We start from the raw sequence: 142,278 nt of genomic DNA, 5'->3' as shown, positions 1-142,278 counted from the left end.
GAGTCTCCTGCCTCAGCCTCCCAAGTAGCTGGGATTACAGGCACGTGCCATCACCCTTGGCTAATTTTTGTATTTTTAGTAGAGACAGGGTTTCACCATGTTGGCTAGGCTGGTCCCGAACTCTCAACCTCGGGCTATCCACCCACCTTGGCGTCCCAAAGTGCTGGGATTCCAGGCGAGAGCCACTGAAAAAAAATCAGAAATTTAAAACGAAAGCTCACTAAGGAAAGAAAACGTACCTTATAATATAAATATACTTACCACATCTAAAATCATCCTTATGCCTCTAGAAAATCAAATTCCAACTGACCTAAACAGTTAGGGGAATTTATTGGTTCATGCAGTTCAAAAGTCTCGAGGTAGGACTGGCTTCTAGTGAGACAAGCCGAGTGTCTGAAATTGTCACCAGACACCGTTTTTCTCCAGGGCTTGTCTGTTCCCTCAGTGTGGGCTTCATTCTCTCAGGATACTGTCTCCTCGTGGTTATAAGGTGGCTGCCAGCAGCTCTTGGGGCTATATATTTTTAAGTGCAAACCTAGCAGAAAAAGTTTGTCTTCTCCATTATCACAAACAAAATCTTGAAATAGAAATAGAATTTCTTTGGACCAGATGGGCCTAACTTGAGACAGGTGACCATCCTGAAGCCCTCGAAGTTGCCAGGGAATGGGATGTGAAGGTTGGCCTAAGCCAGTCGTGGGCTTGGTGAACCTCATCAGACCCAATGGCTGGAAATTGCAGGGTACGGGCTGGGAAAGGGGAAGGCGGCGTGGATGCCGGGAGTCAGTTCTAGTGCAACATTTGTGTTGGAGCTCTTTGTTTTGTGACCTGTTAATCTGTGAGACCGCAAGCCATTTTAATTTTTTTTTTTTCTTGAGACGGAGTTTCGCTCTTGTTACCCAGGCTGGAGTGCAATGGCGCAATCTCGGCTCACCGCAACCTCCGCCTCCTGGGTTCAGGAAATTCTGTCTCAGCCTCCTGAGTAGTTGGGATTACAGGCACGCGCCACCATGCCCAGCTTGTATTTTTAATAGAGACGGTGTTTCACCATGTTGACCAGGATGGTCTCGATCTCGTGATCCACCCGCCTCGGCCTCCCAAAGTGCTGGGATTACAGGCTTGAGCCACCGCGCCCGGCTCTAATTTAAGTGCAGTATCGTTGGAAGAGTGCAGAATCCGGCCCTCGCCCCTTGCTGTGCTAAGTGGTTCCTGAACTGGCCGTTTGGGCATCACCTAGGACCGGAGTTCGGCAACTTGGTTTATAAAAGTCAGATAGAAAACGTGACCGCACGTGGTCTTCGTGGCATATCCTGTGTCTTTCCTTTTAACCGGCTCTTTAAACATGTAAAATCCATTCTTAGTTGGAGGCTCAAATCCACTCTACAGGCCATAGTTTGTCAACCCCTAATTTAGGCGCCTGTTTAGAAATGCAAATTCTCAGACTCGCCTTGCCCCAGACCTACTAAATTAGAATCTGCTTTTAATGAGATTGCCAGGTGATTTGTATGTAGACTGAAGTTTCCCCAAACCTGTGATCTCAAGGCTGGCGGCACATGAGAATCGCCTGGGGAGGTCTTACACCTACTGAGGCCTTGGGCCCACTCCTAGAGACTCTGATGTGAGCTAGACAGGGTGGAGCCTCGGTGAAGATCTCTAAGAGCTCCCGGGCGATTCTAATGTAGAGCCAGAACTGAGGAAGACTCCTCTGGACTAGGAAGCCTTAGCTGCCTCCCCCGCATCTAGTGTGGCAGATGAGCAACCGTGACCACAGTGTTCCGTAGTTCTTCTCATCCAGCGTTGGAGTCGACCTTTCCCTAGTCCTTGGAGCTGGATGGGACCCGTGGCTTGGTCTGACCGGGAGCACGTGGTGGAAGTAATACTGAGCAGGGTCCAGAGTCGGCCTGAGAAGACCCCGTAGCTTTTGCCTTTGCCCACTTGGAACACTCCCTCTGTGGTGCCAGAAGCGCCTGCTAGACTTCTGAATACCAAGGACCAGGTGGAGGACGAGCCAGCAGACAGCCAGCACTGAGGCTCCAGGTAGGAGCGAGGCCGTCTTAGACGCTCTGGCTCTGTTAAGCGGTCAACAGTACTGGCTGCATTGAGGGATCCAGGGGAGAACAGTGGAATTGGTTACTTGTGAGTTGAGGACAGCTAACCTAGAGAATCAGGAGAAATAAGAAATGACAGTCTTAGGCGGGGCATGATGGCTCATGCCTGTAATCCTAGCACTTTGGAAGGCCGAGATGGGAGGATCACTCGAAGCTAGGAGTTCGAGACTACCTTGGTTATCGTAGCAGGACCCCCATCTTTTTTTTTTTTTTTTTTTTTTTTTTTTTTGAGACGGAGTTTCACTCTTGTTACCCAGGCTGGGGTGCAATGGCACAATCTCGGCTCACCGCAACCTCTGCCTCCTGGGTTCAGGCAATTCTCCTGCCTCAGCCTCTGGAGTAGCTGGGATTACAGGCACGCGCCACCATGCCCAGCTAAGTTTTTGTATTTTAAGTAGAGACGGGGTTTCACCATGTTGACCAGGATGGTCTCGATCTCTTGACTTCATAATCCACCTGCCTCGGCCTCCCAAAGTGCTGGAATTACAGGCTTGAGCCTCTGTGCCCGGCGACCCCATCTTTAAAAAAAAAAAAAAAAAAAAGGCTGTGCACGGTGGCTGACACCTGTAATCTTTGGGAGATTGGGGCAGATGGATCACTTGAGCTCAGGAGTTCGAGACCAGCCTAACCAATATGGTGAAACCTTCTCTCTACTGAAAATACAAACATTAGCTAGGTATGGTCGTGTGTGCCTGTAGTCCCAACTATTCAGAAGGCTGAGACAGAATTGCTTGTACCCAGAAGGCAGAGGTTGCAGTGAGCCGAGATTGTGTCACTGCACTCCAGCCTGGGCGACAGAGTCAGACTGTCTCAAAAAAAAAAAAAAAAAAAAAAAAAAAAAAAAAAAAACTGGTAATAACAGTTTTAGTTTTAGGCCAGTGCATTTTAGAGTGGCTTGTTATGCAGTAATAAATGAGACACCTGGGAGAGCTGCCATTGGATCAGGATCTGCCAATCAAAGAAAGATCTGTACTGCCTCCGTGATTCCCGCTAGCAAAATTGGTGCCTCACCTCTTCAGACTCCATTCTGAATTCGAGTGTGAAACCAGTATACACAATTAGCACCCCCTGATCACGTCTGGAGCCCTAACTACAAGGAGGCCTGGGAAATAGTTTTGACTTTCTAATCCCTGCAGCATATAAATGCACCTGAGCTCATAAGTTCAGTCAGCCAAGGCAGAGTATCTCATTCTATCCCACAAGCTGTGTATGTCCGCACGAAACTCCCGTCCAGGCGTACCTCACAGATAGTGTGTGTGTGGTTCCACGCCACCGCAGGGAAGCAGGTCACACAAGTTCTTTGAATTCTCTGTGTATATAAAAGTTATGTTTATACTCTAGTCTGTTCAGTAGGTAATAGCACTATGCCTAAAGGCAATGGAGATACCTTAGTTTAAAAATGCTTTATTATAAAATTCTGATGATCATCTGAGCCTTCAGTGAGTTGTAATCTTTTTGCTGGTGGAGGGTCTTGCCTCTGTGGGTGGTGCTGACTGATCGGAGAGGTGGTTACTGAAGCCTGGGGTGGGCGGGGGCCGGGGGGAATTTCTTCAAACAACGTGAAGTTTGTCAGGTCGATTGACTCCTTTCTCAAAAGGTTTCTCGGTGGCACGTGATGCTGTTGGATAACATTTTATGCACAGCAGAACTTCTTTCAAAGTAGGAGTGAATCGTCTCCAGCTGTGCTGCTGCGTTATCAACTGAGTTGATGTAATCTAAATGGTTTGTCATTTCACCAGTGTTCACAGCGTCTTCACCAGCAATAGATTCCATCTCAAGAAACTTTCTTTGCTCATCCATACAAAGTAACTTCTCACCTGTTCAAGGTTTATAATGAGGTTAAGCAATTCAGTGACATCTTCAGGCTCCACTTCTAATTCTAGTTATCTTGCTATTCTTTCTTTTTCTTTGTTTCTCTTTTTTCCTTCCTTCCTTTCTTTTCTTTCTTTTTTTTTTCTTTCTTCCTTTCTTTCTTTCCAGTTTCACCTGTTGCCCAGGCTGGAGTGCAGTGGCTCAACCTCGGCTCACTGCAACCTCTTTCTCCCTGGTTCAAGTGATTCTCTTGCCTCAACCTCCTAAGCAGGTGGGATTATAGGCACCCACCACCAGATCCACTTAATATTTTTATATTTTTAGTAGAGATGGGGTTTCACTGTATTGGCCAGGCTGGTCTCGAACTCCTGACCTGAAGTGATCCCTCCCCCACCACCTCAGCCTCCCGAGGTATAGGGATTGCAGGTGTGAGCCACCTCGCCCAGCCTTTTGTTCCCTATTTCTACCACGTTTGCAGTTAGTTACTCTGCTGAAGTCTGGCGCCCCCCAAAGTCACACTTGAGTGTTGTAATCAGCTTCTGCTAAACTCCTGTTAATGCTGATATTTTGACCTCCTCTCATGAATCATGAATGGTCCTGGTTACATCTAGAATGGTAAATCTTTTCCAGAAGCTTTTCAATTTGCCTGGCCCAGATCCATTAGAAGAATCACTCTCTGTGGCTGTTGCTTTACAAAATATATTAGGAAATAAAACGCATTTCTTAAATAATGAGACTTGAAAGTGAAATTACCCCTTGATCCATGTGGATGCAGAATGGATGGTGTGTTAGGCATGAAAACAGCTCTCGGCTTGTACCTGTGCATCTGAGCTCTTGGATGACCAGACACACTTCAACGAACAGTAATATTTTTAACAGAATCTTTTTTTTTCCTCAGCATTTAATCTCGACATTGGGCTTAAAATACGTGGGCATGGTATCTCACACCTGTAATCCCAGCACTTTGGGAGGCTGAGGTGGGCAGATCACCTGAGGTCAGGAGTTTAAACCAACCTGACCAACATGGGGAAACCCTGTCTCTACTACAAATACACAAATTAGCCGGGCGTGGTGGGGGGTGCCTGTAATTCCAGCTACATTTTCCAGGGAAGGAGAATGGCTTCACCCGGGAGGTGGGGGTTGCAGTGAGCCGACATTGTGCCACTATACTCCAGCATGGGGGACAGAGCGAGACTCCATCTGAAAAATAAATATTCAGTAAACCATGCTGTAAACAGATGTGCTGCACTGTCTTCTAGGCTTTGCTGTTGGATTTCTAGAGAACGGGCAGAGTAGTTGAGCGTCATCTGTAAGGGCTCTAGGATTCTCAGAATGGTAAATAGCATTGGCTTCAACTTAGTCCCCGACGGCACTGGTGCCTCATAAAGTCAGCCTGTCCTTTGAAGCCAGGCGTTGCCTACACTCCAGCAACGAAAGTAAGTTCTAGATGGCCTCTTCTTCCGATAGCAGGCTGTGTCATCTCTGCTGCAAATCTGTTTAGCGGAGCCACCTTCATCTTAGGGTCTTCTCGATAAGTGGCTGTGGTTTCTACATCAGCACGTGCCGCTTCAGGTTGCACTTACGGTACAGAGACAGCTGCTTTCCTTCAACCTCATGAATCGACCTCTGCTAGCTTCAAACGTTTTTCCTGCAGCTTCCTCACTTCTCTCAGCTTTTACAGAATGGAAGAGAGTTAGAGTCTTGCTCTGGACTGGCTGTGGCTTAAGGGAATGTTGTGGCTGGTTTGATCTTCTGTTCAGACTACTGCAATTTTCTCCACGTTGGCAGTACAGCTGTTTTGCTTTCTTACTATTTATTTTATATTTTTTTCCGAGGGTGGAGCGGGGTTGGGGGAAAGAGATGGAGTCTTGCTCTGCCGCCCAGGCTGGAGTGCAGTGGCAAAATCTCGGCTCACTGCAGCCTCTGCCTCCAGGTTCAAGCGATTCTCCTGCCTCAGCCTCCCCAGTAGCTGGGATTACAGACACCCACCACCACACCCAGCTAATTTTTGTATTTTTAGTAGAGACGGAGCTTCACTTTGTGGGCCAGACTGATCTCCAACTCCTGACCTCAGGTGATCTGCCTGTCTGGGCCTCCCGAAGTGCTAGGATGACAGGCGTGAGCCACCGCACCTGGCTTACTGTCCGTTCTCAGGAGTAACACTTTAAATTTCCTTCAACAGTTTTGCTGTTGCTGAGACGGGGTGTAGTTCTGTCACCCAGGTTGGAGTGCAGTTTGGAGTGTAGCTCACTGCAAGCTTTACCTCCTGGGCCCAAGCCATCTTTCCACCTCAGCCTCCCAAGTAGCTAGTTTTATAGGTGCGAGCCACCACTCTTGGCTAATTTTTAAATTTTTTGTAGAGACAGGATCTCACTATGGTGCCCAGGTTGGTTTCAAACTCCTGAACTCAAGAGATCTTCCTGCCTCAGCCTCCCAAAGTGCTGGGGTTGCAGGCGTGAGCCACCATGTCCAGCAGGAATTGTTTCTTTGCATTTGCAACTCGACTGTTTGTGACAGAGGCTTAGCTTTTGGCCCATCTCAGCTTTTGACGTGCCTTCTTCATTATGCTTAATTATTGCTAGCTGGCCCAGAGCGGTGGCCCTCTCCTGTAATCCCAGCACTTTGGGAGGCCGACGTGGGTGGATCATCTGAGGTCAGGAGTTCAAGACCAGCCTGGCCAACATGGTGAAATCCCGTCTCTACTAAAAAAGAAAAAATACAAAAATTAGCCGGGTGTGGTGGCGGGTGCCTGTGGTCCCAGCTACTTGGGAGGCTGAGGCAGGAGAATCGCTTAAACCCGGGAGGCGTAGGTTGCAGAGAGCCGAGATTGCAGCACTGCACTCCAGTCAAACTGGGTGATAGAGCAAGGCTCTATCTCAAAAAAATCTAGTGATCTCAAGTGAAAGACATGACTGTTCCTTTTACTTGAACGCTTTTTTTTTTAAGGTGGGGTTTCACCACGTTGGTCAGGCTGGTCTTGAACTCCCGACCTCAGGGGATCCGCCTGCCTTGGCCTCCAAAGTGCTTGGATTACAAGCGTGAGCCACCACACCTGGCCTACTTGAAAACTTAGAATTGATTGAGGGTTATTAATTGACCCAGTTTCAAATTGTCATGTTCCAAGGAACAGGGAGGCCCGAGGAGAGGGAAAGCTGGGCGCTGGCGGCTTGGGGGAGCAGCCGGAACCTACACAGCGTTGAGTTCAGTGTCTCGTATGGTCATGATTCATGGCACCCCAGAACAATTTCAGGAGTGGCATCAAAGGTCACTGATCACAAATCACCATAGGTGATAGGAAAAACTTGGAAGTGTTGTAAGAAATACGGAAAGGTGACACCGAGCCACCAAGTGAGCACATGGTCTTGGAGACATGGTGCCGGAAGACGCGCTAGATGTGTGATTGCCATGAACCTTCAGTCTGTGTAACAACCTGGGGCTGTCTGTGAAGTACAGTAAGTCGAGCTGTGTCTGTGTGTGGAATGTATTCAGTACGTGTGTGCTGCATCTGCTAAGCTCTGAACTTAACCCTGGGGCCAGCTCGTGTCATGTACCCTTGGTGTCCTCAGCCTGACACACGTTTCTGGTCAGATCCTCATGGTAAATATTTTAGGCAAAAAGGGCTGGCTTTGCTTCAAGTCCAGATTGCCAACCTCATGTGTTTATATTCCTTTTAAAACGTGCGCATCAAAATTCTAAGTGAATCGGAGACAGGTGGAAGTAACCTTTCGTTTGAATCGACTGAGTACTGTTAAGCTTTTGGAAATGTAAAAGATTCTCATCCTTTGTATTTCTGGGTCTAGTACGTGACAAATGCTAGGAATCAACAATACTGGGTTACGACTTGCCGGCATTGATTGATTGATTGATTGAGATGGAGTCTTGCCCTGTTGCCCAGGCTGGAGTACAGTGGTGCAATCTTGGCTCACTGTAACCTCCATCTCCTGGGTTCAAATGCTTCTCCTGCCTCAGCTTCCCGAGTAGCTGGGATTACAGGTGGCATCACGCTCAGCTAATTTTTGTATTTTTAGTGTAGACGGGTTTCACCACAGTGACCAGGCTGGTCTCAAACCCCTGATCTCTCGTGATCCTCCTGCCTGAGCCCCGAAGTGCTGAGATTACCCTGCCTGACTGGTAACTTGCCATCTTGATGGTAAATATATTCCTATTGCTTTGTGATACACCTTTGTTTTGACCCAAGTGGCATTACTTGTTTTGATTAATTGCCGCTTTACTAACTAGACCTATCTCCAAGTTACTTTGGTGTCTTTAATAAAAAATCAAATCTGGCCGGGCACGGTGTTGCATGCCTGTGATGTCAGCACTTTGGGAGGTCGAAACGAGTGAATCTCTCCCGCTGAAGCAGGAGAATTGCTTGAACCTGGGAGGTGGAGGTGGCAGTGAGCCGAGATTGTACCATTGCACTCCAGCCTGAGTGACACCAGTGAGACTCCGTCTCGATAAAGAAAAAAAAAAATTAAGGCCGGGCGCGGTGGCTCAAGCCTGTAATCCCAGCATTTTGGGAGGCCGAGGCGGGTGGATCACGAGGTCAAGAGATCGAGACCATCCTGGTCAACATGGTGAAACCCCGTCTCTACTAAAAATACAAAAAATTAGCTGAGTATGGTGGCACATGCCTGTAATCCCAGCTACTCAGGAGGCTGAGGCAGGAGAATTGCCTGAACCCAGGAGGCGGAGGTTGTGGTGAGCCGAGATCGCGCCATGGCACCCAAGCCTGGGTAACAAGAGCGAAACTGCATCTCAAAAAAAAAAAAAAAAGTTAAATCTAATTGCAAAGTTAACATCTGCCACTTTAAAAATTATTCCAGGAATATACTTGGCTGTAAGTAAACTGGTGGTTTTAGTAAGAGGGAGAGTGATTTATCAAGTACAGAATGATGGGGGGAAGTGGCTACTGTCTTTGCTCCGTGGCTCAAAGATGCCAAGGTTAGTGTCTGAATCTGCTGGCCTTTCTCTTGGCATTTGAGAGGACTGCCCCATCTCTAGGCATTACATCCTTATTTAAGGTGGAAAGAAGGGCGTGTGCTTGACATGAGTGACGTGACCATTTTTATCAGGTAAGCAAAACCTTTCCAAGAGGACTTTGAAAAATTAAGTCTCATTTGGCCACAATTCTGTGTGATATGGTTACTACTAGCTATCAGGGAGGCTGGAAAAGTGAAGATAGTTCCTATTACAGAAAAAGCAGGCAAGGAAAGGCTTGGAAATAGATTTGGAATTAGCTATTTAACGGGGCTTGCTAAGGGCTGTTACATAGCTAATTGAAAGCTAATTTATGAGACTGGTCACAGGCTCTGAAAGGAGTTAAGAGCCATTTAGAGCAACAGGACCATGGGTTGAGTGAGTTCTTCACTTTCCTAAATAGATGAACTTATTCAAACCTTTTCTGCTTTTTCTGTAATACATTTCTTTGAAAGGAATATCACTTATTTGGAAGTAAAAATTCTGAATTTAAAATCTCATATCAAATTACTGTATCATCAGTTTCGTCACCATGTGATTTCTGAGTTGAACTGAGGAGTGGTCTCCGTGTTGAAGAGAAAGGGCATCTAGACAAGTAATAGTGGTAGGAGCTATGCCATTGGTCTGAGTTTCATTTGTCTCCAAAATGCCTAGTAAGACATCTCCACCTGGACATCATATGAGCATCTTGATGATACTTTATTGAGATATAATTTGCATAGAGTAAAATGTGTTAAGTATTGAATAGACAGCCAGTGTATTCTGATAAATGTATACACCTGTGTGACTATCACGTAAATCACGATCAAGATTGCCATCATCCCAGAAATGTCCTCTTGCCGGTTTCCAGTGAAGCCCCACCCATTCCAGGCAATCACTTTTCTGACATGTATCACAACAGATGTGTCTGTCAATTTCTTAGCAATGGAAGCCACAGAATCACATATTATGTACTCTTTTGTGTTTGACTTCTTTTGCGCAACAGTGTTTTTGAGAGTTATCCATGATGGATGATTAGTTCTTAGTTTCTTTCCTTTTGTTGGGCAAGTGTAATATTCCATCATATGAACATACCACAGAATTTCTCCGGTTAATGGAAATGTCAGTTTCAGTTTGTAGCTAGAGGAATAAAGCTGCCATGACTGCAAGCATTTTGAGCAGTACCCCAGATGGAATTGGTCATCTCTTATCTTCAGTTGCTTGTTCTGAGGCTCCCAATTTTCCTTATCTTATTGAAGAGTCCCAGCTTACTTTGAGAATAGTACCACCTTATTTGAGTATCGTACCACCGTACTTTGAGTTATTCAAAATAAAACGAAATCATTTTTTGATCTTTTTATTCTAACAGATCATTATTGACCTTTTATTAGGGACTAGACTTCATGGTGGAGATATAATAAACTATAGTGGAGGCACGGGCAATCATGGAGATAAGTATTAAAAAATTGCTTTGGAACTCTAGAAGTGCAAAGGAGAGAAGTACCCAGCCTGGGGCAGCTTTGGCAGACTTCCTGGAGGAGAGGGTATTTGAACTGAAATCTGAAGGGCCCAGACAAGTTAAACAAAGGGAAGTATATGCCAAAATATGAGTAGCATTGTCATAGGTAAGAGAGGAAGGGAGATCCCAGGAACTGCGAGAAAGTCAGTATCACAGCTCTAGAGAGGGTTGGAGGTGGCGGAGGGAGAAAGTGGCAGGAGAGCAAGGGGTCAGGTTTAAGGATGTGTGCTGACTTTGATGGGGTGTTGAGAAGTGACTGTGGGGTTAAAGCCGGGAACGTGAAACTTGTGCTTAATACAATGTGAAGGGTGCGCTTGGAGTGGGGCAGTGCTGGAGGCAGGGAGGTCTGCTCGGAAACGGTGGCGTGTTCCAGGCCAGAAGGGAGGAGCTAAGGAGTTGTGTTGGAATTGGGAAGAGATTTTTGGCCCTTTAAGAGGACGTTTGAGAAACTAGTGAATGTTGAGGAAAAGGAGTGTCAGGCAAGAAGAATACGCAGCGGGTTAAAGTTTTAAAGTTAAGGAAACTGTTGACGTGATCCGGGCATGAGCTAAGGGACTAGACCGGGAATTTTAGAGGCATTTTGGATAGAGTTGGCTTTTAATTGGATAAGAATAAAGGAAAGAGAACTCCAAAATGACTTCTAGGTATGTGTTTTTAAGATGGGGTCTCTGTCGCCCAGGCTGGAGTACAGTGGTGCCATCTTGGCTCACTACAACCTCCGCCTCCCGGGCTCAAGAGTCTCCTGCCTCAGCCTTGAGAGTAGCTGGGATTACAGGTGCGCACCACCACACCCAGCTGATTTTGGTATTTTTAGTAGAGATGGGGTTTCCCAATGTCGGCCAGACTGGTCTCGAACTCCTCACCTTGAGCGATCTGCCTTCCTCGGCCTCCCAAAGTGCTGGGATTACAGGCGTGAGTCGCCATGCCCAGCCTAGATTTTTAACCTCAGTAACTGAGGAAACTGTGGTCCTACTGAAAGAGTACGTCAGAGATGGAGGTGTTCGTAGAGGAGAATGAATTAGCTCTATTTTGAATACATTGGTTTTAAAGTAATGGGGAGCCTAGCCAAATAGCAGGATTCAATACACAGTTGGAAATACCAGAGTAGAAAGTTGACGTTAGGACTAAAGAAATACATTGGAATCATTGACCTGCTTAGAAGTCATTCAGGCCACAAAAAATTCAGCCAAATGTGCGCTTGTTTTAGGGGCTAGGACACAAAGACAACAGTCATGTCCGGTCTCTGCTTTTGAGGAGCTTTGAGGCCGGTAGGGATAATATGTCACGATATTCCTCACTGAATGTTATGCATTATGTGTTATCCCTGAACACATTCCTTCTCGAAGGGATAGTATAATATCCCTTGTATAATAATATGTACATTATTATCCCTTATAATAAGGGATAGCCGGGCATGGTGGCTCATCCCTGTAATCCCAGCACTTTGGGAGGCCGAGGCGGGCGGATCACCTGAGGTCCGGAGTTTGAGACCAGCCTGACCAACATGGTGAAACCCCATCTCTACTTAAAATACAAAAATTAGCTGGGCATGGTGGTGGGAGCCAGTAATCCCAGGTACTAAGGAGGCTGAGGCAGGAGAATCGCTTGAACCTGGGAGGCAGAGGTTGCAGTGAGCTAAGATTGTGTCACTATACACTAGCCTGGGTGACAAAGTGAGACTATCTCAAAATAATGCTACTAAGAGATAATGTGTTTGGGGTACAAACAAGAAGGGATCTTTACTGTGTGACCTCGGAAAGTTACAGTTTTACAAAAGAAGAACGTTTCAAGAATGTATATAGGTTGAGTTTGAATTGGGTAGAGGAAAAGGGAAAGACCCTGGGAGTTACAGGTGAGTTTGAAGAGAGGGAAATGCTGTTGCAGAAGCTAGGACTGGGAGGCATGATGAGTAGTGTCAGATGTTTTGAGGAGGTCAAGCTGTAAGGACTCAAACAACAAATTTTTTCTTTTTTTTTTTACTGTTGGGGTAAGAACTAACAAATACATTTGGTGGATGTCTCCAAAACAGTGAAATAAAGAAGGGGAGAGGTGGGAGGAGTGTATTCATTTATAATGGTCAATCCTTTTTTTTTTTTTTTTTGAGACGGAGTTTCGCTCTTGTTACCCAGGCTGGAGTGCAATGGCGCGATCTTGGCTCACCACAACCTCCGCCTCCCGGGTTCAGGCAATTCTCCTGCCTCAGCCTCCTGAGTAGCTGGGATTACAGGCACGCACCACCATGCCCAGCTGCTATTTTAGATTTTTAGTAGAGACAGGGTTTCACCATGTTGACCAGGATGGTCTCGATCTCTTGACTTCATGATCCACCCGCCTCAGCCTCCCAAAGTGCTGGGATTACAGGCTTGATCCATGCGCCCGGCCTATAATGGTCAATTCTTATAAAAGGAAATAACTTTTTGCATTTGGAATGTCTTCAAGGACAATACATGTTCCAGAAATTGACCAAACTTCAAACAAAAACACCAGAAGTCAATCTGTGCTGACTGAAACTGACAGCTGGGCGCGGTGGCTCATGCCCGTAATCCCAGCACTTGGGGAGGCCAAGGTGGGCGGATCATGAGGTCAGGAGTTTGAGACCAGCCTGGCCAATATGGTGAAAGCCCATTTCTACTAAAAATACAAAAATTAGCTGGGCGTGGTGGCACGCACTTGTAGTCCCAGCTACTCAAGAGGCTGAGGCAGGAGAATTGCTTGAACCCTGGAGGTGGAGTTTGCAGTGAGCTGAGATTGCACCACTGCACTCCAGCCTGGGCTCTGTGTCCAAAAAAAAAAAAAAAAAAAAAAAAAAAAGTGACAACTGGTGTAATATCGTGGCTCCTGCTATAGTCCTGGCACTTTGGGAGGCCATGGCAGGAGGGTTGCTTGAGCCCAAGAGTTTGAGACCAACTTGGGCAACATGGCAGAACCCCATCTCTACAAACGGTACAAAAATTCTAACAGAGTGTGGTAGCTCACGCTTGTAGTCCCAGCTGCTTGGGAGGCTGAGGCAGGAGGATTGCTTGAGACTGAGACATGGAGGCTGCAATGAGCTGTGATCGTACTACTGGGAGATGGAGGGAGCGATCGTGCCCCAGCCTGGGTGACGCAGGGAGACCTTGTCTCAAAAAATAATAATTTAGGATTCTCTAGCTTTTTACCAGGTTTTCTCATTTCTTCTGTGTGGAGGATGGATACCAATTATGTTATTGACTGATACAAAGTAATAGCCCAAAGTAGCGTCCTCTGAAGTTGCTGTAGTGTGTATGTGTCACTTTTCCAGAAAGGTTGGATTTTGTGCCTTTGAATTCCGAGAGGAGGAGACCTGGCTGTTCTTGGACTGGAGAGTGAGGAGAGACCGAGATGGTGATGACGGCAGGCCAAGTGGAGGGTCACAGAAGGTGCTGTTTGCGAGACGCCACTGGGTTTCTAGTCTATTTTTGCCCCATGGGTTTAACTTCTTTATTCAGCAAAAATGCGGATTCAGAAAGGCACCCAGGAAGGTTGAACCTGGAAGATTAGACACACGGACGAGTGGTGAAGCATGTAAGAGAAGCGCTTCGATTCCCCCCGTGGAAGAAACAGCCTTTTATCTTCTCCCCATCCTATAAGGACTCTCATAAAACCATTCCTTTTTACTGTTGGGGTAAGAGCGCGTTTCGCTAGGAGTTACCTACCTTGCTACAAATGCAGTGTTAAAATGCTTTGTCCCATTTGGGCTCCCTAAAAGTAAGGACAGGTGGAGGGGGATCAAGAGGAGCTGCGCTCTTGAGTTCTGATTCTAGAGTCTGATTTTAACACTTGCTTTTACAATCCAGCTCACTATGGAAGCCTTAGAGCATAAACTTAGGGGCCTCATTTGGTACAGCATTTCAAGTGGTGCTAGGTTGGCGTTTTCAGTTTTATTTGAGGATTTATAGCTGGAAACAGGCCCCAGCGTACTGTGAAGTTAATAAAATGGGAAACAATAAAGTGTCCTTTTCGGCGGGGCATGATGGCTCATGCCTCTAACCCCAGCACTTTGGGAGGCCGAGGCAGGTGGATCACCTGAGGTCAGGAGTTTGAGACCAACCTGGCTAACATGGCAAAACCCCTTCTCTACTAAAAATACAAAATTAGCTAGGCGTGGTGGCAGGTGCCTGTAATCCCAACTACTTGGAGGCTGAGGCAGGAGAACTGCTTGAACCTGGGAGGCGGAGGTTGCGGTGCGCCGAGATTGCACTGTTGCCCTCCAGCCTGGAAGATGAGCAAAACTCCGTCTCAAAAACAAATCCTTTTCACATATTAGATTTCACTGTGCCAGGTCTTCCTTCTGTTGCTTTATCAAAAGCAATGAAAATAAAGTATTGTCCTTGGAAAGATGTATACATCTATTTCCGTTTAAAATTTTTTAGTATTTCTAATTTTACGTAGTTTACATTTGGATTAGCTGCTATTTGGCAATAGGAATCACTGAAATCCAGGGTCCAGAGTTATTTTGACGGTATCAAAGCTGATTGGCTGGATATCATAAGACCACAAGAAAGAGATTTCAGAAACGAGGTAAAGATAAACACTGCTTTCTTTGTTCTAGCTAATCACGATTTTTAAAAACTGATACATAATAGATGCACATTTTCAGTGTACAGGATGCGTACACATAATGTGTAGTAATTAAATCTGAGTAATTGGAATATCTATCACCTTAAACATTTATCTTCATGCTAGGTACATTTGAATTATTCTCCACTAGCTATTTTGAAATATACTATAGTTTACTGGAGTTACTCAACTGGCAATCCCAGGTTTTGAAGTCTGTTGTTTATGAAGTGCTTTTAGTTAATGGCAACATCAGATTAATAGATGTCGAGTCAGTGCACTTAATATTCCTCACAGTAAGTATGCATTACTGTTTTATATTTCTGGTGTTGTATTTGACAGTGTTCCAAGAATTCTGGCCCTCTAACCCACGTGCATCCCAAATCACCTCAGATAGTTGTTAAAAATGTTAATATCAGCCGGGAGCGTTTGCTCAGGTCTATAGTCCCAGCACTTTAGGAGGCCAAGGCGGTCAGGAGCTCGAGAACAGCCTGGCCAACATAGTGAAATCCCATCTTTACTAAAAAATACAAAAATTAGCTGGGTGTGGTGGTGTACACAGTAGCTGTAGCCCCAGCTACTCTGGAAGCTGAGGCAGGAGAATCGCCTGAAACCAGGAGGTGGAGGTTGCAGTAAGATGAGATTGTGCCACTGCACTCCAACCTGGGTTGACAGAGTGAGATTTCATCTCAAAAAAAAAAAAAAAAAAAAAAAAAAAAAAAAAAAATTGGCCGGGTGCCATGGCTCGTGCCTGTAATCCCAGCACTTTGGGAGGCTGAGGTGGGTAGATCACCTGAGGTCAGGAGTTTGAGACCAGTGTGGCCAATATGGTGAAACTAAAAATATGAAAATTAGCTGGGTGTGGTGGCACGTGCCTCCAATTCCAGCTACTCAGGAGGCCAAGGCAGGAGAATCGCTTGAACCCGGGAGGCAGAGGTTGCAGTGTGCCGAGATCACACCACTGCACTCCAACCTGGGTGACAGAGTGACACTGTCTCAAAAAAAAAAAAGTAATGTTAATAGTTGTTAATGTTTCTGTGTGGAGGCTGGCTCAGCTCTACTAAAGTTTAAAGACCACTGTGACACTGGGATCACCTTGCTGGATTACTCTAGAGCAGCAGTCCCCAACCTGTTTGACACCAGGAACTAGTTTCATGCAAGACAGTTTTTCCACAGAGCGGGGTTGCAGGCGGGCAGATGGTTTTGGGATGACTGTTCCACCTCAGATCATCAGGCACTAGAGTCTCGTAAGGAGCGTTCAGCCTAGATCCCTCACATACGCAGCTCACAGTAGGGTTTGCGTTCCTATGCCAATCGAATGGAGCTGCTGGTCTGACAGGAGCCAGAGTGCTAGTGGTAATTTTCTCCCCTCTGTGACCTGGTTCCTAACAGGCCATGGACCACTACGGGTCAGCAGCCGGAGCATGAGAACCCCAGCCCTTAGGGTGCCTATTTGAACTGCAGAGAAATTTTCAAAATACACATGCCCCAGCGGTAGAGTTACCAAGTGAATTTTTTTTTTTTTTTTTCCTGAGAGACAGGGTCTCACTCTCTCACCTAGGCTTCAGTGTGATAATGCAATCATAGCTCACTGAAGCCTCAAACTCCTGGGCTTGTGCAGTCCTCCTGCCTCGGTCTCCTGAGTAGCCGGGACTGCAGCCATGCGCCACCATACTGACTGGGCCAATGATTTTATTTGGCGGAGACAGGAGTCTCACTTTGTTGCCCAGGCCGGTCTCAGACTCCTGGCCTCAAGCGATCCTTTTACCTTGGCCTCCCAAAGTGCTGGAATTCTACAAGCGTGAGCCACTGTGCCTCTCCCTCCAAGAGGAGTTCTAAACGTTTGTCAGTGATATGATATTTACACACCAGTGGCAAATACCTGCTGTTGAGTGTTTCTGTGCTCAAGATGAAATACAAAAAAAAAAAAAAAAAAAATGGAGCTTTTAGAGCTTTTCATTTACTTTATATGTGAGTTGATAGCCCTCTTCTTTCTTAACTGATTTCTTAAAAATGTTTGCTTTTAGATAAAACATAGAGGTATTTCTTTTTCTTTTTCTTTGTTTTTATATAAATATTTCTTTAACTTACCAATACATATTTAACACTGAGACTGTAGTTAATATGTGGTTTCTGGCCCACTGAGTTTCAAGCACTTTTGATTTTTTTTTTTTTTTTTTTGAGACGGAGTTTCGCTCTTGTTACCCAGGCTGGAGTGCAATGGCGCGATCTCGGCTCACTGCAAGCTCCGCCTCCCGGGTTCAGGCAATTCTCCTGCCTCAGCCTCCTGAGTAGCTGGGATTACAGGCACGCGCCACCATGCCCAGCTAATTTTTTGTATTTTTAGTAGAGACGGGGTTTCACCATGTTGACCAGGATGGTCTCGATCTCTTGACCTCATGTTCCTCCCGCCTTGGCCTCCCGAAGTGCTGGAATTACAGGCTTGAGCCACCACGCCCGGCCTCAGAGAGAGGCTTTATGCCAGAAGAACGGTGGGTAATATTTGCAGATGAAAATGACAATAACTATGGAGTGGTATTCAGTACAATGTATTTGAGAAGATAGTAAAACTGACCTATTGCATTATCCTGGAACTCTTAGAACGGTAGAGGTTTCCAGCACATGTCTGCACATGACTTTTGATATCCAAATGTACCCAGATGGTTCTTGAGAGTGGTGGAAAAATGGCACAAACAGTATACATAATCTTCATTTAAAGATTAATTTGTTTATAATGGAATTAAACTAATGATAGGTTTAATGTATAAAACCTATGACGGTTAAAGAAGATTGAAACGATATTTAACATGGAAACGTGAAAGTCCTGGGAACCCCTCTTGTACCACTCTGTATGAAGTAAGACCTGGGAGCTCATACACAGTGCAACTGTAATTATAGAAATGGAATCTGTGGGGTGCGGTGGCTTACACCTGTAATCCCAGCACTTTGAGAGGCCAAGGTGGGAGGATTGCTTTGGCCTAGGAGTTCAAGACCAGCCTTGGCAACATAGGGGGAACCCTGTCTCTTTAAAAAAAAAAAAAGGTGGAATCATGCATACTAATCTGTGATTTCTTTTACCTTGGATTTTTATTTTTAATAAAGTCTGGTTTGATTTCATAGTTAGAATACATTTTTTATTTTAAAACTTTAATCGTGGAAAATTTCAAGCAGATACAAAAGTAAAGAGAATCGCATGATGAATCGTCATCCAGCTTCAGTGTTTACCAACATGGGGCCAATTTGGCTTTTCATTTATTCCCCTTTTTTCCCTTCCATTTCCACCCTTGTATTATGGTAAAGCAAATTCTAGACATATTTCATCCATAAAATTTTCAACATGTAACCCTGAACAATTAGGACACTCCTCTTTTTACTAAACTCCAGTACCGGTAGTAGATCTTTTAAAAAGCGCAATTTAGCAGGCAATATTCTCAGGATTTTAAAACTTAGGACCTTGGTATGAATAATCACTTCCTTGGAACCTGTCTGTATCTGTGAGTGTGCTAAGGGCTTGACATTATCGTCACTCCTCGTGACAACACTGGTAGGCGTCTATTACGGTCCCATTTCATGTGTCAGGAAACTGAAGATTTAGAAGTGATTGTGGTCAGAGCTATCCAGTGGTTCTGTGTGGAGAATGTGGGCTGCCTCACAATGAATTTCCACTCTATTTCCACGTATTTATTTATGTCTGTGGTCACCAGTGATTTTTACAGACGAGAAAGTCCTCCTTTATGTGCAAGGCATTTTATTTTCTTCTGGGTTTTCATTTGTGTAGCCTGAAATCTCTCACATATGGTGATACGAAATGTTCCACCTGTTTTAGATTAACAAGTGGTGGAATCACCTAAGTGATTTTGTGTTAGCTTGCACGTTTCACCCATTCAGGGGAAGAGGGATCAAACCAAAAGGTACAGTATGTCACAGGCGACGGCTTTTGTTCCACGCTCAGCAGTGGTTTAGAAGCGTCTCTGTACCTATAGGCGAATGTAATCGCATATAAAGTAGTGAGGTATAAAGGTTCACATGATGCTGTGGGTCAGTTCCTTTCTCATTTTGATCGAGTATGATACTGATTGGTTAGTTTGGTTGTAGAACACCAGCTTGTGGAATAGCTTATTAATAATGACTTCCCTTATTAAAGAAACTAACGGAAACATGAAGCACTTGAGGATGCTGGAAAACACATTCTGTCCCTACTCAGAGTTGCTTACAGAGTAGCGGCGTCCGTTTTTACAGACGAGGAAACTGACTTTCAGAGAAGGAACTTTTGAAGGTCAAACGGCTAGTCAGCAGTAGAGCTGAGTTTCAAAACCCAAGTCTGTCTCATTCTAAAGCCACTTTTCTCTCTTCTCCCCCATGCTATTTTTTGAGACGGAGTTTCGCTCGTTACCCAGGTTGGAGTGCAGTGGCGTGATCTCGGCTCGCCGCAACCTCCGCCTCCTGGGCTCAGGCAATTCTCCTGCCTCAGCCTCCTGAGTAGCTGGGATTACAGGCACGTGCCACCATGCCCAGCTAATTTTTTGTATTTTTAGTAGAGACGGGGTTTCACCATGTTGACCAGGATGGTCTCGATCTCTGGACCTCGTGATCCACCCGCCTCGGCCTCCCAAAGTGCTGGGATTACAGCCGTGAGCCACCGCGCCCGGCCTATAATGGTCAATTCTTATAAAAGGAAATAATTTTTTGAATTTGGAATGTCTTCAAGGACAATACATGTATTTGTTCCAGAAATTGACCAAACTTTAAACAAAAACACCAGAAGTCAATCTGTGCTGACTGAAACTGACAGCTGGGCGCGGTGGCTCATGCCTGTAATCCCAGCACTTGGGGAGGCCAAGGTGGGCGGATCATGAGGTCAGGAGTTTGAGACCAGCCTGGCCAATATGGTGAAAGCCCATTTCTACTAAAAATACAAAAATTAGCTGGGCGTGGTGGCACGCACTTGTAGTCCCAGCTACTCAAGAGGCTGAGGCAGGAGAATTGCTTGAACCCTGGAGGTGGAGTTTGCAGTGAGCTGAGATTGCACCACTGCACTCCAGCCTGGGCTCTGTGTCAAAAAAAAAAAAAAAAAAAAAAAAAAAAAGTGACAACTGGTGTAATATCGTGGCTCCTGCTATAGTCCTGGCACTTTGGGAGGCCATGGCAGGAGGGTTGCTTGAGCCCAAGAGTTTGAGACCAACTTGGGCAACATGGCAGAACCCCATCTCTACAGATGGTACAAAAATTCTAACAGTGTGGTAGCTCACGCTTGTAGTCCCAGCTGCTTGGGAGGCTGAGGCAGGAGGATTGCTTGAGACTGAGACATGGAGGCTGCAGTGAGCTGTGATCGTACTACTGGGAGATGGAGGGAGCGATCGTGCCCCAGCCTGGGTGACGCAGGGAGACCTTGTCTCAAAAAATAATAATTTAGGATTCTCTAGCTTTTTACCAGGTTTTCTCATTTCTTCTGTGTGGAGGATGGATACCAATTATGTTATTGACTGATACAAAGTAATAGCCCAAAGTGGCGTCCTCTGAAGTTGCTGTAGTGTGTATGTGTCACTTTTCCAGAAAGGTTGGATTTTGTGCCTTTGAATTCCGAGAGGAGGAGACCTGGCTGTTCTTGGACTGGAGAGTGAGGAGAGACCGAGATGGTGATGACGGCAGGCCAAGTGGAGGGTCACAGAAGGTGCTGTTTGCGAGACGCCACTGGGTTTCTAGTCTATTTTTGCCCCATGGGTTTAACTTCTTTATTCAGCAAAAATGCGGATTCAGAAAGGCACCCAGGAAGGTTGAACCTGGAAGATTAGACACACGGACGAGTGGTGAAGCATGTAAGAGAAGCGCTTCGATTCCCCCCGTGGAAGAAACAGCCTTTTATCTTCTCCCCATCCTATAAGGACTCTCATAAAACCATTCCTTTTTTTTTTTTTTTTTTGAGACGGAGTTTCGCTCTTGTTGCCCAGGCTGGAGTGCAATGGTGCGATCTGGGCTCGCCGCAACCTCCGCCTCCTGGGTTCAGGCAATTCTCCTGCCTCAGCCTCCTGAGTAGCTGGGATTACAGGCACGCGCCACCATGCCCAGCTAACTTTTTGTATTTTTAGTAGAGACGGGGTTTCACCATGTTGACCATGATGGTCTCGATCTCTTGACCTCGTGATCCACCCGCCTCTGCCTCCCAAAGTGCTGGGATTACAGGCTTGGGCCACCGCGCCCGGCCCTCCCCCATGCTATTTTTAAGACCCTGTTTAAATGGAAGCATGACATGCACGTCACCATAATAATTTTTTTTCTTTATAAATTGTTAGGGAAAGACAGTTCTGGCTCTTCAAGGTAACACCTCTGCAGGATTTTACGAACTTAGTTATTTGAGAAACTTGAAAATAGATTTTTGCTAGGAACAGTGGCTCACAGCTGTAATCCCAGCACTTTGGGAGGTCGAGGTGAGTGGATCCCTTGAGCTCAGGAGTTCGAGGCCCGCCCAGGCAACATGACAAAACCCCGCCCGTCTCTACCAAAAATACAAAAAATTAGCCGGGTGTGGTGTTGTACCATTGTGGTCCCAGCTACTTGGGAGGTTGAAGGGGGAGAATTGCTTGAGTCTGGGAGGTAGAGGTTGCAGTGAACTGTGGTCGCACCATTGCACTCCAACCTGGCTGACAGAGTGAGACCCCCCAAAAAAATTTTTTTAAGTTTTTTTTGCGATTGTGTAGATAAGAAAAAATTATTTCTAGAGGATTGCAAAATATTTCTTTTTCTCAAATTTGATTAGATTTACTTGGTACTCTTTCTGTACTTAACATTAAGTGGAGAAAGAATGTTTATCTTTCTGCATTGGAACTGTTTCTTCTCTCTGAAAGGCTTAATTTTTCTGACTTCATTGGAACCTGATCTAGCTTTCAGGCTTAGGGTTCAGACATTGCTTCCTTTAGGAAGTGCTTGCTCTCTTTCTGAACTCACAGCGGGTTTTATCATTGATAATGCAATGTGCTTTATGTAATTGTAGTGTAACATCCTCGAGGGCAATGTAAGCATCTGGAGGACACCAGTGACATTTTAAATTTTGTTGTAGCACCTAGCATACATCACGCACACAGTAAGGGCACTCATAACCGGCTGCATGAATGAATGGTGAATGGAATCTCAACCAAGGGATGGAGATTTTCAATGTTGCCATACCTGAGACCATAGAATTGATAGGTCGGTGACATCTTAAAATGATTACTTCAAAGATAGTTCTTTAGCAGCACATTTGTTTCCACTAGATTAATGTATTTTGTTTACTTATTTTATGAAAGTAATGAGGCTGAGTGCAGCGGCTCATGCCTGTAATTCCACCACTTTGGGAGGCCATGGTGGGCAGATCACCGAAGTCAAGAGGTCAAGACCAGCCTGGCCAACATGGTGAAACCCAGTTTCTACTAAAAATACAAAAAATTAGCTGGGCTGGTAGTCCCAGCTTCTAGGGAGGCTGAGGCAGGGGAATCACTTGAACCCAGAAGGCAGAGGTTGCCGTGAGCTGAGATTGTGCCTCTGTACTCCAGCCTGGATGACAGAGCAAAACTCTATCAAAAAAAGAAAGTAATGAAATTAAGATTTCTTTAGGGTGGCAAGATTTTGCTTTCACAATTAGTTGATACTCACATTCTTTGAAGACGTTTGTCATTTTATGCTATTTAACATATGAAGAATCCTAAGGTCAGAGTTTAAAACCTTTTCTCATGCTGAATGATTAGTTTATTCAAAGAAGCTGGAGGTAATTAAAACTCAGAATTCTTTCTTCCTAGTCTTTTTCATTTTTGAAATCGAATCAGTCTTTGGCCTGAAGAGCATAGCAGTAGAGAGAAATACTTGTGATCCATCTTGCAACTTGAATGTAAACTGCTTTGAACAACATAAATGGGAATGGTCATCTTTATTGTTAGGTTATCCAAGTGACTGTAACCTCAGGAAATGCTCTTTGAACTGTTTTGTGTCACCTCACACTTTGCTTGTAGGAAATAATTCTAGTAATAACGATTCTAGCTTTACAATGTCTGTAAGTGGTGCTTAGTCAATTAACTGCCTCTGATATTCTCAAGACCGAACTGTTGATTTCGTATGTCTTGTCTCTTTCTGAAGTGCCAATCGGTCCAGCTTTCCTTGCTGAACGCTCCTGATGGCTTCCTGTGGACTGCACAGTGAAGTTGGCTCAGCTCCTGATTTTACTCAATGATAAATTTGTGAGATGACAGGTCCACTCCATCCTACTTTCTTTCTTTGGATTAGAGATGTTTTCGCAGTGTGGTGGGTTTTTTTTCTCGTTTTCTATTTTGAAAGAACTTGACAAGTCTGACCTAGAGAGGTTTTAAAGCTCTGTGAGACCAGGGTGTTGCTCCGCTCTGTCGTAGTCGACAAAGGCAGCATGAAAGCTCTAGTAGGTTAAAGATTTCTCAGTACTACAGCACACACTTCATGTGAGCATTCCTTGCTGTTGAATCCATTGAGCTCCTGAATTTGGGTGGAAAGATTTTGGATATAGTAAGTTCAGACAGTAAAGTGTTAATCCAAATATACGTAGTTTCTGAGTTTCAGGTAATGAGGGGTATCTCAAATTTATCCATGTCTCTTTGGTTTCTAGGTATAGATAAGAATAGTCACCGGCCGGGCGCGGTGGCTCAAGCCTATAATCCCAGCACTTTGGGAGGCCGAGGCGGGTGGATCACAAGGTCAAGAGATCGAGACCAACCTTGGTCAACAAGGTGAAACCCCGTCTCTACTAAAAATACGAAAAATTAGCTGGGCATGGTGGTGCATGCCTGTAATCCCAGCTACTCAGGAGGCTGAGACAGGAGAATTGCCTGAACCCAGGAGGCGGAGGTTGCGGTGAGCCGAGATCGCGCCATTGTACTCCAGCCTGGGTTACAAGAGCGAAACTCCGTCTCAAAAAAAAAAAAAAAAAAAAAAAAGAATAGTCAGATTGGGAGACGTACCGGTAATTTATTTTATTGTTAAGGTGGCATCTGGTGGTGAGGTAAAACAAACAAAAAAACCTCCCTTTCTAGCCGGGTGCTGTGGTTCACGCCTGTAATCCCAGCACTTTGGGAGGACGAGGTGGGTGGATCACCTGAGGTCAGGAGTTTGAGATCAGCCTAACATGGTGAAACCCCATCTCAACTAAAAATACAAAAAAATCAGTCGGGTGTGGTGGCGTGTGCCTGTAATCCCAGCTACTCGGGAGGTTGAGACAGGTGAATCACTTGAACCTGGGAGGTGGAGGTTGCAGTGAGCTGAGATAGCGCCACTGCACTCCAGTCTGGGCGACAGAGTGAGTCTCTGTCTTGTGGGGGAAGAAAAAGATTCTAATAAAATGCTGTGAAGATCATCTGCAGATCTTGTTAAAGTGGAGTCTGAGTCAGGGTTTGGGGTGGGGTCTGAGATCCTTTCTAGGCAGTTCTCACGTGGAACCAACACTGCCGGTGCAAGGACCGCCATCCAGCAGCAAAGATCCAGTGTACTTAGCAGACAAGGAAGCTGGCCGGAGAGGGAGTGACGAATCCAGGGTGACAGGGCAGGGTGGTACAGATGAAGCTAAGGGCCAGGGAATGTGCATGCAGCTGTTGTGCCAAAAATCGGTCGCCTCCTTAAGCTGACCCCAGATAGTGTCCACTATTTATTTATTTATTTGAGATGGAGTCTCACTCTGTCCCCCAGGCTGGAATGCAGTGGCACAATCTCAGCTCGCTGCAACTTCTGCCTCCTGGGTTCAAGCGATTATCCTGCCTCAGCCACCCGAGTAGCTGGGATTACAGGCGTGTGCCACCACGCCTGGCTAATTTTTTTGTGTTTTTAGTAGAAACAGGGTTTAACCACTTTGGTCAGGCTGCTCGAACTCCTGACCTTGTGATCTGCCCGCCTCAGCCTCCCAAAGTGCTGGGATTACAGGCGTGGGCCACCGCACCCAGCCCACTTTTTATTTTTGCATTTCAATAGAACTAGCTTTATTCATTTATTAAAACCAAAGAAATGGTCTAAAAGCAAATACATATATGTACCAAGAGATAGTAGACATGACCTGATACTTACAAGGGAGTTGATGTGTCACAATGGTTTTTTTTTTTTTTTTTTTTTTTTTTTTTTTTTTTTTTGAGACGGAGTTTCGCTCTTGTTACCCAGGCTGGAGTGCAATGGCGCAATCTCGGCTCACCGCAACCTCCGCCTCCTGGGTTCAGGCAATTCTCCTGCCTCAGCCTCCTGAGTAGCTGGGATTACAGGCACACGCCACCATGCCCAGCTAATTTTTTGTATTTTTAGTAGAGACGGGGTTTCACCATGTTGACCAGGATGGTCTCGATCTCTCGACCTCGTGATCCACCCGCCTTGGCCTCCCAAAGTGCTGGGATTACAGGCTTGAGCCACCGCGCCTGGCTTTTTTTTTTTTTTTTTTTTTTTTTGAGACAAAGTTTTATTCTTGTTGCTCAAGCTGGAGTGCAATGGCATGATCTCGGCTCACCGCAACCTCTGCCTCTCAGGTTCAAGTGATTGTCCTGCCTCAGCCTCCTCAGCAGCTGGGATTATAGGCATGCACCACCATGCCCAGCTAATTTTGTATTTTTAGTAGAGATGGGGTTTTGCCATGTTGGTCAGGGTAGTCTCAACCTCCCGACCTAAGGTGATCCCCGGCTTGGCCTCCCAAAGTGCTGGGATTACAGGCGTGAGCCGCCACACCTCGCCAAAAAATAGCATCTCGTACTGTCTGCTTGAGTAATCTGGAGATGAAAGTTAACTGAAAGGTGCTCCCGCCAAGGCCATTCTCCCTCCAACAGGCTGTCTCACTCAGTGGAGACAATGAGCAGATAGCACCTAAATCCCACTGACAAATTAGGTGATAAATATTTGCTTAGAGCTTGTCACACTATGCTCTTCTAAACATGGTTCGAAAGGAAAGGCAGTGAGAAAGACTTGGAATTTTATCATTTACTGCAAGAAAGGGAGAAAATACCTTTTTCTTTCAAAAATATCTGTGTGGGTTCCAGTTATTTATTTATTTCAGTTTCGCTTGTCGCCCAGGCTGGAATGCAATGGTGCGATCTCGGTTCACTGCAACCTCCGCCTCCTGGGCTCAAGTAATTCTCCCACCTCAGCCTCCCGAGTAGCTGGAATTACAGGCATCTGCCATACCTGGCTAGTTTACATTTTTAGCAGAGAAGGGGTTTAACCATGTTGGCCACCAGGCTGGTCATAAACTCCTGACCTCAGATTATCCACCTGCCTTGGCTTCCCAAAGTGCTGGGATTACAGGCATGAGCCACTGCATCTGGTCAGATTTTTAAACTATTCTGAGTCAACAGTGCAGATTAACTAGTCTTGTGCCCAGGAGAAAGCAGAGGGCACTCAAACTTCAGGCCACCAAAGCCGACCCCTGAAACGTGAGCCATAGTGAGAATTAAGCACAGAGGCAAAGCCCCCTTGCTCAGTGTCACAGAAAGTGGTGGAGCTGGAACCTGACCTAGAAGTGTCTGATGTATAACAAGTGTGGACCGACTCTGTAGCCTGAAACTGCAATGTTACTGAAGGGAAAGAGAGCACATAAAGCCCTCCAGTGCCCGGTCTCAGCAGCTCTCCCGTCATTTCCTCCTCCCTGCCCAGGGGCTGAAAGGGCACCTGCTCAGAGGCTGCACGGGTTTCTATTGGAGGCCTAAATGGTGTCCTGTGTAGCAGCACAAGGTTTCCCTAGCAACCCTGCCAGCCAAACGCACGCATTCCAGAGAATGCCACAGCCTTCTCTCCAAGGAAAGCCTCTTCCCTGCAACCAGTCACAGGGGCATCTGCCTTCAGTGCCCTCCTATTCCCTGCACCTAGCAAGGGGCTGGTTTATGCTCAGGCTCCGTTGAAAGGATGAATGAACAAAAGCTTTGTCGGTCCTGTGAAGAGCTTCCAATCCCCACTGGGCGCCTGCAGCACTGGGCTGCACCTCCATAGAGCAGGTGTGTTGTTCACTGAGTAGGAAAGATCCTGTGTGTTAAGGCCTGGGCCCATTTTGTGCCTCTATTCCTAACGCAGCTCAGCGTGCTGCACTTAGTAGGTGCTCAGTAACTGAAATGAACCAGGATTTCTTTTTTTCCCAGATGGAGTTTTGGTCTTGTTGCTCGGGCTGGAGTTCAATGGCACAATCTTGGCTCACTGCAATTCTCCTGCCTCAGCCTCCCAGTAGCTGGGATGTCAGGTGCCTGCCACCACATCCAGCTTTTTTTTTTTTTTTAACGGAGTTTTTCGCTCTTGTTACCCAGGCTGGAGTGCAATGGCGCAATCTCGGCTCACCACAACCTCCGCCTCCCGGGTTCAGGCAATTCTCCTGCCTCAGCCTCCTGAGTAGCTGGGATTACAGGCACACGCCACCATGCCCAGCTACTTTTTTGTATTTTTAGTAGAGACGGGGTTTCACCATGTTGACCAGGATGGCCTCGATCTCTTGACCTTGTGATCCACCCGCCTCGGCCTCCCAAAGTGCTGGGATTACAGGCGTGAGCCACCGCGCCCGGCCTTTTTATTTATTTATTTTTTTAAGACGGAATCTCGCTCTGTTGCCAGGCTGGAGTACAGTGGCATGATCTTGGTTCACTGCAACCTCCAACTCCCTGGTTCAAGTGATTCTCCTGCCTCAGCCTCCTGAGTAGCTGGGATTACAGGCACACACCACCACACCTGGCTAATTTTTGTATTTTTAATAGAGACAGGGTTTCACCATGTTGGCCAGGATGGTCTCGAACTCCTGACCTTGTGATCTGCCTATCTCACCCTCCCAAAGCATGGGGATTACAGGCGTTAGCCACCACACCCAGCCCACCCAGCTAATTTTTGTATTTTTAGTAGAAATGGGGTTTCACTATGTTGGTTGGCCAGGCTCATCTGGGACTCCTGACCTCAGGTGATCCACCTAACTAGGTCTCCCAAGGTGCTGGGATTATAGGTGTAAGCCACCACGCCCAGCCTGAACCAAGGTTTCTAAGATGCTCTTAGCCTCCTCAGATCTGGCCTAGCCCACCTTTCCATCTTACCTTTTCTGCACAACCGCCCACAGCTAGCCCAGCCTACGCAACAGCCAGTCTGGCTCCCCGACAGTGCAGAGCCGGCAGTGGCCGAAGGAGCCAGGCCCAGTCCCATCCAGGCCCCCCTGCTGCAGATGAATGCTAGACACGGCTGGTAGCACATGGTATTCTTTATTGTGACGCTCGGTGGAAAACATCTGTAGACCAGCTTACTGTAGTGGTGACAGCTGCAACACATGCTAAGGCACTTTTATTATATAAAAAAGGGGGTGGGAGTTCCACTCACTCCTTTGTGACAGCAACTGGGACCTGAATTCAGAGCTTTGTAGGCAAATGCAGCTTTTATATCGCTTCATGATTTGAGAGTTTGTTTCCTTTAAAAAAAAAAATGCCTTCTTGCCATAAGTCTCAATGCAGCATATACAAAACAGTTAGGAATACAAGTAAATTCGGCAACCAGTGTAGACCAGTGAGGACAAGCTACTCTCTCCTAAACAAAGGCAGTGAGAAAGACTCAGAATTTTATTTATTACAAGAAAGGGGAAAAAAAGATTTTTTTTTTTTTTTTTTTTTTGCTTTCAAAAATATCTGTGCAGGTGGCAGATTTTTAAACTATACTGAGTCAACGGTGCAGGTAAACTACCCTTGGGCCCGTGCTGGAGCAGGCACAAGATGGCAAGGGAGGGCCGCTGGCCCCTCTAACGCTCTGGCTGTCAGACTTGGGACAAGTCCCTTAACCATTATATCTATTTGGTCCCCAAGAGTGCTGGGAGAAGTCACTGGAAGGCTGCTGGCCTTTCCAGCTTGACCCCGACAGCCTTGCTGTGGCAGGGGCAGGCTGTCCTCGGTAAAGGAGGGGAGGGGGCATTGCACTTGAGACGTTTTAGAATCGGGAGGGAGACAGTGGCCTGGGACTGGTGGCGAGGAATCCACTCCTTGCCTGCCCAGCAGTCTGTGCCCTGCACAGAGGGGGAGCCCCCAGGCCTGCTCCTTCCGGAACATCCAGAGCTACGGGAGGGGGGAGGCCCACAGGGCACAGGGTGTGAGGTCACCACGTGTGATTGCCAACAGCAAAGAAAGGGGAGGAGTGGGGGCGCTGGTAGCAGAGGTCGGGGAGGCTGATGCCTGCGGGGGTGTCCGACTACCAAATAGGCCTTCAGGCTGAAGAAAAATAGATTCATAGAAAACTCTGGCCCCTCCCCAGGGGCCTGTCCTCCTCGCCTCATCATCTTGTGCTTTTTGGCGAGAGGACTGAGGAGCCTGCTGGTCACTCTCTGCCTGGGCCCAGGCCCCTGTCTCTTTGGTATCAGATTCTGAGCGGGGGAGGGAGCTGGAAGGGGTTGCAGCAGAGGAAGCCAAATGCCCTCCACCACGCCTGGAGGGAGACGGGATGGGGGTGGGAGGCACGTTCACAGCAGTCCCAAGAAGGTGGGGGGAGGCGTGCTGCGGGGTCTGGGAAGGGGAGGCTGCGGTATCCGTCTGTCCATCCATCTCAGGCTGCAGGAGAGGAGGCTTATTCGGCAGGTTTGGCCTCAGCTCCATCTGCTTTGCCGTCCACCTCCTCGTCTGAGCAATCGCCGGCACCTTTCCGAGCCATTCGGCGGGGCACGACAAACGGCAGGTCCCCACGCCTGTGGGCAGAGGCAGAGAGTCAGTGGGGCCTGGCCGGGGGCGGCCGCAGCGCAGGGCACACATCCCAAAGCAAATGCCAGAAGGAAATCAGGCTGCTCCCACCAGGAAGCAGCAAGGCGGAGCCTTGGGAGCCACAGCTCAGCTGGACAGGACCGCTCTCAAAAAAGCTTCCCGCAAAATATTTAGTGGTCAGACATCTTCATCTACAACAGGAGAGGCAGAAAAGTGTAAAATGCCACCTCCTGTTCCAACTCCTATAAAACAGGTGACACCACAATGTGTACAACAGGGTACACAGGTGTGCCTGTTCACACCTTCTTCCCACCACATGAAGGCCAGGCATGGTGGTGCATGCCTGTAATCCCAGCACTTTGGGAGACCGAGGCAGGTGGATCACCTGAGGTCAGGAGTTTGAGACCAGCCTGACATGGTGAAACTCTGTCTCTACTAAAAATAGAAAAATTAGCCAGGTGTGGTGGCAGGCGCTTGTAATCCCAGCTACTAAGGAGACTGAGATAGGAGAATCGCTTCAACCCAGGAGGCGGAGGCTGTAGTAAGCCAAGATTGTGCCATTGGACCCCAGCCTGGGCAATAAGAGTGAAGTCTCCAAAAAAAAAAAAAAATTCCACAAAAAAGAGGTAAGAAATGAGAATCTCTGCCAGGCGCGGTGGCTCAAGCCTGTAATCCCAGCACTTTGGGAGGCCGAGGTGGGTGGATCACAAGGTCAAGAGATCGAGACCATCCTGGTCAACATGGTGAAACCCCACCCCGTCTCTACTAAAAATACAAAAAATTAGCTGGGCATGGTGGTGCATGCCTGTAATCCCAGCTACTCGGGAGGCTGAGGCAGGAGAATTGCCTGAACCCAGGAGGCAGAGGTTGCGGTGAGCCGAGATCACGCCATTGCACTCCAGCCTGGGTAACAAGAGCGAAACTCCGTCTCAAATAAAAAAAAAAAAAAGGAAAAAAAAAGAAATGAGAATCTCAGAAAATAAGATCCTCTGCTGCAAACGTTCACTACATTTGGAGCGTTAACGCTCCCTGAGAAATGCAAAGAAGTCTTTTTAACCTCTGTAGGCATTGTTTATTCTGTGAGTGTTTACCAGGCACCTAATATGTGCCAGGACAGGGCCAGGTTGCCTCAAGCAACTTCTAATTCAAAAGACAACAGACTTTTAGGACAGGCTGGGGATGAATTCCCTAGAGTTTACTGTTTGTTCAGAAGGCTAAGCTAAAGCCTCAAAGGCAAGAAGGCAGAGGGGGCAGAGACTGCTTTGTGCTGGCCTTTCTTGGTGACATTAGTGCCTTGCTTGTAGGCTCGGGGTGAGAAACCGCAACAGGTTTACCAGGAGCTTACTTTGCTGAGGCCAGCTTTTCAGAGCAGGCTCCCTTCTGACGGAAGGGCCGAGGCGGCTCACCTGAGCTTGTTCTTGAGGGAGCTGACCTCGCGGTTCATGGCGTCGGCCGTCTCGGTGGCGTCCTCCAGCTCGCGCTGCAGTTTCCGGCGGGAGGCGTTGGCCCGCTGGGCCTCCTCTTCGGCCTCCTCCAGCTGCCGCTTGAGCTGCTTCAGGCGCGTGGATGCCTTGTCGGCCTGCGGAGGCGGCCGTGTGATGCGGGACCCTGGTTAGGGGCTCTGGGCGTGCAGCCCGCCAGCCCCACTGCCCCGCCTGCTGCCCTATGCACTCCCAGCCCTGCTGCCCCTCTCGATGCCCCCAGCGCCCGCACCTGGTCCTTATACTGCTCGGCGTTCCTCCGCTCGTCATCCACCTGCAGCAGCATGTCCTTCAGCTTCTTCTCCGTCCGACGCACCTGCTTGCAGGCTGCCTGGCGCTCCCTGCGTGGTAGACAAGGTGGCTCAGAGGGAACAACACCCCCCTTCAGAGGGTCAGGCCAACACATCCTATCCTGGACCACCCATTCCCCAGGCCTCACTGGCATCTAGCGATCACCTAGGGAGGCCTTTGCTGGACACAGACCATGTACCTGGCTTCTTACGAGGGGCACTGCAAATAGCCCCATTTACAAATGAGGAAACAGGCCTCAAAGAGCAGCTGTGTAGCTGGAAAAGCGGTCTGGGGCCTGCTGTAACTCCCACTCTCCCGAAGGAAGTCTCAGTCCTGCTAAGCCCAGGGATCAGCTGCCCTGGGGGGAAGGACCGCCCTCTACCTCATCCTTAGACATAGCCACCAAAGTTCCTGGCTTTAGAGGTGGAACAGATCATCCTGTTCAAACCCCACAAGCTCCCCCCACCACCCACCCAGTGGAAGAGATGAGGGCCCCATCAGGAGGGAGGAAAACAGCCCCCAGGACTCAGGAGACACAGCTGGTTGCTGACCCAAATCTGGGCAGGGCTACAGTGGGGCTGGAGGTTTTCCCAGGACAGCTGGGGTGGGGCCAGGGCCAGGAGCACATACTTGGTCTCGTTGTCCAGCTGCTCCTCCAGCTGTGCAATCTTGGCCTCCAGGGCAGTGATGGAGGCCTTGTACTTGGACTTGACAGTGCCCTCCATCTCCTGCAGCTTGACCTTGAGCTCCTTGTTCTGGCGCTCCAGCTGCTGCCGAGCGTTTTCGTTCTTCTGGGCGTGGCTGCGCTCCAGGTTCAGGTCGGTGTTGATCTGGTCGATCTGCAGAAGGAGGGCTGGTGACCTCGGGGAGGGCTGGGCCCTGGCTGGAGGGCACGAGCAGGGCCGGAGGAAGGTGGCAGCAGGATCCCACCACACCCTGGGGGTCCAGAGGCTTGGGTCTCCCAGAAAAAGCAGGATTAGAAACTTCTGAACGCCCAACAGAGAAGCCAGAGGGTGATCTTTCACGTCCAGTTGCCTGGACATATTCCCTCAAGCGGCGGGGGAGCAGTGGCACGTGGCCTGTGCGTCTGCTTGCTGGGTCTGAGGCCAGCTCCGCCGGGCGGCTCCAGAGCCGAATGGGAGAAGGCTGGCCGGGCCGGCGCCCACCTGCAAGTTCGCCTTCTTCAGGCGGTCGTTGACCAGCTCCGTGTTGCCCTGCTCCTCCTCCAACTCCTCCTCCAGCTGCGCGATGCGGGCCTCCAGGCGCCGCTTCTCCTCCAACGCCAGGGCTCTGTGGGGTGGACGGGAGGAGTGAGGGGCCTAGCCAGGGACACACCTGGTCTCTCCCAACTCTGCCCCCTCACTCAGCTCACCCTTTGCCGCTGCTGTTGGCGATCTCGTCGGCCAGCTCGTCCCGCTCCTGCTGGGCCTGGCGCTTGGCACGCTCTGCGGCTGCCAGTTCCTGCCACAAAGATCCAGAATGTGACCCGAAGGCAGCCACAGCCCCGCAAGACCATCCTTCCCAGCCCCGGGCACCCTCCTCTCAAGCCCGTCCCCAGTCCCACCTCCCCAGAAAGCTCTTCCTCCAGGATTCTTCTAGCTCCCAGGGCTGGTGCCCCACTGAAGTCATAGCTTAAAAGCACTGTATGTTTATAAAACTCAACTACATTTAAGTGCTAGGAATCAAGCCAGGTGCCAGGGTGTGCTGGTGATTAACAAATGTCCTTGCCTAACCAGGGGAGACCACGTGGACAGAGCCACTCACTTCTGCCCTCTCCTTGTTCTGGGTGAGCCAGAGCCCAGAGTCAGCTCCGGAGCCTGCAGGCAGGAGACGGCTGCACCCTGGACGCTTTCACACCCGGCATGTCACACTGCAGGGCACCCTCTAGACCCAGGAAACACTTCAGGACTCGCTCAGGTGTGACATGCAGGGCAGCCATGGGGACGCTCAGACCCTCCCTCACCAGGCAACGTTCACAGCAGGAGGTGGTGGCAGCCACGGAGCCTCATCTTATGTGAGGCATGCCAATGTCACTCACACACGTTCCGATCATACCGGGGAGGCCCGCTATGTAACGGAACCCCAGAATCCTTTCATAAGCACGAGAGCCGTCCCCAGCCAATTCCTGGAGCTGAGTCGGACTCCAGCCCTGCCCTCTGCTGAAAGCCCTGTGCTGCCACCTGCTGGCTTCAGGGCAGCACTGCCACCGCACCCACCTCCTGCAACTGGATCATCTCGGCCTCCATGCTCTTCAGCTTCTTCTCGTTCTCTTTGGCCTGGGCCAGGATCTCCTCGCGGGAGGCGCGGGTGTCGTCCAGCTCTCGCATGCAGTCCTTCATCTGGGCCTGGGGCAGGGACAGAGGCTTGGCACCCCACCCAGGTCCTTCGTCCTCGGCCCTCACCCTCGCGCATCACCTTGCCCATAGGGCTGGTGCTCTACTCGATGCTGTATTTAACCAACCAACCATGGTGACGGGGAGAAAAACCAACTGAAGACAAAAATCCGTGTCCCATCTCATAACGCACACTTTGACAGTGCTGGTCACTGAGGACGCAAACCCAGGCTGAGCTTCGTTTTCCAGTTCTGTCCCCTCTGTGGGCCAGAGACCAGTGCCCACAGTGCCACCCCTCATGCGCACCTACTGCTTGAAACCAGTGCCCAGCCTGCCAGGTGTCCCCACCACAGGCAGGAAACACCTTTCCTTTTGTTACCTCTTATTTAACACTAAAGATTTGCGCCGGGCGCGGTGGCTCAAGCCTGTAATCCCAGCACTTTGGGAGGCCGAGGCGGGTGGATCACGAGGTCGAGAGATCGAGACCATCCTGGTCAACATGGTGAAACCCCGTCTCTACTAAAAATACAAAACATTAGCTGGGCATGGTGGCACGTGCCTGTAATCCCAGCTACTCAGGAGGCTGAGGCAGGAGAATTGCCTGAACCCAGGAGGCGGAGGTTGCGGTGAGCCGAGATCGCGCCATTGCACTCCAGCCTGGGTAACAAGAGCGAAACTCCGTCTCAAAAAAAAAAAAAAAAACACTAAAGATTTTTGTCAAATACTTTTTTTTCCATTTGCAGGTAACTCCAAAACAGATTCCCCAAGCCAGAGTGCATGACTGGGTGTGTGCAGCCAGACCACAGCAGCAGAAAATTCCACCAGCAGAGCATCTGTGCCTCACAACCTTGTCCGCAGCTAGCTTTTGCAGATTTTTTTTGGCCAGGCACAGCGGCTTGTGCCTGTAATCACAGCACTTTGGGAGACCAAGGCTGGCGGATCACGAGGTCAGGAGTTCGAGACCACCCTGGCCAACACAGTGAACCACTGTCTCTACTAAAAATACAAAAATTAGCCAGGCATGGGGGCGTGCACCTATAATCCCAGCTACGCGGGAAGCTGAGGCAGGAGAATCGCCTGAACCCAGGAGGCAGAGGTGGTGGTGACCCGAGATTGCACCACTGCACTCTAGCCTGGGCAACAGAGCAAGACTCTGACTCAAAAATAATTTATTTTAAACCTAGGGTTATTCTTGCTACATGATATTACCTATCAGAGCTGTTTTTATGTGTTCATTATTCTTTAATTATTGAGGAGGTGAAAATTTCCAAGTATGTATCCCACACTCTAGGCTGCTTCTCGGAACCATCACGCTGGAGCCCAGAAGGCTGGAGCGTCGGGACGCGGCTGACGCCGGGGTCTGCATTAGGTGAGGCCTTCCGTGCTCCACCGTGTCTGGGCCTGCACTTGTCTGTCTGCTTCTATGTTTTATGTACTCAGCCATGCACCGTTTTGCAAGTTTGCTGCTGGACTATTGTGTTTCTACTCACCGCTGAGCCTCTGTGTCTCTGTCAGTGAGATGGGGCTGGAAGCACCCAGGACCTCCCCAAGAGGCGCCACCCTGCCAGGTTCCCGCCCCAGCGCCCTCGCATGTAGCTGGCTCAGCTGGGCGCCGCCCGCCCTCACCTGCAGCTTCCGCAGCTGCTTGATGGCTTCATCCCGGTTCTTGTTGGCCGAGTCGATGTGCGCCTCCAGGTCCTTCAGGTCCATCTCCAGCTTCTTCCGGGCGGCCACTGCCATCGAGCGCTGCTTCCGCTCGTCCTCCAGCTCTGCCTCCATCTCCCGCACCTGGGGGAAGGAAAACCAACAGCTTGGGAAGCTGGACCCACCCAGAGACCCCGCTCGGGCTCTGAACCCAGGTGCCTCAGTCCAGTTCTGCAGGATCCGTGGGGCCTCCGGGGGCCAGTGGGGATTACTGACCCTAAGAACTCTAAGGTGAGTCACTGACCCCCGAGACAGGGGACTGCACAGGAGGGACGGGACGGGAGGGGAGGCGTGGTCAAGGGCCCTAACACAATCCAGGTGGAAGAAGGGAACGGAAGCCTGTGTGAAGCCAGGGCAGCCCTGGCCACCGTGGGGTGGCCGGAGCCCATGCACACCTGTCTGACCAGCTGCTTCTTCTTCTCCTCGCTCTGCTCGTCCCGGCCCTGCAGGTCCCGCTCGAACTGGGCCTTCATGGCCTGCAGGTTGACCTCCAGCCGCAGCTTGGCGTCTTCAGTGGCCTGCAGCTCGTCCTCCAGCTCCTCCAGCTGGGTCTTCATCTCCTCCACCTGCTGCTCCAGAGCCCGCTTGGACTTCTCCAGCTCATGGACCTGAGCCCCAGAGAGCCCAAGTCAGGAGCAAAAGGGACTGGCAGGGACCTGGGTCTGCTAGCCCCGGAACGTGTGCACACGCTGACCCTCTGTGGTGACCCCGCTCGGGCCCCTCCCAAGGCCTGGCTGCCAGGCCCGGCACTTACGCTCTTGCCCACGTCGTCCTTGGAGCTCATGAGGTCCTCCATCTCCGTGCGGAACTGCTTGTTGAGCCGCTCCAGCTCCGCCTTCTGCTCCATGGCTTCCTCCAGGGCGCGGGCTAGCGACAGCGTCTTGGTCTCCTTCTCCCGGGCCTCGGCCTCGGCCCGGTCACGCTCCTCTGCATACTTGGCAGAGATGGTCTTCTCCTCTGCCAGGAGCTGAGAAAGCGAGGGACACCGTGAGGCTCAGCACCACAGGCTCAGAGCTACGGCCCCCAGCAGGGCAGGGCAGCCGGGCCCAAGCTCCCTGGGCAATGAGGAACCCAGATGCCAGGGCGGAGAGCAGCCAAGGAGGAGCAGGCCCAGGGCTGGGCTCGGGTCCACACACACAGCCCAGCGCATCCTCAGGACTGGATGACCGGCCTGGGGCAGGCACTACCTCTAATGCCATGTGGTAAGGTCTGTTGAGTTTTTATCACTTATTAATAGTAGCCCCCTGTATGGGACGCTGGCCCTTCCATGAGAGCCCTCCAAACCTGGAAAAGCTTTGGTTCTCCTGAACCGATGTTGGCATTTGGTTGGCATTTTCCATGAAGCGAATACCAAGCTGGCTGCCCAGAAGCCTGAACCCCATTTGTGGTCCCCTCTAATGACAGCCTCAGTCCCCCGGCATCTGTTCTCCACCTGTACCCACCCGGCTCTATCCTACTTTCCCACCTTCCCTTCCCTTCCCTTTCCCCAAACCGTAATAATTCTGTGGGGTGTTGGTTGCTGACCATTTCCTAAAGGGCCAGAGAGTGCATTTTTTTCCCCCCTGAACGGAGTCTCGCTCTGTTGCCCAGTCTGGAGTGCAGTGGCGCGATCTCAGCTCACTGCAACCTCTGCCTCCCAAGTTCAAGTGACTCTCTCTGCCTCAGCCTCCCGAGTACCTGGGACTACAGGCATGTGCTACCACACCTGGCTGATTTTTGTATTCTTAGTGGAGATGGCCTTCACCATGTTGGCCAGGTTGGTCTCGAACTCTGGACCTGGTGATCCGCCCACCTTAGCTTCCAAAGTTCTGGGCTTATAGGCATGAGCCGCCATGCCCAGTTAAGAGTGCCTTCTTTAGAGTATGCAGGCCCCACAGTCTCTGCAGCAACAGCTCAACCCCGCAACCACCAGAGAGAACACAAGAACGACGGAGTGTGTGTGCGTTCGGTCCAGCTTTCTCCACAAAACGCAGCGGGCTGGACCCGGCCGCCACGGTTGCATGCCCGACGTCTATCCCGCCCCGGTGTTCACATCTCCCTCAGCTTCCCTCAGATCTTTTGGAATAAGGAAGCAATATGAATGCATAAATAAATGGTTTAAATGACGGTAAAACCAGTTCATTATAGAAAATCTGAAAAAAGGTGAAAACCCAGAAAGGACAAGTTCCTCCTCAACCCATTGCATGAAGACACCCTCTTCCGCTGGCCTTGTCCCCCAGCCCTTCAACAAGCCAGAGACTAGGGGACCTCTAAGTGCTGGCCCCGCACGGCCCCTCCCGGGGAAAGGTCTCGAGGGAGCCCAGGCTTTCTCTGATGAGGCCCTCGCCTTGGGCTCAGTGCCCGAAGGAGATGAAACGCAAAGGTTGGGGCGGACGGCCACACACCTGGTCAAACTTCTTCTGCTTCTTCTCCAGGTTGCACGCGGTCTGGCGCTGGTGGTCCAGGTCCACAAGCAGGTCGTCCAGCTCCTGCTGCAGCCGCGTCTTGGTCTTCTCCAGCTTGTCGTAGGCGGCCACCTTCTCCTCGTGCCGCTGGCTCAGGCCCTCCAGGTCCTTCTGGAGCTTCCTCTTCACCTCCTCCGCGGTTTCCAGGCACCCCACACTGTCCTCCATCTTCTTCTTCATGTCCGCCACCTGGCAGGAGCAAGGAGTAAGCAGATGCCCGAGATGCCACCTGCTCAGGTGACACACCTGTCCCTGGGGCAGCTGGGAGCCTGTCTGCCACACTGTGCAAGGGGCACCAGGGATCTGCCCAGTTACGAAACTGCCTCCCCCAGTCCCTTCCCTCTCCACGGGGGCAAGACAAATGGGAGTTTCTGCAGAAAGGCACCCATCTAGTGCATGAAGCTGGGGGGAGGCTGACCCCTAGGCCCGCTGTGGGGACTCCCAGCCCTCATCCACACCAAGCCTCTCGCTCTCTGGAGCCCACTCCCAGAGAGCAAGGCCAGTGCCCTGTGGGGGTGTACACGGGGTCCCCATCACTCAGCCCTTGCATCTGCAGATAAACCTGCAACCACATGCACTCGAAGGCAACTCCTACCCTGACTTTGGGATGAACTCCCAGCCCATCCCGAGGTGGTTCAGGCCTTCTGGCCTGCCACGTGGAGGCCTAAGACAGGATCTAGGACAGGGGCCCTGACATTAGTCTATGGACCCCTTGACAGCCTAGAGAGGCCTAGGGACTCCTCATGACAATGCTTTAACAACAGGCATGAAACAAACATAAGGGATCACCCGGGCAACCAGTACAGAAAAATGCCGTTGTCACACATTCTCAACACCGTGGCTCAGGAAGCCACGTGATGCCAGGTAGCACAGCAGATAGATAGGAAACTCAGTGCAGGCCTGGCAATCACGACCCTGACAGGGTAACTGGCCATTGCTTCAGGTGACGAGGGCACAGGGACTGCCAGTACCATGGCTTACAGCTACATTCATAATGGAAGCAGTGCTACATTTTAGCTAGACTGGCGAAAATGAAGCGTAAGACAGCAGTGAAGATAGTTGTGTCCCCCACCTAAGTCCACAGACCCCTGGATTCCTCTCCTAGGGACTCAGGCTGAGAGCGCTGATGTGGGACAGCAGGGAGGGCTTCCCTGGGAGAGGGGGCAGTGGGCTGGCCCGGCGGGCAGGCTGTCCTGCGAGGCCCAGGCCCGCAGCTCCCCAGCCTGCAGACTCCGGCCAGTTCCCTGGCCGTCCAAACCTGAGCGTGGAGGGCGGCGATCTGCTTCTCCAGGTTGTGCCTGGCCTCCTCCTCCTCCTCCAGCTGCTCCCGGAAGGAGCTCTTCTCATCCTCCACCTGCTTGAGCTTGGTGCTCAGGCTCAGCTTCTGCCGGTTCTCCTCCTGCAGCAGCTCCTACTCCCGGGAGGAGATGGGTGCAGGCGCTCAGGAGAGCCGTTTCTGAACCCCAGGGACCCCACCCCCTTGAGAAGAGGGAGGAGCCGGTCCTGCTGATTCACGGGATGGCCACATAAAGACCTAGTGGGAGCTGGGAGGACGCAGAGTCCGCCCCCCCCCAGGATGAAGGGGAGGAAGGGCGATCTGACGGGCTCTGGAGCTCACGTCGTGTAGGCACAGGGGCCTTCCTAGAGGAGTCCACCTTCCGGGAACCTGGCACCATCCTTACCTGAGTGTCCTGCAGCTGGGACTCCAGCGCGGAGAAGTCCTTGGTGAGCTTGCTGGACTTGCTGTCAGACTGGCTGAGGAGCCCGGTCACGTTGTCCAGCTCCACCTGCACCAGGCAGGCAGACATGAAGGACCATGCATGGACCTGGCCCCACTGCTCCAGCCCCACCTCGGCTCCTTTAGGGAAAGCTGGACCTGAGTCACGAGCTGAACCGTGAGGGCCTCCCTCAGGAGCCAGTCTGAGTAGTGAAAGACTGAGACAGAGCACGCGTGCACTCGGGGGTCTGGGCCATGACTGCTGCTGGGGCCCACCGCGTGCACCGGGGTCCCGGCGGAGGCCTCACCTGCAGCTTGGTGACCTTGTCGGCCAGCTCCGTGCGCACGCGCTCTCCCTCGTTGAACTTGACCTGCAGCTCCTGCAGCTGCGCCTCCACTTTCTTGCGCTTGTGCTCCGAGTCCCCTTTGCCCTGCAGCAGCACCTTCACCTCATTGGCCAGCTCCCCCCGCTCGTTCTCCAGGGTCTGCTTTGCCTTCTCGAGGTTGGCTTTCACCTGGTGGGGGAGAGAGCAAAGAGTGAGTGGGGTGTCTCCTGACACGGGGCTGGCTGGCCTCTCGTCACTGGACCCTAGATCCAGACATCGCAGCTCCTGCAGCCCTGACGGCGGTGTGCCAGCTGAACTCAGAGGGCTCAGGCCTCATCTGTCCTGCCTCTTCTCTCTCAGCTGGTGACTGACACTTGGCTCCTGTCTTCACTGCCGAGGACCTCAGCTTCCCCATCTCTAAAACAATCCCTGCCCAGCCTTCTGATCTTAGCAATATTTATCACGCAATGAGGGGAACTATAATTGTTTGTAGTTAGACTTCCAATAAAGCCTCTCCGAAGTTTGATGTTCAAAGTAACAATGCAATGTTTTTCACCCACACATAACCACATGGAACAGACCTATCACAATCCTCCCTTATGAACAGGGAAACTGAGGCACAAGTCACCCAGCCCCTAAGAAGGGGAGACTGGCTTCAGAACCGGACAGTCGGGTTGGACTCTTGTTAACTGCTCTGCAGGACCGGTTTGGAGACTGGGGACCCTGATTTCCCCTGGCAGTCTTGGGTGGGCTCTGCCCAGCACAGAGAACCCCACCTTTCCCTGGCAGTCTTGGGGGCACTCTGCACCAGCACAGGGACCCCACCTTCCTCTCGGAGTCTCTGCCCAGCACAGGGACCCTGCCTTCCTCTGGGATTCTTGGGGGGGGCTCTGCCCAGCACAGGGGACCCCGCCTTCCCCTGGCAGTCTCGGGGAGGCTCTGCCCAGCACAGGGGCCCCGCCTTCCTGCAGCGGTCTCGGGGGGCTCCATACCCGCTTCGTCTGCTCCAGCTGCTCCGCCAGCTCTTCCACGGCCTGCGAGTGCTTCTGCCTCATCTCCTGGATCTGGGCCTCGTGGGTCTTGGCCTCCTCCTCCAGGGTCTTCTTCAGGATGTTCACCTCCTGCTCACGTTTCGACCTGGGCAGAGAGATCCCCTTAGAGTGGAGGCCAGGGCGCCGGAGCGAGCTGTTCCTGACCAAACAGAGGCCTGGCCTGACCTGGGCTCTTCCCTGACCAAACAGAGGCCTGGCCAGAGCACAGGCACTCCAGGCAGCTTTGCTACCCATCAGCCCCTCCTGGCCATCCATCCCACGGCCCAGGCGCAAACACGCATTGTGAGACGCCTCTGTAGCCTTTCAGCTTTAAAGCCCACCCTTGCCTCACCCCCAATTTTGCGCGCGCTCTCTCTCTCTCTCTCCAAGCCGTGGCCTCCCTGACTGCCCTCCCCAACCCCAGGGACTTGGCCCCAGGGCACACCTGAGCTCCTGCTGGGCAGCCGTGGAATCCAGCGTATCCTCCAACTCTGTTTTCAGAGCCTCTAGCTCTTCTCCGAGGTCCCGTTTCTGCTTCTCGGCTTTATTCCTGGAAGCACGCTCAGACTCCAGGTCTTCCTGGAGTTCAGAGATCTGAGACTCCAGCTCCCGGATCTTCTTGAGGGCTATGTTCTTCTGGGCAGCTTCTTCTTCCACTCTGCCAAAGCAAACAACAGTATCAGCATGAAGCCGGTTTCACCTCCAAGGAATAGCGTTTGCAGGACAGGCCTGAGAGAGGTGCAGCAGCCAAAGCTGCCTCTGGCGGTCACAATCGCAGCACTTAGGACCACTCTCAGCAAAAACTACAACTGAGGCGACCAGATTTAAGGGCAATACCGCTCAGAACTAGAAAAGCTCACAGAGGAATCGTTTCCATTTCCAAAGTAAGATTCACTGCTTCAAATATTTTTAAAACTGAAATGATTTATTAAATGGGAAGAAAAGGAAATAAAATGCTACACCACTGAATGACTGCAACTAACTAAAAATACAAATGTGCTATGGAGTTTAGATGGTTATGATGGAGCAACATGATGTTCCAGTTAGAACAATTAGAAATTAAGGGACCGGGTACAGTGGCTCACACCTGTAATGTCAGCACTTTGGGAGGCCAACATAGGCAGATCACGAGGTCAGACTGAGACCATCCTGGCTAACACAGTGAAACCCATCTCTACTAAAAATACAAAAATTAGCTGGGAGTGGCGGTGCACAGCTGTAGTCCCAACTACTCAGGAGGGTGAGGCAAGAGAATCGCTTGAACCCGGGAGGTGGAGGTTGCATTGAGCCAAGAGAGTGCTACCGCACTCCAGCCTGGTGACAGAGCAAGACTCCGTCTCAAAAAAAAAGAAAAAAAAAAAAAAAGGAAAGAAGTTAAGAAAGCAAAGGACTATTGTAGGTGGGTGATAGAGCTGTGGATGATTTTTTTCAAATTAAATAAAAGACAAATGATGTCCCTCACTGTGTCCTGAATGCACAAGAACCATTTTGCCGTGAAATAAATGGCTCTTCTAAGACAATAGGGGAAAGAATGCTCACAGCTCACTGGTGCAGAGAACCAAGGCCGGCAGCAAGCAGAAAGGGCTGTCCCGGCCATCTGGGCTCGGTGGGCAGGTGGGGGCCTCACCTGGCCAGGGCTGGCAGCAAGCAGAAAGGGCTGTCCCGGCCATCTGGGCTCGGGCAGGCGGGGGTCTCACCTGGCCAGGGCCGGCAGCAAGCAGAAAGGGCTGTCCCGGCCATCTGGGCTCGGCGGGTAGGGGGCCTCACCTGGCCAGGGCCGGCAGCAAGCAGAAAGGGCTGTCCCGGCCATCTGGGCTCGGGCAAGCGGGGGTCTCACCTGGCCAGGGCAGCCTGGAGCTCCTCTTCTTTCTTGGCCAGCTGCATCTTGAGCTCCGCAATCTGTGCCTGGAGCTCGGCGATCTGGTCGCTGAGGTCCGTGGAGTCTCCCTCTAGCTTCCGGCGTGTCTTCTCTAGCTCCTGCCGCTGCTTTTCCTCCCTGCGGAGACGCTCTGCAAGGAGAGGGGAGCCCACACAGCCCTCAGTGCCTTGGGCTCTTCTGTCTCCATGTTAATTAGTTATATGAAATACTGAGTCCTCGTTATGCAAAGTGTGTAAGGCTCAAGGCATCACAAATACACACACTTGTATCCAACTCCTAGAGGCAGGAAGAGGACATCATTGCAAACTGCCAGCCCCTGGCGTCGCTCTCCACCTCACCCCTGGGTCCTTCCCTGCCAGGAGTGAGCACCTAAGTTCTCTCCTGAAGCTGGCGTTCATAATTCCCTGTTTTCCCTTGAAGGCTGTACCATGTCTGTATCTCTAAAAACTACATTCCATTTTGTGTGAATCTGAACTTACGTAATGGAACTGCCTTGTGTGAATTCCACAGTTGGAACTGCAGGGTCGGGGCTCAATGTCTAGCTTTATAACTCTGTGATGCCACTTAGGAAAGCTACTTTCAATACCTCTTCGAGGACCTACTTCATTATGCTGTTGTGAGATGCCAGTGAGTTACATCTTAAAAGGCAACGACAACGGTGCCTGGCCCATCTAAGGTCGGCAAAGCCGATTCCCTGCCGGGCCTCTGCCGCCCCATCTCATGATCTTGAGGTTTGGCCTGCGAAGTTTCGCCGGAATAGGCTTGTATGGACACTTGCCTGCCATTCCATGATATGCACACACCACAACTTATTTATGTACCCGTCCTGCAGCTGGCAGGCATGGGCTGTGTTCGTTGCACGCTCTGATAAAGGACGCTGCTGCGCGCGCCCTGCTCACTCTCAGTGTACACGGCTGAGAGTGACGGATGGAATGGCCAGGCCACCGGTATGCCCAGCTTCAACCTCGCTAGGACTGCCCAATCGCCCTCTGACGTTGTCTACCAGTTTGCAGTTCCATCAGCAGCGTGTGTGCCCTCTGACAGCTCCGTATCTGTGTTAGTGCTTATCAGTGTCAGCCTTTCGTGTCTGTCCATCTGGTGGGCGTCACCCCTAGACCTCCTGGATGCTGAGGGAGGGCATCTGTGGGGGAAGAGATCTCCCAGTGTCTGGACCTCTCTTCCGCTGGATGACCTGACTCACGTTATCTCCTGCAGATGTGATGGGGCTGGACAGGGTGGTAAAACCAAGCTGGGGAAACTCCTCCCAGCGGTCAGGTTTTGGCCTCCCTCCCCAGGGTGTGATCTCAGTCTGGGTTCTCCTGTTTCCCCAGCTGTCCATTCCTCTCAAGGGGCAGAGGTGGGGTTCCGGAGACAGCCACAGACCTGTGCTTCTACCCCAGTCCCCCGTTCCCGCCACAGATCCCAAGGGCACAGAGAGACGAGGCAGGATTTGTCACCCTGCGCCAAGTCAAGCAATGAGTTCTCGTAGCATCTGTCTAGCACTTTATGGTACACACGTGTTCACATGTATTTAATGAAGTCCTCACAGACACCTTAGCACTGTGTCCCCTTCTTAGGTAAAACCAAAGCTCATGGAGCTTAAGTAAAAGGTGTAAGCTGAGCCAGCTCATCAGTGACAGAGCTACTGAGTCCTGTAGGCCAAAACCAGAGCCTCCTTGGAAGTCTCAGAAGCTCCGGAAACCCATGGTGCACGACCACAGGGGAACACCAAGGCTCTCCTCCTAACACGTTTCACACTGGGGACCATCTAGCCACAGAGCAACAGGGGCCTGAAAGCCCAGGCTCCCGTAGGCACCAGACACAGCTCCCCTCGACCTGCTGACCTCGGGTCTGAAGGGCAGCAGCCGGTGCTGCAGTGTGGCCCAGGCTCACCCATAAGCTGAGGACGCCTCGGTGTTCTGTTCACAGGCCAGCCCCTGCCCACCAGCCCCCTGTCCGTCACCTCCCTCACCTTCCAAGTCAGTGATCATTGCCTCATGCTTGTTCTTGAGCTTGGCAAGGCTCTTAGATTTCTCTTCCTCTTCCATGAGGTTGGTGGTGAACTCAGCTATTCTGTCTTCCAGCAGTTTCTTTTCCTGGGGAGAGGGAGGTAGGTCTGCGTTTAGCGTCGGTAGAGCACAGAACACTTTGGGTCTCCTCGAAGCATGACTCGCCAGAAAATTCTGGGCTGAATGGAGAGGGCTTTAGACACCTGATCAAATTCATTAGGATTTCCTGGATCAAAGGGTGACTTTGAAAGGTTACCAGCTCTCCTGCAACAGCAAGATATGCTTCCTGAGAATCAGAAAATGTGGGTGCCCAGGCCCTTCCCCTGCCCCCGTGGGCTTGGGTGAGAAAGGCTTCCAGGTGACAGCTAGTATCAGCAGGGACAGATGGCTCCAGGCCTTCAAGAGGCTGCCACATGGCGCTCACCTGCGCCACCAGGCCATCTTCTCCGTGCCCCACTCTCACTGGCCAGGTGGGCCATGGCCTTCCCGTCCCTCAGCCCCGCAGTGCCCCAGGCTGCTCTCCTTGCTTTCTGCCCTGTGTGGCCCCCACAGCACCCCTGCCCAGGTGCCACAGCTCGGCACAAGCATCTCAGTCTCCTTGTCCCAGTCCCAAGTGGGCGTCCTGCCACCTCAGCCTCCCCACCCTTTGGTGAGGACACAGTAGCCCCAAAAGGCGGGGAGGCTGCCTTCTCCTGCTTTCTCCTCTAACTCATTCCCCGGCTGCCATCTACTCCCTGGGCAGACACTGCCAGGGACACAACTCGTTCTCAGGAGGAGCAGCTGCTGCCCAGGGACACAGAGGAGGAGTACCCCATATCTCAACACAGAGCCACCAAGGAGCCCCCAACCCCACAGTGACCAACACCTGCAATGCTGCACACACGGCCCCCTTTACAAAGGCTCGGGTCTCACAGCTGGCAAAGAAGAGCTCTCCAGAGGGGAACAAACAAACCCTTTCCCAGGGCCCCTTTAGTTTATGAGAAAAATCTCTCCACTAAGGCCCACGGGACCTCCAGGGAGCACCTGCAGCTGAGCAGAAGCCCCCATGCTGCAGGCAGAAGAGACAGGAAGCAACAGTGGGGGGCTAGAGCCCTGCAGGGCGACCACACTCTCCCGCCCACAGCCCTGTGGAGTGGCAGCAGGTGGCGGCCACAGGCCTCACCTTGGCCAGCTTGCAGTTCTGGTCCTCCATGATGATCTGCTCCTCCTCCAGCTTCTTCAGCTTCGCCTCGGTGGTCACCTTCTCCAGCTGCAGCTTCTGCCGGGCGCTCTCCTCCTCCTCCAGCTGCTCCTCGAGCTCCTGCCAGGACCAGAGACACGGTGAGGACAGCAGGCCCAAGGGCATGGCCAAGGCAAAAGCAGCAAGGTCCGAGGGTCAGGGCCACGCCAAGCTGAGGACGGCCAGATCTGTAGAGCCCAGGGCCACAGCTGAGGCGGGGAACGGCAAGATCCATGAGTCCAGGGCCACAGCTGAGGCGGGGCCCAAGCCCTATGTGCAGGATTCCAGATTTCAAACTGGGACAAGGGACCAGAACCCCGGTGCCATGTTCTGAAGGGTTTCCTGGAGCAAGCTCCCACCCATGGAACAGGCGGGAGGCGGAGCTGCTGGTCCTGCACACCTCTGGCTACCGAGGGCCGGGGCTGATGGCAGGGAGATCAAATTGGCCTGGATGCTGGCCCAGGCAGTGCTCGTGGAGACTTAGAGGCACATGTCACAAACCACCAGCCCAAAGAGAACACCCCGCACTGGGCGCCCCACGCAGGCAGCGTGAGGAGCTGGCCTCCGCGGACGACCCTGATTCCATGTTCTCCCAGGTCCTGGTCCCTGCTTCTCCGCCCCGCCCTGCCCCTCAGGCCCCGCCCCTCCCTGGGCGCAGCGGGTGGGCACCTGGATGTTCTGCTGCATCTTCTTCTTCTCCGCCTGCAGGTGCTGGCAGCGCTCTTCCTCCTCCTCTACCCTGGCCTCCAGGTCGTGGCAGATCTCTTCTAGCTCCTGCTTCTTGGCGGTCAGGCGGGCCCGAAGCTCCTCAGCCTCAGCACACAGCTCGGTTTCTGCCTGGAGCTGCTCCTGCAGCTGCAGTTTCTCCGCCATGAGCTGCAAACAAGTGGAAAACACAAGCTCCTCGCAACACCCTCAAGACACTCTCCATCCTCTAGGACAGATGCTGTGGCTCAGGATCCCAGCGGGAAAGGAACATGCAGACAAGAGTAGCTTGAAGCTTCCACACACTTTCCAGACATCCTGTCTTTTACTTTTCACTACCCCATGAGCGCCACACCAAGGTCCCGGGAAATGGGCTCAGGTCATGTGGTAGAGCTGAGGCTTGACCGCAACGCTGGTGAACTTTCCATCCTATTAGGTGGCCTACCTACATCACATAACCCCAAATGGGGTCTGCAGAGAGATTGATCTCTGTTCCTACAGTAACAGGAAATGCAGTTGTAATAAACTCCTATAGTAATCGTAGTGGCCAGCCTGCCACGCCTACCGATGGCCAGGAGGTGGCAGTACTAGGCAGGCGGCAGGGCAACCTGGACAGAGCCTGCGCAGACGCCCACCTGAGACTGCAGGGTCTCCATCTCCGTGAGCCTGTTCTCCGCAGCCAGCTGCTTCTCTCGGACCTTCACCAGCTCCTCCTCCTTGGCCATCATCTCCTCCTCCTGCCGGCTCACCTGCAGCAGTGGCTTGACCTGGGAAAGGAGATGGAGGTAGAGACATGCTTGGCTGGAAGATGCCCGCCTCTGCCAACAGGTGTGACGCTGCTCCCTCACCTCTGAAACATGACAGTGGGGGCAAGAAGACATGTGGTGGGGGCAGCTGCAAGCGGGCATAGCATTCCTGGAAATCGATTTGGCGCTCTGTACCGTGGGCCTCTGACCCGCTGCCAACTACACTCCAGGGAAACTATCCCTGTGTGTGTGTGAAGATACGCACCTCAGCAGTGTTTATAATAGCAAGAAAACTAGAAAGGACCCATCTCTAAAAAAGTACCCAGGTAATGATGTGTCCCCCAGGAAATAGTACACGACCTCTAAAAAAAAGATGCTTATGAAGGAATCGTAAATGGAACGTGCAGACTGCAGCACTGTTTATATGAGTCAAACTCAGCTATGGCAGAATGTATACGGTTTACATAGCTGAGGTTTTATAGGCAGTGAGAAAGAGCGAGAGAATAAACATAAAGTAACAGATGCTGTTGGTTTAGGGTGAAGGGCTTATGGATGAGTTTTTATTTCATTTGTATTTGTTAGCTGGCTTTTCGCAATTACCATAAATTATGTATTATACACAAAAGCAGCCTAGACAAGTTTAAAACAAAGGGAATTTTTTCTAAAGGCCAGGAAGGTCAGCCTGGGCAAGATAGTGAGACCTATCACTATCTTGTCTCTACTAAAAATCAGAAAGGCCCAGGCACAGTGGCTCATGCCACTAATTCCAGCACTTTCTGAGGCTGAGGTGGGAGGACTGCTGGAGCCCAGGAGTCTGTGACCAACCTGGGCAACATAGTGAGATTGCACCTCCACAAAAAAATACAAAAATTACCAGGCACCGTGGCTCAGGTCTGTAACCCCTGAACTTTGGGAGGCCAAGGCGGGCAGATCACAAGGTCAGGAGTTCGAGACCAGCTGGACCAACAAGGTGAAACCCTGTCTCTACTAAAATACAAAAATCAGCCGGGCGTGGTGGCACATGCCTGTAATTCCAGCCCCTCGAGGCTGAAGCAGGAGAATCATTTGAACCCAGGAGGCGGAGGCTGCAGTGAGCCGAGATCATGCCATTGCACTCTAGCCTGGGTGACAGAGAGAGACTTCGTCTCCAAAACAAACAACAATAAAAACTACAACAATTAGCCAGGTGTGTGGTGGTGGGCACCTGTAGTCCCAGCCACTCCAGAGGCCCTCCTAGCACTCACCTTGGTGAAGAGCCGCCACCACTGCCAGTTCCGCAGCTTGAGATAGGCAGCGCAGTTCCGCTGCAGAACCTTCATGGCTGTCAGCTGCTGCTGCCGCTTGGCAAACGCTCTGCGGGGTGAGGAACACGGTCAGCACCACGGGGCAGTGGACAGCAGACCCGACCTAACAGTCCGGGCCTTGTCCTCAAGGCTTTCTGGGGGGGGTCTCTACCCCTGCCTGGGGCACCTCAAGAAAGAAACTCAGGGAGGGGGCCTGGCCTTGGGGTTGAGATATGTTCCTCCCACTTACAGGCTGTGTGACCCAAGAGGCACTAATCTTAACAGTGGGCAGGGGACCTACGTCACCAGACTACCCCTCCACAGAGGAGCCCACGGAGATGAAGGCCCACGTAAGGTAACCACAGATCCTCCTCAGCGTGGGACTGAGCATGACTCCTGGTCTTGAAGCCGACTGGCCCCAGGCGACTCTGGACTTCAGCTTCCCACCCTTCGTGCTGTCTCCTATCTGAGCTTTTGTTTGGTAGGAGAACGTCAGGAGCTGACGTTCTGCAAAGGTGGGCTTTTGGATAAACAAGGCCCCATCTGTGCAAATGCCACACACGCAGGCTCCATCTCCCAGAGCCCGGCGCTCAGGCTGGGACCCTCATCCCGGAGCACGAGGGGACGAGGATGCAGGGCCCACACCTGCTGTCCTGCAGCAGGGGAGCCCTCACTCCCTAGGGAGTCGCTTTGGACTTAAGGATGACCTGCTCCTCTGGAACCACAGGGTCCTTTAGGGACAGGCAAGCTCTGGGTGCTGTCCCCACAAGGGTGACACGGTGAGCAGTCCTGACAAGCAGGACCTTTCAGGCAGGCAAATCCAAGTACAGCCACCCTCTTCCCATGCATCACTCTGAACCTCAATCAGAAATGCCTGATTTAGCCGGGCGCGGTGGCTCATGCCTGTAAGTCCAACACTTTGGGAGGCTGAGGCGGCCGCATCACCTGAGGGCAGGAGTTCGAACCCAGTCAACATGGTGAAACCCCGTCTCTACTAAAAATACAAAAATTAGCTAGCTGTGGTGGCGCACACCTGTAACCTCAGCGACTAAGGAGGCTGAGGCAGGGGAATCGCTTGAGGTTGCGGTGAACTAAGATTGCGCCAGTGCACTCTAGCCTGGGCAACAGAGTGAGGCTCCATCTCAAAAAAGAAAGAAAGAATTGCCCAATTCTATTCCTCAGAGGTAGAAATCCAGGAGCAGGGGCAGAAAGAGCCACGTGGGCCTCCCCAACAGGCAGGTGACTGGCTGCAGTGGGATATCCTAGACCATGGCTTGCTACATGCTCTTTGGCAACAGAAGGGCATGGCAAGGCCTGGCGTGTGGGGCAGGAGTACCTCCCGGGACTCACTTCCTGGCCAGGTAGCCCCTGCAGCAGGCCTGGAACCCTATGATGACGTCAGTGATCTTCAGGTCCCGCTCCTCCTCCAAGTGGGCCAGCACACCAGCGCGGAAGAAGACTTTGCTCTGGCCGATGCGGTACAGGTTGCTGTCAAGCTCCAAGGCTTTGATCTAGGTGGGAGGAGTAAGCTGTTTACCTGGCTCCATGAAGGCGCAGCCCAGACACAGCCGGAGGCGCGCCCTTCATCCTTCTTCCCACTGGCTGATGAGCATCTGGAGAGCAGAAAGCCATCTCCTCTCCCTCCTTCTTCCTGTCCCCCATTCCCCTGTCACTGAATGCAGGCTTTGCACATAGTAGGTGCTGAATTTTTCCTTCTCTTTTCCTCCCACCAACACCCCACACTGCAGCCAATGCTTTCTGATTCTTTAGAAACAATGTGAAGTAAAATAAGGTCAAAGGTAGCGGCTGCTAACCCTGGACACGCCAGAAAAAACAGGATGCTGGGAAGGGGAAAAACGGACCAGGGTTGGCTCTGAGTCACTGCAGGGCCTTCATTCAACTAGAACTTGGAGCACTGTGCTAGGGCTGGGAGGAGGGAGGGAGGGAGGGAGGGAGGCAGGGGGAAGACCAGATCACAGCGCAGCGGACCTGCTGCCCTGGCTGTGAGCTACCCTGCTCACCACGCTGGGTGTGGAGTCAGGACCGTGAGCAAGAAAGCAGGAGAATGTCCCCCAAACAGAAGAGGCCATGATCCCACATCAGAGCCTGGCCGTGCCCACCATTCCGGTCTCCTCCACACCACCCTGGTGCCAAACACCAACCCTGGCTATCTGAGGCCGAGGGGCTACTGCATAGGGCGCCTGGCAGAGTCAGACCTGAAGCATCGGAAAGGACACAGCCTGGGTATCCACCCACCACACGGTGCTGATACAGCGAGGTGGGCCCTGGCCATGTGGGCACTCCCCAGCCAAGGGGCCATCCATCCAGAGAGGCAGGATTGCAGCTCAACTCACCATGAGCACGCACGCCTGCTTCCCGTCCATGAAGCCCTTGGGAATGGAGTTTGGGGTCAGGATCTCGTATCTGAGGAAGGAAAGAGAAGCCTGGTCATTTTACCCATTGCCTCAATTCCATGTGCCTGGAATATAGGAGAGAGGTTAAGATCATTCTTACAGTGCAGCAGACATAGCATTCTTTACACAAACTCTCCTAAGGAAAGAAGACACAGGCAAACCCCTATCATGCTCTTTTCTTAGGCTGAATGACACAAGGAAAGCTTGGTGTTTTTCAGAAAGTGAATGGAAACTCATGTAGGACCGCTTTAATCACTCAAGGGTGTGCTTCAGGTTGGGCTCACTCACTGCTAATTGCCAGGGATCCTTATCTGTCACCCAGGGACAGCCACGCTCACACAGCTTCCCTGGGATGCTGCAGGGAGCTGCTAATAAACAGGGATGGCCCAAAAAATAAATAAAGGGCTGCATCCCAACAGCCACTGACACTCAGCACAGTCATTAGAGAAAGAGGGAGGTGTCGCACCACCTTTGACTTTCATTTCCACAAAGTTCCTGTAATATCCCAGTCTCTGGCTGATTCTTTTTTATATCATTATCAGACTTTAAGTTCTGGGGTACATGTGCAGAACGTGCAGGTCTGTTACATAGGCATACACGTGCCACGGTGGTTTGCTGCATCCATCATCCCGTCATCTACATTAGGTATCTGGCTGATTCTTTTGCATTTCTTTTCATGGCTCTTCTACCTATAGCAAATAGCACCAGGGCCTGCACTTACTAGGAGCAAAAGTCAACATGATGATGGTGGTGATGACCTGGATTTCAGTATGAAAATGGGCTGTCTCCTCTCATGCAAAGGGTGGAAGAGAGAAGGAAGTGGGGAAAAGCTGGCCAGACTCAGTTCTACATGGATGGAGGACGTAGCTCCCTCTTGACAGGTCTGTGCCAGGGACCAGCCCAGCTCTGAGACTCACTGCACGCACAGCCGGGGCCAGGAGAAGCGGCTCCAGGTGCTGGCTTACCTCTGCCGAAACTCCTGGAAGACCACCCTGTTGGGGAAGCCCTGGCGGCAGATACGGATGCCCTCGAGAACGCCGTTGCAGCGTAGCTGGTCCAGCACGAGATGCGGGTCCAGCTTGCCGGCCTAGGAAGAAAACGCACACGTGCGGTCTGGCTTCTGTGCTGAGGACAGTCGGAGAAAGGTCAGGCAACTCCTGTGACCTTGACAGGGCAAGAGTTCGAGAGAGGGAGCCGCTGCAGCCCAACAGTTTGACAATTAAGCCAAAGGATCCAGGTCTGGGGGAGGCTCCAGTGAGCCAATGTCACCAAGAGGAAGAGCAGGCTATGAATGCAGCCTATCTCCTAAGCGAGTTAAGGCCCACCCTGCAGAGACACTGCTGAGGGCTCTATGCATGGTGGGGGGCTGCTTTTGCTGGGGAGACAGACAAGGGCTGAGCGCCACACACTACCACAGTGCCCTGCCCGGGCCACCCCACCAGGCAGCCGCACCTTCTTCTCGTGGTTGGGGATGATGCAGCGGACGAAGTTGGGGTTGGTGTTCCTCAGCGTGGCCATCAGCTTGGCCAGCTGCTCCTTGTACAGCTGCCCCACGGTGCGGAACATGCCCTTCCGTGTCTTGAAGGCCCCGGGCAGCGCCGTCTCCGACATGCCAGCCACCTGGTCCAGGCCAATGATGCGGTCCACTGCGGAGGCCACAGAGAACATGTGAGTGCCCCACAGTTCCACCCGGGGGCGGAGGGAGGAGGAGAGACAGGCAGACATCAGACAGGAAAAGAGGAGACAGAATGAACGACGGGACCCTTTCCGCTTGGAGCCTACACAGGGTGCTAAGGTCATCCCCACGCACAGCGGGAAGCCAAGGGGGCTGTGACGGCACTGGGCTTGTCTCTCGGGGGCCATGGGTCTGCGGCGGCCACCTCTCCTTCCTATCACCTATCCTCAGCTGCTCTGGGAGCTCCTATTTCCAAAAAGACTCAGTGAAGCTTGTCATGGATTTTGGAATAGTGAGAATTCCACTAGCCTGGCTCTAAGGAGGTGTTAAAACCTGGCTTACGGAATCCTACAGTCCTACGGTCAGTAAGGAGAAAAAAAAAAAAGCAGTATCTTGAATTCCCACTGACCCTGTGGTAAAAGCACTGGGCTGGGAGTCAGGAGGTGGAGCTTGGAGCCACCCTGCCACTGTCTGCAGAGCTCGGCAGGGTCCCCTCTATATCTACGCAGGTATCTCAGGAAAAGAGAGCTCCAAAGAACCACTCTTGACCATAAATACTCCGAAGTGCAGAGATCTCTTCGTGCCCTCGTGTTTGGTTTTACCTCCTGGCGCACAGGTCTTCTCTTCTAAACCGACCCCCAAGGGAAGCAGCCCCCAGCACTGGAACTCATGCCCAGCAGCAATGAAACAAACTGCATCCTCCAAGGTTAAAAAAAAAAAAAAAAAACCCAAAAAAAAAACAAGCCGAACCCAAGTGGCTATCGATCTGAGATCAGTTTAATCAAGAGCTAATGTTAAATTTGAAGCCTTCCATTACTGGACGTAAAAGTTAAGAATATTGACAAAGCCTGTTTCATATGCTTTCATGGCCAGATTCCTGTTATTTATTTCAAGACAGCAAAAAGGATACTTGCTTTTAAGACAGAAGCCAGGAGTGTGGATGGAACTTACAAACCAATCAATTAAAATGGGAATCGGCTGGGTGCAGTGGCTCACGCCTGTAAATCCCAGCACTTTGGGAGGCCGAGGCAGGTGGATTACCTGAAGTCAGGAGTTCGAAACCAGCCAGGCCAACATGGTGAAACCCCGTCTCTACTAAAACTACAAAAATTAGCTGGGTGTGGTGGCACGCGCCTGTAATCCCAGCTACTTGGGTGGGAGGCTGAGGCAGGAGAATCGCTTGAACCCAGGAAGCAGAGGTTGCAGTAGGCTGAGATTGCGCCACTGCACTCCATCCTGGGTAACGAGAGCAAAACTCAGTGTCAAAAAAAAAAAAAAAAAAAAAAGAAAAGGGAGGCATCTTTGACCTTATGCACCCACCACCGGGCTGATATTCCTGGCTACCACCGGCTTTCCTGGGAGTGGTAACTTGCAAAAGCCACTCAGGTTGTCCAGAGAAAGTTTAATGTGCCCTCAGCATAACTGACCCTTTTAGCAGAGTGGGTCCTGCCCCACAGAGGGCCCCGCCCAGACGGGGCAGGCCTTGCTGAGTGACTGTGGAATGAACACACATATGCCGCTTCAGCTCTCAGGTGCACAGACACACACAGTGTGCATACCTGAAGTTCATGCCAAGACACCCGCAACCATTCAAGCAGTAAGACGCTGCCTTTAGGGACAGAGCTCTAAGGAGGATACAAACTTTTAAACCATTTTTGCTGTTTCAAGGTTGATTTTTTTGAGGCAGGGTCTCACTCTGTCACCCAGGCTGGAGTACAGTGGTGCGATCACAGCTCACTGCAGTCTGGACCCTGTGTGCTCAAGTGATCCTCCCGCCTCAGCCTCCTTAGCAGCTAGGACTGCAGGCAGGCACCATCACACCCAGCAGATTTTTTTTTTAAATTTTTTTGTAGAGATAGGACTTTCCCTATCTCAGAATGGTCTCAAACTCCTGGACTCAAGTGATCCTCCCACCTCAGCCTCCCAAAGTGCTGGGATTACAGTGTTTTAAGAGTTTAATGTGACGTGACCAAATTCCAGACATAGCCCCTCATTTGCCCAGCTTGCTACTAGAGGCCAGCAAAAGGCACCATGCGCAGAACCTGCCCAGGAACCCGGGGCAGGGAACAGGGGTGTAAGCAGGCAGGAAAAGCCAAGGAGGGCAAGGAAACCCAGGCAGAAGCGTTTCTCGCACAGCTCTGGACGAACCACACACAAGAGACAGCACTCGGGCGGCCAGTCACCTGGTTCTAGGTGGAGAATAGGAAAGCGGTGATAGAAATAGGCTCTCTGAGCGCTCTGCATCTCTGCAACAGAGAGGTTAAAGCAAAACCCAGGCAAAGGAAAAGGAGAAACCAACAGAAAGAATTAAAAAGAACCACTCAAAGCAACCAGCCTAACCAAGGTGTAGGAGGCGGGAATTCGACCTGGCGTGGGGGCTGGGAGACTAGGTTGGAGGCTCGGGGTGCCTTGGAATTTCCCACACGTGGAAAGCGCTCCGCCCGGGAGGACCCAGCCATGGCATGTGCTCGAGGGCAGCCTCCTGTTTCAGGCCGAGGAGCCCTCTCTCGTGGGAGCTACAGAGGGTGGAGACCACCTGGCCTGTGTCAGGGGGAGACCTGTACCCCTGGTTTGGTGGCTCAGCTCACTGTGGAGGTGGGAAGAGGACCAGCCGCGGCCAAGAGGAGGCAGGGGGCGAAGGGCAAAGGGCGTACCATCCTTCCACAGCTCCGAGACAAACTTGTCCGAGGACTGGTGGAGCAGCGTGGCAATGTTGTCGTTCAGCGGGTCCATGTTCTTCATCAGCCACTCGTCGGCTTTGTAATCCACCTGGCAGGGTCAGAGAGGCCCGAGTCATGAGCTGTGCTGGGGACACCAGGGCTCACAGGCTCTCCCAAGCACAGGCTGAGCCCATACGTGGAAAAGCCGGAAAGCGTGAACACCCTCTGACCCAGCATTTCCACCCTAAGAAGGAAGTGAGAGGATGAGGGACACGAGGCCTCACGACGTTCTCTGCGTGGCTCGCGCAGAGCAAGTGCCTCAAAGCAAGGCGTGACCTATAATGGGATCCTGGTTCTGGTAACGGCGTGGTGGCCACACGTGGTGGAACCGGGCTGGGTTCCAGCTTTTTAAATTTTTTAGGTAATATGAACGAAGAAAAAAAAAAATCCTGGAAGGACCACAAAATGTTACTATTTCTTTTAAGTCATAAGACAAGTAATTTTTGTTTTTTCTTTGTCTTAACAGAACGTTCACATTTTCTCAGAGTATGTGTCAATTTCATCTTTTTGGAAATATATATATATATTTTTAATATATTTTTTTAATTGGGTAGCCTCCTAAACCAGAGGGTTCAGAGAGACCTCTAGAAAGATACTACTTTTTTCTCATTTTAAATAGAGATAGGGTCTCACTGTGTGGCCCAGGCTGGTCTCAAACTCCTGGGCTCAAACTGTCTTCTCACTTTGGCCTTCCAAAGTGTTGGGATTCCAGGCATGAGCCCTTGTGGTCCCCTAAAATATATACTTAACAAAACAAGTAATACAGCATGACACTGGTATTGCAGAAGTTCCCAGAACAATACCCAGAGAGCAGCAGGCGGCCTGGGCCTCTGTCTCCCTAACTCTCAGTATGGAGGCGAGTGTGCGCTGCTGTCGATCATGAGGTGGGTGATGCCACTTTCTCCTTTCTCCAGGCTCAGAGTCGCAGCAACCCTCCCATCCAGGCCTACATCCTTGTCCCGTTAGCTGCCACAGCTCAGCCCAAGGAAAGATACAACACAGCTGATGCCATCGCGCAGGCCCTTTGGTAGGTTCTAGGATGTTCCTAATCACCAGCATTACAAAGAAGCCCACAGCAAAAGCCCTTCTGGAAGCTTCTGTGCTGGTGAGCATGTGCTTTCCCCAAAGGTGAGAGTGGAAAGGAGGCTCGGGAAACATTCCTTGGGTAATGGCGTCAACTGTTTTTTTTGGCTTTATTATTTTTTATATGGGTAACTGAAGACAGTTGCTTCCGCAGCCTCAGGAACCAGCTAAGCAGAAGAGGCTGGCGGTGGGGAGCTGCCTGCTAGAACTGGGCCTGGACTCCACATGGCTTGGGAACAGAGCTGTGAAACTCCCAGATCCCCTCGCCAGTCGCCGCCAACAAGGCCATGGCGCAGCCCCTGCCTAATCTCACATGTTCGGGTCACAGCAATTAATTGTTAGGGTCTTTGTGCAAGAAGCACACAACGTGCTGAGAAAAACCAGCTTCTCTCTAAGCATGCACCTCTAGGACCATGTGGGGTCTCAGCCCCAGTCACACACAGACTGGGAAGATGTCTGCCAGCTAAGTGTTGAGAGCGAGTCCGACGTTTACTGACTGTGGCAGACTTGGCAGAAGCAGCTGTCACCCACAGCAGTGGCAATTCCCCACCTCCCCAAACTAGGACATGTTTGGTGATGTCTAGAGATATTTTGGGTTGTCACGATGAAGGAGGGTGCTCCTAACTCTAAGTGGGTAGCAGCCAGGGATGCTACGAAACATCCTAGCAGGAGACTGGGGCAAGTGGATCACCTGAGGTCGGGAGTTCGAAACCAGCCTGACCAACATGGAGAAACCCCGTCTCTACTAAAAATACAAAAAATCAGCTGGGCGTGGTGGTGCATGCTTGTAATCCCAGCTACTCAAGAGGCTGAGGCAGGAGAATCGCTTGAACCCGGGAGGTGCAGGTTGCAGTGAGCCGAGATCGCGCCATCGACTCCAGCCTGGGCAACAAAAGCAAAACTCTGTCTCAAAAAAAAAAAAAAAAAAAAAAAAAATCCTAGTATGCACAAGAGAGCCCCGCAGTAAAGAACGACCCAGCCTGTACTACCAGTAATTCCGAGGCTGAGGAGTCCTACCCTGGGGCGCTGACCAGTGCCATGTGTTGGGCCTTAAGAGCTCATTTAATTCACATAATTGTATGGTAGGTGGTCATTCTCATTTTCCAGATGAGGAAACCAAGGATCAGAGAGGCTAAGTAACTGACCTGAAGTCAAACAGCTTATGAGTGGCAGAGCTGTATTTAAACTCTTCACAGAGGCCTTTAGCCAAATCTCTGCACCTGGCAGACAGGCCCAACAATAAAGAAGATGGCATGACGACAACCAGCCTGGGCACCGTGGTGGAGTGTTGCGGGCTTCCAACAGTACCTACCAGGTGAAGGGGCTCCGCAAGCTATGTAAATGCTGATGCTGTCAGTATTTACCAATCAGTAAATACTGATGTGGCCACATTACTGGGTGAGTCACTGTGCAAGAACTGCACTCAGGTCACAACCCCTCACCCCCAGGAGCTGCCCAGCACCTCCCCATGAGTGCTCCTCACCTTGCCGGCGTAGTGGATGATGCAGAAATCGGCTTTGTCCTTCAGCTGCTTGGGCTTCTGGAACTTGGGGTGGGTGCCCTGCTCCTGCACCACCTTCTCCACAAAGCTCTTGTCGGTGGCTTTGGGGAACCAGCACTCCTCGTCCAGCAGGGCCAGGATGCCAGGGGGTCCTGCCTGGAGGAAGCGCAGCATCAGCACCGGGAGCACGCCGTGGGAAGCGCACCACACCCTTCACGAAGCCGAAGCCTGGGCATCAGCATCCCCTGAATCCCACAGAGGGTGGGCAACGTGCTCCCCAGGAGGAGCGAAGCACTCAGTTGAGGAGTTCCAGTTTATAAAGAAACCTCAGGGGCCCAGGCTGCGGCTAAGAGATCTTTACCCTAGCATCCATCACAGTGGTTCCCCAGCTTTACTGAAACCCCTGGTGGGCTTGATGAAAAGTACAGATCCGGCCAGGCGCAGTGGCTCACGCCTGTAATCCTAGCACTTTGAGAGGCCGAGGTGGGTGGATCACCTGAGGTCAGGAGTTCAAGACCAGCCTGGCCATCATGGTGAAACCTCATCTTAAAAAAAGAAAGAAAGAAAGAAAAGTACAGATCCACTGACCCACGGAGCCAGCGTGTGACTTCACAGTGTACTGAGCTCTGCCCAGGAGGCTGCCCTCGGCAAGCACCCTGTGATCCTGCCACAGGAGATACCACCCCACAGGCTTTGGGTCTGCATGTCTCTGATGAGATGGGATACGCAGGAGGAGCCCCTTGAGGAAGAGAGTCCCAGAGTCCCAGCAGCCTTCTGCACACTGAGTTTACAAGACAGGAAAGCAGATTTGGACACTGCAGAGAGGGTGTCTGACAAAACTCGAAACCCAGTGGGTTCTTATTAGTTGGAAAATTCAGTTGATTAAAGAAAAAAGCTCATTACAAAAGTAAACTGCTGGCTGGGTGCAGTGGCTCACGCCTGTAATCCCAGCACTTGGGGAAGCCAAAGCAGGCGTATCACCTGAGGTCAGGAGCTCAAGACCAGCCTGGCCAACATGGTGAAATCCCATCTCTACTAATAATACAGAAATAATTCTGTAATCCCAGCTACTCAGAAGTCCGGGACAGGAGAATCGCTTGAACCCAGAAGGCAGAGGTTGTGGTGAGCCGAGATCGTGCCACTTCACTCTAGCCTGGGCAATAAGAGCAAAACTCTGTCTGGAAAAAAAAAAAAAAAAAGGAAATTGTTTCAAAGTGAACAAACTTTGTCCTAGGCCTTCTGATTAATTAACCATAATTGAAAGGAATGCCAGAGCCAGGTGCAGTGGCTCATGCCTATAATCCCAGCACTTTGGGAGACCGAGGCGGGTGGATCACCTGAGGTTGGGAGTTCGCAACCATCCTGACCAACATGGTGAAACCCTGTCTCTAGTAAAAATACAAAACTAGGCCGGACGCGGTCACTCAAGCCTGTAATCCCAGCACTTTGGGAGGCCGAGGCGGGTGGATCACGAGGTCAAGAGATCGAGACCAGCCTGGTCAACATGGTGAAACCCCGTCTCTACTAAAAATACAAAAAATTAGCTGGGCATGGTGGTGTGTGCCTGTAATCCCAGCTACTCAGGAGGCTGAGGCAGGAGAATTGCCTGAACCCAGGAGGCGGAGGTTGCAGTGAGCCGAGATCGTGCCATTGCACCCCAGCCTGGGTTAACAAGAGTGAAACTCTGTCTCAAAAAAAAAAAAAAAAAAAAAAAAAATACAAAACTAGCTGGGCGTGGTGGCATGTGCCTCTAATCCCAGCTACCTGGGAAGTTGAGGCAGAAGAATCGCTTGAACCCCAGGAGGCAGAAGTTGTGGTGAGCCGGTATCATACCATTGCACTCCAGCCTGGGCAACAAGAGCAAAATTCTGTCTCAAAAAAAAGAAGGAAACCCAGAAACAGAAACAGCTCAGGCTTCATTACAGATCACACCCGCCATCAAGCCTAAAACACAAACAGGTGACCCAAACTCCACCTGGCAAGAGGTTTAAATATGAACTCATCGGAAAAGGTTCCTCTTTCCATCTTCACACAGCTAATGCCAGCGATCAAAGCACTGGGGCCATGCTGGGTTTATGGGGGGATAAGCTGAGCTTTGCTGTGTGTGCACTGGGGAGAGTGCTCACCACCCAGGGTCTGCACAATTCCACGCTACAGCAAAAGGACCCTGCGATAGGACCTTACTACATGGGATGTGCATGGCTGTTTCTTTAAGACAAAGAAATACTTCTTGAGCCCAGTCTTCAGGTGGATGCTGGGTGGTCTTCTGGGACTGCAAACAGGATGCTAGGGCCCCCACCACATCCACACCTGGTCTGGCAGCTGGGGGAAGCCCAGCCCGCAGCTACAGCACAGAGCATCTCCTCTAATGGAGGCAGGCCTCCTAGGCGCCAGATCTCAGCCTTGGAGCTTCGTCCTCCAGGTGGCACGAAAAGGATGGGGAGGCAGACACCTTCACCACCAATACCGAGCTGAGGGCAGATACGAGTGCCCAGAAGGGAAAAGCCAAAGGCAGGTCTGAGGTCAAAGCAAGCCTGGCACTCACTGGCTTCTCGATGAGGTCAATGCAGGGCTGCAGGTCGAGGCCAAAGTCGATGAAGTTCCACTCGATGCCCTCTCGCTGGTACTCCTCCTGCTCCAGGATGAACATGGTGTGGTTGAAGAGCTGCTGCAGCTTCTCGTTGGTGTAATTGATGCACAGCTGCTCAAAGGAGTTCAGCTGCAAGGAGACAAAACAACATCAGAGAGACGCCAAACCTGCACGGAGAGGCCCAGACGCACACCCCTTGAGAAGAGGAGCAGGGTAGGGATACAGGGAGGGCCTCCTTGGGCACCTCCATGCTGCTGCCTTCAGAGCTTGGATGGTCCTGGCCCTTCCCTTTATCCCCCCAGCAGTGGGCGACATTTACTCTTTGGAGCCAGGGACCTCTGGCAATCTGGTAAAGCCTTTTCAGAATAACGCTTTAAATTGCATCCAATAGATTACAAAGTAGTTACGTTGAAATATAATCATCAAAATATCGTGATTGAGTAATATACTGTGCTTCCTTGGTTTTTGTTTTTATTTCTTGAGACAGAGTCTCATTCTGTCACCCAGGCTGGAGTGTGATGGCGCAGTCTCAGCTCACTGCAGCCTCTATCTCACGGACTCAAGTGGTCCTCCCACCTTAGCGTCCCTAGTAACAGACCACAGGCATGCACCACCACAAAGATTAGCATGCCTGGCTAATATTTGTATTTTTTGTAGATACAGGGTTTCGCGATGTTGCTCAGGCTGGTCTTGAACCCCTGAGCTCAAGCAATTCTTCTGCCTCAACCTCTCAAAGTGCTGGGATTACAGGCGTGAACCACCGCACCCGGCCTCTGTGCTTCCTTATTAACAAGAACTAGCCATGGGTTAATAACTTCCAAAATTTTGAGGTAGCGATCGATGCATAAATGACACTACCAGATCTCTGCAACAACCGGAATGTGATAGGAAAGCCCGTGCTTTCTACTGGTGCCAGATCACAAGCACTGCCAATACAACTGTGGTGTGCATAGTTGGTTCAATTCACAACTGGAAAAAATACATGATTTCAATGAGAGGGCAGTAAAAAATAAAGATACAATTTTCTCATCGTAGTTCATGGCTCCTCTCAAACCTCCCATGGACTCCAGGTTAAGAACCCCTAATCTACTCTAAGTGTCGGCTTCCCTACTAGACCTCAAAGTCTTCATGGGCAAGGGAGATGTCTTATCCCAATGCTCAGGAAATATCTGCTGGGAGAATAAACAGGAAGCACCTGTCCAGGAAGCCTCCAAAAATGTGACCTAAAACAGCCTGAACAACATGGCGAAACCCCTGCCCTACAGAAAAAAATACAATTAGCCAGGTGTGGTGGCACATGCCTGTAGTCCCAGCTACTCAGGAAGCTGAGGTGGGAGAATGGTTTATGCCCGGGAGGGCAAAGCTGCAGTGAGCCACGTTCACATCACTGCACTCTGGCCTGGGTGACAGAGCAAGACCCTGCCTCAAAAAAAATAAACAAAAGGTCTCATTCTCTCAAGCATTTCTGGTTGAAAATGAGCACTTTTGTTTAGTTTAAAACACATCTAACTGAGCCTGGGCCACACAGTGAGACCCCATCTCTACAAAAAGTTTAAAAATTAGCTGGGAGCCGGGCACGGTGGCTCAAGCCTGTAATCCCAGCACTTTGGGAGGCTGAGGCGGGTGGATCACAAGGTCAAGAGATCGAGACCATCCTGGTCAACATGGTGAAACCCCGTCTCTACTTAAAATACAAAAAACTAGCCGGGCGTGGTGGCGCGTGCCTGTAATCCCAGCTACTCAGGAGGCTGAGGCAGGAGAATTGCCTGAACCCAGGAGGCGGAGGTTGCGGTGAGCCGAGATCGTGCCATTGCACTCCAGCCTGGGTAACAAGAGCGAAACTCCGTCTCAAAAAAAAAAAAAAAAAAAAAAAAAAAAAAAAAAAAAAATTAGCTGGGAGTGCTCCTGTGTGCCTATAGTTTGAGCGGCTACTAGGAGGGGCTGAGGTGGCAGGATTGCTAGGGCCCAGGAAGTCAGGGCTGCAATGAGCTACCACTGCACCTCTGCGCTCCAGATGAATGACAGAGCAAGACCCTTCTCTTCCCTTAAAGACAAAAAACACCACACCCTGCCAAAGTCTCTACACAAAGGAGATAGCCAACTCAGATTGGCGCGGGACCACGGGACGCAGGGTTCTTAACCAAGGAGAAGGCGACCAAGAGGCCGAGGAGGCAGCGGAGTGGGTAAGGAGGGCGGGGCTCACGTCGAAGATCTCGAAGCCCGCGATGTCCAGGATCCCGATGAAGGAGGCGCCCTGCCTCTTGGTCTTGTCCAGAGCCTTGTTGATGCGCAGCACCAGCCAGCGGAACATCCGCTCGTAGGTGGCCTTGGCCAAGGCCTCAATGGCAAAGTCCGCCTGCAGGACACACCAGGGAACGTGCTGTCAGATACAAAGGATCTGAAAACCCTCATACCCTTCGCCCTAGTGGTTTCACTTTCAGAGTTCTCCCACTGGAAGAGCAGCTTCTAGTATGTGAAGGGTGGGGCGGGGGGAGGAACCTTGGTGCACAAATATGTTCCCTGCAGTATTATTTCAAATGATGAAAAGTAGAAACAACCGAATATCCAACAATGTGGGGAAAATAAACTTAGCTCTTTCTAAATAAAGTGGGGACACACTAAAGATTTACAGAAGAAGTGGTGCTTCAAAATGAGGCAGGGGTCTACGGCCATACCACCCTACACACGCCCGATCTCATCAAAATAGGGCAGTGGGCAGAGGGGGCGGGGGAGGTGAGGTGAACGATGAGCTGAGACTCGCCACGCGTTAGTAACTGTTGGAGCCGCCCATGTGATGGGCACGTGGGACTCTCTATACTCCCCCCTCTTCTTTGTTTTGCACATGTTTGAAAAGCTCTGTAATAAAAAGCCAGAAGGAGAACTAAGTCTAATTCTTTTATGTCTTGCAGGCAACAGCAGCCCGACGATATTCGTCACTGGGAGTTTTTTTCCTTCTCTCGGCTTTTCTGTATTAAGAGTCATGTAGTATTTTTGTAATTAAAAAATGGAGGTTTCTCCTTAACTGTTAGGGAAACGAAGAGGTGGCACTAACGATGCACAATGTCTTTTGAAAACAATGGCCTCATCTTTCACGCAATGGCTCTGCACAGAAGCGGCTGTGAGCTGTCACTGCACAGCGAACGGGAGAAGGACTCACAAGATGAGCTTCCAAGTATTTCTGAGAGAGGAGTCTGGCACCCTAAAAACCCCCATGGCCAGCACCCTAAAAGAAACTAGAAACCTCCGACAGAGATGGAGAGCGGCCCGCACTGGGAGGGACCCCCACTCCGGGGTGGGCAGGCACATCAGTCTGGCAGGAAGGAGCAAGCACCCAGCTCATCTCTCAGCACGCGTGGCAAGGCCAAGGCAGCAGGTGGTAGAGAAACAGCCGCTTGGCACCCGCTCGAGGATGGCAGGAGCCGCCACCCTGGCACCAGAAGGAGTTAAGCTACAGAGGCGTCGAGTTCCTGCTTTATACCAGACAGGACATGCCTGTATCCTTGATGCCCCATTAGCCAAAATATGGTCTCAATGAAAAGAGGCACAGTGCAGCCTCAAGATGGCACTTGCTAGGCGTGAAGCCTTGCAAGCACCAAGTAACTTCTCCAGTGCTCTAGATGGGGTGATGCCACCTCTCTCCGGGTTGCTGTGAGGACCACATCAGGGAGTCACGTGAAAGTGCCAGACACGGACACCCCAGGATGGCCCAGAACAGCCTCAACTGTGCTGCTGCAGGGACATCCAGCCCTTCAGACAGATGGCAGCTGGGTGCCCTGGCCCCAGAGGACATACCTGCTCTTTCGTCTGAGCCTTCTGGACGTAATCCCGTCCCACCTTGATGCGCGGAGTGAGGATTCCTCTGGTGAAATCGGTCACATTGATGCCCAAGAGATGGGACACCTTTTGGGCAGCTAAGATTTTTCAGAGAATAAGGGAGGGTGGGGGGAGTCCTAATTAGACACAAGCAAATGAGTCCCTCTGCTTGACCTGGGAGCAGAGAGGAAGCAAGCCACAATGAATGAGCAATTGCTACCAGGACAACGACATCTGGGTCCTTCTTTAGCAGGGCCACAGACACACAGCACCCCCCTGACTCAGCAGCCGAACGCAGGACAGTGGGCAGGGCAGCTGTACCTCCCCCAAGCCCCACGGGGCAGAGAGGAAGGCATCCTGGCTGGAAGCCCTAGTGGTGGCAGTGGTTCCTCTGCCCAATTTCAGCCGCACACCTTGGAGTGTAAAAGCAGGCCCCCACCCACCAATGGGACTGATAGAAGCAGGCTGGCCTGGTGCTGGGGCATGAATAGCACAGGATCCCACAGGAGTGTCTTTTTTTGTTTTGAAATGGAGTCTTGCTCTTGCTGCCCAGGCTAGAGTGCAGTGGTACGATCTCAGCTCACTGCAACCTTCGCCTCCTGACTTCAAGCAGTTCTCCTGCCTTAGCCTCCCAAGTAGCTGGGATTACAGGTGCAGGCCACTATGCCTGGCTAATTTTTGTATTTTTAATAGAGATGGGGTTTCACCATGTTGGTCAGGCTGGTCTCAAACTCCTGACCCCGTGATCCGCCCACCTCAGCCTCCCAAAGTGGTGGGATTACAGGTGTGAGCCAACACACCCAGCCAGGAGTGTTTTACAGTCCACACACCCCTGCGTTACATCTTTAGAGAGCCCCTAAGGAGGGCACGTTAAGACTGAATAACTTGTATGGGGTGATTTGAAGCAACTCTAACAAAGGGGCTGAGTCAGGTGCGGCAAGGGCGTAATTTCAAGATCTCAACCTAGTCGCAGGCAAGGCTCCCATTAAGGTGGAGCTACAGCAGAAATCATTCGCATCCTGACAAATGGTTTGGTCTCAGGAATGAATGGGGAAAGCCCTGGTCCACAGGATCACAAGTTTAAGTTATTCTGAAATGCTTACTTGGTGAGAAAAAAGCAGGGACGTGTTTGTGTGTGTTTTATATCTGTACGAGAAGTACCGACAGATACGTGGCCACAAACACACCTATCATCAGGAACAGTGTCCGAGATTTCTGCAAGACCTTCCCTCCTGAGCAAATCCATGTCCCAAGCACCCGCCCGCATTTCTGGTGAGAGGCCCTGGGTGTTACCTGTGTTGTCTGGCATGGACGCCTGGTCGGTGTTCCGTTCCTTCTTGAAGACAATGTTGCCGAGCTGAAGAACCCCTGAGATGACCCGCAGCAGGCCTTTGGGTACAATCAGAGGCAGCTCAGAAGCATGCATGGGTCAGGGTAATTCCCGGGAGTGTGGGGTGGAGTTCACTCACCCAGGGATCCTCAAGCCAGACAAGCCAAGCAGGGACACCCCCAACTCCCTGGGGCCACAGGGGCGCCAGGTCTGGGTCTAACGGTGTGTGGTGGGTCCAGCCACCCTGGAGGGCTCACCTGCACCCGGCCAGCATGACCTCTCTGTCTCCCAGGCCTCCTGCAGGACCTCAGCTGGGAAGCCCTATGCTTAGGCATGAGCTCTGTTAAGAATCCTAACATGCCTTTTTTAGATTGGTATTAATTTTTATTATTATTATTTTTTTAGCAGAGATGCTTCCCAAAGCGCTGGGATTACAGGCGTGAGCCACCACGCCCAGCTCCTAACACTTCTAAATCCAGACCAAGGACGTGTGTCTGGCCCAGGGGCCCACCGCCTGCTTTTATAGAGTCTTACAGGAACACAGCGATGCCTGTTCATTCATAGAGTGTCTATGGCTGAGCAAAGGTGGCTCTGACCCAAACCCTCACTCCACTCTCCTGTCACATGCATTCTGTCACAAAGAAGACACAGCTAGAGAGCGAGGTGAGCTCTCCCTAACCCTCCATCCTTTTTTTTTTTTTGAGATGGAGTCTCACTCTGTCACCAGGCTGGAGTGCAGTAGCGTAATCTCGGCTCACTGCAACCTCCACTTCCTGGGTTCAAGCGATTCCCCTGCCTCAGCCTCCCAAGCAGCTGGACTACAGGCAAGCACCACCATGCCTGGCTAATTTTTTCTATTTTAGTAGAGACAGGGTTTCACCATGTTGGCCAAAATGTTCTTGATCTCTTGACCTCATGATCTGCCCACCTCAGCCTCCCAAAGTGCTTGGATTATAGGCATGAGCCACTGTGCCCGGCACCCCCCATCTTTCTACAGACTAAAGGCTCGAGCAGGCTGAGCACACAAGCCCCTCTTCACCCTCCCTCTGGGCAAGAGGGAAGACACAGGCGTGCTCCACACTGCCAGTCATTCTGAGCTTCACCAGCACAAAGCACCCATCCCCAGCTTCTTCCACACTCCCTGAGACAGGACAGGAATATGCTACTTTCAGCGAATGGCAAAGGTCATGCAGTGGACCCAGGCCCTGGGCAGTTAAGGACATGTCCTTTGCACCCTTTCTGTGTAAATGCCTATGAGGCCACCAGAAACAAATAATCCTGAACCTCAATTCTGAGGAACCATTTTCCCACACGCTGAAGGTCTTCCTCTCCCACTGGCCTCTATCAGGCTCCCCAGGCCCATCAGCTGCCCTGATGTCCCTGATACCCAGCCTTCCCCTGCCCCGCCCTCCCCCACAGGAGGGCCAGCCCTGTACCCATTTGCTCCTCTTCTGGGATGCCCATAATCCTCATGGCCTCCATGGTCTCCTGGAACATGTCCTTGTCCTGCTGCCCGGGGATGGTGACGTGCCCGTTGGACAGGAAGCGGTATTTGTTGTACGGCTCCAACAGGAGATCGGCTGTAAGGAGTGGAGGACAAGGACGTCTCAGCGAGGCGCTGAAAGCAGAGGCTCCATCCACGCTGTGACCTCAAAGGCTGGAGAGACTGGGACAGATCCTGAGCCCTGAAATGCCCTGGAAACTGTGGAGTAGCCAGCGACGTTGGCTTTCCTGTGTCTGAGACGCTGACACTCATGTCTCCTGGCCCAGGAGAGCACCAGGGCCCCACGATTTGCAGCTGCACATGCAACCCACCCTAGCTCTTCTCTGGCATGGTCAGAAACAGAAGACCAAGTCCTTAGGATGGCACAGAGAACAGGAGTCGCTCTCACTTCTCTCCGCTAAACCCAAGGTCAAAGTTTTCATTTCCCGAATGACGTCTATGGCCCAATTCTGGCAGGAGACCCAGAGCCCGGCAGCCCCACCATCAGGCTGCACGCCAGCTACTCACTCTTCAGGTGCTCTCCAGCCCCAGACAGGAGATAATAGAAGATGTGGAAGGTCCGCTCTTCCTTGGCTTGGCGGATGGCACGGGATTTCTCCAGGAGATCTTTGCAAACATTAAGGAACACCACAAGATGGGGGAAAGGCAAGCCCTCCACTGTCCTTTTTTTTGGAGACAGTCTCACTCTGTCGCCCAGGCCGGAGTGCAATGGTGCGATCTCAGCTCACTGCAGCCTCCACCTCCTGGATTCAAGCAATTCTCCTGCCTCGGCCTCCCAAGTCGCTGGGATTTCAGGCGTGTCCCACCACACCCAGCTAATTTTTGTATTTTTAGTAAAGATGGGCTTTCACCATGTTGGCCAGGCTGGTCTCAAACTCCTGACCTCAGGTGACCCACCCACCTCAGCCTCCCAAAGTGCTGGGATTACCGGCGTGAGCCACCGTGCCCGGCCTGCCTTCCACTGCCCTCTTATTCTCATCCAAAGGAACTGAACTTCATCAGGAAGGAAGAATGGCACAAAATGGCAAAATACAGCAAAAGCAAACCACCTTGGTTCTCATCTTCAAGGGGCGCAGCATGTCCAAGAGTAGCTCACACCCCTTAGGAGGCTTGTCTCATTCCTTTATTTTTATTTATTTATTTATTTATTTTGAGACAGAGTCTCACTCTGTTACCCAGGCTGGGGTGCAATGGCGTGATCTTGGATCGCCACAACCTCCACCTCCCAGGTTCAAGTGATTCTCCTGCCTCAGCCTCCCGAGTAGCTGGGACTACAGGCATGTGCCATTATGCCCGGCTAATTTTTGTATTTTCAGTAGAGATGGGGTTTCACCATGTTGGCCAGGATGGTCTTGAACTCCTGACCTCAATGCTCCACCCACCTTGGCCTCCCAAAGTGCTGGGATGATGGGCGGAAGCCACCCCACCAGGCCTCCTTGTCTCATTCTTACAGATAATGGAAACAAGAACAGTCCCACAAGTGAAGGTTAAATGCTGGTATGTGGGAGAGAGAAAGCAGCTTCGTCTAAATGCCCACCTGTGGGAGCCACACTAGATACCTTTCAACAACTCCATGTCATTGAAACCAGAACGTTACCCTTCCCGTGAATAAAGTCCTAAGCTCTGTGCTGAGTTTGCACTGAGCTGACCCTTACAGTCCTGCCAACTCCACAGAGAAGGTATCATGACCAGCCCAGAATGGGGAAAGTGCTGGAATCAGGAGGCAGTTTTTTCTCTACAGAAGTCAAGTCGCCCCTCCGGATCCAGAACTCCCATCCCAACAAACCACAAGGATACAAGTCTCAATGTTGGCTCCAACGATGTAGCCATTGACATCAAAGTTGATTCGAATGAATTTGCCCTAAGTAAAGAAGGATAATGAGAGATCAGGGGTGCCCCTGCCTTGGGGAGCTAGTAAGGGAGAGACCAGAGCCCCCCGCCCCACCTCCAGTGGGCACAGCTTGGAGGGAGAAAACCCTGAGACTGGACCCATGCCCCTATGGCCACCTTGCGTGGGCCCTCAGAACTCTGGCACCACACACCACAACGCCTGAGGCCATGAGCCCAAGACAAGCGGAGCCCACACCCAGGTTCCTCTGCAGAGTGGGAGAGAGGCCAGTTATCTGGAAGTGTTCCTCTCTGCCTGACCTGGGAACTAACTGGCTCCTGGTGGCAGCAGGACACTTTTGGGCAGTGTAGGCAACACCCTCACTGGCCTTTCCTCCCGCCATGAGGGAGGCTGAAGCAGCTACTCGTGGTCTCCCTCCTTAAGAGGGGCAGGGCAGGTCCACACCAACTGGCATTGGGTCTGGCCTAGTCCACGCAACAGGCCAGACAGTACTGAGTCTGAATTGTCCTTTGTTTTCAGGGAAGGGCACCCAGGAGAAGGCAGCATGAGCCAAAGCTCTGGGCAGAGCCCTCTGTCCCGAGAGCCGAGGCACCGCCATGCTACTCACAAAGCGGGAGGAGTTGTCATTCTTCACGGTCTTGGCGTTCCCGAAGGCCTCCAAGATGGGGTTGGCCTGCAGCAGCTGCCGCTCCAACTCACCCTGCAAGGAACCCGGGGATGCAGTGAAGGCCGGGTAGCAACCTGGGCTGCCGAGCCTCCCCTGCCAAGAGGGGACGATGGCAGGGCCGTGTCAGCACATCCAATGTGCCAGGAACGGAGGCTTCTGGGGGGGGCTCCAGTGTGCCACTCCAGCCAAGGCCAGGCCCCAGTATCACCCAAGTGCGGCCTTCCCGCTGCACTTTGGAAACCTTGGTCAGTTTCAACTTACTTCCACGGCCCTAGAAATGGCAGGCAGGACGCTCCCTCAGCTCTAGGAACCTGGCTCTGGAGGACCCAGATGAAAACAGCACATGAACTAGGGGAGCCGATAGCACAGACAGCCTGGGACAGTGGCTCCACCCTGTGTCCACCGGCCTCCCTTTCCCTCCTTGCCTCTAATCCTCACATTTTTATTCATTTTCATAGGAAAAGGCAATGAGAGAATCAGATCTGGAAAATATACATGCTCATCTCATCTGTGTCCTAATAAACGCTTCCCTTTCCATGCCAGACCCTCCACTGCCACACCCTAAACCCACCATGGCAAGCAGTGAGCACGTGATCCATGAACTGCAAGCTATTTACCGAAAACGTCAATGAATCCTGCTGTGGACTCAACGGTGCTTTGTGGTTGAAAAAATGGCACCCTTGTGCCTTCTTACCCCTGGACGCCCACCATACTCAGGGGGCAGGACAGAGTGGCCCCATTTCACAGCAGATGAAGCTGAGGCAAGGTCATCCCGCTATCAATCAGCAGAGCCGGGTGGCGGGATTCAAGTCCCCGACCTAACCCATCAGCCACTGCCCCGTCTTCACACCTGCGCAGCAGCCCCATGCAGGCCAGGGAGTAGCTAACGCTGGCTGAGGACACTGGGGAGCTCATTCCCCTTAATGCCTGAGTGCCCTCTCTGGGAAAGAACATCACACAAGGCCCAGGCGAGCCTTTGTATTTATTCAAAACTGGAGTCAAGCCAGGGTTTTCCGGGAACGGCAGTCGCCTGTGAGTGATGACAAGGAAAACCGGGAGTAGCAGGAGCTGCCAGGAGAGTCCTGGACTCTGGCCTTACAAGCACACCTGCCACAGACAAGGCCTGTCTGCAGGGCACTGGGGACACTCTGGAATCTAGCCGAGCCAGGCTGGAAGCCCACCCGAGACCACAAGGGACAAAGCAGAGCCTCTTCCCCTGGCAGCCCTCCTAGGCCAGGACCCCCCAACCCAGAGCTAGGAAGCCTCCGTCTGAGAGCCATCCAGATAAGTGAAGGCACTGCTCTGCTGCCCACCGGAAGGAGGGTCAGCGGGGCCAGGTCAGGGGGCAGGGGTCAAACCCACAGAGTAGGCTCTACGTGTGTGCTGGGCACCAGTGGTAACTGGACACCATGCTTCCACCCACAGGCCTTGGGCGGGCCTGGGAAGTCGGCTAAGGCAGCCCACGGAGCCAGATTTGGATGAGAATGGCTTCCCCACCCGCTACGATGTTCTTCTCAGAGCATGGGCCAGGCTGCCAGGCTGGCTGAGCCGCTCCCATTCCCGCAGACAGACAGAAGGGGGCACGGCCCCCCTACAGGGCCTGCCCTCGCCCTGGCTAGGAGGTGAACTGGGGCCTCTGTGTGGGACCACACACTGTGGCCGTGGAAAGTGGGGCTGTGGGGCCAAGTTGGGAGCAGCCACTTCAGATTCCAGAACCAAGTTCCCTGCTGATGACGGTGATGACTAACCTACAGCTTTTTCTCTACTGACATCTAACTGGGCACAGAAGACTTTAATTTTTCAGTGGAATCTGCGTAACATGAAATGACACGCTACCGTATGTACTACAGGCTCATAAGGTTTGGGGTCACCTACCTGTTTCTGAAGGGCTTCACTGTTTCTGCCAGTGGGGCCCAACTAGTGCACAAATAACAGAGCAGGGCAAGTCAAAGGTCAGCGGGTCAGGCTCCGGGCACCTGCCTGGAAAGCCCCTTGGCCCAAGCTCTGCTTTGCCAACCCGCAGCCCAGGCCAAACCTGGCCTCCCCGCAGCAAGGTGAGGTCTGGAACAATCCCTCTGCTGATGTTGGGAGGATCAACTTGGCCACTGCAAGTGAGAGAGTGCTCACTCCCAAACCAAGTTCAAGGGTATTCTGTGCCCCAGCTGCCTGTGGAAAATCACAGCACAGCTTCAGGCAAGGAAATCAACCAAACTGGCCAGTGGCCTTTTGTGCCGACAGCCTGAGCTGTGACGGGAAGCCAGGGCAATCTATTCTCTCACTCCAGTGGGCTCAGGGCAGGGACAGGGTAGCTACCAAAGTCCACATTTTTACAACGTGGCTCTCACCGTCACCCCCAACCCCAGCATGCTGTCTTTGCCGAGTGCTGCCTTCCCCTCTACAGCAGGGACCCCAGATGGAAGGCACATGATCGATTTCACTGCCCTCTAACTGTGTCCTGTCTCCTGTCTTCCAGGGCAGGGACTAAATGTCACCCTCCCAAGAACGGGTCACATACTAGGCATTCAATCCATAGTTGGGAAATGGATTTTACTGCAAATTCAGAGATGGAAAACCACAGCTAGAGAACTCCTAACCTCACAGTCCTGTTTTTAAAATAGGCCTCCTAAAAAGAATGGGAAATAGGGGGGCGGGGGTAGGGAGGGGGATGGGGGGGAGAGAGAAAGAGAGAGAGAAAAGAAAAGAAACTTTATTAGTTTCTAAATATAACTCCTGACGCCCCATGGAAAAAGATTCTGAACGTCTTGAGAAGCTTGGCACATGGAAAGTCACTTTTGGTTCGGTTCCAGAAGACTGTACTCATTAGGCCATTCTGCAGGCCACACCCCAGACCTGCATGCAGACTCGCACCCTCCTTACTTACGACAGCACGCCAGTAAGGTGGAGCCGCCGGGAGCAGCCAAGCTCCCCTGACGGCTTCAAAGGACACCACTGGCACTTAGCTTTCACGGGGGAGTTTAAGAATGTGTGCCTGAGAGAGAGAGAGACAGCACCCCACGGTCATGCTGACATCTGATCACCCCAACCTCTGAAAACCTCCAACGTGAGACCTCCCCGGCACTGCTTCCGACTGGCACAGTGGTGGCAGGTGAGGGCAGCCGGCCATCTGCATCTGGTCTGGACCACGGAGCGGGGAGGTCTCCATCCACCGTGCAGAGGTCAGGTTCTGCATGGGGCATGACAGCTAAGGTGCACTGTGGGGAAGCCTGGGCACGACTGGGGTTTCTGAGATTAACTAGGTGTGAGGGCCACCCCCGTTCTGCAGGAGCTGTCATTTCAGAGTGCACAGGAGGTCACTGTGTGCCACACCCAGCCCCTCCTCCCAAGACAGTCTGTGAGCTGAGTCTAAAAGAAGAAGAGTTCTAGCTGCAGAAAGTGACCAGTGTGGGGTGAAAAGCTGCTAGAACAAAATACAGAATTTAAGGGCACACGATGGGCAGAACACGCATTCGCAGTGCAGAACGTGCAGTAAACGTGCAGCTCACCTAGCCAGGACACTGCTGGGTTCAACCATAAGCCATCAAAAGGGAGAGGAAAAAAACGGAGGTGAGATGACTTTCCAACTGCCCTTTCACTCTTCGCTGGGGTGCTGGGAGTGGGTGGCTGTCCACCCTGAGGCATTTCAACGACAGGGAAAAGAAATGGATTCAAACACATGTCCGCTCGAGACCCTGCAAGCGTCCAGCAACTTGAGGACCAAGTCTTGGAACCTGCCTTCCAGCCTCAGAAGGGGAGGACACGCGGCAATTAGCTACAGACGCCAAGAGGGCTGCTGCGCAAACTCCAGGACCTCGCCAATTTCCATAGCAACTCAGAAGGTTAGGAGGCCAAGGACGGAATGGGCTTGCTACTGCCGGACCACTCCCAAGACGGCCACGCTGTCGCCTCAACGGAAGGGGGCCCACCCTCTGCTTCATTCCCCAAAGCATCCTCATGTGAACCTGAAGCCATGACCACTAAGTGTTCTTCCTCCATCATCCCACCGAGGCCCAGCAAGCGGCCGTGGGGACCACAGCACTCACCTGGTCCTTCTTGCTCTTATGTGAGGACGCCACGTACGCCAGATACTGGATGACCTTCTTGGTGTTCTCTGTCTTGCCAGCTCCAGATTCACCCCTACCAAGAGAGGCAAGGATGTCCCAGGGTTAGGCCTGGCCAAGTCTTCGACCTCCGTCCCTTCCCACTGCACACTCGACTGCCTCGCCTTCTGTCGGGTGCCCGTGAAGGACCCAACATCTACTGGCAGCAAAAGGGACGGCCACATAAACACTCTGGAATCCTCATGCAGTCCATTTCCCATGGCTCTCCAGGGGCCAGACAGAAGTCAACTAAAACCCACTGCCTGCCCCGGTCACTTGGCAGCCTTCACATGCAAGTGTTTTAAAAATCAGTTTTAGGCAGCTGTGGACACAGGGGTCAAAGGCACTGGGACATGTTCCTCCGAAACTTCACTTGAAGGAATGTTCTGTGCCATTAACTCCCTCGGCAATGGAGTTTATGGATCTCCTTCTCCAGTTCAGAGGGTGAGAGGCCCCAGGGTCTATTTCAATCCAGGTAAAGAAAGTCACCACACAGGGCGCAAAGGAATGCCTTCTGCCCAGAAGTTACGGAGGGGCTGGTTCCCAGCTGGATTGCAGAGAGGATCTTGGTTTTCCTTTCTGCCATAAAATCCACCCGTCTTCCCACAGGCTTCTTGAAGAAGGATCATTGAAATTGAGCTCATGCATGCAGCGGGCCCCCTAGTAGCAAACCTACAAGCTGAAGTCCTGTCCCCTGGGGAAGCGGAAGAGGGAGCCTTGAATTGGGAATGGGGGACTTCACAATCCCCAGTCGTGGTTTCAGTAGGAGCCCTCAAGAATGAGAACAGATCGGTGGGTGAAACGAACCGCTACTCAGATGGAGAAATACTTACGTGCACAGGATGGATTGATCTTCCCGGTCTGCAACAAAGGAGACAACAGATTAACTCCCACCAGATACGAAGCCTCCCTCTCCCGAAGAGCTGTCTGTTTCCCAGAAAGGGAGCGCAGAGCCACAGACGCTGTCTTTGCGGGGATCTCGCAGCCCACCCTCATAGGCTGACAGTACACCTTGCCGGGAGGGGCATTTGTGGGGAACAGTGCCATTGGGCAGCTGGGAGCTCAGACTACCCACCCATGCTGCCCAGCCCCCACCAGAAAACTAGAAATAGTTCTCTGTCTCCCACCTTAGCGGAACCAATGTGTGGAAAGCTCTCCAGGAACTGACTTTCCTGGGAGCTGAGTGGGGCCTGCCTTGTGTGTTCAATAATGGGGGCTGAGGCTCTTAGAAATAAGCCCGCTGCAGGTGCTCTAAATACCACCCCCATTGAAGGAAGGAGCACCGTTTAAGAGGCCGGGGGAGGAGGGGTGCCGAGGCCTGACTTTGCAACGGGAAGGCCCTGGGGTAAGATGCTGCCTCACAGCGTGAGACCCGGGACAGGTGCACAGCCTTTCCTGAGCCCCAGCTCCCTCCTCCGCAGCGTGGGATAACAGTACATGTGTCCACAACACATGTGACCACACCAGCATGGTGTCTGGCAAGTGGAAGGCGTGCAGTAATGTCATTTTAGAGGCAGCTTGTAAAGAATGACAGCTTCTGATGGGTTTCTCTGACAACCTGTTCTAGAGGCGAGTGTCAGGAACTTTCAGCAACTATCAACAGCTCTATGAACCGCTCGGCAAGTAAGGCTATAAATACCCACTCTCCCCTGGTACAGGAGGGGCAGTAATGCCCACATTCTGAAAGCTGAGTTTGCCGGTAACAGTAAGGCATCCTGGCTGTTCAGTGCCAGGTATCCAGTCTTAAGCAACAGCTGAAACTACAAACTCATTTTTTTTCCGTTTTATCGCACCCCATCTAAAGTCCTCACCGTCCTTGAAGTCAAACTGGCCTGAATCCAGGATCAGGCTACTTACAAATATTTGAGCTGCCGTGAAGTATTTAAGTCTGAGTCTCAGTTTCTACATCCACAAAGGAGATATGCTACTAACTCCCCTGCAGGATTCGTTCGCAAAGTAGAAATAACACACAAAATGGACCTGCCGCCGTCCCTGTAAAGAGAGGAAGCTCCCCAAATGGTTGGTGCCTACTGTCTTCCCCACCACGACGTTGACGTGACGGGTGGCAGTGGCACTGTCGGGGCAGTGCGAGCACCCGTGGCTGCTGGTACAGTATTGGCACTGGATGGAAACACGGGTTCAGCGACGTATGAAGGACACACTCAGTGGCTTGCACCACCCGCCTGGTCAGGGCCCTGCATGACTAGGCACTGGGAGAATGACTCACGGCTTTCCACGCACATGGCCTCGGGAGACACATTTCACTGTTCAACACCAGTAGACGCCGACCAGCTAGGTAGCCTGCCTCTTCCGAGGTGAGCTTTCCAGAGTGCCTGACCTCAGCAGTGTGAGGGGCTGGGCACTGCCTCCTATCTCTTCTTTTGCCCACTGGTCATTCAGGAGGCAAAAGGAAGCCCCAACAGAGAGAAGTAAAAACAAACCTCACACCCAACACCAACATCAGCTGTGCCCTGGGCCACAGCTTCCTCCCAGCCCCCTAAGCATCAACAGGGAGGGGGCACAGAAGGGCTAGGTCACTCTACCACATCCCACACTCTGCTGTCTGCTGTGGGCACTGCTGGGGAGGCAAGCTCTAAGGGGGGCCTTACTCCCCGCCTTGCTGTTCTCAAAAAAAAAAAAACAAGTCCTTCAAGCTTGCACAGCAAGGACAGAGATTAGAGCCCAGCATCCTTGACAAGACAGACGGGAAGACAGAAGGGAGGGAGGCAGCAGGAACGACAGGCTGGGGAAGACAGTAATTTCGTCGCTGGCCCCCAACAACAGTGTGGCAACCGATAGGGGTTTGGAACAAACATTTTTGTGATCGCAGGCCCTTGCCCTCCCCCACGGAGGCTCCCTGTGGTCTGCCCCAGCTGTGGGCATGTTTAGTCACCGGCTCTACTCACAGGCCAGAAAGTACCTGCGAGTGCTGGCAAGTCGAGTGCGGCAACGGCTCAACGCTACCATAAAAGGAAACATTCCCCAACCCTTCCAGAGGAACCGTTTTCCCAGGGCTGTCCCTGGGATGGCTGGAATTCCTCTAATTGTGTGAGGAGGAGTCAGAGGCTCCATGGCTGAACAACAGGAAGCAGAGCCCAGAAACACACTCGAAGGCATGCACACGCAGGCACGTGCGTGCACAAGGGCATGGACACACACAGCGACACACAAGCCTCTGCGCACACGCAGTCACAGATGGAGGCGGGTGGACAGAGGTGCATGTACACAGAAACACACGCACACACATGTGCACAGAGGTGTGCAAAGCCACATATATAGATGAGCACATGCACCCACAAGGCACACAGCTGCACATGCATTCACAAACATGTCCACACACAAACGCAAGTGCAAACACAGGCACCCGAGGCACATGTATGCCCAGGCGTACGTGGACATACATGTATGTATGCAGCCATGCACACAGAGGGACATATGCCCAGGCACACACACACACTTCAGATTCCGAAACCCCAGAGCCAAACTCAGAGTGTCTTCTCTCCATTCACCCCACAATCCCCAGCTCTCTGACTCCTCCAGCCTTCCCCCTCCAATTCCTGAAGCCAGCTTGCCACTGTCAACACAGCCTAAATAGACCTTAAAAAATTCTGGGCCACGTGCTGTGGCTAATGCCTGCAATCCCAGCATTTTGGGAGGCCGAGGCGGGCAGATCTCAAGGTCAGGAGTTCAAGACCAGCCTGACCAACATGGTGAAACCCCATCTCTACTAAAAATAAAAAAAAATTAGCCGGTTGTGGTGGCAGGCACCTGTAATCCCAGCTACTCAGGTGGCTGAGGCAGGAGAATCGCTTGAACCCAGGAGGCAGAAGTTGCAGTGAGCCGAGATCTCGCTATTGCACTCTAGCCTGGGCAACAGAGAGAGACTCTGTCTCAAAAGAAAAAAAGAAATCTGGATTTGTTTTGCCAGGAACATTCATTCGGACAAATGCTTTCTGAAAAGCAAACTGCTGGGAGCCTCCTCATTGCTTCCCCTCTTGCCTCACTGCTTAGCATCCCAAATCCACCTGCCCCACGAATCGCACCATGAATCGCACCATGGCCCCATGCAACAGGAAAGGTCTTTCCAACGCTCGGGAAGGGGTTTGGTCTGTTATCTTGTATGGCCTCTAATAACCTTACAAAGTAGATAAAGCAGGTATTATCATCACTGTTTTGCGGGGTCTTTCTGCACAGTGGATTTCCCAAATTTGTTTCTGATCTCAGAGGCATCTCTTCTGGGCAGTGACGTAGTCAGAATTCTTAGCAACCAGTGGGCTCTTGGCCAGACTCAGTTTACTCTGCAGCCCACCTCCCCCCCCTGTGCATTCTGGTGGAGACTGCTATCAGCACCCACCCCATCACCCTTCCTCCACACTGCCATCTCACTGGATGAGCATATTCAGAGTCCAGCCCAATCCGCTTGTTTTGGCTCAAGTCCTTATTTGGCCCGTAAGGACTGAAGGCTTACTTGAAAACGCCCTTCCTTCCTCTACACAGGAGGAGGTCGCCGGGAACATGCCCCTTCTGGGACACGAGCCCCCTGCCAGATGAAAGCCTAGCTATGGTAGGCACTTGAATTCCCTGCCCCAGCCCCTTTCTTGGAGAGGGCGGGGTAGGGCCGGGGTTATGAGTCACTCTGCAGTAGCTTTCAGACTTTTCAAAAAGCAGCGGCAGTCCTTCCTCAAATGAAATCTTCCCAAATCCCTGAGCAAGGTACAGCAGGTGGTGGAGACAGAGTTCCTGAGCAGGGTTCCTCAGAGCACACACAGTTTGACAACCTCTGGTCCATGTGTCTGGAGCAGCTCTGCAGAGGAGGAAGCCACCACCAAGAGCACTGCAGCCCTGGATTCTGCTCTTCCCACACGGTGCCTGCCCCTTGACCCCTCTGGGAGTGAAAGGACTGCTCTGAGGATGGAAGGAAATGGTGTATCTGTTGTCCACAGTGTGAGGCAGACGCGCAGACATGTTGTCCTTATCCGCCTGCTGTCTCGGAGCTCCCAACTGAGCAACTCCCTGGCACCACCACGAGAAAGTCTTTTATAAAAGTTCAATATTCAGGAACCAGGCCATTCCCTCCTTGGATCTCATTTGAAACCTGAAATGTCCTGAAGCCAAGCCCATGCAGTGAGGGCCCCTGAGCTGATGCCGCCATCTACCTGTGCACAGGTGTTTCTAGCCAGCTCAGAAGGCTGGGTCCAGGAGGGAGGAAGGGGAATCTGACCGCAGGTATTTCATCTCAGGTGCCGACTTCTGCTGGGGGCTTAAGGCTCACTTCCTCTGTGAGAGGAGCTTCAGCTTGTTCTTGTCCATAAAAGGCCACAAGGCTCACACAGCGGTGACATCAGCCCGACAGGAAGTACAGAGGAAGGGGCCTGGTTCACCAGCAGCCACTGCTGGGACTGACTCATCACCCTGCTCCCAAGATCACACCTCCCCAGGTTCCGGCATGGAGCAGGCTCTCTCGGGCTCCACCTGGGAGAGGCCCCTGTAGGACCCCATCTTCAGCTTCACTGGGTTTCTTGAGAAATGGGTACGGGCCAAGAAAGAAAGAAAGGAAGGAAGGAAAGGGGAGTTTCAGGTTGGGCAGTGTCTCCACATTGGGTGAGACTGATGAGACAAATGGCACCAACACTTTCCACCACCAGGGAGCCTTCTGCTTTCAGGGAAACTTCAGAGTGGCCCCTGAAGGTGGCTTGCTGTGTTGGCACTGTGAGCCCTGCCCTGCATTGCCAGGATGCGTGTCTCATGCTGTCCTGGGCAGAGACCTAGACCCAGAGTCGCTTCTCTCCAAGAACCTCATGTGGATAGCATCTGGTCTCAGTCGGTCAAAGCACAAAGCACCTACAGGGCTGAAGCTTGGAACTTGGGATTGGGAAGGCCTTGAAGAGCACCTAATTCAATTCAACCCCAAGATCAGGCCAGAGTTCTAAGAAATCCGATGGCTTGATCAGAGTCGCACCAATGGGGCTGAGATCTCAGGCCTCTGGAGGCCTCACCCTTCCCCGGACTCTCCTCCATCAAATGCCCCGATGGGCACAGTATTCAGCACCTCCCGCAGACCTGCCTCAGTGCTGCAGAGAAAGGGCCTTGACAAGGCTTTCACGATGGGAGGCTCTGATTCCCCACAGCCAGCTCAATTCACGAGTTTGGGTTACAAGCCCTTGGGAGGCAAATGGGGTGGTGAGGAAAAGGATGCTTCATATTAGCAGGGGCTGCAGTTCTGTGTTGAGGGGGGTGGAGCTTCCTGGCAGCCTGCCTGCCTAGCAATCCGCCAGCAAAGGAGGAAGCCCCTGCCGTGGCTCCCAGGCACACGATGCGGTCATGGGTAAGTGTGCCCTCTAGGGCACCATGGTAGGCCCAGACCAAGGGACATGCCTGCTCAGCTGCATCTAAGCCAGAAGCCAGCTTGACTTGGCCCAGTGCCTCTGCCCACAGCCCGTGTTTCCCCAGGTGGAACCCTGGTTTGAACCTGCCAAGACCCAAGTCTCCAGTTAGAGGAGGCAGAGAATGGGTGGCCCCTTCCAGGCACCCTGGATAATTTTTTTAAAGCTTGAGGGATTGCTCTTAACTTTCATTATGCCAGAGACCAAGTGAGGCCCCAGACAAGGCTTCTCTTGGCCAAGATGCATTAGGAAAACACAGGTAAGTTCCCAGCATACAAGCAAACCTGCCAGAAACAGCACTGCTGGGTGTTTCTCTGCCCTTCCCGTGAGCAGGGTCAGGAGAAAGAACCTTCTCCTAGTGGACTTGTTGTCAAGGCAGCTCCAATAGGTTTGTCAGACTGGAGAGAAATTCAAAAGTCACACTTGAGGGCTGACCACCCACAGCACATGCCACCGGGACACTCCCAGCCCAGTTCTGCCTTGCTCCTACCTAACATTCCTCTTGGGAAAAGGAAAGGCAAGGGAGGTGGGGCCCCTGCTGAGTTCTGCAGAGGGCTGGAGCAACGGGGAACAAGAGGGAAGGACCCGGGACACACACAGGGAGCATGGCAGACACAGCCAGGCACTGCTCAGGACAAACCTGGCTCCCTGTTGGAACACCAACAGGCCTACAAAGACAGCAACCGGCTTTGTGAAACTTCCTTTGATGAGTCAATCGTGCTTGAGAATACCAGGGACATCAATGCTTGGAGGGGAACAGTAGCAGTGCATGGCCATGCGGCCTTGGAAAAGCAACAGGTAGAAGGAAAGGCTGTCAGGCCAGGATTCACTCCTGGAGCACAGCTCACACGTCCTCTCCTTGCAGCTTAGACCTGTGCCCTGTTGTATCTGTGGACCAGATCATGTGGAAGTGACAAGATCTTCAAGAAGGATCATGAAGCCACGTGGGAATGACATCCTGAGCCCCCAACAGCACCGTGTTTTCCCAAAGAACAGCTTGGGTCCTCAAGAGTTTTATTATCAAGGTCTACACGGGGGCTGATAGTCTTGGTCAAGACTAAACAAATTCTACAGAAGCCACTTCCAGAATCCCAAATTTTATACCTGCAGACTTTCAGCTCATTTATCTTTCTTTAGTTGTAGGAAATGACTTTTGCTGTCAACCGATACCTTAATTCCAGAAATCAGGTAGGTAAAGGAAAGCAACTCCTTTTTCTCAACACGCTATGGTTCAGCCCTGACAAACTGGGACACAGGCCAACTGAAGTCTCAGAGCCTGCGCTTGGGAGAACAGGAAAAACGGGCTGGCAGTGGCAGCCGACACTCGCCAGGCAGCAAGAGAACTCACAGGAGGCCAAAAGCACCAAATGGCTTAGGATCAGGAGGGATTTGATGTGAGTTTTTGGCATTGGTTTGTTTCAGGGGATGGGAAGCAGAAACAAAAACATTGGGAAAAGCTTCTAAACACCCTCACCCAAAGTCTCAGGTTCTAAGGGGACACTTCCTTTTCGTCTCCCTCTCAGTGGGTGCAGAGCAAAGTATGGTGGGTCTGCTGGGTTGAATTTCTAAAAAGAAGTAAGCCTAACGATGAATCCTTGAAAAGGGCCTGTTAACCAGATTCCTCTTTTTTTTTTTTTTTTTTTTTTTGAGACAGAGTCTTGCTCTGTCGCCCAGGTGGCGTGCAGTGGCACGATCTCGGCTCACTGCAATCTCTGCCTCCCGGGTTCAAATGATTCTCCTGCCTCAGCCTCCTGAGTAGCTGGGATTACAGGCACGCACCACCAACGCCCAGCTAATTTTTGTATTTTTAGTAGAGCTGGGGTTTCACCATGTTGGTCAGGCTGGATTAGAACTCCTGACCTCATGATCTGCCTGCCTCGGCCTCCCAAAGTGCTGGGATTACAGACCTGAGCCACTGCACCGGGCCCAGAGACTCCTCTTCTAGAGAAAAGATGTTCTAAAAATGAGGCTGTCAGGCAGGACCACGGGTAGTTCAGCAGCCTCGTGCTGGGGCCAGGCTTTCCTTCCTGGCAGGAAGGACAAAGCAGCCAGCTCGCATCACCTCGAGGACAGTGCCTCCCGGCTGCAGCCATGGAAGTGGGTGGTAGCCCAGGGCCTGCTTCCTTCAGCACCTCTCTGGTCCACCAGCAGCCCAGGGAACAGAAAAGCGTATCAGGTCTGCAGAAGAACCAACTCTGGATCAAGTACCACATCTCCTAAAGCTCCACTGAGGCCACATCCACCTCAGGCCTCAGCTCTGCACGGACCAGACCAGACAAGCCAAGGACCACGTCTGCTATCGCGTTCCAGTGTGTGGCGAGGTCGCTGCAGGGGAAGCGGCTGTGACAACTCATTTCCTGTGGCCAGACTCTCAGGGGAGTCTTTTTGAGGAGTTTCAAATGCCTGCCTGAAAGATGCATTTGGCCATCACCTTCGTTAAGCGAGCAGGAGTGTGGACGGAAGGAATGAGCGATTTGAAGGCTCCGTGAAAGGCGGGGCAGTTCAGTCAGGAAGCGTTTGGACTCCCAGTGCCAGCTCTAACAGGTGCTCACCGCAGCCATCACACACGTGGCGTCTTACTTCTTACCATGACCCTGCCAGGGAGTTTTATGAAGCCCAAGAGGCAGACAAGAGAACGAAGTCAGAGTGAGCTGACTTGCTCCAGCCAGGCTGCAGTCAGGCAGCGAAAGAGGCTGATTCCTGCTCTGTCTAGTCCAAAGCCCACGGGCTCTCCCTCACAACACACTTCCTCTTGCTCAAAGGCAAAACATGGCACTTTTCCCAAATCTCAGGCTGAGACAGGCCCAGCAGCCCCTTTTTGGTGCCCTGTGGAAGTGCTGTGTCATCTCTCAAAGCCCCGTCCCCACCCCAGCAGCTCTCGAGGCTCAGTGGGGCTCCCCTTCTCTGTGCTAGTTTCTAGCTCTCATCTTGAAGCTGATCTGCTTGCTTGTCTCTGGGCACGAGACAGTCACCTCCTCCAGGCAGGCTCTAACCTGCTGTCCATATACTCTCTGCAGAGTGCCCCGCAAACACACAGCAGGTGCTCAGCCAGCACAGGGAGACCAGTGGGTGCGGACACAGGACACACCCCGTCTCGGAGAGCCCAAGCTGCCTCCACGGCACATTTAGGCACACAGGGCCTGTTCCCGACCTCCCCAGCAGACAGCGGGGCCTTTGTGTGCTGACGGCTGGCAGGGCTGGCAGCCTCCCGGCTGGGCGCATTCCTGCTTCAGCAGAGTCATCCCATCTGTGGCTTCCGAAGCGCTCGCTCCTCAGCCGCCTGTCCCGGTGAGTCTATTCAAATGGAGCTTTTCTGCCCCCTTGACGCATTTTCCTGGGCCTCTGCCCAACATGGCACTTTTTCTCAGACCTTGGAAAGCAGACGGTTCCACAGGAGAGACAAGAATGCGGAGAGAAGGGAAAAGAGGGCCCCTCGTCCCCTAGTCCCCACCTAACCACTGAGCCCGAGAGAAGAATTCCTTCAGGACCAGCCAGAGAAAATGAGAGGCACCAGCACCCTGCGGGCCTGTGCTGGGGTAACAGGCACCAGGACGGGACTCAGGAGACGTGTTTTCTGGGGCTGACAAGTCAGTTAACGTCCCTGGGCCTGCCTCTTTCCGTATGAATTCAAAGAGCTGTGCTCAGACGTGAAGATACACGAAAATGCTACCACTCATCGTTTACAGAAAAAGGTCAGAAACCAAGGGGAACGTGGACACTCACTGGCACTCTGGGCGGCTGCTGGTGACCAACCACTTCTGGTTCAGCTTCCCCTGAGAACCGGAGATTGGGTGGGAGGGGAGGCTGGCACACAGCAAAGGGTTAAATTGCTCTCAGACCAGTTGAGGTCTAGAATAAAAGCAGACTCACTTCCCCCAAAATACTGGGAACTCATTAAAATATTAATACCACAAAGTCACTGAAAGTGAACCAAACCTGGCATTCTACCTAATTCACAGGGAAGGGGCTCTTTTTTTTTTTTTGAGACAGTCTCACTCCATTGCAAAGCTGGAGTGCAGTGGCGCAATCTTGGCTCACTCTAACCTCCGCCTCCTGGGTTCAAGGGATTCTCCTGCCTCAGCCTCCCAAGTAGCTGGGACTACAGGTGCGTGCCACCACACCCAGCTAATTTTTTTGTATTTTTAGTAGAGACGGGGTTTCATCATGTTGGCCAGGATGGTCTCAATCTCTTGACCTCACGATCTGCCCACCTCGGCCTTCCAGAAGGGGCTTTTTCTACTCACTGGGGAGATAACTGGGCTTGAGTCAAATTCTTCGACCAGCAAGTGCTCCTGTAGAGACACACACACCTCTCCCACAGGGGAGACCCCAGAAGGTCTGGCCTGGGAGCCAGAAGCACCATTTCCCAGGCGAGGCAGATGTTTTGCAGACCACAGCTGCTTCCGCCTGAACTCTATAGCAGACCATTGTGCCTGCTCTGGGACACAGTCCCACCCCCCTTAATGTTGGTATCCGCCTGGCAAGGGCCAGCAACACAACACAACGTTACACTCTCTCACTCTCGCGGCCTCGGCCAGTTCAAAGCCTTCAATGCCATCACAGAGTTCAGAGGAATGGTCCAATCCCCAAGGTGGGAAGACCCAGGAATGGCCATGACAATGAATTAACCATATGGGAAAGCCAGGGTCAGGAGGGTGAACAGGCCATGTCACCACAACTTTGATTAAACCCAATGCCATGCTGGGCATGTCTGGGATGCCCTGTAACTACTTGACGGACACATACCACCGCCTTTCTGCAAGATCCAACCACCCCAGGCCTCACAGCCACACTTTCCCCCAAACTCCCAGGACACCTGACACGGGCTCAGTCGTGCTGACGCAGATATAGGCAGCAAGTGATGTATTTTGTAGCTATGGCCACATATCTCTGTCTATAAACATGTCTCATCTCTCCACCTGGACTGCCAGGGCATCCAGTAACAGGATGTCAAAACCTCCTGGCATTCTGGCACCTTCTGTTACCTACACCTCCACAGCCTAATCCAAGGCACTACATGCTGTCATGCCCCACCCAGGCCCATGGCAGACAGCACTAATCCATCTCAGCATTCCTGCATCGAGTCTCAAATCTTTGCCAGCACAGAAGGATCAGCAGGGCTCCAGGCAGCCACTACTGATCGATCGAAGATGACGCTCAAAGTAAAACTAATCTGCAATGCTTAGTCCAGTAGTTCTTAACTGGGAGGAATCTTGCCCTCCACAAACGACTTGATGGCAATTGAGAACATTTTTGGTTGTCACAACTGGAGAGGGAAGGTGCGGCTGGCACAGAATGAATAGGAGCCAGGATGCTGCTAACCATCCTACAGCACTCAGGAAAACTCCCTACCCCCAACAGAGAACCATCCAGCCTCAAACATCACTAGTGCCAAGTGTGAGAAACCCCGGCTCAGTTTGACAATAGGTGAGTAACATATAATATCTCCTCCAAACTGAGATGCTTCTGAAAGTGAAAGAGAGTGCCATCAATAATAACTGTGGAAGAACAGGCACAAATCAGGACATTGAATAGATAAAGGCAGATGGAGGTCCCCAGGAAGGGTCAAACAGCTCCTCTCCTACAAGTCCCCAGACAAAGCCACCAACTGCCCTGTTTGGCAGAATAAATGCTAGTATGTCATAAGCCACAGCCAGCTCAGGAAGGAAATCTTTGTCTAGTTCTTGTTTAAAGATAAAGCAGAAAAGGAACCTTCTGGCTGTGCCTTTTAAGATGTCAGTGGCAGAGAACAAACCTGTTTCCCCCAAAGCCGGGTGGGCAGCATGCACTAAGACTTCACTCCAAAAGAGAAGGGCAGATTTTAACAGACTGCAGATGCCGAAGCTCCACGGGTGACACATGACCCAGGGCAAGAATCAAAGGTTCCTCTGGACACCTTTCTTGTACTAGTGAACCATCTTGTCATAATGTGAGCAGTTTCTGTTAATAACTTCCTCCCTGCTCCAAGAACAAGAAACCTATTACTAATTGCTTTGCAGGTCAGCTATATACAAGAAGAAGGAACTTTATTTTTATTTTTTAACTGAGACGGAGTCTCGTTCTGTTGTCCAGGCTGGAGCGCGGTGGTGCGATCTCGGTCGGCTCACTGCAACATCTGCCACCTGGGTTCAAGCTATTCTTGTATCTCAGCCTCCTGAGTAGGTGGGACTACAGGTGTGCACCACCATGCCTGACTAGCTTTTTTGTATTTTCAGTAGAGACGGAGTTTCACCACGTTGGCCAGGCTGGTCTCAAACTCCTCACCTCAGGTGATCCTCCTGCCTCAGCCTCCCAAAGTGCTGGGCTTACAGGCGTGAGCCACCGCGCCTGGCTGAAGAAGAAGGAACTTTCTAATAGCCTAGAAATGTCCTCTGTCAGTCAACGTGGGAACTCAAGAGCTGCAGCAAGTCCAACGCTAGGCCAAAGGCAAAGTGAAAACTTCTCAGACTGAGGGTTAGAAAAACACAGACCCAATACCTGCACAGACTACTTCGAAGGAGGCACCGACAATGCAGATCTCCTGTGCTCACACATGTATTTCCTATCCCTGGTCTCCAAACGATGAAATCGCCCACCTACCTGCCCTGATAATTTACAAATCGGATCACACCCGTTGATTCAGAATCTTGACAAATCATGAAGAGCTCCTCCATTGTACAAATGTAGAGGGCAGCCCCTGAGTTCTATCAAGGCCCTTCGGTTATGGTCGAGACCAGGCGTCCCCAAACTTTGTACACAGGGGGCCAGTTCACTGGCCCTCAGACCGTTGGCGGGCCGCCACATACCGTGCTCCTCTCACCGACCACCAATGAAAGAGGTGCCCCTTCCTGAAGTGCGGCGGGGGCTGGATAAATGGCCTCAGCGAGCCGCAAGGGGCCCGCGGGCCGTAGTTTGGGGACGCCTGGCCAACATAGTATGAAGCTCCATTTCTCTGCATCTTTTTGTTGTTGTTGTTCCCCAATCACTTTCAATGCATGGAGTTTTCAGGCTATCCCCACCAAATTTTTGTTGCTGTTGAACAAAGAACAATTGAGTGAATCTCTTGGAGAAGGAGTCCCGCAGGTTAACTGAAGGTTAACTGAAGACGTTCTGAAGTCCAGACCCGAGCACTCTGTCTCCTGCCTCATCAGTACATATTACTCAGTCACAATGTCTTGCCCGAAAGCAAAAATGCCCGGTTGCTAGTTAACTGTTCCCATCCGGGATCCCAGTGTGAGAAGACGCCCCCACTCTAGCTCAGATCTCAAGACTGGCTCCGGAGTACACCTTCTTGCACTAGGCCAACTAAGAGAGCTGGGAACAACCTGACTCATAACCTCTAGAGACAAAGACTCAGACTTTTCTGGAATCCCACAGAATGTTTTGCCACCAGGCTGTTCTAGTTAGCATTTTGAAACACTCATTCTACTTTAGAAATAAAGGGCTGACGTCCTCAAGGCATTTTGATAGACGCGTGCATAAGCCAAAGACTCGGCCAAACCTGTGCATCCTACATAATTCATCAAGCTCGACAGTGCGGGCAGTGGAGGACAGGCCCGTGGGCTGCCGCTCTAAACCTCTAAACCAGGGACAAGGTGGTTAACCCAACAAGATTCATTACCACCACTGTCTAGGTAGACTGCAAAGTTCAAAGAAAAAAGGATGCCTATGGAAGAGGACATAACAAACCACTATCCATACAAGATGGGAGAACACAGCCTGCATGAAAACTGGGTTTGAGTCAGGATTACACATGCCAGGTACTTGGCTAAGCTCTGAGAATGTAAAGGCAACATCTAGGAGAGAAAAAGAAATGTGTAAACACCATAGTCAAATAAAGCATGACCAGGGCTCTGATGCAAATCTAGCCCAGACAGTCTCCCTGGAGGCCCTAATGCTTCAGTCATGCTTTTAAAAACAAGAGGAGGGATTTGCCAGGCATTGCAGGCAGATGGAGCAGGTATGGTGTTTTGAAGCAGAAAGAGCTTTTAGGGAAATGTGAGGCGTTCCACATAGCTAGAAGGAGAGGTAGGCAGGGGGCCAATTCTGAAGGGCACTGTATGTTGCCACAGAGTCTGAGTGTTATTAGGGGTTAGTGTAAAAGTAAGCACAGTCTTTGTCGTTACTTTGAATGGCAAAGACCGTGATTACTTTTGCAGCAACCTAATAGTTCCAGCGCAATGAGGAGCTTTTTCATGATCTGTCAAAATTTCAAATCAAGTGATTTGATCACATTTACATCCCAGGAATATGACCAGTTGGTAGAAGCATGGGGTAGGGGACTCTATCAAGAATGAAGTTGGCTGGGCATGCTGGCTCACGCCTGTAAATCCAGCACTTTGGGAGGCAGATCCAGGTGGATCCCCTGAGGTCAGGAGTTCAAGACAAGCCTGGCCAACATGGCAAAACACCTTCTCTACTAAAAATACAAAAATTAGCTGGGCATGGTGGTACATGCCTGTAATCCTAGCTACTGGGGGGTGGGGTGAGGCAGGAGAATCGCTTGAACCATGGAGGCGGAGGCTGTAGTGAACCGAGATCATGCCACTGCACTCTAGTCTGGGCAAGAGAGAAAGGCTCCATCTCAAAAAAAAAAACCACACACACTAGCATGGTATTTCACATCTATAATTTCAGCACTTTGGGAGGCTGAGGAGGGCACATCACCTGAGGTTAGGAGTTTGAGACCAGCCACAGTCAACATGGTGAAACCCCGTCTCTACTAAAAATACAAAAAACTTGTCAGATGTGGCGGCGGGCACCTGTAATCCCAGCTACTTGGGAGGCTGAGGCAGGAGAATCGCTTGAGCCCAGGAGGCAGAGGCTGCAGTGAGCCGAGATGGCATCACTGCACTCCAGCCTGGGCAACCAGTGCGAAACTCCATCTAAAAAAAAAAAAGAGTGACGTTTAGAGGGCCATACAATAGTGCAGGCAAAAAACTGGAAAGGTTTATTTAATTAAGGCCAGGATTACAGGGGTAGAAAGAGGGAGAAAGGGATCAGATATATGGAAAGAGAAAAAACCTACAGAAAGTGCTGGCTGACTTGGAAAATGGGGCGAGGGAGGTAGAGGGGAGCGTGAGATGAGTAATCACAGCACTTTAGTAAGCTGAGGTGGGCAGATCACGAGGTTAGGAGTTCGAAACCAGCCTGGCCAACATGGAGAAACCCTGTCTCTACTAAAACACAAAAATTAGCTGGACATGGTGGCACGCGCCTGTAATCCCAGCTACTCAGGAGGCTGAGGCAGGAGAATCACACCACTCACTCCAGCCTGGGCAACAAAGCAGGACTCCATCTCAATAAATAAATGAATGAATGAATGAATGAATGAAGAGTCCCAGGTTCCTGGCTTGGGTGACTGGGTAGGTGGGTGGCTGGGTGGATAGATGACTGATAGACAGATGGATAGATAAATGGAGAATCCCAGGTTCCTGGTTTGGGTGACTGGGTGGATGGAGAGATGGCAGCAGAGGTGGTAGCTGGGAGTATGTGGCTAGCAGTGCTCCGGTGACAGTGACACTCCTCAGCTGGAAAGTGATGGTGGAAGCCACTTGAGTGAATGGGGCCACCATCCAGAGGAATCCTCAGAGCAAGAGGACCAGCAGTTGAGGTGACATCTCAAGGGGCACCAGTGAACAAGGGCAGAGAGAGCCAAACAGACCGGGAAACGGGGGAAGGCAGAGACGAGGGGAACCAGAGAGGGGTGGCAGGAGGGAATGGCTTTTGAAAGGGAGTGGTCAAGACTGGCCAGGCGTGGTGGCTCACGCCTGTAATCCAAGCACTTTGGAGGCCAAGGTGGGCAGGTCACCTTAGGTTGGGAGTTCAAGACCAGCCTGACCAACATGGTGAAACCCCATCTATAAAAAAAGACTGTACGATGCTGGGGAGACGTGAGGTAGGAACTCCTGAGAGCCATGGACTTAGCAACACACAGATCATGGGTGCCCTCTGTCAGCCAGTCTGGAGATGGGGTGGGGACAGACAAGCCAGGGTGAGGGGAGTGACCGGGAGGTGGGGGCGGAGGCAGTGAGCACAGACACTTCCTCCTCCACAACGCTTCACTGAGATGGAACAGAAGGGGCACAGAAGCCAGAATGACAAGGGGCAAAAGCCACCAGAGGCTCTACATCTGTTTTCGTAAAGATGGGAAGAACTGAAAGACTGTGAGGAAGGAGCAAGACAGGAAGAGGGAAAAACTCAAAGAGAAGGAAATAACAGGTGGAAGAGGTCGGGCATGGTGGCTTACGCCTGTAACCCTAGCACTTTAGGAGGCCAAGGTGGGTGGATCACCTGAGGTCAGGAGTTCAAGACCAGCCTGGCCATCATGGTGAAATTCCATCTTAAAAAAAAAAAAAAAAAAAAAAAAAAAGTAGAAGAAGGGACCTAAAAGAAAGCAGAGGGGACAGGCACAAGAGCTCTTGAAAAGAATAAGAAATTGGGGGAAAAATTAGGAAATATGTACTTTAAAGCTTCTAGAACATTCTATCAACATATAAACATGTCCTTTGGATAGCCATTGGCCCTGGCTCTCATACAGCAGTCTACAGACCAGACCTCCATGATGCACTGCCCATCACCAGCCACTAGATCCATGTGACACCAAATGTGAATCAGCACCTGCGGCCCCTGGTGAAGACTCGGCCCCAGGAGGGCTAACACTATGGCACCCACCTTGCATCATACTCCTGTAGGCAGTGTCTGTGATGGCATAGATGTGAGGGGGCATCTCATGCCGCTTCTTGCCCTTGTACATTTCCACAATCTCTTCCGAGTAGATGGGCAGGTTCTTGTAAGGATTGATGACCACACAGAACAGGCCGGAATAGGTCTAAAGGAAAGAAAGGCAGATAGGAACCGGTTAGGAAGTCTGATTCTCAGTAGTGTACAAACTGTGCGGCAAAATATCTGCAGCTTCAAAGGACGCCCCGAGTCAGCCCGATGTGAAAGCAGTCCCTGACAGCCCTTGCTCCCAGTGCCCCAGCTCCCACAGCCCTGCTGCAGCTGGGGGGCACCAGCATCCTCCCTCTGCCCTGTCAGTGAAGGTCCTCCCTCTCCGCTGCAGGAGTGCTCCAGCCTCGTAGGTCAGTGAGTGTGTGTATCCACCAGGGAAGGTCCACGGCCAAGCAGACGGCAGAAGTCCAGTTACAAAGCCCAGATCCGAGCACAATGAGAGATGTGTTCGTCATTGTGAGAAATGCACAAAGAGACAAGGGCTCAGCTGCAGCGCAGCAAACTGTAGAAACACAAGTTACTTCACACTGAAGGATGCTGAGAGAGAGTGAAGCTTAAATCTTTCTAGCACTGAAAAACTCACTGTGTCCTAAACCAATCATATCTTTTGTGGGCCAGTGGGTCCCTGACAAACACCTCTTTCTCTAGAATCTTCTGGAGATATTCACATTCAAATCCCTCAAAAACTTTAAGACTATTTCACATCCCCTGTGAGCCCTCTCCAAGACTTGGGTCTTCTCTGGAGGGGAACCCAATTAATCAACATCCTTAATGGAAGGCACTTAAAACATAGCCAATCCTCCAAGTGTGACTTGGTCAAGTTCAGAGTTGGCCAGGCGTGGTGGTTCATGCCGGTAATCCCAGCACTTTGGGAGGCCAAGGCGGGCGGATCACCTGAAGTCAGGAGTTCGAGACCAGCCTGGCCAACATAGTGAAACCCCTTCTCTACTAAAAATACACAGCTGGGTGTGGTGACAGGTGCCTGTAATCCCAGCTACTTGGGAGGCTGAAGCAGGAGAATTGCTTGAACCTGGGAGGCAAAGGTTGCAGTGAGCCAAGACCGTGCCACTGCACTCCAGCCTGAGGGACAGAGCAAGACTCCCCCTCAAAAAAAAAAAAAAAAAAAAAAGACCCCCAGAGTCAGATGTCCTAAGTTCAAATCTCAGAAAGGGTAAGGCTCTTAACCTCTCTCCCTCCATTTCTCAATATGAAAAATGGGGACAGGCAGAGCTCTAGACCTCACTGGGTGGTTATGAGGATTAAATGAAGTGCTTAGCGCAGCTGGCAGCACAGCCTTGGCGAGCAGCTCTGGGAAGGTCAGGACAACCATTTCCAACAGCAGCGGTTTACACACATCTGTCTGTCCTTCCTCCTTGTCTTCAGGTAAATACACCTTACCTTGTGACTACCTCCATGTCTGCAGGTAAATATACTTTATCTTGTGACTACTAGTTCTTTTTCTTTTTTCTTTTTTTTTCTTTTTGAGACGGAGTTTCGCTCTTGTTACCCAGGCTGGAGTACAATGGCGCGATCTCGGCTCACCGCAACCTCCTCCGCCTCCTGGGTTCAGGCAATTCTCCTGCCTCAGCCTCCTGAGTAGCTGGGATTACAGGCACGCGCCACCATGGCCAGCTAATTTTTTTTTTTTTTTTTGGTAATTTTAGTAGAGATGGGGTTTCACCAAGTTGACCAGAATGGTCTCGATCTCTTGACCTCATGATCCACCCGCCTCGGCCTCCCAAAGTGCTGGGATTACAGGCTTGAGCCACCGCGCCCGGCACTAGTTCTTTTTCTAATAAACTGTTATTTTTTTCTCCCAAGATACCTCTTCCCCATTTAAAAAAAAAAAAAAAAAAAAAAAAAGAGAGATTCCTAATAGCTGTGGAAGACCCCCGAGGCCACCCAGGTGGGAAGTGCTCAGTTAGGGGACACAACTCTCTTTAGGCAGCTGGAGTGACCCAAGCACCCTCTTCCTAAGAAAATGGGCCTGAGGGGGCCGGGCGCAGTGGCTCACCCCTGTAATCCCTGCACTTTGCGAAGCCAAGGTGGGCGGATCATGAGGTCAAGAGATCGAGACCATCCTGATCGACATGGTGAAACCCTGTCTCTACTAAAAATACAAACATTAGCTGGGCATGGTGATGGGTGCCTGTAGTCCCAGCCACTCAGGAGGCTGAGGCAGGAGAATTGCTTGAACCCGGGAGGAGGAGGTTAGAGTGAGTCAAGATCACGTCACTGCACTCCAGTGAGTGAGACTCCGTCTCAAAAACAAAAACAAAAAAAAGGGCCTGAGGGGCCCAGCAAAGTGAGGCCAGTGCTCCACGTACCACATCACCTACAGCCCTGCCTCTACAGTGACAAAGGAAGGTCACAAGGCATTGGGCAGAGCTGGGAGCAGACTGCAGTCTCTAATCCCAGCCACCGTGGACATGGAGGCCAGTTCTCCGAGTTCCTTCCAGCTTTTTGTTTTCTTCATCACAAGTGGCCTGCACCTTCATTGTTCCTGAAGCAGCCACCACTTTAGGGACTGCACTATGGGGTCAACCCAGCCCCCTCCACCTGGGCCCTCTGAAGTCACTCCAAAACTGAGGATGGATCTTCTGGCTGAACCCAAAGACACGGTCCACACAGGAGCCAGTCAGGAAGAGAAGGCTCTTCTCAAGCGCTGGCACAGGGAATTTCCAAGCAGCAATCAGACTAAAGGCAGAACCCACAGGCTCCCACCAACCACACAATGGTATGCATTCGAAACAGCTGAGGCCAGGCTCAGGGCCTCACACCTGGAACCCAGCACTTGGGGAGGCCAGGTGAGAGAGACCAGCCTGGGCAACAAAGCAAGTCTCCATCACTACAAAAAATTAAAAGATTAAAAAAAAAGTTAGCTGGGTGAGGTGGCATGCACCTGTAGTCCCAGCTACTCAAGAGGCTGAGACAGGAGGATGACTTGAGGCCAGGAGTTTGAGGTTGCAATAAGCCACGATGGCAACACTGTGCTCCAGCCTGGGTGACAGAGGGAGACCCTGTCTTTAAAAAAAAAAAAAAAGAAAAAAGAAAAAGAGAGGCAGCTGAGCTTAGAAATGGACAAGCATGTTTGGCTGCTTGGAAAAGAGGATGCGGGGCCCTTGATTTCCTTTCTTCCTGGAATAATTTGTCACTTGCTTTCCCTCCAACTACACTTTTCACAAGAGACCAGGAAAGCTCTGAAGCAAAGAAGTACAAACGTGGTACTGGCAACCTGCAGGCCCGGGCATTTTGGGAGGAAGAGAAGCGGGAGCCTGTTCTCGCTTTCACTCTGAGTGAATGTCGAGAGGGGACAAGATAGAAGGCCAGGGAGCAGCAAGGTCGTCCCAGGAGCTGAGAAACAATCAAGCTTTGTTCCTCGACGCTGAGAAAGCCCACACTCTAGGAAATCCAGCCCAGTAAAACCAAGGACACATGGCCACACACTAACGGAGTGCCACGGAGCCAGATGTGTAAAAACAGCTGGTGCTGACAGCAGAAGGGGTCTGCGGGTCATGAGGACAAGGCTTTCTGACAGCTGGGTGGGCAGATGGTCCTGTGGAGTAGTCTATGCGGGCTCAAAGTTCTCTGGGCTAATCCTGTCAAATCAGTGATGATGGAGCTAAGCCCTGCAGAATGAGCGCTGAGGCTCAGGTGGGAGGAAGGCGACTCACTGGAGGCTCGTGGAGGCTCAGACATCAAGCCAGCGGCTCTGCTCCCACGCGGCCACGCCACGGCGCTGCTCCATTCACAGGCCACAGAGGCTCTTTGTGCCCATCCGCCCCCATCCCAGGGCCTCACCCCCTGAAGAAAAAGACAGAGCAGCTGTGGCTCAGAATTAGCCACGCCACCCACAATGCTGGGCAAACAGGCTGCGAAGGCCTCCTGAGGTCATGATTTGGAAGTTTGCGAGGAAAGACAGGCCGTGAATGAGGCAGCACCTCCTGCCCAGGCAGCCCTGCCCAGGGGCACTGACAACCTAATAGTTTTGCACCTGCTGAGGTCTCCACTAGAATGACTGCAGAGGCCATCAGTGGGCCTCTGAGTGATGATGCTTAGAAGGCTGGTGAGCCGGGTGCGGTGGCTCACACCTGTAATCCCAGCACTGTGGGAGAGGCTGAGGTGGGAGGATCACGAGGTCAGGAGATCGAGACCATCCTAGCTAACAGAGTGAAACCCCATCTCTGCTAAAAATAAAAATAAAAAATTAGCCAGGTGTGGTGGCACGCGCCTGCAGTCCCAGCTACTTGGGAGGCTGAGGCAGGAGAATTGATTGAACCCAGGAGGCGGAGGTTGCAGTGAGCCTAGATCACACCACTGCACTCCAGCCTGGGCGACAGAGCAAGACTCTGTCTCAAAAAAAGAGAAGGCTGGTCAGAGGCAGGAGGAACTGCACACCATAGGTGACAGCAAGGAAGCAAAAATGAGAGTTAATGCCTCCAGCCAAAGAGTTCTGCAGAAAAGGCATGGGCACTACCCACCACACCCACCCACAGTAAAACCCCTGCGTATTGCTTGCAGAGGAAAGACACAGCCACTAACATTGAATGTATCTGAACAATGACTGCTCCTCTTCGTGAGAGGGAAAGGCCCTGTGCAGGCTCAGATGCTCCACTTGTTTCAATTCACATCCAGCGGATCCCAAAAGAGACTCTAGTTAAAAAGGCACCGATAAAGAGCCAAGCAGAAGAAGAGGAGTTGCTTTCACTTGTAACAAACATCAGCAGCCTGAGTCCAGGCCCCCAGGCCGTGTGCCGAGCCAGGTGCTGGCTGCGTGCTTAGGAAGGTTCCCATGGAATCCTTGCAGATGAGGAAGTGAGACTCCACATAGCCCTGTCTCATGGGAAGGGGCAGAGCTGGGATCAGAGCCAGGTCCTGGAGGCTCCAACTCTAGCACTTGAGGGCTCTGCTTTACTGAGCAGAAGCCATCTCAGCTTAGTGGCACAGCAGAGTGGGTGTGACATAAGCTATAAAGCCTGCCAAGAGGAGCGCCTCCCAATCCCAGACAGTGAGGCTACAGCCCCATGTCACCCCTGCAGACACACTGTGCTTCCTTAAAGCACAGTCTCCCATTCATTTATTTGCAGGTCACTAATTCTGAATTTCAGCAGTTACACTCCTTAGGGACAGGAGCTTTTAATATGGTCCACATGATAATCTCATCAAGAAACAGATGAGACGGCAGGGAGCGGTGGCTCACACCTGGAATCCCAGCACTTTGGGAGGCCAAGGCAGGTGGATCACGAGGTCAGGAGTTTGAGACCAGCCTGACCAATATGGTGAAACTCCATCTCTACTAAAAATACAAAAATTAGCCAGGCGTAGTGGTGCACATCTGTAATCCCAGCTACTCGGGAGGTTGAGACAGAACAGCTTGAACCCGGGAGGCAGAGGTTGCAGTGAGCTGAGGTTGCAGTGAGCCAAGATTGCACCACTGCACTCCATCTTGGGCAACAGAGTAAGACTCCATCTCAAAAAAAACAAAACAAAACAAAACAAAAAAACCACACACAGATGAGACATAACTGGGCTGAAAAATCAGGAACCCAAGTTCCAGCCTCAGCCCGGCCAACACCTGGCTGTTACCCTGCTTAGGCTTCTTGCTATCTCTGGAGCTCAGCCATTCTTCCCACCTGCCATATTAGAAGACTGGGCTATAAAGGAGACTGTTCCAACATGTCCACTTGTTGATAGGTCCTTGATGAACCAGGCTCATCCCCAAAGGGTGGGCATCGATGGCAGAAAACAAGGACCTCATTGTCATGGACTGATCTAGCAATCAACAAGGAAATGCAGCCTTTGCATAGAGTCTGGTGCAGTGAGGAATTCCTGGCAAACTAGAATGGCCCACGGCTCCACTGAAGGCTGTAGCACAGTGCAGGGCACTCAGAAGCATGAGTCTACCTCATGGAAATGTGCTTAAGTCACTCTGAAATCAGACAGAAAATTAAACAGCTGACCCTTTGAGACCTGCTGTCTCTGTAACAGATGAGCCTGTCACCACACCTCCTTTGATTACACATGTGATCATGAGCAAAACCCCTCAGTCTGAAAGTTGGTCTTCCCATCTGTAAGGTAGGAGGGCTGTAATAATCTTTTTTCTTTTTTAAATTTGAGACAGAGTCTCACTCTGTCACCCAGGCGGGAGTGCAGTGGGTGCAATCTTGGCTGACTGTACCCTTGACCTCCTGGGCTCGAGCGATCTTCCCACCTCAGCCTCCAGGCAAGTAGCTGGGACTATAGGCATGCACCACTACGCCCAGCTAATTTTTGTGTTTTTTGTAGAGATGGGGTTTCGCCATGTTGCCCAGGCTGGTCTCGAACTCCTGAGCTCAAGCAATCCTCTGGTCTTGGCCTCCCAAGGTCCTGGGATTACAGGCATGCATCACCATGCCCGCCCTATAATAATCTCGATGGGTTTTCTCCTCTAGGTCAAAAGCATTTTGAGACTCAGCCCCAAGTTCAAGGTGGCTAGAGCAGCAAAAAGAAATACAGAGCTATTTTAGAAATAATAACAACCAGATATTTCTTTCCCGCTGGGGACAAAACCAGAAGGAAATATCTTCAAGTTGAACAGAGGAATTTGGGGTTGATACTGGAAAGGACTTTGTGATCCCAGGGCCAGTTGCCTCGGGATGCATAAATGCTCATCTCCCCGTCTCCTAACTTGGTGATGCGCTGTTTTTCTGCAAATGTAGCCTTGCCAGAAGAAAGAGAATGACCACTCCCGATCAGTTGTATAGGCTGGGCCTTTCTTTGCACATGCTGTGCTCTGGACTCTTCCTACACTTCCCCTTTGTCAAGCCTGGCAAGGAACCAGCACTCAAGTGTTGGACGGAGTCCCAGTGCAAGTCTTATCTTGGTGGCTCACCTCTGCTCAAAGCACACTCCCTAGGGAAGCAAGCCACACCAACATGCATCTGTAAGGAACAAGAAGGGCCGGGCACAGTGGCTCACACCTGTAATCCTGGCACTTTGGGAGGCCTAGACAGGAGAAGCGCTTGAGCTCAGGAGTTCGAGACCAGCCCAGGGCAGCATAATGAGACCCTGTCTCTAATAAAAATATAAAAAATTAGGCAGGCCTAGTGGCACAGGCCTGTAGTCCCAGCTACCAGAAAGGCTAAGATGGGAGGATCGCCGGAGGCTGCAGTGAGCTGTGATCATGACACTGCACTCTAGCCTGGGCAACAGCAAGACCCCGTCTCAAAAAAAAAAAAAAAAAAAAAAAATGGCAGAGATACCAAAAATGGGATTGGGACAAAAAATGGTGAAGAGAGAGGGGATCAGGTGGTGCAAGAGGAACAAAGCAGGAAACGAGGAGATGGCACTCCCTACTTTACAAGGAATCTACTGCATTTTGAGTGCAAAAGACTTACTGGAAAGAAATCTGAAGAGATAAAGATATTTGTTAGGCTGGGCATGGTGGCTCACGCCTGTAATCCCAGCACCTCGGGAGACAGAGGTGGGTGGAACACCTGAGGTCGGCGGCTCGAGACCAGACAGACTGATACGGAGAAAATCCATCTCTACTAAAATCACAAAATTAGCCAGGCATGGTGGCACATGCCTATAATCTCAGCTACTTGGGAGGTTAAGGCAGGAGAATTGCTTGAACCCGGGAGGCAGGGGTTGCAGTGAGCTTAGATCATACCACTGCACTCTAGCCTGGGCAACAAGAGCAAGACTCCGTCTCAAAAAAAAAAAAAAAAAAGATACTTTTAAACATAATTAAAAATTTTTAAAAGATGCCAGGTGCAGTGGCTCATGCCTGTAATCCCAGGACTTTGGGAGGCCAAGGCGGTCAGATCACCTGAGGTCAGGTGTTTAAGACCAGCCTGGCCGGCATGGTGAAACCCCATCTCTACAAAAATACAAAAATTAGCCAGGTATTATGGCGGGAAAGTGTAATCCCAGCTATGTGGATGCCTGTAATCCCAGCTACTCAGGAGGCTGAGGGTTCACTTGAACCCGGGAGATGGGAGGTTGCAGTGAGCCGAGATCACGCCATTGCACTCCAACCTGGGCGACAGAGCAAGACTCCGTCTCAAAAAAGTAAAAAATAAAAAATAAACAAAAGGAAGGAATCTCCAACATTGACTGAACCTTCCTATCCCCACCAAAACTTGAGGACAAAGGCCAGTGAGTGGGCATCCCTCAGACAGGGCCATATTCTTCTCCCTCCACTTGTTCTAAAACAGGCTTCCTGTTTTGTATTTGGCTGCAAGGTTAAAGAGTAATGCTATGCGAACATCCCACTAGGATGTTCAGACGTCAAAATTCAAGGATGTCACCCCAGCACTCCTTTGAGCCCCCTTCTCAAACACAGAGCCAGGGCCCAGGCATGTGAGGGTGATGGGAAGACCTGGCCCGCCCCCACCTCGGAGCCCCTGGCCCTGTCCTACAGGGTGCCACGGCAGCCACTTACGTAGATAAGCCCTGAGTAGTAACGCTCCTTGAGGTTGTGCAGCACTGAGGCTTCATTGAGGCACGTGAGCTCTGCCATGTCCTCCACCTTGGAGAACTTGGGTGGGTTCATCTTCTGGATGTCATCCTTGTTCACCTTCACCTTCTTCCCATTCTCCACCAGCTCCACGATGGCCTCTTCGCCCACCTCCTCCTTGAGGCTGGCAGGCTCGAAGCCACTCTTGTCGGAAGGCACCCATACCAGCTTCTTGGCAGCCCAGTCGGCCTGGGCCAGAGGGTTATTAATGAAGTTTTTATCCACATAGAGATACTTATCGGCAGCTTGCTGTGCCATGGTGACTTATAGCCAGGACCTAAGATGGAGAATAAAAAGACAACACATTACATACAACTACATCAGCCACACAAGATCATTCACGCTCACACCTCTTCTCTTTGCAAACTGTATAGGATTAAGACGCAGTAAAATGCTATATAACTAGGCTGCACAATTTTCTTGCTCCACACTTTTGGGAGAAAAAAGATATGCATCATTGAAAAAAGTTGGGCCCAGCATGGTGGCTCGAGCCTATAATCCCAGCACTTTGGGAGGCCAAGGGAGGCAGATCACCTCAGATCAGGAGTTTGAGACCAGTCTGGCCAACATGACAAACCCCCGTCTCTACTAAAATTACAAAAATTAGCCGGACGTGGTGGCATGTCCCTGTCATCCCAGCTACTCAGGAGGCTGAGGCAGGAGAATCGCTTGAACCCTGGAGGTGGAAGCTGTAGTGAGCCGAGATCGTACCACTGCACTCCAGCCTGGGCAACAGAGAAAGAAGTTGATAGCAGGGATTTTGTTAGCGATTAATGGTAAGGTGTATCACCCTAGGGTCAACACACAATCAAACAAATCTATCAAGAAAACTATTGCCCCAATGAACATGACAAGAATCTCAAAGACAGATGCAATTCAAGTCGCTATGCTAGACATACAAAGGTAGCAAAGCAGCTACACTGTTTAGAAGGATTTCCAACAAAAACAGGTTCCTAATTAGCCAAAAAATGCAGCTGGCTACAACTCCACATGGCAGAAGTTTCCAGTTTAAAAAAATGTGTTCTTGTTTCATGAAGTCAACTAAGACGCGAGAAGAAAATAAAACACCAATATGTGCTGCCATTAGATTCTAATTCCATCTTGATAATACAGCCCAAAAAAAAAAGCAAACAGAAAAGAGGCCGGGCTCCAGGAAACAGGTAGAATGCTAACAGTGCTTCCCTTTGGGGACACTAGGGTCAAAACTGACCCTCACAAAACATGGGCCAGGAGAATTTAAGTTCATGTGTGTTTGCTTTTTGAAAACTCAATTGCAAAATGAAGATATAAAATAGGCCAGGCGCTGGGCGCGGTGGCTCAAGCCTGTAATCCCAGCACTTTGGGAGGCTGAGGCGGGTGGATCACGAGGTCGAGAGATCGAGACCATCCTGGTCAACATGGTGAAACCCCGTCTCTACTAAAAAATACAAAAAACTAGCTGGGCATGGTGGCGCGTGCCTGTAATCCCAGCTACTCAGGAGGCTGAGACAGGAGAATTGCCTGAGCCCAGGAGGCGGAGGTTGCGGTGAGCCGAGATCGCGCCATTGCACTCCAGCCTGGGTAACAAGAGCGAAACTCCATCTCAAAAAAAAAAAAAAAAAAAAAATAGGCCAGGCGAGGTGGCTCAGGCCTGTAATCCCAGCACTTTGGGAGGCCAAGGCAGGCGGATCACCTGAGGTCAGGAGTTTGAGACCAGCCCGACCAACATGGAGAAACCTGTCTCTACTAAAAATACAAAATTAGCCAGGCATGGTGGCGCATGCCTGTAATCCTAGCTATGCGGGAGGCTGAGGCAGGAGAATCACTTGAACCTGGGAGGTGGAGGTTGCAGTGATCTGAGATCGTGCCACTTCACTCTAGCCTGGGCAATAAGAGCGAAACTTTGTCTCAAAAAAAAAAAAAAAAAAAAAAAAAAAAAAAAAAAAAAGACATAAAATAATAATGCCTTATATCTGTGTGGATTTATAGTTTATGAAATGCTTTCACACATATTTCACTATCTTATCCACCACCTCATCTAACTGGCAACCACCCTGGAAAAGAGATCTTTCATCAAACCCAATCCATAAACCAGGAAACAGGCTCAGGAAGGGCAAGTCACTTGCCCGGAGCTGCCAGCCTAGTCATGGAGTGGGAAGGTCTTTCTCATAACAACTCTGTAAACCTGGAAAGATGTATATTACTATCGCCATTTTACAGATGAGGAAACATGCTCCCTGGATGTAAGGAGTTTCTCCACAGTCATCCAGTCCTGTGGCCTTTCCACTGCAAACACAGCAGTTACTCCTGCTCAGAGACGCAGGCTGGGATCACCTGAGGTGACTACTCAAACTCAGCCCGTGGCCACCAGAGGAAGCAGCTTTCCTTGTGAAACCAAGGAACATCAGGAAGGCTTTTCCCTCTGTGAGCTCCAGCCCCCTCCCCTCAGGCCCCTGCAATCCAGGAGGCCCCCAGATCAAAATAAGGAATATCATGGGCTTTTGCGCTTCCAGATTCCAAGAGGGACTTGGATGCCAAGGAGGCTGGGCGCATGGCAGGGAAAGAACAAAAGGCAAAGTCTGGGCTGCCCAGACCTTTTCATCTGGGCTCATTAAGTGGTTTTCAGACAAGGCTGAGGGGCTGCCCTGGACTCATTCCAGAAGGAGCTGTTTTCCAGGAAAAAACCTGTTTGCTGGCTCCCTCCCGCCAGGAGGGACACAAGTGCCAGGAGCAGAGCTTGACAGCCTCACCAGCTTCCTCTGTTGACATTCCCAGCACAGGCAAACCCCACAGACCCCTGTGAGGACCACAGGCACAGCCACCCTGCAAGGACCACCCTGAGAGAAGGCAAGGCCCAGAGTCAGTCGGAGTAAACAAGGCAGGAACAGTGGCTGGGACTGCCTGGCTGCCCCTTGTCTTTGCTGGGGGTCTAAGGTCTAGGGTCTATACCAGGAGCAGCCCCCAGGGTACCGCCAGCTTATTTTCAGCTGTCTGCACTTCCACCCTAGGCCAGTCCATTCAAGCAAATCCAAGAATTTTCCCTGCCAGGTAAATCCTAGTTGTTCTTTGCCTCCCTACCATGCGTCTGACCACTAACTAGTCAATAGGCACCCCCAGCGTCCCAGCCCCCAGGCTCCCCGGAGTCTCCCCATCGTGTCCCTGCCCTGCTCAAGACCGTGCGGCGATCACAGAACACAGGTCTTAGGGGCTGCTGGTTTTCAACCTTTTCATAGACCCCAAACTCACAGTGGATAACTCCATGAATAGCAGAGGGAGACTCGCTTGAACCCCATGCCCCCAAATCCTAAGTCTGCCACATGACCCCACCAATGAGGGTACCTGAGGACGTCGCTGCCCCTCACGAGACTCCTACCAAGAGCAAAAGGGGCAGGGGACAGTTATTAAGTACCTCCCAGCACCAAGTCATTCACCACCTCACCTAACTGGCAACCACCCTAGAAAAGAGCTCTCTCATCATCCACAAATCATCAACTAGAAAACAGGATCAGAAAGGGCAAGTCACTTGCCCAGAGTTGCCCAGCCCAGTCATGGAGTGGGACGCTATCCCAGGGACGCCGGGTCCCTGTGCCTGGCCTCTTCCTAGAACACTTGTGCCTGGGATCCCTTGGAAGTCAGGCCAGCACTGGAGCTGGGCCATAACTGTCCCCATGAGCTGCGTGTGACATGGGGAATGGGGAGGAATGCATCCCAGAGCATTCAACAAATATTTACAGGAGGTTGTTGGGCAGGCAGGAAGGCTGAGTGAGCCTTCCCAGTGTGGACCACGTGGCCCGTCAAAAAGCAGGCACGTCACAACTCACCATTCATCCCTCGGCCCGATACTGTTGGCAGCAAGCTTGTAGCCCATCAGCAAGGGCAGAATGAGGTCTGGCCTTCCTCAAACTCTGCTTCACCCCTGCAATGCCAACCCTAACAGCAAATAATCCATCTGGTAGCCTGGCTTCTCGGCAGCCCATGGGCTCCCTCAGGCTGCAGGCCCCAGGCACTCAGACTGTCCTGGAAATCCACTCTGGAGGATCACAAACATCACACCAGCTGGTGGGGAGTAACTCTACCCAACCAACCACCCTGAGAACCTCACCCTGACTGACTTTCAGGCCTCGGTGGGAGGGCAGGCGATAGTCACAGGTCAGTGGTGTCCCCTCGAAGGCTAGCAGAGGCCTGGCAACCAAGCCATAGTTCTTGCAAGAGGACAGGAGAATGCATCCCCCCAGGGACACCTCCCACCTCTAAAGACCAAGGCTCCCACTGAAGATCACAGACCCCGCTTGCCTGGGTACCTCCCTCCCAGCAGAACTTTTCATTAAGCAAGGCTGGGCTCTGCTCGGCCTGGCCAAGGACGGGCCTATTTGGTTTCAGCAACTCCGCTGGAATGACGTGAGTCAGCAGCAGTGCCAAGATCAATACATGGGCTAGACCAGCAGGGAGAGCCGCAAAGGTCAGGATGAACAGTGGAGTTCCTATGAAAGCCCCCTCACCCACCTGGGCAGGATAAGCCACATTCAGTGATGGGGGACCACAGGGCTGCAGCTGAGCTGCTGTTTCCACCTGTATCCAGTGAGGAGGCTCCTGTGCCCCCGGGGGTGTGTATGTGGGTGTGTGTGCATGCGCGTGTGTATAAGTGTGTTCAGTCAGGTTAATACCCACCTCTCCAGGATGCATGTAGGTTAAACCACCTTATCTATAATCCATATGCCTCATTTATGAATGGGGGATAGTAAAGAGCCACTAAAAATTCAATAAGGGGCACGACAGCAGGATACCCGGGGTGGGGGGCAGTCTATCCAACACAGCAGCCCGCATGCAGCCGCTCCTCCCTACCCCGTCCTGGGGCCGTGCTAAACGGCCTCTGTGAAAACTTTTTTTTTTTTTTTTTTGAGACAGAGCCTCACTCTGTCACCCAGGCTGGAGAGCAATGGCGCGATCTCGGCTCACTACAACCTCTGCCTCCTGGGTTCAAGCAATTCTCCTGTCTCAGCTTCCTGAGTAGCTGGGACTACCGGTGCCCACCACCGTGCCTGGCTAATTTTTGTATTTTTAGTAGAGACAGGGTTTCACAATGTTGGCCAGGCTGGTCTCAAACTCCTGACCTCAAGTGATCTGCCTGCCTCGGCCTCCCAAAGTGCTGGGATTACAGGCCTGGCCCCTGGCCTCAGGTTTGCTTGTTAATCAATTTTACAGGTGATGATGCAGCAGTAACCTTGGAGAAAGTAACTCTACTCAGTCACACAAGCTGGGGAATGAGGACTTGAACCCAGAACTCCTGAACCCAAGGCCTCACTGTCTATCATATAATGGCTGCATTATATTCTCAAGTGGTTTTTTAAAGGACCACTTACAAGGTTTTTTCAACCTCTTATCTAGTATACCGTTTTGAGAAAGAGTCCTGCTCTGTCACCTAGGCTGGAGTGCAGTGGGGCAATCTGGGCTCACTGCAACCTCTACCTCCCACATTCAAGCGATTCTCCTGCTTCAGTCTCCCCAGTAGCTGGGATAACAAGCGCCCGTCACCACACCCAGCTAATTTTTCTAGTTTTAGTAGAAACGGGGTTTCACCATATTGGCCAGGCTGGTCTCAAACTCCTGATCTCAGGTAATCTGCCCGCCTCAGCCTCCCAAAGTGCTGGGATTACAGGAGTGAGCCACCGCACCCGGCCCTAGTGTATACCACCTTGAGATACGTTCCCAGAAGTGGAGTTACAGGAGGAAGGAACATACAAACATTTCTACACTCCTGGGATGTCTCATCCAATTGTTTTCCAAAAGGGCTGAATTGACGTGCACTGCCATTTGAGCAGGATGTATGTGTGATAGCAACCAACCAGAACTGTCTACCGCTATAAAAAACACACCCACAGGAAAGATCTCCACGGCTCAGAAAGTCCCGAGCTCCTGTGGGAATGGGCAGGCCAGCAAGGGTTCAGAAAGAAGCAAGCAGCTCTCGCCCCTGGAGATGAGATTGGATCAGACTGAGGCCAACCCCCAGCACTTTCCTTCCCGCCGGCTTCCTGCGGGTGCCAGTCCAACTCTAAGAAACCCAAGCAGTTGCCTTTTTAGGCCATAATCGAGCAGGACACAACCAGAGGCTAAATTAGGACTCTCAGGAAATGATGAAACTGAAAGTAAATAGGTTGACCAAAAACATCTTCTTTCAACCCAAAATGTAATGCCTCAATTATTTGCCTTCTCTCCTTCCTTCCAAACATCCATATGGATCTTTTACTTCTCCCATTTTCCCACAGAATCCTCTCCCTTCCTTCTTCCCTCCATTTCTCTTTTTACTTGTTTGTGGGTTTGTCTGGAAAATGAACTGCCAGCACCTTAAAGACAGAATTTATTCTACTATCAAATCTTTGGTCGATATATTGAGAGTATTTCCACTCCTAGACAACGAGGGCTGATGTAAACCTTTCCAAGGGCCCAGTTCTAGGCTGGGAGTGTCCAAGTCATCACCTTCACCATAAAGCTGCACAGACTGAGGGCCTGTGTATGAACGCTGTGTGTTTCACTCAGTCCTCTCAATTAATTTCAGGAGGCACATACGTGCTGTCATATTCATCGTACAGGTGGGGAAACAGGACTCAGCTAAGGCACAAAACCTATGGTCAGACTCAGCCTCGCGTGGCTTCAATGCCCTGCTCAGTTTCCCCTTTAGCTGCCTCCCTGGTGAAGTCACTGGAGCTACAGGAAGCAAACAAACAGAACCCCGCTGGCTAAGCAGACATTCATAATGTCACCTCGGGCCAGGCACCGTGGCTCATACCTGTAATCCCAGTACTTTTGGAGGCTGAGACGGATGGATCACCTGAGGTTGGGAGTTTGAGACCAGCCTGACCAACATGGAGAAACCCATCCCTACTAAAAATACAAAATGAGACCAGCGTGGTGGCGCATCCCTGTAATCTCAGCTACTAGGGAGGCTGAGGCAGGAGAATCACTTGAACCGAGAAGACAGAGGTTGTAGTGAGCCAAGATCATAACACTGCACTCCAGCCTGGGCAACAAGAGCAAAACTCTATCTCAAAAATAATAATGTCGCCGGGCGCGGTGGCTCAAGCCTGTAATCCCAGCACTTTGGGAGGCCGAGGCGGGTGGATCACAAGGTCAAGAGATCGAGACCAACCTTGGTCAACAAGGTGAAACCCCGTCTCTACTAAAAATACAAAACATTAGCTGGGCATGGTGGTGCATGCCTGTAATCCCAGCTACTCAGGAGGCTGAGGCAGGAGAATTGCCTAAACCCAGGAGGCGGAGGTTGCGGTGAGCCGAGATCGCGCCATTGCACTCCAGCCTGGGTAACAAGAGTGAAACTCCGTCTCAAAAAAAATAAAATAAAAAATAATAATAATAATAATAATAATGTTACCTAAACGCTATAAACCTCATCTCCCCATGCTGGCTTGCACAAGGGATTCCATCCTTCCAACCTAAACTCCTGGGGCTAAAAGTAAGAAGGTGGGGGTGTGACCTTGGCTGAGCCATTTGAGTTCTCTGGGCCCAGTCTGCCAGGAGTTGACCTAACCAATACAGCCCTGGGCACACCAAGGTTTCAGTTCAGACACCCCAGCAGCCTCAGTCCTGACACTGGAAGCCCTATTCCAGCCTCACCACTGATGTATGCAAGCAGCCCCTGTTTGTTTTTCTCTCCCCACCCCCATCCTGGAGAACACAGATGAACTCAGTCCTTTCTCTTTCTCCTTATAGCCATTGGTTTTGAGTTAAATAAAACTGTCAAAGTAGCTGGTTTCCATTTTTAAGATTCTTTGGGCCGGGCATGGTGGCTCACACCTGTAATCCCAGCACTTTGGGAGGCCAAGGAGAGTGGATCACCTGAGGTCAAGTGTTCGAGACCAGCCTGGCCAACATGGTGAAACCCGTCTCTAGTAAAAATACAAAAAAATCACCAGGCGTGGTGGTGTGTGCCTGTAATCCCAGCTACTTGGGAGGTTGAGGCACAAGTACCACTTGAACCTGGGAGGCAGAGATTGTGCCACTGCACTCCCGCTTGGGCAACAGAGCAAGACCCCATCTCAAAATAAAAAAGATTTTTTTGAAAGCAGCTGTTATAATAATGTAGAATTTTTCAAGCTCATTAGATTCATTTATTCAATCAACTGATACATAGAGAATTCACATGCAAAAAAATCATGTCAAAGGCATAAAGATCCCAAGGGGTTTCTGATGAGGTGGAGCGGCAGGACCGACAAGCACACGACTAGGTGACTAGGCAGAGTGTCCACCTGGGCGATGTGGTGGAGCAGACAGAAAGCAAGGTCCCTGGCTTCCTTCCGTCCTGTTCACTGCTGAACCCAACACCCAAAAGCAGTAAGCACCCACTAGGCAGATCTGCAGTGTGGATGAATGCAGAAACTCCTTGCTGTGTGGCCCTGGTCCAGTGCCACCTCTCTGGCCTTCACTATAAATGCAGATAATATTTTACGCTGCCTTCCCTGCCTCAGCGGGCTGCTTAATACAACATATATTCCTTAAATGCACACAACAATGAGACAGGACCCCTGCCACTGTGGAACATTCATGCAGAGGGGAAGACGTGTGTCAACAGCCAGCTCCACCACAGACTCAATGAAGAAGAGAAGAGGAACACACAACTTGCCGTGGGAACAAAGAGAAAGGGACAATTCCCTGGACGCTCTGTTGAGAGTGTTGTGGAGGCTGTGACATTTAAGCTGGGTCCTGGAAGATGGGTAGAATATCGATGGGGAAGGGAAGAGATGGTGGAAAGGTATTCCGGGCCGAGGAGGAAGAGCAAGAGCCAACGTACAGAAAGAAGATCCGGCCACTCACTAACCACATACTAAATGGCTCCACAGCACTCTGGCTATCTGGGGCCAGAGAATCCTTTGTGGTGGGTTTGTCCTGTGCCTTGTGGGATATTTAGCAGGAGAGCAGCATCCCTGGCCTCCATCCACTAAATGCCAGTCTCACCCTGTCCCCAATTGTGACAACCAAATATGTCTTCAGACATTGCCAAAGGTGAGACTTGCGGGTTGGGGGAAAGATAAATTCCCCCCAGTTGAGCCCACTGATTTAAGGGGTGCATGTGAGCAAACGCTGCACTATGTGGCCAGACCTCTGAGTCGGCATCCTCCCCCATCTCTGAAATGCATGGGCCAAATCTCCTTAACAAAACATTAAGTCCTCAGGGCAAAACGATTCCCAGGACCCCACAAAAATGGCCATTATGTTAGCTGAAATGTGGTTGAAAAACGGGGGGCCATTACGGATGGCACTGTCACCAAGGAATACAGCCCCTTGTAACATCCTGTATTCTAAAGAGATTCGACCTAGATTTGCCTACTGGACTGAGCTTTCAAGATCCTGAATAAGTACTTTAAAAGTAAACCAATCAATCAGGCAGACGCACCTTCGGAACCTCCAACACGAAGCTCAGCCTGTGACTCATAAGCAAAGTCACCGGCATCAAAGGGTCCAGATGATTAACGGAAGACAAAGCAGCAGCCACATTTTGGAGGTTGGGGGTGGGAGCTGTTCCCATGACTGTGTCAGCTCACCCTACCCTCGGAATCCCAACGAATGCTATTTATTGAATAGTTTTGGCAAATCAATCTGGATTAGACCCAGGGAATCCACGGCTTCCACCACTGTGATACCCGGATGACTATTTTCCACCCAGAGCACTCCCCCACACCCCTCATATATTAATAAATATATTTAAGCACCTACCAACAAGCCATCTCCGCCAGGAGGACCCATAAGCACCATCACATCTGAACTCCCCCCACCTTCTCTGCCCCCGTCCATACCCTCTTCTGGGTGACCAACTCTGGGAGACACTGCCCATCTGGTCACCCAAAACAGTCACCGTAAACTCCTCCCCGGCCCTCTGCCAACACCACTGCCTGTGCCCTGTTCAGTCCAGCCCCACATGCCCTCCCTTCTGGGCTGTGACAACCTTCTCCCTCCTGATCTCCTCTGCCACTTCTACAGAACTCATTTCTGATGACTCACAAATTCAAATTCCTATTTATATGACTTCCTACTTTATTGATATTACTTGACCAGTTCAGAATGGTCCAACAGCTCCATACCTCCTTCAGAAAAAAATCTAATCTCTGCACCGTTAAGCAAACCCTCTAGGATCCCACCCATTCATCTTGCCCCTGCCAGCGCCATATAATCAATTTCCTATTCACAGTGCACTCTGCTCAGGCCTCCAGGCCTTCGAAGAAGCCAGAGAAGTGTCCTTTGTGCTAGGAACCCTCTCTGAGATCTCAGCTCAAACACTCCCTTCTCTAAAGACTTTTTGCAGCAAAAGGACACCTCGTATGTATGTCCCTCTGTCTGTGCTCTGTACTTGTTCCACTGAAACCAAACAGCTAAATATTCATGATTTGTAGTTTTATTTGAGGACAGGCGTTGGGTCTCATTCGTCAATTCCAAACGCAATGCCTGGCCCAGACCAGGTGCTCAGTTAAAGTGTCCTAAATGAATGAATGAGGAACAAGGTCAAAATGAGGAAGAAAGTTCACGGGGAAGGTCCCAAGAGGCTGGAAAATCCCCTTGGGCTGTGGCTGTGCAAAGAGGGCCAGGGCTGGAGAGCTGAAGGTAGCAAGAGGGCCAAGTTGAACCCACACGTGTGTGAGGGTCACCGCCACCTAATTTGTTACAAACACCAAACCATTTATGGACTAATTTTTATATCCTCAAAACAAAAAGGGAAAGAATACATATTGGGGCTTTCAATCTCCAAAGAGAAATAGTACTGAAGATAATTTATTGGCTTTGCGTACAGTTCAACTGTTTCCGTTTTCTGGACCCTTCTAGCACCCCCTGATTAACCAGTGTAGAGGCACCTACCACCTACTACCAGACTGACATACCAGAAAGCACCTTGGCTGGCATGGCCTCTGCTCTCGCTGGGATGCCATGAGAAGTCTGTGCCTTCCTGGAATGCTATGCCTCCACCTATCAAGTAAGTGCTGGCAACATCAACCTTCGGTATCAACTCAGAACCAAGAGACCCATGTGAGGCACTGATTCTGCAAATCCCAATATAAATGCTTGTAATGCACCATGATGGGATTTATGGCTTTGGGCCAGACAGACCTGGGTTGGAGTCCCAAGTCCCGTACTCACAATTCCTGTGAGCTTGAAGCTGTTAGCACCTCAATTTCCTAGCTGTAGAATGAGGAAAAAACAACAGGCCAGTGGATCGCGCCTGTAATCCCAGCACTTTGGGAGGCCGAGACGGGTGGATCACCTGAGGTCGGGAGTTCAAGACTAGCCTGGCCAACATGGTGAAACCCCGTCTCTACTAAACATACAAAAAATTAGCCGGGCGTGGTTTCAGGCACCTGTAATCCCAGCTACTCGGGGGGCTGAGGCAGGAGAACCTTTGAACCCTGGGGGCAAAGGTTGCAGTGAGCCCAGACAGCCCCACTGCACTCCAGCCTAGGCAACAGACCTTGAGACTCAGTCTCAAAAAAAAAAAAAAAAAAAAAAACCAACAACACCTAGTATCAGAAGAGTTGCAGCTCAAGTCCCCGGCGGAGAATGACATGATAGAATTCCCCTCCCAACTCCTCTGTCTTGTGATCCTGAGTTATTTAATCCCCATCCTTCCTAGGAATGACATCTGGGCCCTCTGAAAATCAGTTTCCAGAAGACTAGTGACTCTTTCTGCAGGTTATGTCCATCCATAGAGCACAGCTCTCAAGGGGATGGTGACTCCTAAGGACAGCAGTTTGCAGAGAGAAATTTATATCATGGCCGAGTAAGGATGGAATGCTGCCTCCCTATGATCCTCCTGCAATCCCAATATGCATGAAAGGTTGTCAGAAGCCTGCAAAAGGAAATCTGCTTAACTCCAACCCAGGAATATCCTGCAGGAAAGATCTCTCTCTATACTGGTCTGGGAAACACTGGTCTGGTGAGATGTGCACAAAGCCTGTGGCAGAAGAGCTGGACTGGAGTCTGGTGAGGCGCTCACCAGCTGTGCCATATTGCAGGCACCACCCAGGCCTCAGCTTTCCCACCTGCAAGATGTCCTGTGTGCTCACAGGTATGCACAGGCCCACTCTCTGCAATACACACCAGGGCTGTTAAGCAGTTATCTACAGGGTGGGTCAGCAAAGTGGCTCCTCTGTCACCCAAGGTGAACCTACAGCAGCCTGGGCGTAGACGCTCATTTTCCCCAGGCTAACAAGGGTGGGGGGCTCCTCCCAGCTGCCCAGGGCCCAGGAGTAGGAGCTGAGGACTGCGGGTGGGCCCCCCCCTTCCCTTCCCACCTTAGGAATGTTGTTTGCTTACAGAAGAAGCTGGGACTTGTTTCCATTAGTAGTATTCCAACCCCAGCCTGTGTTGATGGTTAGCAGATAAGAAAACCAGAGAGGAACTTAGTGCTAGGGCCTCAGAGCTTGCCCATTTGCAGACTCTGCCTTTGCCTCCTTGAAGCGGGCATGGAGGGGCTTAGGTGACTGTGGAAAGTCCAGGGAACACTGAAAGATGACGGCATTTGCCTGCCCAAGGGAGGGCCTGGGAGTTGCCTGGCACCCAAGGAAACCCAGGCCGTCAAAAACAGCACCAGTACATATTTCAAATCATGTTGTACACGATGGATATAAACAATTGTTGTCAACTTCAAAATTAAATGAACAATTTATTTTAAAAATGACACCAGAATGCTGTGCATAGATTCCTCTTCCTGCGTGTAAAGGGGTGGGGAAAGCAGCTTGGGACAGGCTGGAGGGGATAAACCGGAGCAGCTAACCCAGGATCTTATCAGCCATTGAGGAATGTGGACTTTATTCTGGGCGGGGGGGGGGGGGGGGGGGGGAGCAGTGGTGACATCATCAGATTTGTATTTTAAAGAAATTGGCAGGGTGCACAGTGGCTCATACCTGTAATCCCAGCCCTTTGGGAGGCCGAGGCAGGCGGATCATGAGGTCAGGAGTTCAAGATCAGCCTGGCCAAGATGGTAAAATCCCATCTCTACTAGAAATACAAAAAAAAAATAGCAGGGCATGGTGGTGCATGTCTGTAATATCAGCTACTCAGGAGGCTGAGGCAGAGAATCGCTTGAATCTGGGAAGCAGAGGTTGCAGTGAGCTGAGATCGCGCCACTGTATTCCAGCCTGGGTGACAGAGCGAGACTCCATCTCAAAAAAAAAAGAAAGAAAGAAAAAGAGAAGAAAGGAAGGAAGGAAGCAAGGAATCGTCCTCCCTTACCTCCTGCCCAGGCTGGAGTGCAGTGGCACAATCTTGGCTCACTGCAACCTCTGCCACCTGGATTCAAGTAATTTTCCTGCCTCAGCTGGGACTACAAGTGTGTGCCACCATACTTTGCTAATTTTTGCATTTTCAGTAGAGACGGGGTTTTGCCACGTAGGCCAGGATGGTCTTAAACTCCTGATCTCAAGTGGTCCGCCTGCCTTGGCCTCCCAAAGTGCTAGCATTGCAGGCGTGAGCCACTGCACTCGGTCTAAAAGCATATTTTAATGAATAAACCAATCAACCAATGAGCCAGGGCAGAAAGCAGCAAGAGCTTGAGGTCAGCCCTGCCATCACCCCAGAAGACAGCCCATTCAGTATGGACAGAAGTGTGCCCCCACAGCCTTTGTAACACCACCCTAACTCCTTCCATCAGGGCCTCTCAACCATCTCTCCAGCCACGCCTCATCCCCTGATGGGACCCTCCATTCCATCCACCAGAGCAGACTCCCCAGAGCAACCTTTGCTTACGCTGTCACCTAGACACAAGCTGGAGGGCCCATCTCCCCAATTCTTCACAGATTGAGAGTCCCCAAAACCAAGTGGACATGCCACCTCTGCCAGGCAGCCTCTCCTGACACCCTAGGATGAATGACTCATCCTTCTTCCTCCTCCCCAACAGCCCCAGCACAATTTGCATTATACCAGAACCACCGCTTCTCTACCTGTCTCCCGCACTGTCCCTTAGAACTCTTTGGAGGCAGGGACTGTCTCCCCACCCCTCTTGCTCAAGTGTGGACTGAGCCCAGGGTGCTGCAGAGACAGCATCCATGCTTGTTAAAAAGAAATGAATTGTTCAAAATGCTTGCAAGTGTTTCTGGGAACCTGGCTGTCCCAGAGAATGACCACTCCAAGGGTATCTGGAGGGAGAGAGGGATGAAGGGAGGGACGAAGGGAAGGAAACAACAGGTTAAGCAGCTTTTGCCCGTGTTAAGAGGCCAGGCAGACAGACCGAGGGCTGGATCTGCAGATAAGGCATCTTCACTGGACCTTTGGCTTCGCTTTTAATTGCTTCAATATTTGCATAGTGAGATCACACCTGTGCCTTACCTATTCAATAACGAGTTTTCTCTCAGCCACCCAGGAGAAACTGCAGAGACGCAAGTTGTTTCAGGTATGGTGGGAGCATCCCCTCCTAAACAGCAAGGGGCAGCTGACCCCCTGTGACTTGCCCCCCAGTTGGAAGAGGCTGACAGGGGAACAGTGTGGCTGGGTTCACCAAGCATGTCCCTCTGCAGATGGTATCTCCCTGGCTGGCTGGAGGCTTCCACACACCCAGGAGGGGCAACTTGAGCCCTTCAGATTCCTGTAGCAAAGTTATTCCTTCCCCTAGCTTCTGCTGATAGAAGGGTTTTTCTTTCAAGCATGTGAGCACAGTTTGCTGAAACCCAACACAGAAAAATAACCATACTCAGAAGATGTAATTATATGGCCACGGTCTCAGGGAAAGTGCAGCATGAGGGCTTTCTGAGTCCACATGACAACTGCTGAGAAGTACAACCAGAGACCAAAACAGAAGACCACTTTTGAAAGTTCCTCAGCCTAGAATCTGCCGGGCCTTCAGCAGCTTGTATTCTCTGAGTGATATTTAAACAACACAAAAAAAGCAAACGAATGAGAAGCCACTTCCCCCTAGCAGTCGTCTCACCTCAAGTCCTGCCTCAAGTCCTGCAGGGCTGAGGGCTCCAAGGCAGAGATCGGGTCACGACTGCATTCTCGGTGTCCCACATACAGGAGGTGCTGAACTAAAGTCCTGGGGGAGGTTCCTGTCTTCCCAAAGGTCCAGACTCCAGGGGTCAAATTCAGTAAAATCTGCGTCACCCGTTTTTTGTTTGTTTGTTTGTTTTTGAGGTGGAGTCTCCCTCTGTAGCCCAGGCTGGAGTGCAGTGGCATGATCTTGGCTCACTGCAACCCCCGCCTCCCGGGTCCCAGTTCAAGCAGTTCTCCTATTCACCCTCCCAAGTAGCTGGGATTACAGGCACGAGCCACCATGCCTAGCTAATTTTTGTAGTTTTTAGTAGAGACAGGGTTTCACCATGATGGCCAGTCTGATCTTGAACTCCTGACCCGTGATCTGCCCGCCTCGGCCTCTCAAAGTGCTGGGATTACAGGTGTGAGCCACCGTGCCAGGCCAGCGTCATCCATTCTTAAGTGCCTGCTGTCAAGCCCCACCACCTTCCATCTTATTGTCCAGAGGCGTAACTATCATGTGGTTCATGTCTCCCTTTAGTAGGGCAGACAGCAAGGGCCACCCACAACGGGCCATGGCTTCTCTGTGGCCATGCAGGGTCCTCACCCTCCACCCTACCCTCTGCCTCACTGATAACTATGTCTGCCATACACTAATCTTTATTTTATTTCCAAGAGACACATCACTGGCCAGGGGTCAAAAGCAATCTTCCTGAATTGATCAAGTGGTCACTGCAGTGGACTCTGATCATGGGCTTCAAAAGGAGAGGGACCTTCCAGTGGTGATTATTCATTTACAACCTTCACAGAAGACACTTGAGGAGGAACCGAACCCAGGAGGCAGACAGGCTGGATGTGGAATGCCAGATCCACCACTTAACTAACAGAACAAACTGCCAGCCTGACTTGGGCCCCAAGACTCGGTTTCTCCACCTTTAAGATGGAGCTAGCTGGGCACAGTGGCTCATGCCTGTAATCCCAGCACTTTGGGAGGCTGAGGTGGGCAGATCACGAGGTCAGGAGTCTGAGACCTGCCTGACCAACATGGTGAAACCCATCTCTACTAAAAATACAAAAATTAGCCAGTCGTAGTGGTGGGCGCCTGTTATCCCAGCTACTCAGGAGGCTGAGGCAGGAGGATTGCTTGAACCTGAGATCGTACCACTGCACTCCAGCCTGAGTGACAGAGTGAGACTCCATCTCAAAAAAAAAAAAAAAATGGAGCAGCCGGGCGCGGTGGCTCAAGCCTGTAATCCCAGCACTTTGGGAGGCCGAGGCGGGTGGATCACGAGGTCGAGAGACCAAGACCATCCTGGTTAACATGGTGAAACCCCGTCTCTACTAAAAATACAAAACATTAGCTGGGCATGGTGGCGCGTGCCTGTAATCCCAGCTACTCAGGAGGCTGAGGCAGAAGAATTGCCTGAACCCAGGAGGCGGAGGTTGCGGTGAGCCGAGAGCGCGCCATTGCACTCCAGCCTGGGTAACAAGAGCGAAAACTGGGCCGGGCACGGTGGCTCACGCCTGTAATCCCAGCACTTTGGGAGGCCGAGGCGGGTGGATCACGGGGTCAAGAGATCAAGACCATCCTGGTCAACATGGTGAAACCCCATCTCTACTAAAAATACAAAAAAATCAGCTGGGCATGGTGGCACGTGCCTGTAATCCCAGCTACTCAGGAGGCTGAGGCAGGAGAATTGCTTGAACCCAGGAGGTGGAGTTTGCGGTGAGCCGAGATCGCGCCATTGCACTCCAGCCTGGGTAGCAAAAAAAAAAAAAAAAAAAAAAAAGAGCGAAAACTCCGCCTCAAAAAAAAAAAATGGAGCTGATCCCACTTACCCCTGTGGACAGCTACAGGGAGCCCCAGTAGGTTTAGCTGACAGCCCCCACCCCAACCTCCACCAGTCCGTATGCTGCACTGGATCAGAGTACCGTCTAACTCACAGAGCCACTGTGAGGACAACATTAGCTCCCAGAGCTGGGTTCAGGGCACCCCCACATGCCAGCCCCTCCTCCATGCTCTTTGCCGCCTCTCAAGACAGCCTGTGCCGCCCCTGAGCTCATAATGAGTCAGTCACAGACGCTGCTCTCACACAGCCCGCTTGAAGGGTTTGAAGTCACATCCTGCCTAACCCAACTCAACATGATTTATTCCAACCCAGGAATGTAGCTCATTTCCCAGAATTTTGTTAAGCCCTTTAGTTAAAGAGTCTGATCTGGCAAGGGGCTCCCTTTACCCTGGCTGAACACGCAGCTCAGCTCGGACCTGAAGGCAGGAACCACCCTAAGTCAGGGCAGCCAGAGGCACCAGGGCATCTCATCCTTGGGGCCCCAAAATTTTTTATCTTAAGCTATAATATTATTTTGTTTTATTTTTTTGAGACAGAGTCTCACTTTGTCACCCAGGCTGGAGTGCAATGGCACGATCTTGGCTCACTGCAACCTCCACCTCCTGGGTTCAAGCTATTCTCTTATCTCAGCCTCCCAAGTAGCTGGGACTACAGGTATGTGCCACTGTACCCAGCTAATGTTTGTATTTTTAGTAGAGACGGAGTTTCACCATGTGGGCCAGGCTAGTCTCAAACTCCTGACCTCAAGTGATTTACCCACCTTGGCCTCCCAAAGTGCTGGGATTACAGGCATGAGCCACTGTGCCCAGCCTTTTTTAAAATTTTTAATTTAAAAACCTTTTGTCACAAATACAAACATGTCTAACAAAACTGTCACAACGTGACATACACATGCTATGCACTCCGATTTTTTTTCCATTCAAGTCTATTTTATTTCATTTCTAAACATACTGGTTGCCGGCGGGGCACAGTGGCTCATGCTTGTAATTCCAACACTTTGGGAGGCCAAGGCGGATGGATCACCTGAGGTCAGGCATTCAAGACAGCTTGGCCAACATGCCAAAACCTCGTTTCTACTAAAAATACAAAAATTAGCCAGGTGTGGTAGTGGTTGCCTGTAATCCCAGCTACGCAGGAGGCTGAGGTAAAACAATTGCTTGAACCTGGGGGGGCGGAATTTGCAGTGAGCCAAGATCCTGCCATTGCACTCCAGGCTGGGTGGCAGAGCAAGACTCCATCTCAAAAATAAATAAACACACCAACAAACTGGCTGCCACTCACTTCACAACCCACCAATGAGTCTCACTTGAAAGTCTTTGAAAACCACCCCCGTGCCTCATCTCCACTAGGCAGGAGAGGCTCAAACGATCTGCCCAAGATCACACCGTCAGGCGGAGCAGAAACTCAAGTCCAAAGCCAAAGGGAAACCAGGTGGGGGGTGGGGAGGAATGTCCCACTCCAGGCAGGTGAGACACAGTTGCAGCAACACGATCACCTGGCACATTCATTTTGCGGTGCTTACATCATTCGATCCTGCCAGCCATGGCAACATGAAGGGTCACGCTGCCCCTCCCCCTAAAAAAGGAGAGGGCCTCAGAGGCTCAGGGACTGAGTGACTTGCTGAGGTACAGGGCTTCCTGGGAACATGCTGGCCAATGTGCAGGTACAGGAAAGAAGAGCCCACCTTCCTCAGTATCCCAGGTAACAACCCATGGAGTCTGGCATCGGAAACGTCGCCCCTCCCACCTCCAGGCCCAGCCCCACACTGAAGAGACACCCAGAAGTGACAGTGTATTAAAGGCTTAAAACGAGAAGGATCATGGCTGGGGAGGGCCCCTGTGCTGGAGCTACAGTGACGAGCCCCAGGAAGGTGCTCTCCATATCTTTCTACCCCTGGGGTGCCACAACCGAGACTGGAACAAACTCCCGCCCTGATCCTAACTGCCCTCAGGCTGCCTCTGTTACCCAAACACTCACATGTGTGCACACTCTACAAATGGAAAACCCAAAGCTTCTATTTCTCTAGGTCAGTGGTCAAGGACCCCTTTGAAAACTTGTGAAAGGCAGTGAATGCCTTGCATACCACTTTAGGGGGCTCACAGAGACTCTGAAGTGCAGTCCACAGACTTTTAGGAGTCCCCTGGTCACAAGCTCAAAGGTAATGGGGCACTAGAGTGGCCTCCCTTTTTATTGATTTATTTATTTTTTTTCCCCAGAAGGAGTTTTGCTCTTATTGTCCAGGCTGGAGTGCAATGGCGTGATCTTGGCTTACTGCAACCTCCGCCTCCCGGGTTCAAGAGATTCTCCTGCTTCAGCATCCCGAGTAGTTGGGACTACAGGCATGTGCCACCATGCCTGGCTAATTTTGTATTTATAGTAGAGACAGGGTTTCTCCATGTTGGTCAGGCTGGTCTCAAACTCCTGACCTCAGGTGATCCGCCCACCTTGGCCTCCCAAAGTGCTGGGATTACAGGCATAAGCCATTGTGCCCGGCGTCAAGTGGCCTCCTTTTCTACCAAGCCAACATGAACAAAGACTTGAGGAAGGATCGCTTCCTTTGTCACCCTCCAGAGGGTTAAGCAGGATCTCACTGAGGAAGCAAAGCTGTGGGCAGAACAACCCAATAGTGAGAATCTGTGTGGCACCGGAGGGAGGCCAATTCTCCTGGGCTGCTCTGGGGTGCCCTGGACTCCAGGAACAAGAAACCCAATACTGAAGGGTGAACAGTCTCTCTTCCCTACATTTCCATCCCTTGATCTGATTCTCAACTGAGCCAGCACAGAGCCAGCCCTGGGCACACAGAAGGCATGGCAGGCAGAGCCAAGCTTTCCAGAGAAGCATCCCAGAGCCTCCTGCATTCCCCAGGGGAAATCAAATATAAGTGAGGATGAAATCCACTTATTTCACACTTTACAGAAAAATTAACTTACCATTCCTAGATTGGGTTGCAGCAGCACCCTTGACTGAAAGGCTAGACAACCCCAGCTGTCCTTGAGCAGGGAACCTGGCCGGCAGGGATGACCTTACCACGTCCTTCCCCAGAAACCTGACTACTGCTTACATTACCACTAACCAGGCAGCGCTCTGTGCCCAGGCCACAGTCTGGTTTGAAAGGGGCCAAAGCTGTAGCTGCACATGAGAGAAGGAAGCAGCCCCTGCCCTAGACAGTTGCGAGATTCGGGCCATGCCATCCTGCCCTGGATCGGGTCCCAAGCCCCCTTCTCCCCTCCCCACTCCAAGATGTGTGCATAGAGACTTGCACACACACAGATATGCATGCACACAGACACGTGCAAAGATCTGTGCACAGAGGAGAAGAGACACGCACACAGAGACCTGTGCACACGGACATGCACATATACAAACACACACCCACAGATGCCTGCACACAGGCACCCCAGAGGATGCTGGGATATAGCCAAATGAGATACTGGAGTCGGGCCAACCTGGAGGTCAGCCCTGGATTCTCTTCACTGGTTCAGGAAATCTGGCAAATTATTTAAACGTTCTGAAGCTCCCTTTCTTCATCTGTACAATGGGAATGAAAAAGCCCACCTCCCAGGACCCTGTTGGCAATGAAATAATGGCTGCTTGAACTTTATTCTTACTGCTTTTCACCAGGAATCTCACTTTACCACAGAGCAACCTTGTAAGGTAGGTTCTACTGGACTCCTGTTTTGCAGATGGGGAGAATGAAGGCCAGAAGGCTTACTTGCTGAAGGGCACGCAGGCGGTGGCTGCTGGTGTCTGTACCCTTCAGGTCTCACCTGGGGCTCAGGGTCTTCATGCCTAACCACTCTGCTCCACTGCCTCTAGGGATGCAATGAGACAGCAGATGCACACAGAGCCTCAGCAAGGCTCCAAGCATCTCACAAGCTTCCCAGTCGCCCGAGCCAAAGCAGCAGTATCTGCCCTCCTGGCTGCTACCAACCCCCTCCCCACAGACCCACTTTTAACCCAATTTCTCTAAGGTAAGAGTACGGGAGGTGGAGGAGTGTTGCCTTCCCACCCTTACCCCTCCCAGCTGTCTAGATGGCCCTAAACAGCCAGGAATTTAATGAGCCTGGAGTTGTCTCTGACTCCCAACCACAACCAATTCGGAATGCCCCAGGTCCTGCAGCACACAAAAAAAGCTGCCCTGCAAAGCCCCGGAAGAGCCTGTGAGCCTGCCCCGTCTGCAACAGAGCATCACATTCTTCAGATTCTTGTGTAAAAGCCAGAAGTAAGACGAGAGGGTGGGGGTGAGGGGCTCTAATTTCAACCTAAGGGTCATTAAAACCTGTGACTTGTATTAAAAGGGAAGAGACATACCCCCTCTGCAGCCCCGCTGTATCATTCTGGTCCTCCAAGGTGTAAGATACTGCACAGGTCTGTGCACCTGGGCCTCACAACCCATAGAAGCACCCTCAGCCCCGAGTCCCCGCTTTGAGGGCATCAAGGCCCCAGGACACACAGCTAGTCAAAGGCAGGAGGGGCTCTGCCAGACTGATCCTCAGCATGGTACCAGAGGCCATTATCTAATTCTTTCTAACATAGGTTTAAAGTTCTAGCCAGAGAGTCCATGAAGCTAATCCCAGGTAGAGTTCAGGGGAGACGTCAAGGTGCTGATGGAGCCTTGTGAATTCCACAGTGCTTGGCAGCAGTAATTAATCTCATGATGAGGCATTTTTCATGAGCACTTGGCATTACATATCCACCTCCCCCTCGCCCTGGCAAAGGCAGGAAACGGTGGGTGGCAGGCCGGCTCTGGGCAGAAGGCAGGCTGAGAACGGCACGCTGGTGGGCTAGGAAGGTACGAGGGGGCGGCATCCATTCTTCGGAGGGAGAACAGCAAACGCCCAAGCTCCCCACAAGGACCAGGCTGACTAGACCTCACACCAGCCTGCCAGCCCTCACCTGCTATCTACCTGACAGGTCTCTTAGGATGAAACAGGGACAGGGAGGACTGTAATTTACACCTGGCACCATAAAGGCAACTAGTTAATGCGACCCAGCAGCCACTGCTGTGTGGCTGTGCATGGAAGTCTACAAAAAGCCAGTTTCACAAATACCATCCGCATAATGGTTCAAGTGGGATGAGAAGGCAGGAGAGGCGATGGAAGCAGATATGGAAAATAACTGGCCTGAAAATGAGCTGGGAATGAGGACCTCACGTCTCTCACTTGGTACCTGGAGCTGGTCACGTACGTTTTCTTGGAATCTCAACATTCCCAGTTATAAAATAGGAACACGAATACTGCCAACCCTCATAGGATTGAGATTTTTGTTGCAATACCTGAAAGTGACTTTAACCTTTATCAAGTGATAAAAAAAAAAAAACAGGCTGAAAACTGTAAATGGATAAAAATACATAACCTGGCACTGTGTAGGACAAACTGTGTCAGATAAAACATATAAAAAGTAAAGCTGAACTTTATTGAGCATCAAAACCCTCGGTGGCATTTCTTATTTTCCTCATTCCACAGATAAGGAAAACTGAGACACAGAAAAATTATATGACTCACTCAAGGTCAAAGAGCCTGCAAGGGGAGAACCAGGATTAGGGCAGACAGTCCAACTGCAGAGCACCTGCCTGTTTACCTAAGCACTAGACACACACCCATCACGGTGGCGAGGCTCAGAAGCCAAAGAAAAGCCGTCTACCCAGGGCACACCAGGGTCTGCCATTCAAGGATGAATATCCTCACCTGTTTCTCAAGCATGTTTCAAGCGCTTACCATGGGCAAGGCACCATGCAAGGGTCCTGGCGGCAAGACCTCAAAAAGGAGAAGCGAGATCAGCACATAAGCCAGCAGAGAGGTGCTAAGACATGACGCCCTGCTGGGAAGTGGCGTAAGTGATGCATTCGGCAAGGCACGAGCGAACCGCAGCCATCCAGCACTCAGGCGAGCAGCTGGAGTCCAGGTTATAGTCCTGCACCAGCTTTCTACAGCAGTTCCTCCTTACCGGTGTCAAAAGTGCTTACGACTTCACAGAGGGGAGGAGCCACCTCTAGGAACACTCGGCCCACAGGAACTGGGCAGAAGGTAGGGCAGCCTGGGAGCTGGGAGCAGCTGGGGCAGCCCCGGTACTCAAGAGTTTTCATCACAAGTAGAACCCCGGAGCAAGAAAGTGGGACAAAAGGAGAAAGTGCTGGTGAACCGGGGGCGGGGGCGGGGGGTGGCACAGGAAGCAGGGCAGGAGGGGTACTGATACTTATCGTGAGAGTCCATCATAAACTAGACACTGTGCTGACAGCATTCCATACTTTAGCTACCCAGAGAACACTGAGACAGTTTCATGAATCAGAGTTTACAGGTGGAGAAACTGGAGCTCAAAGCAATGAAATAAACAACTGGTAGAGCACCGTCCTGGAGGGCTCGGCCCCCGGACCTGAAGGCATCAACGGAACGTCCCTGGATCAGAGAATCCTCTGCTGACACAGACTCACTCCCCTGCTCCCCTCTTCCCTGTTACGGATTAAACTGTGTCCCTCCCAAAAATATGCATTATGTGGAAGCCCTAACTCCCAGGACTGCAGAATGTGACTATGGTATTTGAGGACAGGGCTGTCGAAGAGGTAATTAAGTTAAAACAAGGTCCTTCGGGTAGGCCCTAATCCCATGGCTGGTGTCCTTATAAAACGAGACGAGGAAGAGACACCAGGCGTATGCGTGCACAGAGGGAAGACCACGTGAGGACACAGTAGGAGGACGGCCACCTACAAGCCAAGGAGAGAGGGCTCCAAGGAAACCAAGCCTGCCCACACCTTGATCTTGAATGTCCAGCCTCCAGAACTGAGAGGTTAAATGTCTGCTGCTTAACAGCACAGTCTGGCATTTCATCATGGCAGCCTGAGCAATTTGTTTTATTTTATTTTATTTATTTATTGAAACGAAGTCACGCTCTGTTTATTTATTTATTGAAACGCTGTCTCCCAGGCTGCAGTGCAGTGGTGCGATTTCGGCTTACTACAAACTCCACCTTCTGGGTTCAAGCAATTTCCCTGCTTCAGCCTCCCGAGTAGTTGTGGTTACAGGCACACACCACCATGCCCAGCTAATTTTTGTAATTTTAATAGAGATAGGGTTTTGCTGTGTTGGCCAGGCTGGTCTCAAACTCCTGATCTCAGGGGATCCGCCTGCCTCAGCCTCTCAAAATGCTCAGATTACAGGCATGAGCCCTTGCGCCTGGCTGCCTGAGCAATTTATTATCTCTCAACATATCCCCTCACCTGACTTGGGCTCTCTATAGCTCTTACTGAGTCTTGACCTACCTAGTAAGTGTGTTTGATTGTTGTCTGTTTCTGCTACTAGAGAGGAAACTGCAGGGATTTCAGTTGCCTTAGCCTTATTCAATGATGTGTCCCCAGAACCCAGTCTCTAGCAACTGAGAAGTGAGACCAGCACATATTTAATGAACAAATAAACTGAATAAAAATGGGATATAAACCCAGCTGCCACTTCTGAAGTCACCCACTCCCTGCCCCACACCCCACTTCCTCATGCTTTCTCTATTCCTTGTACTCACCACTCCTTCCTCCAACATAACAGCTACTAAATAAGTCTAAATCGTATAAATTCAGGATGGGTGCAGTGGCTCACATCTGTAATCCCAGCACTTTGGGAGGCTGAGACAGGAGGATCACCTGAACCCAGGAGTTAAAGACCAGGCTGGGTAACAGAGCAAGACCCCATTCCTACCAAAAATTTTAAAATCAGTCAGGCGTGGTGGTATGTACCTGTAGACCCAGCTAGTTGGGAGGCTGAGGTGGGAGGATCACTTGAGTCCAAGAGGTTGAGGCTGCAATAAGCTATGACTATGCCACTGCACTCCAACCTGGGCAAAAGAAAGAGTGAGACCCTGTCTCAAAAAAAAAAAAAAAAAAAAAACCAGGTTAAGATTTAGGTTGTGTTTTTGTTGAGTTCGTATTTAACTGTGGGAGGGTACTGGGGACTGTGACAGAGCTCAGTTTGAAACCTCAAACCCAAGAGGCCTGGTGCTGATCCAGGTTCCAAGAGCAGGCCGGAGGGGACGCAAGGGGCCTGGCGCCCCTGCAGCACACAAGGGCGGCGGCGACCACCGGGGCCCCCAGCCCGCTCGCACCCTCGGCGGGGTGGGGAGCAACAGGACTTCGGAAGGGGTGAGGGGGCGGGGCCTCTTGGAGGCCAAAAGAGGAGGCCACAACACCTGGTCCCGGAAGCCTTTCTCTGGAATGAAAGGAAATACCAGAGCAAAGTCAACTCTCGCATTCCAACTTCTAGCTTCTTGACACCCGCCTTCTCCCCTTGGCCCCTCCCCTAAATATTATTTCCCCGTTCCCCATCCAGACGTTGTCTTACTGTCTCACCCAGGCTGGAGTGCAGTAGCACAATCTCTGCTCACAGCAGCCTCCACCCCCCCCGGGTTCAAGCAATTCTCCTGCCTCAGCCTCCCGAGTAGCTGGGATTACAGGCACGTGCCACCATGCCCAGCTAATTTTTTGTATTTTTAGTAGAGACGGGGTTTCACCATGTTGGCCAGGCTGCTCTCGAACTTCTGACCTCGTGATCTGCCCGCCTCAGCCTCCCAAAGTGCTGGGATTACAGGCCTGAGCCACCGCACCCAGCCAAAATACTCTTTCTACAAACATCTGTCTGCTCAAAAGCAGCCACTAGGATTCTGAAACTTCCTCTTTACGACAAAACTAAACTGTTGCAACCTGTTGCTACCGTTCTCACACCAGCCAAGGAAAGACACTGGCCTCAGCAGAGCCCGAGTCCTCTGCCAGTGACCTTTCAACTTTCCAAGACCATTCCATCCCACTATCCTCCCCCTGCCCCTGACCCCAGTTGCCCCTGCCTCTGCCACCCTCTATAAGGTCTCTCTCAGTAGGGCCAGGGCTATTTCCCTAGCCTCCCCATTGGTCCCTTGGAGACTTTTTCGCTCCCTTACTTCCTCCCGATGGGTTTTGTGGCCAGGGCCTTGGAAGTGACACACAGAGCAGAGGAGGGGTGAACAGGTTGAAGAGCTTCCTCCAAAAGTCCAGAAAGATCTGCCAGCTTCCTGTCCCTAAGCTTTCTCACCACTAGTGACAAAGTGGTTTTACCTGTTTTCCATCGACTGGAGTCAACTGGTATTGGGCATCCAAGCAGCCACCACCTCCTCAGCCCCCTCAAACATAACCACAAGATCGGAGTGAAGTGGCATGTTTCTAGTCTTCACTTCGAGCCCCTCCAGGACAGGGCCTGGGACCTCTCGCTCATCTGCATCCTGACCAGCGGGCCATTTCTGGCCTAGATCTAGAACAGAGGTACTGGATACATCTGCTGAATGAATTTCCAAAAGAGTCAGTAAAACCCATGGAACTTTCTGGCAACATGAAAAATGGTCCCTCCCCTCAGTGGACATAAGAGGGTCATCAAAATCTGAATTGTGGCCTGGCCAACATGACGAAACCCCATCTCAACTAAAAATACAAAAACCAGCCAGGTGTGGTGGCTGCTGCCTTTAATCCCAGCTACCTGGGAGGCTGAGGAAGAATAACTGCTTGAACCCAGGAGGTAGAAGTTGCAGTGAGCTGAGATTGCTCCAGTAAACTCCAGCCTGGGTAACAGAGTGAGACTGTTTCGAAAAACAATAATAATAATAAATAAATAAATAACAAGAGAAGAACGGATTCTAATTACAATTATGTCTCTATCAATATTCCATGAAACATCTCATCCCAAGTCCTTTGGCTGGAAAAATGTGCTGACCACACAACCAGACGGCGCAGGCAGCATTCCCAGCATCCATCCCGAGGTGAGCGACCTGGGAATGGAATCCTGCACTCCCACATTTCCTGGGAAATGGGACAAGGAAGCAAGCCTTCGTGGGCTGTCTTGGCCTATGAAGGGGCTGGGTCTTGGCCTAAGAAGGAGAGGAAATGTTTCGCCAGCCCCAGGTGACTCACAGGGACTTCGCCATCCTGAATCACACCTGAACAAAGCTCTGCCTGAGTCTGGGCAACTGAACAAGGTCCCAGACTTGCTCTCTGGACTTGCCACACCATGTCTCTACTTCACAGTTTCAAAGGCTGCCTCCTCCAGGAAGCCTTCTCAGACTCCCCCAACCCTTCCCCCTGGGTTCCCAACATCTTTCTAGAGGGAGACCATCAGCTATAAAGGAAACAGGGCCCATGTTTCCTTTACCTCTATATTCCCAGCACCCAGCCCATGCCTTGTACCTAGAACAAGTTCTAAGGAGTCACCACTGAATGACTATGGATCTGATAGGTGGACATACGAAGGAAGAAAGGAACCCGACAGTTTCAAGTGGGCTGATGTCAGGAGTCCACTGGGCAAGATGACGGCCGGTCGTCTAGCTACCTGCTTCCCCACAAGGCACGATTCAGGCAGGAACAGCAGTGCCTGGATTCACACTGGGGGCAGGGTCTTTCCACCTGCTCTCCCTTAGGCCCAACCACATTCATTTGAAAAATGGCCAGTGGGGTTAAAGGTGAAGCTAGTAGCCACAGCAACACTGCTGACCTGGAAACCCCGCTGTGGGTTGCCAACTGCAGTACGGGAGGTCCCATTCTGCTGCAGCCCAACATTCTCTCTGCCCATTGAATGAATACTCAGCCACTGGCAAGGGTGGTGGCTTCAAGCACCAGCCCAACCACTCACCACCAAGTGAGGAAACACAAAGTCCGGGAGTGCAGGGCGTCTCCAAGGCCACAGAGAGTCAGGAGCTGACACACCCGAGTTTCAATCCCTGCACAGTATCCCCATCTGCAAAACTGAGGATAAGTTCCTATCTCATGGAAATAAGGGAAGAATTAAATGATAATCCATGTAAAAGCCCTAGCATGGCCAGGTGTGGGTACGGTGATGGCTCATGCCTATAATCCCAAGCACACTGATAGGCCAAGGCAGGAGGATTGCTTGAGGCCAGCAGAAGTTTTAGACCAACCTGGTGAGACACCCATCTCCTTTTTTTTTTTTTTTTTAAAGACAGGGTCTCACTCTGTTGCCCAGGACGGAGTGCAGTGGCACGATCTTGGCTCACTGCAACCTCCACCTCCCAGATTCAAGCAATTCCCCTGCCTCGGCCTCCCGAGTTGCTGGGATTACACACCCGCACCACCACTCGTGGCTAATTTTTGTATTTTTAGTAGAGACAGGTTTTCACCATGTTGGCCAGCTAGGCTGATCTCAAACTCCTGACCTCAGGTGATCCACCCACCTCAGTCTCCCAAAGTGCTAGGATTACAGGCATAAGTCACCACGCCCAGCCCATTTTTTAAAATGTAAGTTATAATTTTTTTAATGAAACAATTTTAAATAAAGTAGTAATTTTTAAAAAGCATCAGCATGGTACCTAGTACAAACAAGCCCTCTATAATTTTTTCCTTTTTTTTTTTTGAGATGGAGTTTCGCTCTTGTTGCCCAGGCTGCAGTGCAATAGCACAATCTCAGCTCACTGCAACCTCCGCCTCCCAGGTTCAAGCAATTCTCCTGCCTCAGCCTCTCGAGTAGCTGGGAATACAGGTGTGCACCACCACACCCGGCTAATTGTGCATTTTTAGTAGAGACAGAGTTTTTCACCATGTTGGGTAGGTCTCGAACTCCTCACCTCAGGTGATCTACCCACCTCGGCCTCCCAAAGTACTGGGATTACAGGCATGAGCCACCGTGACGGGCCACTAAATTTTAATAATTATATAATGAATAGCAAGGCTGGGATGTAGACCCAGACATCCTGATTTCTAGGCTGCAGCACTTCCTCCCTTCCATGTCCACCTTCCCATCTTCCCTCCTCCTCACAGGCAATCCTAGCCTCCAGAAACCTGGCTCAAGACGCTCAGATGTCTCCAGTGACTCAGGGCAGCATGGGCTTGCCTCAGTATCCCAACTCCTTATCCTTGGAGGATAACGCTGCTTTGTGGCAGGGATGGGCTGTTAGGCCTCCATCCCTGCTGAGCCCCACCAAGCCAGCACAGTGCAGACCACATAGCTGGAGCTTAGGGAGTCTCTGCGGACTGACTGGGCAAAGGGCAACTCCCTGACACCCAATACCTGGCTCTTAAATATAAAAAATAAAAGCTTGGCCGGGCGCGGTGGCTCAAGCCTGTAATCCCAGCACTTTGGGAGGCCGAGGCGGGTGGATCACGAGGTTAGGAGATCGAGACCATCCTGGTCAACATGGTGAAACCCCGTCTCTACTAAAAACACAAAAAATTAGCTGGGCATGGTGGCACGTGCCTATAATCCCAGCTACTCAGGAGGCTGAGGCAGGAGAATTGCCTGAACCCAGGAGGCGGAGGTTGCGGTGAGCCGAGATCGCGCCATTGCACTCCAGCCTGGGTAACAAGAGCGATACTCTGTCTCAAAAAATAAAATAAAATAAAATAAAATAAAATAAAATAAAATAAGAGCTTTAAAATGCCTCCCTACCACAACCTTTCTCCTCCCAGGGACTCCCCCTTCATTGTTCCAAAAAACAAAGAGGTCACTAACTGGCATTCAAAAGCCTTTGGCTGCCGAGGCCTCCCCATCACAGGCTTAGAAGTGAAGATACCGGCTGGGCGCGGTGGCTCACACATGTAATCAATCCCAACACTTTGGGAGGCTGAGGTGGATCGATCACCTGAGGTCAGGAGTTTGAGACCAGCCTGGCCAACATGGTGAAACCCTATCTCTACTAAAAACACAAAAATTAGCCAGGCGTGGTTGTGCATGCCTATAATCCCAGCTACTTGGGAGGCTGAGGCAGGAGAATCGTTTATACCTGGGAGGCAGAGTCTGCAGTGACCTGAGATCATGCCACTGCATTCCAGTCCGGTCAAGAGCGAGACTCCACCTCAAAAAAAAAAAGAAGTGAAGACACCAGTGAGACTTGAACCTCATTTGTGCAACAAGGACTAGGAGCTGACTCTAACTATTCCAGACATGGGGTTTCAGCCTGGGGACAGAAATGAAAGAAGACCCTGCCTTTGACACACAGGCCAGCGAGTTCTGAAATCTTCTCTGCCATTCTAGCCCAGTTAGATTAAGTCACCCAAACGGTCCCAAATGCCTCGTTCTTTATGTTTATCAGACAGGAAGCTGCCTTCTCTAGCTCAGTGACTTAATGTAAAACACAGGAAACGCAGTGGCTTTTGAACATAGACAACTCTAAATAAAGCTGCCTCTATTGCTTTGTAACAGTCTTTCTAAAAAGAAAAAACACAGGTGGGGCTTGGTGGCGCACACCTGTAATCCCAGCACTTTGGGAGGCCGAGGCAGGTGGATCACGAGGTCAAGAGATCAAGACCATCCTGGTCAACATGGTGAAACCCCGTCTCTACTAAAACTGCAAAAAAATTAGCTGGGCATGGTGGCGCGTGCCTGTAATCCCAGCTACTCAGGAGGCTGAGGCAGGAGAATTGCCTGAACCCAGGAGGCGGAGGTTGTGGTGAGCCGAGATTGCGCCATTGCACTCCAGCCTGGGTAACAAGAGCGAAACTCTGTCTCAAAAAAAAAAAAAAAAAGAAAAAAGAAAAAACACTTAAACCAGCTTGGATCAGTATGACAAGATGAACTGTACTGTGTGGGAAAAGGATGCAAAAGGTGCAGGCATCAGAAACCCCAGCATCAATGCTGGGGGCGAGTTCCAGCAGGTTCCTCAGTCATCTTAATCACCACACCTTGTTAGCAAGGGACAGGCTTGCTGGATAAATATGAAATCTTTAAAACTTGAAAATGTATTTCCTACTACCCAAGGAGAGATGATGTTGATGTTAGTATGAAGAAAAGGAGAAGCTGGGTGCTTCAAGGCAGGTGGATTGCTTGAGCTCAAGAGTTTGAGACAAGCCTGGGTAACATGGCAAAATTCAGTCTCTAAGAAAAAAAAAAAAAAAAGAAGAAAATTAGCCAGGTGTGTTGGCGCATGCCTGTGGTCCCAGCTACTCAGGTGGCTGAGGTGGGAGGAACACTTGAGACGGAGGCCAAGGCTGTAGTGAATTGTTACCACACTACCACATTCCAGCCTGGGCAACAAAGCAAGACACTGTCTCTAAAAAAAAGAAGAGGCTGGGTGCAGTGGCTCACGCCTGTAATCCAGCACTTTGGGAGGCCAAAGTGGGTAGATCATGAGGTTAGGAGTTTAAGACCAACTTGCCCAAGATGGTGAAACCCTGTCGCTACTAAAAAAATACAAAAAAGGCTGGGCGTGGTGGCTCATGCCTGTAATCCAAGCACTTTGGAGGCCAAGGCGGGTGGATCACCTGAGGTCAAGACCAGCCTGACCAACATGGTGAAACCCCGTCTTTAAAAAAAAAATTAAAAATTAAAAAATTAAAAATTAAAAAAATTTCAAAATTTCAAAAAAATTAGCCAGGTGTGGTGCCAGGCACCTGTCATCTCAGCTACTCCGGAGGCTGAGGCACAGAACTGCTTGAACCCGGGAGGCGGAGGTTGTGGTGAGCCGAGATCACGCCACTGCACTCCAGCCTGGTCAACAAGAGCAAAGCTCCGTCTCAAAAAAAAAAAAAAAAAAAAGAGGAGGCGGAGGGGAGGGGTAGAAGAGGAGGTACAGACCACTTCACATCCATTTATAATGCTAAGAAAGAGGTTTCTCCATGATGCAGATGGGAAAACTAAGGTGAGCAGCAGGAGAAAAGGAGGGGAGGTGGGTGTGGGGGGGGTGGGAGGTAGGAGGGGTGTCTGGTCCCAGCTCTGCCTGATCCCAAACCCTTGCTTTGTCCCTTCTCCCATGCATTTTGTGTTGAAAAGACAACAAATTATCGCCCAAGACATTAAGTGACCCAAAGTTACTAGAAATCAGGGCTGACTGAGGGCAGTGGGCAGCAGTGTGGCTTTCTGAGTGGCCCACCCTGCTACCTGGCACCACCCCATGTGAAATATTGATTTTTCGAGCTGTGGGAACTTTCGGCCCAAGTGGTGACGTCCAGCTGGAAGAAGTTCAGAGAAACCCAAAACACTTCCCACCCTATTCCTTAACCCTAGTGCCCCCTCGCCAAAAAACAAACAACAAAAAAAGACGAAGAAAGTTGAATAGACTCTTAAGGAGAGATTAAAGGAGCTAAGTATGTATTGCTTGGCTAAACAGGGCAGAAACATCAAAAAAAGGGAGACTCGCCATTTAGAAAACATGTTTAAATGAAGCCTCCTGATTTGGAAGGCACCGGGGATGAGTGAAACCAGGGGCCAAGGTTTTCTCCTGATTCACCGAATGAGCCTGGGCAAATCCCTCTTTCTCTAATTAGAAAAATATATATTATATGTATTCTTTTAAATATTCCCAAGATCTCTTCCAGCCAGGCATTCTATAATTCTAAATTCAGTCAGGAGGGTTTTCATTTCATTATTGTTGCTGATTTTTCTTTTAAGCAAGGGATCATTTCAAATTAGAAGAAAGACTCCTCTTTCTAAGGCCCACGTTCCCAAAACGTAAACGTCCTTTTGGTGAGTGGCAACCTACTAAAAGAGATTAGCTTTGAGCTCCCCTAACACATTAAAAATTGTACAGAGAGGCCGGGCACGGTGGCTCATGCTTATAATCCCAGCACTTCGGGAGGCCAAGATAGGCAGATTGCCTGAGGTCAGGAGTTTGAGAACAGCCTGACCAACATGGAGAGACCCCATCTCTATTAAAAATACAAAAAAAAAAAAAAAAAAAAAATATTAGCCAGGCATGGTGGCGCATGCCTGTAATCCCAGCTACTCGGGAGGCTGAGGCAGGAGCATGCTTGACTCCCGGAGGTGGAGGTTGAGGTGAGCCAAGACAGAGCCATGGCACTCCAGCCTGGGCAACAAGAGTGAGACTCCATCTCAAAAAAAAAAAAAAAAAAAAAAAAAACTGTACGGAGACACATCATGCTGGCCCAAGAAGGTGAGAGAGGGACCTCCCTGAGAAGCCCCCTTTCTCCTCTGGGACACACCATAAGGACAATAAGGGCCTCTGAGAGGTACCAAGGAAGTGATACCAGCGTGGAGATCAGCTACCTGTAACCGCACTATAGGCCTCAGCCCAACCTGCGTGGCAGGAAGCCCCACCCTTCCAGAAAGCCCCACAAGGCTCCCTCCAGCCACAGCAGGAGGGTCCCGGCTTAGAGATGCAGACAGCCACTGAGGGACTCCCAGCTGGCGGGGCCCTTGGCAGAAGGCCAGCCAAGGGCCTTCACTGGGGACACCTGCCCGGGTGCTGAATCATCTCAGGCTTGAGAAGCTAGTCGTGGGAATGGGAACCTGAGTAATTCCAACAGAAGCCTGCCTAGGCTACTTTTTAAAAAGACATGCATCAGACTCCGTGGGCAGCTCTCCTCCTGCCCCCCAAATATTTGTGCCGTCTAAGCACAAGGGACAGGGGGCTGGGTACAGATACAGGCCGCCTGCCCGTGCAGTGGCGGACCCATTTTAGAGCCAGGCTCACAGTGTGTACTCATGTGTGATTCATGACATTCCCCCAGGAGGCCAGAGGCTGCCTTGCAGGACCTCAGGACCCTGATGGGGTCTTCCAGACCTCACTCAGGAAAGGAGTCAACCAAGCACAGCAGCGCCGGCAGCTCCTCCAGGGCCCACACCATCCAAGGCGAAAGACAGACGTCCTTGAGAGGGGGTCAGGGCCCTCCAATTCAAAACACCCCCTGATCATATTTTCTCAAGAATTTGAGCTTTTCCAGTGTTTTTATACATAAAAACCACAGGCCAGATGTCTCAGGAGAAATGAGGGACAAAGTGGGAAGGGGCATACTAGTGGATACAATGACTCCAAGTTAAAAAAGGAAGGCCAGGCGGCCAGGCGAAGTGGCTCACGCCTGTAATCCCAGCACTTTGGAAGGCTGGATCACCTGAGGTCAGGAGTTTGAGACCAGCCTGGCCAACATGGAGAAACCCTGCCTCTACTAAAGATACAAAAATTAGCTGGGTGTGTTAACAGGTCCCTGTAATTCCAGCTATTCAGGAGACAGAGGGAGGAGAATCACTGGACCCTGAGAGGCAGAGGTTGCAGTGAGCAGAGATCACACCACTGCACTCCAGCCTGGGCAACAGAGTGAGACTGTCTCAAAAAAAAAAAAAGACCAGGTAGGTAAGGACCTGGGTTGGGCTTCAGGCTGGGGTAAGCTCCCCAGGACAGGATAGCTTATGATTTGGAGCCTAGCAAATTATGGAAACCTTGCAAGAGGGTATCCCAAAATGCTTTCCAGACATACATGCAGGCTTTCTCTTCTCATAAAGCAAAGAAAAAGCAAAATTATCTACCATTTTCCAGAATATGAGGAAGTGGATCAGAAGAGGCTTCAATTTAAGGGGTTACTCTAGTGATGTGACATCATGGGAAGCAAGCAGGACCTAAAGGTTTCAAGCACGAAGACCCTTCCCTCCTTCCTCGTACAAGGCAGGCATTCAATAGGTAACACGGAACCTAAAGCAATGCACTTGAAAGTTGAGAACTCCAGACTGGCCAGCTGGACCTCCTTATTTTTAGAGTTAAGAAAATTAAGAACTGGCTGAGTTTTCTATTCTTTAAGGACATTATGGCCAGGCGCAGTTGCTCATGCCTGTAATCTCGGCACCTGGGAAGAGGAAGTGGGTAGACTATCTGAGGTCAGGGGTTCAGGACCAGCCTGGACAACATGGTGAAACCCCCGCCTCTACTGAAAATATTTAAAAATTTAGCTGGACGTAGTGGCGCACACCTGTAATCCCAGCTACTCAGGAGGCTGAGGCAGGAGAATCGTTTGCACCCGGGAGGCAGAGGTTGCACTGAGCCAAGATCGATCATGCCACTCCAGCCTGGGCAATAGAATGAGACTTTGTCTCAAAAAAAAAAAAGACAGTATTCAGTGAAATGTACTGCTTACTCCCTGCTCCTGTTCCCTAGGCCCCAGGCAACCACCATCACCAGGGTCTCAGTATCTTTCCAGCAATACTGCATGCACAGGGCGGAGTTTACATACCATGTTTTACACAAAATGAAACACCATTTACACTACTTTGCCTCTCGTTTCCTTTCACTGACAACTTAGCTTGGGCCGGTACATATGGATTGGCCTCATTTTTCAAAGGGCTGCAAGGATTTCTACTGTATAGCTATGCCATTATTTAGTTGGTCTTTTTAATAAACAATCGGTTTCCTGTCATTTTCTATGTCAGTGCTGCAATGAACATTCTCAGACATTTCCTTTAGCACATTTGAGTTTATCTGTGAGATAAATTCCTAGAATGCAGGCAGAAGGACTATGCTTTGACAGATATTGCCAAATAACCTTCTTTTTGTTGTTGTTTAATGTAATAGAATCTCCCTATGTTGCCCAGGTTGATCTCAAACTCCTGGGCTCAAGTACTCCTCCCCCCTCGGACTCCCAAAGTGCTGGGATTACTGGTGTGAGCCACCAAGCCCAGGCCCAAATGACCATCTAAAAACAGGGCTATACAATATACACTCCCATCAATAAGGTACAAGAGTGCTGGCCAGGCACGGTGGCTCACACCTGTAATCCCAGCACTCTGGTAGGCCGAGGTGGACAGATCACCTAAGGTCAGCAGTTCGAGACCAGCCTGGCCAATATGGTGAAATCCAGTCTCTATTAAAAATGCAAAAATTAGCCAGGTGTGGTGACGGAAGCCCGTAATCTCAGCTATTTGGGAGGTTGAGGCAGGAGAATGGCTTGAACTCGGGAGGTGGAGGCTGCAGTGAGCTGAGATAGTACCACTGCACTCCAGCCTGGGCAACAGAGCAAGACTCCATCTCAAAAAAAAAAAAAAAAGAGTGCATAGGAAATTAAAATTACTTAATTTTGCTGGACGCGGTGGTTCATGCCTGCAATCCCAGCACTTTGGGAGGTCAAGGTGGGTGGATCACCTGAGGTCAGGAGACCAGCCTGGCCAACATGGTGAAACCCCATCTCTACTAAAAATACAAAAATTTTCAGAATACTGAAGAGATAAAGAAAAAAAAAAAATAGAAAAATTAGCTGGGTATGATGGTATACCCCTGTAATCCCAGCTACTCAGGAGGCTGAAGTGGGAAAATTGCTTGAACCTAGGAGGCGGAGGCTGCAGTGAGCCGAGATCTCACGGGGCATTCTAGCCTGGGAAACAGAGTGAGACCCCATCTCAAATAAATAAATACATAAATTTACTTCTTAATTTTTCAGTTTCTCAGGTACTCCCATGCATAACTTGTGGGCACATAAACTGGTATGATGTCTTTTTAGGGAGATACAGTACCTCCTAGGAAATCAAACCTTCTGGTCAGGTGCAACATTCCACACACCTGTAATCCCAGCACTCTGGGAGGCTGAGGCAGAAAAGTCAATTGAGCCCAGGAGTTTGAGACTAGCCTGGGCAACACAGCAAGATCCCATCCCTACAAAAAACACTGAAAGTAGCCAGGTGTAGTGGTTTGCACTTGTAGTCCTGCCTACTTAGGAGGCTGAGGCAGGTGAACTGCTTGAGCCCTGGAATTTAAGGCTGCAGTGAGCTATGATCATGCTACTGCATTATAGCCTGGGCAACAGAGCAAGACCTGCTTCAAAACAAAATCAAAGGCCAGGCGCGGTGGCTCAAGCCTGTAATCCCAGCACTTTGGGAGGCCGAGGCGGGTGGATCACAAGGTCGAGAGATCGAGACCATCCTGGTGAACATGGTGAAACCCCGTCTCTACTAAAAATACAAAAAATTAGCTGGGCATGGTGGCACGTGCCTGTAATCCCAGCTACTCAGGAGGCTGAGGCAGGAGAATTGCTTGAACCCAGGAGGCGGAGGTTGCGGTGAGCCGAGATCTCGCCATTGCACTCCAGCCTGGGTAACAAGAACGAAACTCTGTCTCAAAAAAAAAAATAAAAATAAAAACAAAATCAAAAACGAAAAGGAAATCAAACCTTCCCTTGCCCAGAGCCAGAGTTGGAAGCAAGGTCTCCAGTCACCCAAGTGCAGCCCTCTTCCTGTATCACCCTTTGGCTATCTCCTAGACCACGGGAAACCATCTGTTTGAACTAAAACCACAGTCTGCACACCTTCTGGCCCAGCCAGGGCCATGTGAAGAGGTTACTCAGCACATCCAAAAGTATCAGCAGATGGACCTCATAGCCACTTGCGTATTCACCACTTGGGTGTCACAGTCCACAAGCGTAATACACGCATGCCTCGTACTGCATAGGGATAGAAAGAACACCAAGCTAGAAGCCAGGAAAACAATCTACCCCCACCCTCACCCCTACCCCTTCAACCTGATAACCCAGGGAGTTAAGACTGATCAATTATATTTAAAGAAAAAAAAAAAAAAAAAGGTGGGGTTGGGGGGCCAGGTGCTGTTGCTCACACCCATAATCCCAACAGTTTGGGAGCCCAGATGGGTGGATCACCTGAGGTCAGGAGTTTGAGACAAGCCTGGCCAACATGGTAAAACACCGTCTCTAATAAAAATACAAAAAAATTAGCCAGGCGTGGTGGTGAGTGCCTGTAGTCCCAGCTATTCAGGAGGCTGAGGCACAAGAATTGCTTAAACCCAGGAGGCACAGGTTGCAGTGAGCTGAGATGGTGCCACGCACTCCAGCCTGGTTGACAGAGTAAGACCCTGTCTCAAAAAAACAGAAAGGGTAGGGGACCAGGCATGGTGGCTCACGCCTGTAATCCTAGCACTTTGGGAGACCGAAGTGGGTGGATCATTTGATGTCAGAAGTTCAAGACCAACCTGGCCAACATGACAAAACACTATCTCTATTAAAAATACAAAAAATTAGCTGGGAGTGGTGGCAGGCACCTGTAATCCCAGCTACTTGAGTACTCAGGAGGCTGAGGCAGAAGAATCGCTTGAACCTGGGGGTCAGAGGTTGCAGTGAACTGAGATTGTGCCACTGCACTCTAGCCTAGGCAACAGAGACTCCATCTCAAAAACAAAACAAAACAAAACATATACAAGCCAGGCATGGTGGCTCAGGCCTGTTATTCCAGCACTGTGGGAGGCGGAGGTAGGTGGATCACCTGAGGTCAGGAGATCAAGACCAGCCTGGCCAACATGGTGAAACCTCGTCTCTACTAAAAACGAAAAATTAGCGGGGTGTGATGGTGGGCACCTATAATTCCAGCTACTCAGACGGCTGAGGCAGGAAAATTGCTTAAACCTGGGAGGAGGAGGTTGCAGTGAGCTGAGGTCCCACCATTGCACTCCAGCCTGGGCAACAGAGCAAGACTGTTTTAAAAAAAAAATATATATATATATATATATATACACACACACACACATTTATTATATATTACATTAATATATAATATATGCATATATTACTATATACATATACATGTTAGAGACATATATATTATACATACACACATATATTGGATATTACATGTTATATATGTTACATGCATATTACATACATATTATACATAGAGCCAGTACATCTTGGGCCGTGTACATACCTTATTTCTTTCAGTTAACACATCTAACCCCACAGAGTAGTATCTTGATTCTCATATTACACGTGAGCACATCAAGGCAATGAGGCTATATGACTTGCCTAAGGTCACAAAGCTAGTAAGTGGCAGGGTCAGGATTTGAACTCTGCCTGTTTCCAAAGCTCATGTTCTCTCCACTACCCCACTCTTCCCAGCTCTAACAATGGGATTCAGTAAGCCACAGGAGCAGCACTACCAGGGCTGCATTCTTTTGTCAGCAGAGGACTCCAGCCCAGGGTCTCAGCACATCAAGGGTTAAGGCTGAGAGGCAGTGACTCTCTAGGGCTGCACAAAGGGAAATGCACTTCCTGCCCCAGCAGGCAGAGATGCTGTTTTATGCTCAGTAAATTAGGTCGTTTGTTTAATTAAGACGACACACAGATTTTGTTATTCTAAATATTTTTGGAACATGATGCTTAGGAGGAAGCTGTCAAGACATAGATTTTTTTTTTTTCCTTTGCTTTGGGTTTCTCTTTCTCCCCCTCCAAGAGAAGGGTAGGGCCAGGCTCGGAGGAAAACAACAGCCAGCCCCTCAGCTCCTTTTGAAATAAAGATGTCAAGCTGGTGAGGGGTGTCTTAAGCACTTTACTGCAGGATTAGCTAGAAGAGGAAGTCGAGGAAGCACAGCCAGCCTGGTTTCTAGCAATACCCTAGCAGGCTACACAACAATGCTGCATTTTTTGAGTGTTTTTCTTCTTTTAGAGAGCTAACACATCCTTGTTTTGTTTTTTCTGGAGCAAGAGCGGGCAAAAGACAGGCTGTGATTAACATGCGTCCTTCATCCTACAAGACAGAAGTTGTCCCATCTCCAACCCCTTAGGTTAAAAAGTTTAAAAATAAAAGCAAGAAAGCCAGGGCCCTGATCCTCCCTCTCCTCTACCCTCCTGGACCTTTCAGATGAGCAGCCCCACAGAATGCTGCTCTTCTCTCCAGGGCTGGAGAACTCCCCAAACAGTCTGCCAACGCCCGGCTCTCAGACACCTGGATCTGCCCACCTGTGCTGCCAGGGCTTGCTGAGTGTGAAGACTGAAGCCCTTTGGTGTCACCCCACAGTCATGGAGGGCACAGTGGCTCTTACATGACACTGAGCAATCTCTCCATGTTTGTAATTACCCCCCAATTACCCACTACGAGGCTCCTTACTTTCTAACACCGCGTGCTTGCCTCAGTTTGCTAAACCTGCAAAGTGCTTCTCCCTCATAGCAACTTCCTCCTTGTCCCAGAGAAGTGGCCCCTCTCAGCCTTGAAATTCCTCGAGTCCTTTGTCTATGGCATGCCTGGGAAACACATCACAGGCTGCCTTTGTATTTCACTCGTTCTGCCACTTTCCCCTTGAGGACCGTAAACTCCCCAAGGGCAGAGGCAGGGCCCTGGGATTTCACAGGGCAGTCCGGCTCCCTTCTCCCAATCCCCATGACTCACGGTACCTTTCCGGGGTCCCTGTCATCTCCACCTCACGTTAGACTCATCTACAGATTTGTCTCAGCTCTCCCCTAACTGCCCATGGGCACGGGCCAGGTCTTACTCAACCTCCCACCCCCCACCACCTGGCAGAGTCCCTGGCACAGAAAGGACAGTTAAATATTTGCTCAATTACACATCTGTGTCCCCTTCCCCCCACATAGCAGCCTTGTATATTAACTGACTATTATTAATTGAGTGATTGTCTCAACAGGCCTCCCTCCTTACCCAAAAAGGGCTCCTAAGCCATCAGGTGAGGTGATCAGCCCTGGCCCAGACAGTGGAGTTAGAATGGCCGCAGTGCTGCCCTGCGTGGAGAAGGAGCTAAGGCTCTCTTCCCTTTCCACAGTTACTCAACAGTTACTTTGAAATCCTGTTAAACCCAGAAAAGGGCGCAGTGAACCGAGAAGTGGCTGGGCCTCTCGGCTGCCCGGTGGAGAGAGCCGCCAGTCTCCGAGACCTGGGGCTTCCCAAGGAGTCTTCTCCCCACACCGGCTGGGTGGGGCCGCGCGCTCCCCCTGCCCACCCCTCCACCTCAGGACAGCCGGCAAGCTAGTGATGGGGGTGCGCCACCTCCGTTTGAAACAGCGGGGCTTCCCAGCAGGAATAGGGGTGCCGAAGTCCTGTCTCCTGGGCGTGGCCTCAGAACAGGATGGGGTGAGGACCCCAGCACGGGGAAGCGGGTGCGGGGAGTGGAGAATCGAAAACTCCGATCTGGCTCCAACACGAAAGAAGCAATCGCCCAGGCCTGGTGGTGACGGCAGAGCCAGCGGCCCCCGCGCCCCGCCCGGGCGGGACGGCCCCCGGGTCAGTGGAATCAGGTGCACGCCTGGGCGGCCCCGACGGCGGCTGCATTCCGGGCCTTCCTCCCGGGGGAGCACAGACGTCGGAGGGCGAGGGCTGGAGCGGGGGCTGGGGTGGCCCTTCCCGCCTCGCGCCCGGGTCCCCGCCGGGTCCCCCTTGTCCGGGCAGCCCCCGCACCTTCCCCCGGGCCCTCCCCGGCCGGCCCGACCGCAGCGGGCGAATGAGGAAGTCGGCCGCGGACGCGGAAACCGGGCCGGGTGCAAGGTCTGCGGCGGGACGGGCCGACTCTGACTCAGGAGGACGCCCTGACAGCTGCCAAACGGTGCCCGCTGCCCGTTACCTCCGTGCCTCCGACGCCGGGAACTTCCACGGGAGCGGCTGCCCCGGGCTCCCAACCCGTGCGGCTGCGTCCCGGGGGCCGCGGCTCCAGAAGGGTTAAAAAGTTTGCCCGAGTCGGGCCTGGGCGAGGCGAGGCGAGGGCGGGGCGCGTGCCCCAGCGGCAGGGGAGGTCGGCTCCGGTGCCCAGTCCCGGGAACGCGCCGGGGGGCACGGGGGGACGCCGGAGAGCGCCGGGTCCCGGGGCCGCCCCTGCACCCCGAGGCCTCGCAGCCGGCGGCGCTCTCCCCGAGCGCCCGCGCGGGGGTCCCGGTGCCCCTGGGCAGGATGCGGTGCCGGGCGGGGTAGCCGGCGTTCGCGCCCGCCCACACGGGTGGCGGGCCTCACCGGGGCCAAGAACCACAAGTCTACCCGGCGGCCGCGCGTCTCGCCCCCGCCCGCCTGCCCGGGGCGGGACCGCGGTGGGGCTCGCTCACCTGAACCTGGATCTGCCCGGGGAACAGGCGCTGCTTCTCCTGAGACGACTTTCTCGAGCGCTCGGGCGGCGGCCGGGTGGGGCAAGTGCACGAGGCGGGAGCTGCAGCAGGTCAGCCTCGCTCAGACTTCCGTGCCCTGCCCAGGAACCGCGGTGATCTGCGCGCCTCACCGCACCCAGCTCGGCTCCTCGCCGCCTTCCCGCCCCGCCCTCGCAGCCGCGGGCCCATTCCCAGCCTGGAGCCGGCTCCGGGGCGGAGCCTGGGGAACAATCCCGCCCCCTTCCTGCTTCATCCACTGCAGACCGCGTCTGGCATTGATTGGCAGACATGTTGACCTGTGGGAACGGGGGGCGGGCGGAGCCTCTGCGTCCAGAGGGGTGGAGATTCATCCTCCTCTTTCGCCCCCACCTTCGCCTGCTCCACCTTCCCCCGCGCTTCCTAGGCGGGAGCCCCGCCCCCTGGGGCGGGTCCAACGGACAGCCAGGTTCTAGGACAAGGATTGACACAAGGGGAATCCAATGAGGAGGCGGTGACTCGGGGCGCGGAGGGCTCGGGACCGGGGTTTTGGTGCCTGGCCTGGGCCGGGCGAGGCCCGGCGGGAGCCGACTGGGAAGGTCTGAACTCTGACACCCCGCCCCGCGAGCTGTGCTCTCAGACTCGTGTCGTCCCACCAGAAGGACAGATATTAAGCACCATATATGGGAAAAGTGCTATTTTACATAATTATGATGCCTGTGGGGGCGGGCATGGACTCAGGCCTGGATTCCTTTGTGGGCGTCCTGAGTTCGATTCCAGACCCTGCCTCTTTGGAGTCCGCACGCTGCTGCCTTTCAGCCTCCAAACCTTTGCTCTGGCCGTTCTCTCTGCCCGGAATAATACCCTTCGGAACCTCTCTTCACTCCATGTCATTAACTCGCACACATCCTCTCAGGTTCCTGTTACAAATTGCGCTTGGGTTACTGTCCACTACAAGGGGATGACAGATGTTTTCATTTTAAATGAAAAATCTTTTGATCCATTTGGAATTATTTTTGGAGTGAGGAAGAAGCCTAATGTTTGTAATAGCCACTTATCCAAACACTGTTTTCTCCACTGGTTTTAGTTGGCACCTCCATTGCCTATTGAACTATTTTATACTTGAAGCTGTTTCTGACTTGGATACATTGATCTTTCTGTGTGCACCTGTGCCCATCCCACAATGCTTTAATGATGATAGCTTTCTAGTACATTTTATATCTATGAGAGTAAATTTCTCATCATTACTCTCTTACTGGAATGTTCTTGCTATCATGACAAAACCATTCTTCCAAATTAACTTTAGAAGGAAAAAAAAAACAAAAAAACTATGTTCTAAAGGCAAAAGAAAGCTGAGA

General features: G+C 51.3%; 1 protein-coding gene across 1 annotated transcript; it reads right to left on the bottom strand.

The window, feature by feature from the left end:
• Window positions 1-28,132: 28,132 nt before the first annotated feature.
• MYH9 (myosin heavy chain 9) lies at window positions 28,133-141,108 on the bottom strand. Its single transcript, XM_003932915.4, has 41 exons — window positions 140,906-141,108; window positions 99,557-99,908; window positions 91,072-91,228; window positions 74,869-74,896; window positions 73,979-74,072; window positions 69,879-69,971; window positions 69,220-69,283; window positions 67,930-68,028; window positions 67,355-67,498; window positions 65,882-65,977; window positions 64,568-64,686; window positions 62,979-63,131; window positions 60,731-60,904; window positions 58,168-58,341; window positions 55,536-55,650; window positions 52,659-52,852; window positions 52,172-52,293; window positions 51,147-51,216; window positions 50,143-50,303; window positions 48,754-48,862; window positions 47,399-47,530; window positions 46,728-46,934; window positions 46,002-46,139; window positions 44,803-44,926; window positions 42,789-42,960; window positions 41,397-41,609; window positions 40,913-41,057; window positions 39,903-40,109; window positions 39,560-39,664; window positions 39,136-39,288; window positions 37,818-38,066; window positions 36,188-36,400; window positions 35,829-36,041; window positions 35,356-35,517; window positions 33,613-33,741; window positions 32,769-32,857; window positions 32,563-32,686; window positions 32,027-32,235; window positions 31,338-31,446; window positions 31,031-31,203; window positions 28,133-29,611 (listed from the first exon to the last, which is right to left on the bottom strand). The coding sequence occupies exons 2-41, from the start codon at window positions 99,887-99,889 to the stop codon at window positions 29,494-29,496; spliced, it is 5,883 nt and encodes a 1,960-aa protein (XP_003932964.1). The 5' UTR covers window positions 99,890-99,908; window positions 140,906-141,108; the 3' UTR covers window positions 28,133-29,493.
• Between the last annotated feature and the right edge of the window lie 1,170 nt (window positions 141,109-142,278).

This window comes from Saimiri boliviensis, chromosome 21 (assembly GCF_048565385.1).
Source record: "Saimiri boliviensis isolate mSaiBol1 chromosome 21, mSaiBol1.pri, whole genome shotgun sequence".
NCBI lineage: Eukaryota > Metazoa > Chordata > Mammalia > Primates > Cebidae > Saimiri > Saimiri boliviensis.
The sequence above is the reverse complement of the archived record's forward strand: the minus strand, read 5'-3'. Positions and strand labels throughout refer to the sequence as shown.

Coding starts and splice junctions, on each gene's coding strand:
- MYH9 (XM_003932915.4), bottom strand. CDS start 99,889: ATGGCACAGCAAGCTGCCGATAAGTATCTCTATGTGGATAAAAACTTC. Junction 69,972..73,978: donor ATAAGAGCAAGAAGGACCAG/GTGAGTGCTGTG, acceptor GGTTCCTTGCAG/GGTGAGTTGGAGCGGCAGCT. Junction 32,236..32,562: donor TGAAGAAGGCGAACTTGCAG/GTGGGCGCCGGC, acceptor CTCCTTCTGCAG/ATCGACCAGATCAACACCGA.